Here is a 135917-nt window from a genome sequence, read left to right as displayed (position 1 = left end):
CCTGGTCCTGATCCTGGTCCTGTGCCTGGTCCTGGTCCTGGTCCAGGTTCTGGTCCTGGTCCTGGTCCTGATCCTGGTTCTGGTTATGGTCCAGCTTCTGGTCCTGGTCCTGGTCCTGGTCCTGGTCCTCGTCCTGGTTCTGGTCCTGGTCCTAGTCCAGGTTCTGGTCCTGGTCCTAGTCCAGGTTCTGGTCCTGGTCGTCGTCCTGGTTCTGGTCCTGGTCCTAGTCCAGGTGCTGGTCCTGGTCCTCGTCCAGGTTCTGGTCCTGGTCCTCGTCCTGGTCCTGGTCCTGGCCCAGGTTCTGGTCCTGTTCCTGCTCCTGGTCCTGGTCCAGGTTCTGGTCCTGGTCCTAGTCCTGATCCTGGTTCTGGTCGTAGTCCAGGTTCTACTCCTGGACCTGGTCCTGGTTCTGGTTCTGGTCCTGGTCCTAGTCCAGGTTTTGGTCGTTGTCCTGGTCCTAGTTCTGGTCCTAGTCCTGGTCCTGGTCCTGATCCTGGTCCTGTGCCTGGTCCTGGTCCTGGTCCAGGTTCTGGTCCTGGTCCTGGTCCTGATCCTGGTTCTGGTTATGGTCCAGCTTCTGGTCCTGGTCCTGGTCCTGGTCCTGGTCCTGATCCTGGTTCTGGTTATGGTCCTGGTTCTGGTCCTAGTCCTGATCCTGGTTCTGGTCGTAGTCCAGGTTCTACTCCTGGTCCTGGTCCTGGTTCTGGTTCTGGTTCTGGTCCTGGTCCTAGTCCTGGTTCTGGTCAAGGTCCAGGTTCTGGTCCTGGTCCTGGTCTTGGTCCAGGTTCTGGTCCTGGTCCTGGTCCTGGTCCAGGTCTTTGTCCAGGTCCTGGTCCTGGTCCTGGTCCCGGTCCTGGTCCTGGTCCTAGTCCAGGTTCTGGTCCTGGTTCTTGTCCTGGTCCAGGTTCTGGTCCTGGTTCTGGTCCTAGTCCAGGTTCTGGTCCTGGTCCTGGCTCTGATCCTGGTCCTGGTCCAGGTTCTGGTCCTGGTCCTGGTCCTGGTCCCGGTCCTGGTCCTAGTCCAGGTTCTGGTCCTGGTCTTGGTCCTGGTTCTGGTCCTGGTCCAGGTCCTGGTCCTGATCCTGGTTCTGGTCCTGGTCCAGGTTCTGGTCCTGATCCTGGTTCTGGTCCTAGTCCTGGTCCTGGTCCTGATCCTGGTCCTGTGCCTGGTCCTGGTCCTGGTCCAGGTTCTGGTCCTGGTCCTGATCCTGGTTCTGGTTATGGTCCTGGTTCTGGTCCTAGTCCAGGTTCTGGTCCTGGTCCTGGTCCTGGTTCTGGTCCTAATCCAGGTTCTGGTCCTGGTCCTAGTCCAGGTTCTGGTCCTGGTCCTAGTCCAGGTTCTGGTCCTGGTCTTGGTCCTGGTTCTGGTCCTGGTCCTGGTCCAGGTCCTGGTCCTGATCCTGGTTCTGGTCCTGGTCCTGGTCCAGGTTCTGGTCCTGATCCTGGTTCTGGTCCTAGTCCTGGTCCTGGTCCTGATCCTGGTCCTAGTCCAGGTTCTGGTCCTGGTCCTGGTCTTGGTCCTGGTTCTGGTCCTGGTCCTGGTCCAGGTCCTGATCCTGGTTCTGGTCCTGGTCCTGGTCCTGGTCCTGGTCCTAGTCCTGGTTCTGGTCCAGGTCCAGGTCCAGGTTCTGGTCCTGGTCCTGGTCCTGGTCCAGGTCTTGGTCCAGGTTCTGGTCCTAGTCCTGGTTTTGGTCCAGGTCCAGGTCCTGGTCCTGGTCCTGGTCCCGGTCCTGGTCCTGGTCCTAGTCCAGGTTCTGGTCCTGGTCCTGGTCTTGGTCCTGGTTCTGGTCCTGGTCCAGGTTCTGGTCCTGGTCCTGGTCCCGGTCCTGGTCCTGGTCCTAGTCCAGGTTCTGGTCCTGGTCCCGGTCCTGGTCCTGGTCCTGGTCCTAGTCCAGGTTCTGGTCCTGGTCCTGGTCTTGGTCCTGGTTCTGGTCCTGGTCCTGGTTCTGGTCCTGATCCTGGTTCTGGTTATGGTCCAGGTTCTGGTCCTGGTCCTGGTCCTGGTCCTGATCCTGGTTCTGGTTATGGTCCTGGTTCTGGTCCTAGTCCAGGTTCTGGTCCTGGTCCTGGTCCTGGTCCTAGTCCTGGTCCTGGTCCTGATCCTGGTCCTGTGCCTGGTCCTGGTCCTAGTCCAGGTTCTGGTCCTGGTCCTGATCCTGGTTCTGGTTATGGTCCTGGTTCTGGTCCTAGTCCAGGTTCTGGTCCTGGTCCTGGTCCTGGTCCTGATCCTGGTTCTGATTATGGTCCTGGTTCTGGTCCTAGTCCAGGTTCTGGTCCTGGTCCGGATCCTGGTCCTGGTCTTGATCCTGGTTCTGGTCCTGTTCCTAGTCCAGGTTCTGGTCCTGGTCTTAGTCCAGGTTCTGGTCCAGGTTCTGGTCCTGTTCCTAGTCCAGGTTCTGGTCCTGGTCCTAGTCCAGGTCCTGGTTCTGGTCCTGGTCCTGGTCCTAGTCCAGGTTCTGGTCCTGGTCCTAGGCCAGGTTCTGGTCCTGGTCCCGGTCCTGGTCCTGGTCCTGGTCCTAGTCCAGGTTCTGGTCCTGGTCTTGGTCTTGGTCCTGGTTCTGGTCCTGGTCCTGGTCCAGGTCCTGATCCTGGTTCTGGTCCTGGTCCTGGTCCTGGTCCTCGTCCTGGTTCTGGTCCTGGTCCTAGTCCAGGTTCTGGTCCTGGTCCTAGTCCAGGTTCTGGTCCTGGTCGTCGTCCTGGTTCTGGTCCTGGTCCTAGTCCAGGTGCTGGTCCTGGTCCTCGTCCAGGTTCTGGTCCTGGTCCTCGTCCTGGTCCTGGTCCTGGCCCAGGTTCTGGTCCTGTTCCTGCTCCTGGTCCTGGTCCAGGTTCTGGTCCTGGTCCTAGTCCTGATCCTGGTTCTGGTCGTAGTCCAGGTTCTACTCCTGGACCTGGTCCTGGTTCTGGTTCTGGTTCTGGTCCTGGTCCTAGTCCAGGTTTTGGTCGTTGTCCTGGTCCTAGTTCTGGTCCTAGTCCTGGTCCTGGTCCTGATCCTGGTCCTGTGCCTGGTCCTGGTCCTGGTCCAGGTTCTGGTCCTGGTCCTGGTCCTGATCCTGGTTCTGGTTATGGTCCAGCTTCTGGTCCTGGTCCTGGTCCTGGTCCTGGTCCTCGTCCTGGTTCTGGTCCTGGTCCTAGTCCAGGTTCTGGTCCTGGTCCTAGTCCAGGTTCTGGTCCTGGTCGTCGTCCTGGTTCTGGTCCTGGTCCTAGTCCAGGTGCTGGTCCTGGTCCTCGTCCAGGTTCTGGTCCTGGTCCTCGTCCTGGTCCTGGTCCTGGCCCAGGTTCTGGTCCTGTTCCTGCTCCTGGTCCTGGTCCAGGTTCTGGTCCTGGTCCTAGTCCTGATCCTGGTTCTGGTCGTAGTCCAGGTTCTACTCCTGGACCTGGTCCTGGTTCTGGTTCTGGTTCTGGTCCTGGTCCTAGTCCAGGTTTTGGTCGTTGTCCTGGTCCTAGTTCTGGTCCTAGTCCTGGTCCTGGTCCTGATCCTGGTCCTGTGCCTGGTCCTGGTCCTGGTCCAGGTTCTGGTCCTGGTCCTGGTCCTGATCCTGGTTCTGGTTATGGTCCAGCTTCTGGTCCTGGTCCTGGTCCTGGTCCTGGTCCTGATCCTGGTTCTGGTTATGGTCCTGGTTCTGGTCCTAGTCCTGATCCTGGTTCTGGTCGTAGTCCAGGTTCTACTCCTGGTCCTGGTCCTGGTTCTGGTTCTGGTTCTGGTCCTGGTCCTAGTCCTGGTTCTGGTCAAGGTCCAGGTTCTGGTCCTGGTCCTGGTCTTGGTCCAGGTTCTGGTCCTGGTCCTGGTCCTGGTCCAGGTCTTTGTCCAGGTCCTGGTCCTGGTCCTGGTCCCGGTCCTGGTCCTGGTCCTAGTCCAGGTTCTGGTCCTGGTTCTTGTCCTGGTCCAGGTTCTGGTCCTGGTTCTGGTCCTAGTCCAGGTTCTGGTCCTGGTCCTGGCTCTGATCCTGGTCCTGGTCCAGGTTCTGGTCCTGGTCCTGGTCCTGGTCCCGGTCCTGGTCCTAGTCCAGGTTCTGGTCCTGGTCTTGGTCCTGGTTCTGGTCCTGGTCCAGGTCCTGGTCCTGATCCTGGTTCTGGTCCTGGTCCAGGTTCTGGTCCTGATCCTGGTTCTGGTCCTAGTCCTGGTCCTGGTCCTGATCCTGGTCCTGTGCCTGGTCCTGGTCCTGGTCCAGGTTCTGGTCCTGGTCCTGATCCTGGTTCTGGTTATGGTCCTGGTTCTGGTCCTAGTCCAGGTTCTGGTCCTGGTCCTGGTCCTGGTTCTGGTCCTAATCCAGGTTCTGGTCCTGGTCCTAGTCCAGGTTCTGGTCCTGGTCCTAGTCCAGGTTCTGGTCCTGGTCTTGGTCCTGGTTCTGGTCCTGGTCCTGGTCCAGGTCCTGGTCCTGATCCTGGTTCTGGTCCTGGTCCTGGTCCAGGTTCTGGTCCTGATCCTGGTTCTGGTCCTAGTCCTGGTCCTGGTCCTGATCCTGGTCCTAGTCCAGGTTCTGGTCCTGGTCCTGGTCTTGGTCCTGGTTCTGGTCCTGGTCCTGGTCCAGGTCCTGATCCTGGTTCTGGTCCTGGTCCTGGTCCTGGTCCTGGTCCTCGTCCTGGTTCTGGTCCTGGTCCCGGTCCTGGTCCTGGTCCTGGTCCTAGTCCAGGTTCTGGTCCTGGTCCTGGTCTTGGTCCTGGTTCTGGTCCTGGTCCTGGTCCAGGTCCTGATCCTGGTTCTGGTCCTGGTCCTGGTCCTGGTCCTGGTCCTCGTCCTGGTTCTGGTCCTGGTCCAGGTTCTGGTCCTGGTCCTAGTCCAGGTTCTGGTCCTGGTCCTCGTCCTGGTTCTGGTCCTGGTCCTAGTCCAGGTGCTGGTCCTGGTCCTCGTCCAGGTTCTGGTCCTGGTCCTCGTCCTGGTCCTGGTCCTGGCCCAGGTTCTGGTCCTGTTCCTGCTCCTGGTCCTGGTCCAGGTTCTGGTCCTGGTCCTAGTCCTGATCCTGGTTCTGGTCATAGTCCAGGTTCTACTCCTGGACCTGGTCCTGGTTCTGGTTCTGGTTCTGGTCCTGGTCCTAGTCCAGGTTTTGGTCGTTGTCCTGGTCCTAGTTCTGGTTCTGGTCCATGTCCAGGTTCTGGTCCTGGTCCTGGTCCTGGTCCAGGTCTTTGTCCAAGTCCAGGTTCTGGTCCTGGTCCTGGTCCTGGTCCCGGTCCTGGTCCTGGTTCTGGTCCTAGTCCAGGTTCTGGTCCTGGTCCTGGTCCTGATCCTGGTCCTGTGCCTGGTCCTAGTCCAGGTTCTGGTCCTGGTCCTGATCCTGGTTCTGGTTATGGTCCTGGTTCTGGTCCTAGTCCAGGTTCTGGTCCTGGTCCTAGTCCAGGTTCTGGTCCTAGTGCTGGTCCTGATCCTGGTCCTGTGCCTGGTCCTGGTCCTAGTCCAGGTTCTGGTCCTGGTCCTGGTTCTGGTTATGGTCCTGGTTCTGGTCCTGGTCCTGGTCCTGGTCCTGATCCTGGTTCTGGTCCTAGTCCTGGTCCTGGTCCTGATCCTGGTCCTGTGCCTGGTCCTGGTCCTGGTCCAGGTTCTGGTCCTGGTCCTGGTCCTGATCCTGGTTCTGGTTATGGTCCAGCTTCTGGTCCTGGTCCTGGTCCTGGTCCTGGTCCTGATCCTGGTTCTGGTTATGGTCCTGGTTCTGGTCCTAGTCCTGATCCTGGTTCTGGTCGTAGTCCAGGTTCTACTCCTGGTCCTGGTCCTGGTTCTGGTTCTGGTTCTGGTCCTGGTCCTAGTCCTGGTTCTGGTCAAGGTCCAGGTTCTGGTCCTGGTCCTGGTCTTGGTCCAGGTTCTGGTCCTGGTCCTGGTCCAGGTCTTTGTCCAGGTCCTGGTCCTGGTCCTGGTCCTGGTCCCGGTCCTGGTCCTGGTCCTAGTCCAGGTTCTGGTCCTGGTTCTTGTCCTGGTCCAGGTTCTGGTCCTGGTTCTGGTCCTAGTCCAGGTTCTGGTCCTGGTCCTGGCTCTGATCCTGGTCCTGGTCCAGGTTCTGGTCCTGGTCCTGGTCCTGGTCCTGGTCCTCGTCCTGGTTCTGGTCCTGGTCCTAGTCCAGGTTCTGGTCCTGGTCCTAGTCCAGGTTCTGGTCCTGGTCGTCGTCCTGGTCCTGGTCCTGGCCCAGGTTCTGGTCCTGTTCCTGCTCCTGGTCCTGGTCCAGGTTCTGGTCCTGGTCCTAGTCCTGATCCTGGTTCTGGTCGTAGTCCAGGTTCTACTCCTGGACCTGGTCCTGGTTCTGGTTCTGGTCCTGGTCCTAGTCCAGGTTTTGGTCGTTGTCCTGGTCCTAGTTCTGGTCCTAGTCCTGGTCCTGGTCCTGATCCTGGTCCTGTGCCTGGTCCTGGTCCTGGTCCAGGTTCTGGTCCTGGTCCTGGTCCTGATCCTGGTTCTGGTTATGGTCCAGCTTCTGGTCCTGGTCCTGGTCCTGGTCCTGGTCCTGATCCTGGTTCTGGTTATGGTCCTGGTTCTGGTCCTAGTCCTGATCCTGGTTCTGGTCGTAGTCCAGGTTCTACTCCTGGTCCTGGTCCTGGTTCTGGTTCTGGTTCTGGTCCTGGTCCTAGTCCTGGTTCTGGTCAAGGTCCAGGTTCTGGTCCTGGTCCTGGTCTTGGTCCAGGTTCTGGTCCTGGTCCTGGTCCTGGTCCAGGTCTTTGTCCAGGTCCTGGTCCTGGTCCTGGTCCCGGTCCTGGTCCTGGTCCTAGTCCAGGTTCTGGTCCTGGTTCTTGTCCTGGTCCAGGTTCTGGTCCTGGTTCTGGTCCTAGTCCAGGTTCTGGTCCTGGTCCTGGCTCTGGTCCTAGTCCAGGTTCTGGTCCTGGTCCTGGCTCTGATCCTGGTCCTGGTCCAGGTTCTGGTCCTGGTCCTGGTCCTGGTCCCGGTCCTGGTCCTAGTCCAGGTTCTGGTCCTGGTCTTGGTCCTGGTCCTGGTCCTAGTCCTGGTTCTGGTCCTGGTCTTGGTCCTGGTTCTGGTCCTGGTCCTGGTCCAGGTCCTGATCCTGGTTCTGGTCCTGGTCCTGGTCCTGGTCCTCGTCCTGGTTCTGGTCCTGGTCCTAGTCCAGGTTCTGGTCCTGGTCCTAGTCCAGGTTCTGGTCCTGGTCGTCGTCCTGGTTCTGGTCCTGGTCCTAGTCCAGGTGCTGGTCCTGGTCCTCGTCCAGGTTCTGGTCCTGGTCCTAGTCCTGATCCTGGTTCTGGTCGTAGTCCAGGTTCTACTCCTGGACCTGGTCCTGGTTCTGGTTCTGGTTCTGGTCCTGGTCCTAGTCCAGGTTTTGGTCGTTGTCCTGGTCCTAGTTCTGGTCCTAGTCCTGGTCCTGGTCCTGATCCTGGTCCTGTGCCTGGTCCTGGTCCTGGTCCAGGTTCTGGTCCTGGTCCTGGTCCTGATCCTGGTTCTGGTTATGGTCCAGCTTCTGGTCCTGGTCCTGGTCCTGATCCTGGTTCTGGTTATGGTCCTGGTTCTGGTCCTAGTCCTGATCCTGGTTCTGGTCGTAGTCCAGGTTCTACTCCTGGTCCTGGTCCTGGTTCTGGTTCTGGTTCTGGTCCTGGTCCTAGTCCTGGTTCTGGTCAAGGTCCAGGTTCTGGTCCTGGTCCTGGTCTTGGTCCAGGTTCTGGTCCTGGTCCTGGTCCTGGTCCAGGTCTTTGTCCAGGTCCTGGTCCTGGTCCTGGTCCCGGTCCTGGTCCTGGTCCTAGTCCAGGTTCTGGTCCTGGTTCTTGTCCTGGTCCAGGTTCTGGTCCTGGTTCTGGTCCTAGTCCAGGTTCTGGTCCTGGTCCTGGCTCTGATCCTGGTCCTGGTCCAGGTTCTGGTCCTGGTCCTGGTCCTGGTCCCGGTCCTGGTCCTAGTCCAGATTCTGGTCCTGGTCTTGGTCCTGGTTCTGGTCCTGGTCCAGGTCCTGGTCCTGATCCTGGTTCTGGTCCTGGTCCAGGTTCTGGTCCTGATCCTGGTTCTGGTCCTAGTCCTGGTCCTGGTCCTGATCCTGGTCCTGTGCCTGGTCCTGGTCCTGGTCCAGGTTCTGGTCCTGGTCCTGATCCTGGTTCTGGTTATGGTCCTGGTTCTGGTCCTAGTCCAGGTTCTGGTCCTGGTCCTGGTCCTGGTTCTGGTCCTAATCCAGGTTCTGGTCCTGGTCCTGGTCCAGGTTCTGGTCCTGGTCCTGGTCCTGATCCTGGTTCTGGTTATGGTCCAGCTTCTGGTCCTGGTCCTGGTCCTGGTCCTGATCCTGGTTCTGGTTATGGTCCTGGTTCTGGTCCTAGTCCAGGTTCTGGTCCTGATCCTAGTCCAGGTTCTGGTCCTGGTCCTACTCCAGGTTCTGGTCCTGGTTCTGGTCCTCGTCCTGGTCCTAGTCCAGGTTCTGGTCCTGGTCCTAGTCCAGGTTCTGGTCCTAGTGCTGGTCCTGATCCTGGTCCTGTGCCTGGTCCTGGTCCTAGTCCAGGTTCTGGTCCTGGTCCTGGTTCTGGTTATGGTCCTGGTCCAGGTCCTGATCCTGGTTCTGGTCCTGGTCCTGGTCCTGGTCCTGGTCCTCGTCCTGGTTCTGGTCCTGGTCCTAGTCCAGGTTCTGGTCCTGGTCCTAGTCCAGCTTCTGGTCCTGGTCCTGGTCCTGGTCCTGATCCTGGTTCTGGTTATGGTCCTGGTTCTGGTCCTAGTCCTGATCCTGGTTCTGGTCGTAGTCCAGGTTCTACTCCTGGTCCTGGTCCTGGTTCTGGTTCTGGTTCTGGTCCTGGTCCTAGTCCTGGTTCTGGTCAAGGTCCAGGTTCTGGTCCTGGTCCTGGTCTTGGTCCAGGTTCTGGTCCTGGTCCTGGTCCTGGTCCAGGTCTTTGTCCAGGTCCTGGTCCTGGTCCTGGTCCTGGTCCCGGTCCTGGTCCTGGTCCTAGTCCAGGTTCTGGTCCTGGTTCTTGTCCTGGTCCAGGTTCTGGTCCTGGTTCTGGTCCTAGTCCAGGTTCTGGTCCTGGTCCTGGCTCTGATCCTGGTCCTGGTCCAGGTTCTGGTCCTGGTCCTGGTCCTGGTCCCGGTCCTGGTCCTAGTCCAGGTTCTGGTCCTGGTCTTGGTCCTGGTTCTGGTCCTGGTCCAGGTCCTGGTCCTGATCCTGGTTCTGGTCCTGGTCCTGGTCCAGGTTCTGGTCCTGATCCTGGTTCTGGTCCTAGTCCTGGTCCTGGTCCTGATCCTGGTCCTGTGCCTGGTCCTGGTCCTGGTCCTAGTCCAGGTTCTGGTCCTGGTCCTAGTCCAGGTTCTGGTCCTGGTCCTGGTCTTGGTCCTGGTCCTGGTCCTGGTCCTGGTCCTCGTCCTGGTTCTGGTCCTGGTCCTAGTCCAGGTCCTGGTTCTGGTCCTAGTCCAGGTTCTGGTCCTGGTCCTGGCTCTGATCCTGGTCCTGGTCCAGGTTCTGGTCCTGGTCCTAGTCCAGGTGCTGGTCCTGGTCCTCGTCCAGGTTCTGGTCCTGGTCCTCGTCCTGGTCCTGGTCCTGGCCCAGGTTCTGGTCCTGTTCCTGCTCCTGGTCCTGGTCCAGGTTCTGGTCCTGGTCCTAGTCCTGATCCTGGTTCTGGTCCTAGTCCAGGTTCTGGTCCTGGTCTTGGTCTTGGTCCTGGTTCTGGTCCTGGTCCTGGTCCAGGTCCTGATCCTGGTTCTGGTCCTGGTCCTGGTCCTGGTCCTCGTCCTGGTTCTGGTCCTGGTCCTAGTCCAGGTTCTGGTCCTGGTCCTAGTCCAGGTTCTGGTCCTGGTCGTCGTCCTGGTTCTGGTCCTGGTCCTAGTCCAGGTGCTGGTCCTGGTCCTCGTCCAGGTTCTGGTCCTGGTCCTCGTCCTGGTCCTGGTCCTGGCCCAGGTTCTGGTCCTGTTCCTGCTCCTGGTCCTGGTCCAGGTTCTGGTCCTGGTCCTAGTCCTGATCCTGGTTCTGGTCGTAGTCCAGGTTCTACTCCTGGACCTGGTCCTGGTTCTGGTTCTGGTTCTGGTCCTGGTCCTAGTCCAGGTTTTGGTCGTTGTCCTGGTCCTAGTTCTGGTCCTAGTCCTGGTCCTGGTCCTGATCCTGGTCCTGTGCCTGGTCCTGGTCCTGGTCCAGGTTCTGGTCCTGGTCCTGGTCCTGATCCTGGTTCTGGTTATGGTCCAGCTTCTGGTCCTGGTCCTGGTCCTGGTCCTGATCCTGGTTCTGGTTATGGTCCTGGTTCTGGTCCTAGTCCTGATCCTGGTTCTGGTCGTAGTCCAGGTTCTACTCCTGGTCCTGGTCCTGGTTCTGGTTCTGGTTCTGGTCCTGGTCCTAGTCCTGGTTCTGGTCAAGGTCCAGGTTCTGGTCCTGGTCCTGGTCTTGGTCCAGGTTCTGGTCCTGGTCCTGGTCCTGGTCCAGGTCTTTGTCCAGGTCCTGGTCCTGGTCCTGGTCCTGGTCCCGGTCCTGGTCCTGGTCCTAGTCCAGGTTCTGGTCCTGGTTCTTGTCCTGGTCCAGGTTCTGGTCCTGGTTCTGGTCCTAGTCCAGGTTCTGGTCCTGGTCCTGGCTCTGATCCTGGTCCTGGTCCAGGTTCTGGTCCTGGTCCTGGTCCTAGTCCTGGTCCTGGTCCTGATCCTGGTCCTGTGCCTGGTCCTGGTCCTGGTCCTAGTCCAGGTTCTGGTCCTGGTCCTAGTCCAGGTTCTGGTCCTGGTCCTGGTCTTGGTCCTGGTCCTGGTCCTGGTCCTGGTCCTCGTCCTGGTTCTGGTCCTGGTCCTAGTCCAGGTCCTGGTTCTGGTCCTAGTCCAGGTTCTGGTCCTGGTCCTGGCTCTGATCCTGGTCCTGATCCTGGTTCTGGTCCTGGTCCTGGTCCAGGTTCTGGTCCTGATCCTGGTTCTGGTCCTGGTCCTGGTCCAGGTTCTGGTCCTGATCCTGGTTCTGGTCCTAGTCCTGGTCCTGGTCCTGATCCTGGTCCTGTGCCTGGTCCTGGTCCTGGTCCTAGTCCAGGTTCTGGTCCTGGTCCTAGTCCAGGTTCTGGTCCTGGTCCTGGTCTTGGTCCTGGTCCTGGTCCTGGTCCAGGTTCTGGTCCTGGTCCTGGTCCTGATCCTGGTTCTGGTTATGGTCCAGCTTCTGGTCCTGGTCCTGGTCCTGATCCTGGTTCTGGTTATGGTCCTGGTTCTGGTCCTAGTCCTGATCCTGGTTCTGGTCGTAGTCCAGGTTCTACTCCTGGTCCTGGTCCTGGTTCTGGTTCTGGTTCTGGTCCTGGTCCTAGTCCTGGTTCTGGTCAAGGTCCAGGTTCTGGTCCTGGTCCTGGTCTTGGTCCAGGTTCTGGTCCTGGTCCTGGTCCTGGTCCAGGTCTTTGTCCAGGTCCTGGTCCTGGTCCTGGTCCCGGTCCTGGTCCTGGTCCTAGTCCAGGTTCTGGTCCTGGTTCTTGTCCTGGTCCAGGTTCTGGTCCTGGTTCTGGTCCTAGTCCAGGTTCTGGTCCTGGTCCTGGCTCTGATCCTGGTCCAGGTTCTGGTCCTGGTCCTGGTCCTGGTCCCGGTCCTGGTCCTAGTCCAGGTTCTGGTCCTGGTCCTGGTCCAGGTTCTGGTCCTGGTCCTGGTCCTGGTCCCGGTCCTGGTCCTAGTCCAGATTCTGGTCCTGGTCTTGGTCCTGGTTCTGGTCCTGGTCCAGGTCCTGGTCCTGATCCTGGTTCTGGTCCTGGTCCAGGTTCTGGTCCTGATCCTGGTTCTGGTCCTAGTCCTGGTCCTGGTCCTGATCCTGGTCCTGTGCCTGGTCCTGGTCCTGGTCCAGGTTCTGGTCCTGGTCCTGATCCTGGTTCTGGTTATGGTCCTGGTTCTGGTCCTAGTCCAGGTTCTGGTCCTGGTCCTGGTCCTGGTTCTGGTCCTAATCCAGGTTCTGGTCCTGGTCCTGGTCCAGGTTCTGGTCCTGGTCCTGGTCCTGATCCTGGTTCTGGTTATGGTCCAGCTTCTGGTCCTGGTCCTGGTCCTGGTCCTGATCCTGGTTCTGGTTATGGTCCTGGTTCTGGTCCTAGTCCAGGTTCTGGTCCTGATCCTAGTCCAGGTTCTGGTCCTGGTCCTACTCCAGGTTCTGGTCCTGGTTCTGGTCCTCGTCCTGGTCCTAGTCCAGGTTCTGGTCCTGGTCCTAGTCCAGGTTCTGGTCCTAGTGCTGGTCCTGATCCTGGTCCTGTGCCTGGTCCTGGTCCTAGTCCAGGTTCTGGTCCTGGTCCTGGTTCTGGTTATGGTCCTGGTCCAGGTCCTGATCCTGGTTCTGGTCCTGGTCCTGGTCCTGGTCCTGGTCCTCGTCCTGGTTCTGGTCCTGGTCCTAGTCCAGGTTCTGGTCCTGGTCCTAGTCCAGCTTCTGGTCCTGGTCCTGGTCCTGGTCCTGATCCTGGTTCTGGTTATGGTCCTGGTTCTGGTCCTAGTCCTGATCCTGGTTCTGGTCGTAGTCCAGGTTCTACTCCTGGTCCTGGTCCTGGTTCTGGTTCTGGTTCTGGTCCTGGTCCTAGTCCTGGTTCTGGTCAAGGTCCAGGTTCTGGTCCTGGTCCTGGTCTTGGTCCAGGTTCTGGTCCTGGTCCTGGTCCTGGTCCAGGTCTTTGTCCAGGTCCTGGTCCTGGTCCTGGTCCTGGTCCCGGTCCTGGTCCTGGTCCTAGTCCAGGTTCTGGTCCTGGTTCTTGTCCTGGTCCAGGTTCTGGTCCTGGTTCTGGTCCTAGTCCAGGTTCTGGTCCTGGTCCTGGCTCTGATCCTGGTCCTGGTCCAGGTTCTGGTCCTGGTCCTGGTCCTGGTCCCGGTCCTGGTCCTAGTCCAGGTTCTGGTCCTGGTCTTGGTCCTGGTTCTGGTCCTGGTCCAGGTCCTGGTCCTGATCCTGGTTCTGGTCCTGGTCCTGGTCCAGGTTCTGGTCCTGATCCTGGTTCTGGTCCTAGTCCTGGTCCTGGTCCTGATCCTGGTCCTGTGCCTGGTCCTGGTCCTGGTCCTAGTCCAGGTTCTGGTCCTGGTCCTAGTCCAGGTTCTGGTCCTGGTCCTGGTCTTGGTCCTGGTCCTGGTCCTGGTCCTGGTCCTCGTCCTGGTTCTGGTCCTGGTCCTAGTCCAGGTCCTGGTTCTGGTCCTAGTCCAGGTTCTGGTCCTGGTCCTGGCTCTGATCCTGGTCCTGGTCCAGGTTCTGGTCCTGGTCCTAGTCCAGGTGCTGGTCCTGGTCCTCGTCCAGGTTCTGGTCCTGGTCCTCGTCCTGGTCCTGGTCCTGGCCCAGGTTCTGGTCCTGTTCCTGCTCCTGGTCCTGGTCCAGGTTCTGGTCCTGGTCCTAGTCCTGATCCTGGTTCTGGTCGTAGTCCAGGTTCTACTCCTGGACCTGGTCCTGGTTCTGGTTCTGGTCCTGGTCCTAGTCCAGGTTTTGGTCGTTGTCCTGGTCCTAGTTCTGGTCCTAGTCCTGGTCCTGGTCCTGATCCTGGTCCTGTGCCTGGTCCTGGTCCTGGTCCAGGTTCTGGTCCTGGTCCTGGTCCTGGTCCCGGTCCTGGTCCTAGTCCAGGTTCTGGTCCTGGTCTTGGTCCTGGTCCTGGTCCTAGTCCTGGTTCTGGTCCTGGTCTTGGTCCTGGTTCTGGTCCTGGTCCTGGTCCAGGTCCTGATCCTGGTTCTGGTCCTGGTCCTGGTCCTGGTCCTCGTCCTGGTTCTGGTCCTGGTCCTAGTCCAGGTTCTGGTCCTGGTCCTAGTCCAGGTTCTGGTCCTGGTCGTCGTCCTGGTTCTGGTCCTGGTCCTAGTCCAGGTGCTGGTCCTGGTCCTCGTCCAGGTTCTGGTCCTGGTCCTCGTCCTGGTCCTGGTCCTGGCCCAGGTTCTGGTCCTGTTCCTGCTCCTGGTCCTGGTCCAGGTTCTGGTCCTGGTCCTAGTCCTGATCCTGGTTCTGGTCGTAGTCCAGGTTCTACTCCTGGACCTGGTCCTGGTTCTGGTTCTGGTTCTGGTCCTGGTCCTAGTCCAGGTTTTGGTCGTTGTCCTGGTCCTAGTTCTGGTCCTAGTCCTGGTCCTGGTCCTGATCCTGGTCCTGTGCCTGGTCCTGGTCCTGGTCCAGGTTCTGGTCCTGGTCCTGGTCCTGATCCTGGTTCTGGTTATGGTCCAGCTTCTGGTCCTGGTCCTGGTCCTGGTCCTGATCCTGGTTCTGGTTATGGTCCTGGTTCTGGTCCTAGTCCTGATCCTGGTTCTGGTCGTAGTCCAGGTTCTACTCCTGGTCCTGGTCCTGGTTCTGGTTCTGGTTCTGGTCCTGGTCCTAGTCCTGGTTCTGGTCAAGGTCCAGGTTCTGGTCCTGGTCCTGGTCTTGGTCCAGGTTCTGGTCCTGGTCCTGGTCCTGGTCCAGGTCTTTGTCCAGGTCCTGGTCCTGGTCCTGGTCCTGGTCCCGGTCCTGGTCCTGGTCCTAGTCCAGGTTCTGGTCCTGGTTCTTGTCCTGGTCCAGGTTCTGGTCCTGGTTCTGGTCCTAGTCCAGGTTCTGGTCCTGGTCCTGGCTCTGATCCTGGTCCTGGTCCAGGTTCTGGTCCTGGTCCTGGTCCTGGTCCCGGTCCTGGTCCTAGTCCAGGTTCTGGTCCTGGTCTTGGTCCTGGTTCTGGTCCTGGTCCAGGTCCTGGTCCTGATCCTGGTTCTGGTCCTGGTCCTGGTCCAGGTTCTGGTCCTGATCCTGGTTCTGGTCCTAGTCCTGGTCCTGGTCCTGATCCTGGTCCTGTGCCTGGTCCTGGTCCTGGTCCTAGTCCAGGTTCTGGTCCTGGTCCTAGTCCAGGTTCTGGTCCTGGTCCTGGTCTTGGTCCTGGTCCTGGTCCTGGTCCTGGTCCTCGTCCTGGTTCTGGTCCTGGTCCTAGTCCAGGTCCTGGTTCTGGTCCTAGTCCAGGTTCTGGTCCTGGTCCTGGCTCTGATCCTGGTCCTGATCCTGGTTCTGGTCCTGGTCCTGGTCCAGGTTCTGGTCCTGATCCTGGTTCTGGTCCTGGTCCTGGTCCAGGTTCTGGTCCTGATCCTGGTTCTGGTCCTAGTCCTGGTCCTGGTCCTGATCCTGGTCCTGTGCCTGGTCCTGGTCCTGGTCCTAGTCCAGGTTCTGGTCCTGGTCCTAGTCCAGGTTCTGGTCCTGGTCCTGGTCTTGGTCCTGGTCCTGGTCCTGGTCCTGGTCCTCGTCCTGGTTCTGGTCCTGGTCCTAGTCCAGGTCCTGGTTCTGGTCCTAGTCCAGGTTCTGGTCCTGGTCCTGGCTCTGATCCTGGTCCTGGTCCAGGTTCTGGTCCTGGTCCTAGTCCAGGTGCTGGTCCTGGTCCTCGTCCAGGTTCTGGTCCTGGTCCTCGTCCTGGTCCTGGTCCTGGCCCAGGTTCTGGTCCTGTTCCTGCTCCTGGTCCTGGTCCAGGTTCTGGTCCTGGTCCTAGTCCTGATCCTGGTTCTGGTCGTAGTCCAGGTTCTACTCCTGGACCTGGTCCTGGTTCTGGTTCTGGTCCTGGTCCTAGTCCAGGTTTTGGTCGTTGTCCTGGTCCTAGTTCTGGTCCTAGTCCTGGTCCTGGTCCTGATCCTGGTCCTGTGCCTGGTCCTGGTCCTGGTCCAGGTTCTGGTCCTGGTCCTGGTCCTGGTCCCGGTCCTGGTCCTAGTCCAGGTTCTGGTCCTGGTCTTGGTCCTGGTCCTGGTCCTAGTCCTGGTTCTGGTCCTGGTCTTGGTCCAGGTTCTGGTCCTGGTCGTCGTCCTGGTTCTGGTCCTGGTCCTAGTCCAGGTGCTGGTCCTGGTCCTCGTCCAGGTTCTGGTCCTGGTCCTCGTCCTGGTTCTGGTCCTGGTCCTAGTCCAGGTTCTGGTCCTGGTCCTAGTCCAGGTTCTGGTCCTGGTCGTCGTCCTGGTTCTGGTCCTGGTCCTAGTCCAGGTGCTGGTCCTGGTCCTCGTCCAGGTTCTGGTCCTGGTCCTCGTCCTGGTCCTGGTCCTGGCCCAGGTTCTGGTCCTGTTCCTGCTCCTGGTCCTGGTCCAGGTTCTGGTCCTGGTCCTAGTCCTGATCCTGGTTCTGGTCGTAGTCCAGGTTCTACTCCTGGACCTGGTCCTGGTTCTGGTTCTGGTTCTGGTCCTGGTCCTAGTCCAGGTTTTGGTCGTTGTCCTGGTCCTAGTTCTGGTCCTAGTCCTGGTCCTGGTCCTGATCCTGGTCCTGTGCCTGGTCCTGGTCCTGGTCCAGGTTCTGGTCCTGGTCCTGGTCCTGATCCTGGTTCTGGTTATGGTCCAGCTTCTGGTCCTGGTCCTGGTCCTGATCCTGGTTCTGGTTATGGTCCTGGTTCTGGTCCTAGTCCTGATCCTGGTTCTGGTCGTAGTCCAGGTTCTACTCCTGGTCCTGGTCCTGGTTCTGGTTCTGGTTCTGGTCCTGGTCCTAGTCCTGGTTCTGGTCAAGGTCCAGGTTCTGGTCCTGGTCCTGGTCTTGGTCCAGGTTCTGGTCCTGGTCCTGGTCCTGGTCCAGGTCTTTGTCCAGGTCCTGGTCCTGGTCCTGGTCCCGGTCCTGGTCCTGGTCCTAGTCCAGGTTCTGGTCCTGGTTCTTGTCCTGGTCCAGGTTCTGGTCCTGGTTCTGGTCCTAGTCCAGGTTCTGGTCCTGGTCCTGGCTCTGATCCTGGTCCTGGTCCAGGTTCTGGTCCTGGTCCTGGTCCTGGTCCCGGTCCTGGTCCTAGTCCAGATTCTGGTCCTGGTCTTGGTCCTGGTTCTGGTCCTGGTCCAGGTCCTGGTCCTGATCCTGGTTCTGGTCCTGGTCCAGGTTCTGGTCCTGATCCTGGTTCTGGTCCTAGTCCTGGTCCTGGTCCTGATCCTGGTCCTGTGCCTGGTCCTGGTCCTGGTCCAGGTTCTGGTCCTGGTCCTGATCCTGGTTCTGGTTATGGTCCTGGTTCTGGTCCTAGTCCAGGTTCTGGTCCTGGTCCTGGTCCTGGTTCTGGTCCTAATCCAGGTTCTGGTCCTGGTCCTGGTCCAGGTTCTGGTCCTGGTCCTGGTCCTGATCCTGGTTCTGGTTATGGTCCAGCTTCTGGTCCTGGTCCTGGTCCTGGTCCTGATCCTGGTTCTGGTTATGGTCCTGGTTCTGGTCCTAGTCCAGGTTCTGGTCCTGATCCTAGTCCAGGTTCTGGTCCTGGTCCTACTCCAGGTTCTGGTCCTGGTTCTGGTCCTCGTCCTGGTCCTAGTCCAGGTTCTGGTCCTGGTCCTAGTCCAGGTTCTGGTCCTAGTGCTGGTCCTGATCCTGGTCCTGTGCCTGGTCCTGGTCCTAGTCCAGGTTCTGGTCCTGGTCCTGGTTCTGGTTATGGTCCTGGTCCAGGTCCTGATCCTGGTTCTGGTCCTGGTCCTGGTCCTGGTCCTGGTCCTCGTCCTGGTTCTGGTCCTGGTCCTAGTCCAGGTTCTGGTCCTGGTCCTAGTCCAGCTTCTGGTCCTGGTCCTGGTCCTGGTCCTGATCCTGGTTCTGGTTATGGTCCTGGTTCTGGTCCTAGTCCTGATCCTGGTTCTGGTCGTAGTCCAGGTTCTACTCCTGGTCCTGGTCCTGGTTCTGGTTCTGGTTCTGGTCCTGGTCCTAGTCCTGGTTCTGGTCAAGGTCCAGGTTCTGGTCCTGGTCCTGGTCTTGGTCCAGGTTCTGGTCCTGGTCCTGGTCCTGGTCCAGGTCTTTGTCCAGGTCCTGGTCCTGGTCCTGGTCCTGGTCCCGGTCCTGGTCCTGGTCCTAGTCCAGGTTCTGGTCCTGGTTCTTGTCCTGGTCCAGGTTCTGGTCCTGGTTCTGGTCCTAGTCCAGGTTCTGGTCCTGGTCCTGGCTCTGATCCTGGTCCTGGTCCAGGTTCTGGTCCTGGTCCTGGTCCTGGTCCCGGTCCTGGTCCTAGTCCAGGTTCTGGTCCTGGTCTTGGTCCTGGTTCTGGTCCTGGTCCAGGTCCTGGTCCTGATCCTGGTTCTGGTCCTGGTCCTGGTCCAGGTTCTGGTCCTGATCCTGGTTCTGGTCCTAGTCCTGGTCCTGGTCCTGATCCTGGTCCTGTGCCTGGTCCTGGTCCTGGTCCTAGTCCAGGTTCTGGTCCTGGTCCTAGTCCAGGTTCTGGTCCTGGTCCTGGTCTTGGTCCTGGTCCTGGTCCTGGTCCTGGTCCTCGTCCTGGTTCTGGTCCTGGTCCTAGTCCAGGTCCTGGTTCTGGTCCTAGTCCAGGTTCTGGTCCTGGTCCTGGCTCTGATCCTGGTCCTGGTCCAGGTTCTGGTCCTGGTCCTAGTCCAGGTGCTGGTCCTGGTCCTCGTCCAGGTTCTGGTCCTGGTCCTCGTCCTGGTCCTGGTCCTGGCCCAGGTTCTGGTCCTGTTCCTGCTCCTGGTCCTGGTCCAGGTTCTGGTCCTGGTCCTAGTCCTGATCCTGGTTCTGGTCCTAGTCCAGGTTCTGGTCCTGGTCTTGGTCTTGGTCCTGGTTCTGGTCCTGGTCCTGGTCCAGGTCCTGATCCTGGTTCTGGTCCTGGTCCTGGTCCTGGTCCTCGTCCTGGTTCTGGTCCTGGTCCTAGTCCAGGTTCTGGTCCTGGTCCTAGTCCAGGTTCTGGTCCTGGTCGTCGTCCTGGTTCTGGTCCTGGTCCTAGTCCAGGTGCTGGTCCTGGTCCTCGTCCAGGTTCTGGTCCTGGTCCTCGTCCTGGTCCTGGTCCTGGCCCAGGTTCTGGTCCTGTTCCTGCTCCTGGTCCTGGTCCAGGTTCTGGTCCTGGTCCTAGTCCTGATCCTGGTTCTGGTCGTAGTCCAGGTTCTACTCCTGGACCTGGTCCTGGTTCTGGTTCTGGTTCTGGTCCTGGTCCTAGTCCAGGTTTTGGTCGTTGTCCTGGTCCTAGTTCTGGTCCTAGTCCTGGTCCTGGTCCTGATCCTGGTCCTGTGCCTGGTCCTGGTCCTGGTCCAGGTTCTGGTCCTGGTCCTGGTCCTGATCCTGGTTCTGGTTATGGTCCAGCTTCTGGTCCTGGTCCTGGTCCTGGTCCTGATCCTGGTTCTGGTTATGGTCCTGGTTCTGGTCCTAGTCCTGATCCTGGTTCTGGTCGTAGTCCAGGTTCTACTCCTGGTCCTGGTCCTGGTTCTGGTTCTGGTTCTGGTCCTGGTCCTAGTCCTGGTTCTGGTCAAGGTCCAGGTTCTGGTCCTGGTCCTGGTCTTGGTCCAGGTTCTGGTCCTGGTCCTGGTCCTGGTCCAGGTCTTTGTCCAGGTCCTGGTCCTGGTCCTGGTCCTGGTCCCGGTCCTGGTCCTGGTCCTAGTCCAGGTTCTGGTCCTGGTTCTTGTCCTGGTCCAGGTTCTGGTCCTGGTTCTGGTCCTAGTCCAGGTTCTGGTCCTGGTCCTGGCTCTGATCCTGGTCCTGGTCCAGGTTCTGGTCCTGGTCCTGGTCCTGGTCCCGGTCCTGGTCCTAGTCCAGGTTCTGGTCCTGGTCTTGGTCCTGGTTCTGGTCCTGGTCCAGGTCCTGGTCCTGATCCTGGTTCTGGTCCTGGTCCTGGTCCAGGTTCTGGTCCTGATCCTGGTTCTGGTCCTAGTCCTGGTCCTGGTCCTGATCCTGGTCCTGTGCCTGGTCCTGGTCCTGGTCCTAGTCCAGGTTCTGGTCCTGGTCCTAGTCCAGGTTCTGGTCCTGGTCCTGGTCTTGGTCCTGGTCCTGGTCCTGGTCCTGGTCCTCGTCCTGGTTCTGGTCCTGGTCCTAGTCCAGGTCCTGGTTCTGGTCCTAGTCCAGGTTCTGGTCCTGGTCCTGGCTCTGATCCTGGTCCTGATCCTGGTTCTGGTCCTGGTCCTGGTCCAGGTTCTGGTCCTGATCCTGGTTCTGGTCCTGGTCCTGGTCCAGGTTCTGGTCCTGATCCTGGTTCTGGTCCTAGTCCTGGTCCTGGTCCTGATCCTGGTCCTGTGCCTGGTCCTGGTCCTGGTCCTAGTCCAGGTTCTGGTCCTGGTCCTAGTCCAGGTTCTGGTCCTGGTCCTGGTCTTGGTCCTGGTCCTGGTCCTGGTCCAGGTTCTGGTCCTGGTCCTGGTCCTGATCCTGGTTCTGGTTATGGTCCAGCTTCTGGTCCTGGTCCTGGTCCTGATCCTGGTTCTGGTTATGGTCCTGGTTCTGGTCCTAGTCCTGATCCTGGTTCTGGTCGTAGTCCAGGTTCTACTCCTGGTCCTGGTCCTGGTTCTGGTTCTGGTTCTGGTCCTGGTCCTAGTCCTGGTTCTGGTCAAGGTCCAGGTTCTGGTCCTGGTCCTGGTCTTGGTCCAGGTTCTGGTCCTGGTCCTGGTCCTGGTCCAGGTCTTTGTCCAGGTCCTGGTCCTGGTCCTGGTCCCGGTCCTGGTCCTGGTCCTAGTCCAGGTTCTGGTCCTGGTTCTTGTCCTGGTCCAGGTTCTGGTCCTGGTTCTGGTCCTAGTCCAGGTTCTGGTCCTGGTCCTGGCTCTGATCCTGGTCCAGGTTCTGGTCCTGGTCCTGGTCCTGGTCCCGGTCCTGGTCCTAGTCCAGGTTCTGGTCCTGGTCCTGGTCCAGGTTCTGGTCCTGGTCCTGGTCCTGGTCCCGGTCCTGGTCCTAGTCCAGATTCTGGTCCTGGTCTTGGTCCTGGTTCTGGTCCTGGTCCAGGTCCTGGTCCTGATCCTGGTTCTGGTCCTGGTCCAGGTTCTGGTCCTGATCCTGGTTCTGGTCCTAGTCCTGGTCCTGGTCCTGATCCTGGTCCTGTGCCTGGTCCTGGTCCTGGTCCAGGTTCTGGTCCTGGTCTTGATCCTGGTTCTGGTTATGGTCCTGGTTCTGGTCCTAGTCCAGGTTCTGGTCCTGGTCCTGGTCCTGGTTCTGGTCCTAATCCAGGTTCTGGTCCTGGTCCTGGTCCAGGTTCTGGTCCTGGTCCTGGTCCTGATCCTGGTTCTGGTTATGGTCCAGCTTCTGGTCCTGGTCCTGGTCCTGGTCCTGATCCTGGTTCTGGTTATGGTCCTGGTTCTGGTCCTAGTCCAGGTTCTGGTCCTGATCCTAGTCCAGGTTCTGGTCCTGGTCCTACTCCAGGTTCTGGTCCTGGTTCTGGTCCTCGTCCTGGTCCTAGTCCAGGTTCTGGTCCTGGTCCTAGTCCAGGTTCTGGTCCTAGTGCTGGTCCTGATCCTGGTCCTGTGCCTGGTCCTGGTCCTAGTCCAGGTTCTGGTCCTGGTCCTGGTTCTGGTTATGGTCCTGGTCCAGGTCCTGATCCTGGTTCTGGTCCTGGTCCTGGTCCTGGTCCTGGTCCTCGTCCTGGTTCTGGTCCTGGTCCTAGTCCAGGTTCTGGTTCTGGTTATGGTCCAGCTTCTGGTCCTGGTCCTGGTCCTGGTCCTGGTCCTGATCCTGGTTCTGGTTATGGTCCTGGTTCTGGTCTTGGTCCTGATCCTGGTTCTGGTCGTAGTCCAGGTTCTACTCCTGGTCCTGGTCCTGGTCCTGGTTCTGGTTCTGGTCCTGGTCCTAGTCCTGGTTCTGGTCAAGGTCCAGGTTCTGGTCCTGGTCCTGGTCTTGGTCCAGGTTCTGGTCCTGGTCCTGGTCCTGGTCCAGGTCTTTGTCCAGGTCCTGGTCCTGGTCCTGGTCCCGGTCCTGGTCCTGGTCCTAGTCCAGGTTCTGGTCCTGGTCCTGATCCTGGTTCTGGTTATGGTCCTGGTTCTGGTCCTAGTCCAGGTTCTGGTCCTGATCCTAGTCCAGGTTCTGGTCCTGGTCCTACTCCAGGTTCTGGTCCTCGTCCTGGTCCTAGTCCAGGTTCTGGTCCTGGTCCTAGTCCAGGTTCTGGTCCTAGTGCTGGTCCTGATCCTGGTCCTGTGCCTGGTCCTGGTCCTAGTCCAGGTTCTGGTCCTGGTCCTGGTTCTGGTTATGGTCCTGGTTCTGGTCCTGGTCCTGGTCCTGATCCTGGTTCTGGTCCTAGTCCTGGTCCTGGTCCTGATCCTGGTCCTGTGCCTGGTCCTGGTCCTGGTCCTGGTCCAGGTTCTGGTCCTGGTCCTGATCCTGGTCCTGGTCCTAGTTCTGGTTCTGGTCCATGTCCAGGTTCTGGTCCTGGTCCTGGTCCTGGTCCAGGTCTTTGTCCAAGTCCAGGTCCTGGTCCTGGTCCTGGTCCCGGTCCTGGTTCTGGTCCTGGTCCTAGTCCAGGTGCTGGTCCTGGTCCTCGTCCAGGTTCTGGTCCTGGTCCTCGTCCTGGTCCTGGTCCTGGTCCTGGCCCAGGTTCTGGTCCTGTTCCTGCTCCTGGTCCTGGTCCAGGTTCTGGTCCTGGTCCTAGTCCTGATCCTGGTTCTGGTCGTAGTCCAGGTTCTACTCCTGGACCTGGTCCTGGTTCTGGTTCTGGTTCTGGTCCTGGTCCTAGTCCAGGTTTTGGTCGTTGTCCTGGTCCAAGTCCAGGTCCTGGTCCTGGTCCTGGTCCTGGTCCCGGTCCTGGTTCTGGTCCTAGTCCAGGTTCTGGTCCTGGTCCTGGTCCTGGTCCTGATCCTGGTCCTGTGCCTGGTCCTAGTCCAGGTTCTGGTCCTGGTCCTGGTCCTAGTCCAGGTTCTGGTCCTGGTCCTAGTCCAGGTTCTGGTCCTAGTGCTGGTCCTGATCCTGGTCCTGATCCTGGTCCTGTGCCTGGTCCTAGTCCAGGTTCTGGTCCTAGTCCTGGTCCTGATCCTGGTTCTGGTTATGGTCCTGGTTCTGGTCCTAGTCCAGGTTCTGGTCCTGATCCTAGTCCAGGTTCTGGTCCTGGTCCTACTCCAGGTTCTGGTCCTGGTTCTGGTCCTCGTCCTGGTCCTAGTCCAGGTTCTGGTCCTGGTCCTAGTCCAGGTTCTGGTCCTAGTGCTGGTCCTGATCCTGGTCCTGTGCCTGGTCCTGGTCCTAGTCCAGGTTCTGGTCCTGGTCCTGGTCCTGGTTCTGGTTATGGTCCTGGTTCTGGTCCTGGTCCTGGTCCTGATCCTGGTTCTGGTCCTAGTCCTGGTCCTGGTCCTGATCCTGGTCCTGTGCCTGGTCCTGGTCCTGGTCCAGGTTCTGGTCCTGGTCCTGGTCCTGATCCTGGTTCTGGTTATGGTCCAGCTTCTGGTCCTGGTCCTGGTCCTGGTCCTGGTCCTGATCCTGGTTCTGGTTATGGTCCTGGTTCTGGTCTTGGTCCTGATCCTGGTTCTGGTCGTAGTCCAGGTTCTACTCCTGGTCCTGGTCCTGGTTCTGGTTCTGGTTCTGGTCCTGGTCCTAGTCCTGGTTCTGGTCAAGGTCCAGGTTCTGGTCCTGGTCCTGGTCTTGGTCCAGGTTCTGGTCCTGGTCCTGGTCCTGGTCCAGGTCTTTGTCCAGGTCCTGGTCCTGGTCCTGGTCCCGGTCCTGGTCCTGGTCCTAGTCCAGGTTCTGGTCCTGGTCCTGATCCTGGTTCTGGTTATGGTCCTGGTTCTGGTCCTAGTCCAGGTTCTGGTCCTGATCCTAGTCCAGGTTCTGGTCCTGGTCCTACTCCAGGTTCTGGTCCTCGTCCTGGTCCTAGTCCAGGTTCTGGTCCTGGTCCTAGTCCAGGTTCTGGTCCTCGTCCTGGTCCTAGTCCAGGTTCTGGTCCTGGTCCTAGTCCAGGTTCTGGTCCTAGTGCTGGTCCTGATCCTGGTCCTGTGCCTGGTCCTGGTCCTAGTCCAGGTTCTGGTCCTGGTCCTGGTTCTGGTTATGGTCCTGGTTCTGGTCCTGGTCCTGGTCCTGATCCTGGTTCTGGTCCTAGTCCTGGTCCTGGTCCTGATCCTGGTCCTGTGCCTGGTCCTGGTCCTGGTCCTGGTCCAGGTTCTGGTCCTGGTCCTGATCCTGGTCCTGGTCCTAGTTCTGGTTCTGGTCCATGTCCAGGTTCTGGTCCTGGTCCTGGTCCTGGTCCAGGTCTTTGTCCAAGTCCAGGTCCTGGTCCTGGTCCTGGTCCCGGTCCTGGTTCTGGTCCTGGTCCTAGTCCAGGTGCTGGTCCTGGTCCTCGTCCAGGTTCTGGTCCTGGTCCTCGTCCTGGTCCTGGTCCTGGTCCTGGCCCAGGTTCTGGTCCTGTTCCTGCTCCTGGTCCTGGTCCAGGTTCTGGTCCTGGTCCTAGTCCTGATCCTGGTTCTGGTCGTAGTCCAGGTTCTACTCCTGGACCTGGTCCTGGTTCTGGTTCTGGTTCTGGTCCTGGTCCTAGTCCAGGTTTTGGTCGTTGTCCTGGTCCAAGTCCAGGTCCTGGTCCTGGTCCTGGTCCTGGTCCCGGTCCTGGTTCTGGTCCTAGTCCAGGTTCTGGTCCTGGTCCTGGTCCTGGTCCTGATCCTGGTCCTGTGCCTGGTCCTAGTCCAGGTTCTGGTCCTGGTCCTGGTCCTAGTCCAGGTTCTGGTCCTGGTCCTAGTCCAGGTTCTGGTCCTAGTGCTGGTCCTGATCCTGGTCCTGATCCTGGTCCTGTGCCTGGTCCTAGTCCAGGTTCTGGTCCTAGTCCTGGTCCTGATCCTGGTTCTGGTTATGGTCCTGGTTCTGGTCCTAGTCCAGGTTCTGGTCCTGATCCTAGTCCAGGTTCTGGTCCTGGTCCTACTCCAGGTTCTGGTCCTGGTTCTGGTCCTCGTCCTGGTCCTAGTCCAGGTTCTGGTCCTGGTCCTAGTCCAGGTTCTGGTCCTAGTGCTGGTCCTGATCCTGGTCCTGTGCCTGGTCCTGGTCCTAGTCCAGGTTCTGGTCCTGGTCCTGGTCCTGGTTCTGGTTATGGTCCTGGTTCTGGTCCTGGTCCTGGTCCTGATCCTGGTTCTGGTCCTAGTCCTGGTCCTGGTCCTGATCCTGGTCCTGTGCCTGGTCCTGGTCCTGGTCCAGGTTCTGGTCCTGGTCCTGGTCCTGATCCTGGTTCTGGTTATGGTCCAGCTTCTGGTCCTGGTCCTGGTCCTGGTCCTGGTCCTGATCCTGGTTCTGGTTATGGTCCTGGTTCTGGTCTTGGTCCTGATCCTGGTTCTGGTCGTAGTCCAGGTTCTACTCCTGGTCCTGGTCCTGGTTCTGGTTCTGGTTCTGGTCCTGGTCCTAGTCCTGGTTCTGGTCAAGGTCCAGGTTCTGGTCCTGGTCCTGGTCTTGGTCCAGGTTCTGGTCCTGGTCCTGGTCCTGGTCCAGGTCTTTGTCCAGGTCCTGGTCCTGGTCCTGGTCCCGGTCCTGGTCCTGGTCCTAGTCCAGGTTCTGGTCCTGGTCCTGATCCTGGTTCTGGTTATGGTCCTGGTTCTGGTCCTAGTCCAGGTTCTGGTCCTGATCCTAGTCCAGGTTCTGGTCCTGGTCCTACTCCAGGTTCTGGTCCTCGTCCTGGTCCTAGTCCAGGTTCTGGTCCTGGTCCTAGTCCAGGTTCTGGTCCTAGTGCTGGTCCTGATCCTGGTCCTGTGCCTGGTCCTGGTCCTAGTCCAGGTTCTGGACCTGGTCCTGGTTCTGGTTATGGTCCTGGTTCTGGTCCTGGTCCTGGTCCTGATCCTGGTTCTGGTCCTAGTCCTGGTCCTGGTCCTGATCCTGGTCCTGTGCCTGGTCCTGGTCCTGGTCCTGGTCCAGGTTCTGGTCCTGGTCCTGATCCTGGTCCTGGTCCTAGTTCTGGTTCTGGTCCATGTCCAGGTTCTGGTCCTGGTCCTGGTCCTGGTCCAGGTCTTTGTCCAAGTCCAGGTTCTGGTCCTGGTCCTGGTCCTGGTCCAGGTCTTTGTCCAAGTCCAGGTCCTGGTCCTGGTCCTGGTCCTGGTCCCGGTCCTGGTTCTGGTCCTAGTCCAGGTTCTGGTCCTGGTCCTGGTCCTGGTCCTGATCCTGGTCCTGTGCTTGGTCCTAGTCCAGGTTCTGGTCCTGGTCCTGATCCTGGTTCTGGTTATGGTCCTGGTTCTGGTCCTAGTCCAGGTTCTGGTCCTGATCCTAGTCCAGGTTCTGGTCCTAGTGCTGGTCCTGATCCTGGTCCTGTGCCTGGTCCTGGTCCTAGTCCAGGTTCTGGTCCTGGTCCTGGTTCTGGTTATGGTCCTGGTTCTGGTCCTGGTCCTGGTCCTGATCCTGGTTCTGGTCCTAGTCCTGGTCCTGGTCCTGATCCTGGTCCTGTGCCTGGTCCTGGTCCTGGTCCAGGTTCTGGTCCTGGTCCTGATCCTGGTCCTGGTCCTAGTTCTGGTTCTGGTCCATGTCCAGGTTCTGGTCCTGGTCCTGGTCCTGGTCCAGGTCTTTGTCCAAGTCCAGGTCCTGGTCCTGGTCCTGGTCCTGGTCCCGGTCCTGGTTCTGGTCCTAGTCCAGGTTCTGGTCCTGGTCCTGGTCCTGGTCCTGATCCTGGTCCTGTGCTTGGTCCTAGTCCAGGTTCTGGTCCTGGTCCTGATCCTGGTTCTGGTTATGGTCCTGGTTCTGGTCCTAGTCCAGGTTCTGGTCCTGATCCTAGTCCAGGTTCTGGTCCTGGTCCTACTCCAGGTTCTGGTCCTGGTTCTGGTCCTCGTCCTGGTCCTAGTCCAGGTTCTGGTCCTGGTCCTAGTCCAGGTTCTGGTCCTAGTGCTGGTCCTGATCCTGGTCCTGTGCCTGGTCCTGGTTATGGTCCTGGTTCTGGTCCTGGTCCTGGTCCTGATCCTGGTTCTGGTCCTAGTCCTGGTCCTGGTCCTGATCCTGTTCCTGTGCCTGGTCCTGGTCCTGGTCCAGGTTCTGGTCCTGGTCCTGATCCTGGTTCTGGTTATGGTCCTGGTTCTGGTCCTAGTCCAGGTTCTGGTCCTGGTCCTGGTCCTGGTTCTGGTCCTAGTCCAGGTCCTGGTTCTGGTCCTAGTCCAGGTTCTGGTCCTGGTCCTAGTCCAGGTTCTGGTCCTAGTGCTGGTCCTGATCCTGGTCCTGTGCCTGGTCCTGGTCCTAGTCCAGGTTCTGGTCCTGGTCCTGGTTCTGGTTATGGTCCTGGTTCTGGTCCTGGTCCTGGTCCTGATCCTGGTTCTGGTCCTAGTCCTGGTCCTGGTCCTGATCCTGGTCCTGTGCCTGGTCCTGGTCCAGGTTCTGGTCCTGGTCCTGATCCTGGTCCTGGTCCTAGTTCTGGTTCTGGTCCATGTCCAGGTTCTGGTCCTGGTCCTGGTCCTGGTCCAGGTCTTTGTCCAAGTCCAGGTCCTGGTCCTGGTCCTGGTCCTGGTCCCGGTCCTGGTTCTGGTCCTAGTCCAGGTTCTGGTCCTGGTCCTGGTCCTGGTCCTGGTCCTGATCCTGGTCCTGTGCTTGGTCCTAGTCCAGGTTCTGGTCCTAGTGCTGGTCCTGATCCTGGTCCTGTGCCTGGTCCTGGTCCTAGTCCAGGTTCTGGTCCTGGTCCTGGTCCTGGTTCTGGTTATGGTCCTGGTTCTGGTCCTGGTCCTGGTCCTGATCCTGGTTCTGGTCCTAGTCCTGGTCCTGGTCCTGATCCTGGTCCTGTGCCTGGTCCTGGTCCTGGTCCAGGTTCTGGTCCTGGTCCTGGTCCTGATCCTGGTTCTGGTTATGGTCCAGCTTCTGGTCCTGGTCCTGGTCCTGGTCCTGGTCCTGATCCTGGTTCTGGTTATGGTCCTGGTTCTGGTCTTGGTCCTGATCCTGGTTCTGGTCGTAGTCCAGGTTCTACTCCTGGTCCTGGTCCTGGTTCTGGTTCTGGTTCTGGTCCTGGTCCTAGTCCTGGTTCTGGTCAAGGTCCAGGTTCTGGTCCTGGTCCTGGTCTTGGTCCAGGTTCTGGTCCTGGTCCTGGTCCTGGTCCAGGTCTTTGTCCAGGTCCTGGTCCTGGTCCTGGTCCCGGTCCTGGTCCTGGTCCTAGTCCAGGTTCTGGTCCTGGTCCTGATCCTGGTTCTGGTTATGGTCCTGGTTCTGGTCCTAGTCCAGGTTCTGGTCCTGATCCTAGTCCAGGTTCTGGTCCTGGTCCTACTCCAGGTTCTGGTCCTCGTCCTGGTCCTAGTCCAGGTTCTGGTCCTGGTCCTAGTCCAGGTTCTGGTCCTAGTGCTGGTCCTGATCCTGGTCCTGTGCCTGGTCCTGGTCCTAGTCCAGGTTCTGGTCCTGGTCCTGGTTCTGGTTATGGTCCTGGTTCTGGTCCTGGTCCTGGTCCTGATCCTGGTTCTGGTCCTAGTCCTGGTCCTGGTCCTGATCCTGGTCCTGTGCCTGGTCCTGGTCCTGGTCCTGGTCCAGGTTCTGGTCCTGGTCCTGATCCTGGTCCTGGTCCTAGTTCTGGTTCTGGTCCATGTCCAGGTTCTGGTCCTGGTCCTGGTCCTGGTCCAGGTCTTTGTCCAAGTCCAGGTCCTGGTCCTGGTCCTGGTCCCGGTCCTGGTTCTGGTCCTGGTCCTAGTCCAGGTGCTGGTCCTGGTCCTCGTCCAGGTTCTGGTCCTGGTCCTCGTCCTGGTCCTGGTCCTGGTCCTGGCCCAGGTTCTGGTCCTGTTCCTGCTCCTGGTCCTGGTCCAGGTTCTGGTCCTGGTCCTAGTCCTGATCCTGGTTCTGGTCGTAGTCCAGGTTCTACTCCTGGACCTGGTCCTGGTTCTGGTTCTGGTTCTGGTCCTGGTCCTAGTCCAGGTTTTGGTCGTTGTCCTGGTCCAAGTCCAGGTCCTGGTCCTGGTCCTGGTCCTGGTCCCGGTCCTGGTTCTGGTCCTAGTCCAGGTTCTGGTCCTGGTCCTGGTCCTGGTCCTGATCCTGGTCCTGTGCCTGGTCCTAGTCCAGGTTCTGGTCCTGGTCCTGGTCCTAGTCCAGGTTCTGGTCCTGGTCCTAGTCCAGGTTCTGGTCCTAGTGCTGGTCCTGATCCTGGTCCTGATCCTGGTCCTGTGCCTGGTCCTAGTCCAGGTTCTGGTCCTAGTCCTGGTCCTGATCCTGGTTCTGGTTATGGTCCTGGTTCTGGTCCTAGTCCAGGTTCTGGTCCTGATCCTAGTCCAGGTTCTGGTCCTGGTCCTACTCCAGGTTCTGGTCCTGGTTCTGGTCCTCGTCCTGGTCCTAGTCCAGGTTCTGGTCCTGGTCCTAGTCCAGGTTCTGGTCCTAGTGCTGGTCCTGATCCTGGTCCTGTGCCTGGTCCTGGTCCTAGTCCAGGTTCTGGTCCTGGTCCTGGTCCTGGTTCTGGTTATGGTCCTGGTCCTGGTCCTGGTCCTGATCCTGGTTCTGGTCCTAGTCCTGGTCCTGGTCCTGATCCTGGTCCTGTGCCTGGTCCTGGTCCTGGTCCAGGTTCTGGTCCTGGTCCTGGTCCTGATCCTGGTTCTGGTTATGGTCCAGCTTCTGGTCCTGGTCCTGGTCCTGGTCCTGGTCCTGATCCTGGTTCTGGTTATGGTCCTGGTTCTGGTCTTGGTCCTGATCCTGGTTCTGGTCGTAGTCCAGGTTCTACTCCTGGTCCTGGTCCTGGTTCTGGTTCTGGTTCTGGTCCTGGTCCTAGTCCTGGTTCTGGTCAAGGTCCAGGTTCTGGTCCTGGTCCTGGTCTTGGTCCAGGTTCTGGTCCTGGTCCTGGTCCTGGTCCAGGTCTTTGTCCAGGTCCTGGTCCTGGTCCTGGTCCCGGTCCTGGTCCTGGTCCTAGTCCAGGTTCTGGTCCTGGTCCTGATCCTGGTTCTGGTTATGGTCCTGGTTCTGGTCCTAGTCCAGGTTCTGGTCCTGATCCTAGTCCAGGTTCTGGTCCTGGTCCTACTCCAGGTTCTGGTCCTCGTCCTGGTCCTAGTCCAGGTTCTGGTCCTGGTCCTAGTCCAGGTTCTGGTCCTAGTGCTGGTCCTGATCCTGGTCCTGTGCCTGGTCCTGGTCCTAGTCCAGGTTCTGGTCCTGGTCCTGGTTCTGGTTATGGTCCTGGTTCTGGTCCTGGTCCTGGTCCTGATCCTGGTTCTGGTCCTAGTCCTGGTCCTGGTCCTGATCCTGGTCCTGTGCCTGGTCCTGGTCCTGGTCCTGGTCCAGGTTCTGGTCCTGGTCCTGATCCTGGTCCTGGTCCTAGTTCTGGTTCTGGTCCATGTCCAGGTTCTGGTCCTGGTCCTGGTCCTGGTCCAGGTCTTTGTCCAAGTCCAGGTCCTGGTCCTGGTCCTGGTCCCGGTCCTGGTTCTGGTCCTGGTCCTAGTCCAGGTGCTGGTCCTGGTCCTCGTCCAGGTTCTGGTCCTGGTCCTCGTCCTGGTCCTGGTCCTGGTCCTGGCCCAGGTTCTGGTCCTGTTCCTGCTCCTGGTCCTGGTCCAGGTTCTGGTCCTGGTCCTAGTCCTGATCCTGGTTCTGGTCGTAGTCCAGGTTCTACTCCTGGACCTGGTCCTGGTTCTGGTTCTGGTTCTGGTCCTGGTCCTAGTCCAGGTTTTGGTCGTTGTCCTGGTCCAAGTCCAGGTCCTGGTCCTGGTCCTGGTCCTGGTCCCGGTCCTGGTTCTGGTCCTAGTCCAGGTTCTGGTCCTGGTCCTGGTCCTGGTCCTGATCCTGGTCCTGTGCCTGGTCCTAGTCCAGGTTCTGGTCCTGGTCCTGGTCCTAGTCCAGGTTCTGGTCCTGGTCCTAGTCCAGGTTCTGGTCCTAGTGCTGGTCCTGATCCTGGTCCTGATCCTGGTCCTGTGCCTGGTCCTAGTCCAGGTTCTGGTCCTAGTCCTGGTCCTGATCCTGGTTCTGGTTATGGTCCTGGTTCTGGTCCTAGTCCAGGTTCTGGTCCTGATCCTAGTCCAGGTTCTGGTCCTGGTCCTACTCCAGGTTCTGGTCCTGGTTCTGGTCCTCGTCCTGGTCCTAGTCCAGGTTCTGGTCCTGGTCCTAGTCCAGGTTCTGGTCCTAGTGCTGGTCCTGATCCTGGTCCTGTGCCTGGTCCTGGTCCTAGTCCAGGTTCTGGTCCTGGTCCTGGTCCTGGTTCTGGTTATGGTCCTGGTTCTGGTCCTGGTCCTGGTCCTGATCCTGGTTCTGGTCCTAGTCCTGGTCCTGGTCCTGATCCTGGTCCTGTGCCTGGTCCTGGTCCTGGTCCAGGTTCTGGTCCTGGTCCTGGTCCTGATCCTGGTTCTGGTTATGGTCCAGCTTCTGGTCCTGGTCCTGGTCCTGGTCCTGGTCCTGATCCTGGTTCTGGTTATGGTCCTGGTTCTGGTCTTGGTCCTGATCCTGGTTCTGGTCGTAGTCCAGGTTCTACTCCTGGTCCTGGTCCTGGTTCTGGTTCTGGTTCTGGTCCTGGTCCTAGTCCTGGTTCTGGTCAAGGTCCAGGTTCTGGTCCTGGTCCTGGTCTTGGTCCAGGTTCTGGTCCTGGTCCTGGTCCTGGTCCAGGTCTTTGTCCAGGTCCTGGTCCTGGTCCTGGTCCCGGTCCTGGTCCTGGTCCTAGTCCAGGTTCTGGTCCTGGTCCTGATCCTGGTTCTGGTTATGGTCCTGGTTCTGGTCCTAGTCCAGGTTCTGGTCCTGATCCTAGTCCAGGTTCTGGTCCTGGTCCTACTCCAGGTTCTGGTCCTCGTCCTGGTCCTAGTCCAGGTTCTGGTCCTGGTCCTAGTCCAGGTTCTGGTCCTAGTGCTGGTCCTGATCCTGGTCCTGTGCCTGGTCCTGGTCCTAGTCCAGGTTCTGGTCCTGGTCCTGGTTCTGGTTATGGTCCTGGTTCTGGTCCTGGTCCTGATCCTGGTTCTGGTCCTAGTCCTGGTCCTGGTCCTGATCCTGGTCCTTTGCCTGGTCCTGGTCCTGGTCCTGGTCCAGGTTCTGGTCCTGGTCCTGATCCTGGTCCTGGTCCTAGTTCTGGTTCTGGTCCATGTCCAGGTTCTGGTCCTGGTCCTGGTCCAGGTCTTTGTCCAAGTCCAGGTCCTGGTCCTGGTCCTGGTCCCGGTCCTGGTTCTGGTCCTAGTCCAGGTTCTGGTCCTGGTCCTGGTCCTGGTCCTGGTCCTAGGCCAGGTTCTGGTCCTGGTCCCGGTCCTGGTCCTGGTCCTGGTCCTAGTCCTGGTTCTGGTCCTGGTCTTGGTCCTGGTTCTGGTCCTGGTCCTGGTCCAGGTCCTGATCCTGGTTCTGGTCCTGGTCCTGGTCCTGGTCCTGGTCCTCGTCCTGGTTCTGGTCCTGGTCCTAGTCCAGGTTCTGGTCCTGGTCCTAGTCCAGGTTCTGGTCCTGGTCCTCGTCCTGGTTCTGGTCCTGGTCCTAGTCCAGGTGCTGGTCCTGGTCCTCGTCCAGGTTCTGGTCCTGGTCCTGGTCCTGGTCCTGGTCCTGGTCCTGGCCCAGGTTCTGGTCCTGTTCCTGCTCCTGGTCCTGGTCCAGGTTCTGGTCCTGGTCCTAGTCCTGATCCTGGTTCTGGTCGTAGTCCAGGTTCTACTCCTGGACCTGGTCCTGGTTCTGGTTCTGGTTCTGGTCCTGGTCCTAGTCCAGGTTTTGGTCGTTGTCCTGGTCCAAGTCCAGGTCCTGGTCCTGGTCCTGGTCCTGGTCCCGGTTCTGGTCCTAGTCCAGGTTCTGGTCCTGGTCCTGGTCCTGGTCCTGATCCTGGTCCTGTGCCTGGTCCTAGTCCAGGTTCTGGTCCTGGTCCTGGTCCTAGTCCAGGTTCTGGTCCTGGTCCTAGTCCAGGTTCTGGTCCTAGTGCTGGTCCTGATCCTGGTCCTGATCCTGGTCCTGTGCCTGGTCCTAGTCCAGGTTCTGGTCCTAGTCCTGGTCCTGATCCTGGTTCTGGTTATGGTCCTGGTTCTGGTCCTAGTCCAGGTTCTGGTCCTGATCCTAGTCCAGGTTCTGGTCCTGGTCCTACTCCAGGTTCTGGTCCTGGTTCTGGTCCTCGTCCTGGTCCTAGTCCAGGTTCTGGTCCTGGTCCTAGTCCAGGTTCTGGTCCTAGTGCTGGTCCTGATCCTGGTCCTGTGCCTGGTCCTGGTCCTAGTCCAGGTTCTGGTCCTGGTCCTGGTCCTGGTTCTGGTTATGGTCCTGGTTCTGGTCCTGGTCCTGGTCCTGATCCTGGTTCTGGTCCTAGTCCTGGTCCTGGTCCTGATCCTGGTCCTGTGCCTGGTTCTGGTCCTGGTCCTGGTCCTGATCCTGGTTCTGGTCCTAGTCCTGGTCCTGGTCCTGATCCTGGTCCTGTGCCTGGTCCTGGTCCTGGTCCAGGTTCTGGTCCTGGTCCTGGTCCTGATCCTAGTTCTGGTTCTGGTCCATGTCCAGGTTCTGGTCCTGGTCCTGGTCCTGGTCCAGGTCTTTGTCCAAGTCCAGGTCCTGGTCCTGGTCCTGGTCCCGGTCCTGGTTCTGGTCCTGGTCCTAGTCCAGGTGCTGGTCCTGGTCCTCGTCCAGGTTCTGGTCCTGGTCCTCGTCCTGGTCCTGGTCCTGGTCCTGGCCCAGGTTCTGGTCCTGTTCCTGCTCCTGGTCCTGGTCCAGGTTCTGGTCCTGGTCCTAGTCCTGATCCTGGTTCTGGTCGTAGTCCAGGTTCTACTCCTGGACCTGGTCCTGGTTCTGGTTCTGGTTCTGGTCCTGGTCCTAGTCCAGGTTTTGGTCGTTGTCCTGGTCCAAGTCCAGGTCCTGGTCCTGGTCCTGGTCCTGGTCCCGGTCCTGGTTCTGGTCCTAGTCCAGGTTCTGGTCCTGGTCCTGGTCCTGGTCCTGATCCTGGTCCTGTGCCTGGTCCTAGTCCAGGTTCTGGTCCTGGTCCTGGTCCTAGTCCAGGTTCTGGTCCTGGTCCTAGTCCAGGTTCTGGTCCTAGTGCTGGTCCTGATCCTGGTCCTGATCCTGGTCCTGTGCCTGGTCCTAGTCCAGGTTCTGGTCCTAGTCCTGGTCCTGATCCTGGTTCTGGTTATGGTCCTGGTTCTGGTCCTAGTCCAGGTTCTGGTCCTGATCCTAGTCCAGGTTCTGGTCCTGGTCCTACTCCAGGTTCTGGTCCTGGTTCTGGTCCTCGTCCTGGTCCTAGTCCAGGTTCTGGTCCTGGTCCTAGTCCAGGTTCTGGTCCTAGTGCTGGTCCTGATCCTGGTCCTGTGCCTGGTCCTGGTCCTAGTCCAGGTTCTGGTCCTGGTCCTCGTCCTGGTCCTGGTCCTGGTCCTGGCCCAGGTTCTGGTCCTGTTCCTGCTCCTGGTCCTGGTCCAGGTTCTGGTCCTGGTCCTAGTCCTGATCCTGGTTCTGGTCGTAGTCCAGGTTCTACTCCTGGACCTGGTCCTGGTTCTGGTTCTGGTTCTGGTCCTGGTCCTAGTCCAGGTTTTGGTCGTTGTCCTGGTCCAAGTCCAGGTCCTGGTCCTGGTCCTGGTCCTGGTCCCGGTTCTGGTCCTAGTCCAGGTTCTGGTCCTGGTCCTGGTCCTGGTCCTGATCCTGGTCCTGTGCCTGGTCCTAGTCCAGGTTCTGGTCCTGGTCCTGGTCCTAGTCCAGGTTCTGGTCCTGGTCCTAGTCCAGGTTCTGGTCCTAGTGCTGGTCCTGATCCTGGTCCTGATCCTGGTCCTGTGCCTGGTCCTAGTCCAGGTTCTGGTCCTAGTCCTGGTCCTGATCCTGGTTCTGGTTATGGTCCTGGTTCTGGTCCTAGTCCAGGTTCTGGTCCTGATCCTAGTCCAGGTTCTGGTCCTGGTCCTACTCCAGGTTCTGGTCCTGGTTCTGGTCCTCGTCCTGGTCCTAGTCCAGGTTCTGGTCCTGGTCCTAGTCCAGGTTCTGGTCCTAGTGCTGGTCCTGATCCTGGTCCTGTGCCTGGTCCTGGTCCTAGTCCAGGTTCTGGTCCTGGTCCTGGTCCTGGTTCTGGTTATGGTCCTGGTTCTGGTCCTGGTCCTGGTCCTGATCCTGGTTCTGGTCCTAGTCCTGGTCCTGGTCCTGATCCTGGTCCTGTGCCTGGTTCTGGTCCTGGTCCTGGTCCTGATCCTGGTTCTGGTCCTAGTCCTGGTCCTGGTCCTGATCCTGGTCCTGTGCCTGGTCCTGGTCCTGGTCCAGGTTCTGGTCCTGGTCCTGGTCCTGATCCTAGTTCTGGTTCTGGTCCATGTCCAGGTTCTGGTCCTGGTCCTGGTCCTGGTCCAGGTCTTTGTCCAAGTCCAGGTCCTGGTCCTGGTCCTGGTCCCGGTCCTGGTTCTGGTCCTGGTCCTAGTCCAGGTGCTGGTCCTGGTCCTCGTCCAGGTTCTGGTCCTGGTCCTCGTCCTGGTCCTGGTCCTGGTCCTGGCCCAGGTTCTGGTCCTGTTCCTGCTCCTGGTCCTGGTCCAGGTTCTGGTCCTGGTCCTAGTCCTGATCCTGGTTCTGGTCGTAGTCCAGGTTCTACTCCTGGACCTGGTCCTGGTTCTGGTTCTGGTTCTGGTCCTGGTCCTAGTCCAGGTTTTGGTCGTTGTCCTGGTCCAAGTCCAGGTCCTGGTCCTGGTCCTGGTCCTGGTCCCGGTCCTGGTTCTGGTCCTAGTCCAGGTTCTGGTCCTGGTCCTGGTCCTGGTCCTGATCCTGGTCCTGTGCCTGGTCCTAGTCCAGGTTCTGGTCCTGGTCCTGGTCCTAGTCCAGGTTCTGGTCCTGGTCCTAGTCCAGGTTCTGGTCCTAGTGCTGGTCCTGATCCTGGTCCTGATCCTGGTCCTGTGCCTGGTCCTAGTCCAGGTTCTGGTCCTAGTCCTGGTCCTGATCCTGGTTCTGGTTATGGTCCTGGTTCTGGTCCTAGTCCAGGTTCTGGTCCTGATCCTAGTCCAGGTTCTGGTCCTGGTCCTACTCCAGGTTCTGGTCCTGGTTCTGGTCCTCGTCCTGGTCCTAGTCCAGGTTCTGGTCCTGGTCCTAGTCCAGGTTCTGGTCCTAGTGCTGGTCCTGATCCTGGTCCTGTGCCTGGTCCTGGTCCTAGTCCAGGTTCTGGTCCTGGTCCTGGTCCTGGTTCTGGTTATGGTCCTGGTTCTGGTCCTGGTCCTGGTCCTGATCCTGGTTCTGGTCCTAGTCCTGGTCCTGGTCCTGATCCTGGTCCTGTGCCTGGTCCTGGTCCTGGTCCAGGTTCTGGTCCTGGTCCTGGTCCTGATCCTGGTTCTGGTTATGGTCCAGCTTCTGGTCCTGGTCCTGGTCCTGGTCCTGGTCCTGATCCTGGTTCTGGTTATGGTCCTGGTTCTGGTCTTGGTCCTGATCCTGGTTCTGGTCGTAGTCCAGGTTCTACTCCTGGTCCTGGTCCTGGTTCTGGTTCTGGTTCTGGTCCTGGTCCTAGTCCTGGTTCTGGTCAAGGTCCAGGTTCTGGTCCTGGTCCTGGTCTTGGTCCAGGTTCTGGTCCTGGTCCTGGTCCTGGTCCAGGTCTTTGTCCAGGTCCTGGTCCTGGTCCTGGTCCCGGTCCTGGTCCTGGTCCTAGTCCAGGTTCTGGTCCTGGTCCTGATCCTGGTTCTGGTTATGGTCCTGGTTCTGGTCCTAGTCCAGGTTCTGGTCCTGATCCTAGTCCAGGTTCTGGTCCTGGTCCTACTCCAGGTTCTGGTCCTCGTCCTGGTCCTAGTCCAGGTTCTGGTCCTGGTCCTAGTCCAGGTTCTGGTCCTAGTGCTGGTCCTGATCCTGGTCCTGTGCCTGGTCCTGGTCCTAGTCCAGGTTCTGGTCCTTGTCCTGGTTCTGGTTATGGTCCTGGTTCTGGTCCTGGTCCTGGTCCTGATCCTGGTTCTGGTCCTAGTCCTGGTCCTGGTCCTGATCCTGGTCCTGTGCCTGGTCCTGGTCCTGGTCCTGGTCCAGGTTCTGGTCCTGGTCCTGATCCTGGTCCTGGTCCTAGTTCTGGTTCTGGTCCATGTCCAGGTTCTGGTCCTGGTCCTGGTCCTGGTCCAGGTCTTTGTCCAAGTCCAGGTCCTGGTCCTGGTCCTGGTCCCAGTCCTGGTTCTGGTCCTGGTCCTAGTCCAGGTGCTGGTCCTGGTCCTCGTCCAGGTTCTGGTCCTGGTCCTCGTCCTGGTCCTGGTCCTGGTCCTGGCCCAGGTTCTGGTCCTGTTCCTGCTCCTGGTCCTGGTCCAGGTTCTGGTCCTGGTCCTAGTCCTGATCCTGGTTCTGGTCGTAGTCCAGGTTCTACTCCTGGACCTGGTCCTGGTTCTGGTTCTGGTTCTGGTCCTGGTCCTAGTCCAGGTTTTGGTCGTTGTCCTGGTCCAAGTCCAGGTCCTGGTCCTGGTCCTGGTCCTGGTCCCGGTCCTGGTTCTGGTCCTAGTCCAGGTTCTGGTCCTGGTCCTGGTCCTGGTCCTGATCCTGGTCCTGTGCCTGGTCCTAGTCCAGGTTCTGGTCCTGGTCCTGGTCCTAGTCCAGGTTCTGGTCCTGGTCCTAGTCCAGGTTCTGGTCCTAGTGCTGGTCCTGATCCTGGTCCTGATCCTGGTCCTGTGCCTGGTCCTAGTCCAGGTTCTGGTCCTAGTCCTGGTCCTGATCCTGGTTCTGGTTATGGTCCTGGTTCTGGTCCTAGTCCAGGTTCTGGTCCTGATCCTAGTCCAGGTTCTGGTCCTGGTCCTACTCCAGGTTCTGGTCCTGGTTCTGGTCCTCGTCCTGGTCCTAGTCCAGGTTCTGGTCCTGGTCCTAGTCCAGGTTCTGGTCCTAGTGCTGGTCCTGATCCTGGTCCTGTGCCTGGTCCTGGTCCTAGTCCAGGTTCTGGTCCTGGTCCTGGTCCTGGTTCTGGTTATGGTCCTGGTTCTGGTCCTGGTCCTGGTCCTGATCCTGGTTCTGGTCCTAGTCCTGGTCCTGGTCCTGATCCTGGTCCTGTGCCTGGTCCTGGTCCTGGTCCAGGTTCTGGTCCTGGTCCTGGTCCTGATCCTGGTTCTGGTTATGGTCCAGCTTCTGGTCCTGGTCCTGGTCCTGGTCCTGGTCCTGATCCTGGTTCTGGTTATGGTCCTGGTTCTGGTCTTGGTCCTGATCCTGGTTCTGGTCGTAGTCCAGGTTCTACTCCTGGTCCTGGTCCTGGTTCTGGTTCTGGTTCTGGTCCTGGTCCTAGTCCTGGTTCTGGTCAAGGTCCAGGTTCTGGTCCTGGTCCTGGTCTTGGTCCAGGTTCTGGTCCTGGTCCTGGTCCTGGTCCAGGTCTTTGTCCAGGTCCTGGTCCTGGTCCTGGTCCCGGTCCTGGTCCTGGTCCTAGTCCAGGTTCTGGTCCTGGTCCTGATCCTGGTTCTGGTTATGGTCCTGGTTCTGGTCCTAGTCCAGGTTCTGGTCCTGATCCTAGTCCAGGTTCTGGTCCTGGTCCTACTCCAGGTTCTGGTCCTCGTCCTGGTCCTAGTCCAGGTTCTGGTCCTGGTCCTAGTCCAGGTTCTGGTCCTAGTGCTGGTCCTGATCCTGGTCCTGTGCCTGGTCCTGGTCCTAGTCCAGGTTCTGGTCCTGGTCCTGGTTCTGGTTATGGTCCTGGTTCTGGTCCTGGTCCTGGTCCTGATCCTGGTTCTGGTCCTAGTCCTGGTCCTGGTCCTGATCCTGGTCCTGTGCCTGGTCCTGGTCCTGGTCCTGGTCCAGGTTCTGGTCCTGGTCCTGATCCTGGTCCTGGTCCTAGTTCTGGTTCTGGTCCATGTCCAGGTTCTGGTCCTGGTCCTGGTCCTGGTCCAGGTCTTTGTCCAAGTCCAGGTCCTGGTCCTGGTCCTGGTCCCGGTCCTGGTTCTGGTCCTAGTCCAGGTTCTGGTCCTGGTCCTGGTCCTGGTCCTGGTCCTAGGCCAGGTTCTGGTCCTGGTCCCGGTCCTGGTCCTGGTCCTGGTCCTAGTCCTGGTTCTGGTCCTGGTCTTGGTCCTGGTTCTGGTCCTGGTCCTGGTCCAGGTCCTGATCCTGGTTCTGGTCCTGGTCCTGGTCCTGGTCCTGGTCCTCGTCCTGGTTCTGGTCCTGGTCCTAGTCCAGGTTCTGGTCCTGGTCCTAGTCCAGGTTCTGGTCCTGGTCCTCGTCCTGGTTCTGGTCCTGGTCCTAGTCCAGGTGCTGGTCCTGGTCCTCGTCCAGGTTCTGGTCCTGGTCCTCGTCCTGGTCCTGGTCCTGGTCCTGGCCCAGGTTCTGGTCCTGTTCCTGCTCCTGGTCCTGGTCCAGGTTCTGGTCCTGGTCCTAGTCCTGATCCTGGTTCTGGTCGTAGTCCAGGTTCTACTCCTGGACCTGGTCCTGGTTCTGGTTCTGGTTCTGGTCCTGGTCCTAGTCCAGGTTTTGGTCGTTGTCCTGGTCCAAGTCCAGGTCCTGGTCCTGGTCCTGGTCCTGGTCCCGGTTCTGGTCCTAGTCCAGGTTCTGGTCCTGGTCCTGGTCCTGGTCCTGATCCTGGTCCTGTGCCTGGTCCTAGTCCAGGTTCTGGTCCTGGTCCTGGTCCTAGTCCAGGTTCTGGTCCTGGTCCTAGTCCAGGTTCTGGTCCTAGTGCTGGTCCTGATCCTGGTCCTGATCCTGGTCCTGTGCCTGGTCCTAGTCCAGGTTCTGGTCCTAGTCCTGGTCCTGATCCTGGTTCTGGTTATGGTCCTGGTTCTGGTCCTAGTCCAGGTTCTGGTCCTGATCCTAGTCCAGGTTCTGGTCCTGGTCCTACTCCAGGTTCTGGTCCTGGTTCTGGTCCTCGTCCTGGTCCTAGTCCAGGTTCTGGTCCTGGTCCTAGTCCAGGTTCTGGTCCTAGTGCTGGTCCTGATCCTGGTCCTGTGCCTGGTCCTGGTCCTAGTCCAGGTTCTGGTCCTGGTCCTGGTCCTGGTTCTGGTTATGGTCCTGGTTCTGGTCCTGGTCCTGGTCCTGATCCTGGTTCTGGTCCTAGTCCTGGTCCTGGTCCTGATCCTGGTCCTGTGCCTGGTCCTGGTCCTGGTCCAGGTTCTGGTCCTGGTCCTGGTCCTGATCCTGGTTCTGGTTATGGTCCAGCTTCTGGTCCTGGTCCTGGTCCTGGTCCTGGTCCTGATCCTGGTTCTGGTTATGGTCCTGGTTCTGGTCTTGGTCCTGATCCTGGTTCTGGTCGTAGTCCAGGTTCTACTCCTGGTCCTGGTCCTGGTTCTGGTTCTGGTTCTGGTCCTGGTCCTAGTCCTGGTTCTGGTCAAGGTCCAGGTTCTGGTCCTGGTCCTGGTCTTGGTCCAGGTTCTGTTCCTGGTCCTGGTCCTGGTCCAGGTCTTTGTCCAGGTCCTGGTCCTGGTCCTGGTCCCGGTCCTGGTCCTGGTCCTAGTCCAGGTTCTGGTCCTGGTCCTGGTCTTGGTCCTGGTTCTTGTCCTGGTCCAGGTTCTGGTCCTGGTTCTGGTCCTAGTCCAGGTTCTGGTCCTGGTCCTGGCTCTGATCCTGGTCCTAGTCCAGGTTCTGGTCCTGGTCCTGGTCCTGGTCCCGGTCCTGGTCCTAGTCCAGGTTCTGGTCCTGGTCTTGGTCCTGGTTCTGGTCCTGGTCCTGGTCCAGGTCCTGGTCCTGATCCTGGTTCTGGTCCTTGTCCAGGTTCTGGTCCTGATCCTGGTTCTGGTCCTAGTCCTGGTCCTGGTCCTGATCCTGGTCCTGTGCCTGGTCCTGGTCCTGGTCCAGGTTCTGGTCCTGGTCCTGATCCTGGTTCTGGTTATGGTCCTGGTTCTGGTCCTAGTCCAGGTTCTGGTCCTGGTCCTGGTCCTGGTTCTGGTCCTAGTCCAGGTTCTGGTCCTAGTCCAGGTTCTGGTCCTGGTCCTAGTCCAGGTTCTGGTCCTGGTTCTGGTCCTGGTCCTAGTCCAGGTTCTGTTCCTGGTCCTAGTCCAGGTTCTGTTCCTGGTCCTAGTCCAGGTTCTGGTCCTAGTCCTGGTCCTGGTCCTGATCCTGGTCCTGTGCCTGGAGTCCTGGTCCTGGTCCTGATCCTGGTCATGTGCCTGGTCCTGGTCCTAGTCCAGGTTCTGGTCCTGGTCCTGATCCTGGTTCTGGTTATGGTCCAAGTTCTGGTCCTGGTCCTGGTCCTGATCCTGGTTCTGGTTCTGGTTATGGTCCTGGTCCTGGTCCTTGTCCTGGTCCTGGTCCTGATCCTGGTCCTGTGCCTGGTCCTGGTCCTAGTCCAGGTTCTGGTCCTGGTCTGACTTCTCCTTCCTCCAGGCCGGATCTCCCAGCATGCATCACTGCGTCCCAGGCGAAGCCGGCCGGCGGCATGAAGCACCTGGTTCTGACTCACCTGGGCCGGCTCCTGATGTTTGGCTCCGCCCACCGGGGGGGAAGGGCCTGTAGTCACCCGGTTGACCTTTGACCTGCCACTTACGACGGCTGGTGTTGAACTGGCCACCAGGAGGCGCCACAGACTACCAGGAAACTCTGACCCGATCTGGACCCGAACCTCCTCAATAGGGAGGAGCTTCAGGGTCAAAGGTCAACACAGAAACTTGTAGATAGAGATCAAATATTATGAAAAATGTTTAATTTAATGTTCAGGATGATTAAAAATATGATTTAAATATCAAATTTTTATATTTATAAAATAAATGGGACCAGATCTGCTCTTCCTGCCAGTTTCCATGTTTTATTTGTTTCCTGATTCTATAGGAGTCAGTTTAAAATAAAACATCTATTTCATGAAAATAGAGAGAAAATAAAAAATAAAAACTCTTATTCGAGATAATCTCACTTCAGTCTGACTGGAAAACAAGTCAAAAGTTAGAAAGATGTTTTTATCATATTTTATAGCAAAATATGAAAAATTTACTGGAAATAAAACGTGTAATGTAAGATATTTCTTAAATATCAGAAATTAATATTGTCCATTTGTTTCTGTTTTTATGTTTCGACAGAAAACTGCAGTTGCATCATGGGAAATGCAGTTGCTTGATGTAAAGTGAATAAATATTTCTGCTACTCTTTATTTTACTTTATTTTGTTTCTGTGATCAGATCAAGAACTGTGAGGAAATGCTTTTAAATTATTCATTAACACATTTTTAATTCAACTGAATGATTTTAAGTTTTTCTTTAACATGTTTTTAATCACATTTTGAAAATATTTCCGTTTGAAGCTCCTCCCAAAAACCTGATCTGGCTCCTAAACCAAGCTGGAGCCAGATCAGGACTGTGCAGATTTGCAGGTCACTGCCATGACCTAAAGTAGAGCAGATGGAGTTATGAAGCTCCCAGCAGGTCAAAGGTCGTCTCAGACGTTCATTTAGAGCAGCTTCTCCTGCAGTTTGGTTGTTTCCATCAGGAGGAATAAATCAGAAGAAATGTTGATGCTTCTTCGTCTTCCTTCTTTCTGGCTTCCCTGGAATCAGCGACGAGCGTCTGATGCCAGGAGGTTCTGCTGCCCACAGCACCATACGTCCTGAAACAAACCGGACCGGGCAGCAGAACCGCCTGCTGGTCCAATGAATATTCAGAAAACCTTAAACATCCTGACCTTAACGAGGCACAGATGAGATTCATTTGAAATAAAATGAAATAAATCAAAATGGCCGTCAAGGAGAGTTTAGTTTTGGCTCAAATCCTACATTACTGGTCCCACAGAAATCACTGATAATGTTTTCAAGATAATACATGGTTTTGTACTAAAATCGTCTATTATCACCAATCATAGCCTACATGATTGGAGAACCATAAAAATCATACATATATATTTTCCTGATTTTGTGTTTACTTTTTCTGGGGGACATTTTTAAAATGGCCGACATGGTTGTAATGAAGAATAAATATTTGCAGTACAATCATCTAAACAGTTAGCAGAAGCTAATGCTAAACCAGTAAACAGTTAGCAGAAGCTAATGCTAAACCGGTAAACAGTTAGCAGAAGCTAATGCTAAACCGGTAAACAGTTAGCAGAAGCTAATGCTAAACCGGTAAACAGTTAGCAGAAGATAATGCTAAACCAGTAAACAGTTAGCAGAAGATAATGCTATACCACTAAGCACATAAAAAAATAGCAGATGCTAATGCCAAACTGACAAGCTCATTTTAAACTTAGCCGAAGCTAACACTAACATCAAGGCATCGACCTCTCTTCTTCTCCTGCTCTGAGACTCACTAACAGCAACGTCCTCCTTTCTGATTCAGTTACATTTGATCACTTTAGCGTTGTTTGGACAGATGATGTGGCATAAAGTTCATGAGTCATGAAAATGGGGAACATTTCATAGCAAGAATTAGTTTAAAAGGCTCAAATAAATGGCAGCCATCTTGAAAAATCTTGAAATTTAAGTGGCTGATGGGAAATATGAAAAACATGCGACCTGAGGCGTGTCTGGGCTCTGATTGGACAGAAAACAGGAAGTCATCTAGCAGTGGGAGACAGGAACTGCTGGATGGAGAACCTGTTTGGATCCAAAAGGTTCTGAAGGTTTAACCGGGTCAGAACCATCACCACACCAAGCTAATCCTGGGAAAATCCTCAGAGTTAAACTGGGATTATGGAAAACTGGGAAAGAGTTCAGAAAGATAACTGGGTCAGGGCAAGTTCAGCTTCCTGTGACCCGGTTAGACCGGTTCTGATGGTTCTCATGGCGGTCCAAACCGGATTGGGTTTATTCTGCTCTGACAAAAACTCTCCAGGGTTTGGTGACTCTGGTTCATCATGAGAAGAGTTGTTGAAACTTTATTGTTCCATTGTTGCTGAACGCTGAGTCATCATTCAGAGGACAGGAAGCAACTGGGGCCACAGGAGAAAGTTTCCTGTTTCCTGAAATATGGAGTCATCAATAGAACAATGACTCAAACACAGCAATGATACACAGCAGGAATCAACGGCCTAGTCAAAGTCTGGTCCTCCACTTGATGCACTGCACTGAAGCCTTGAATGCAGATTTAACACACAGTTCCTCAGAGATTTGTTCTTCTTTAAACTTTTGTCCTTTTAAGATATTTAAGACACTTTAACTTTCAAAACCGGGTCAGAAACCAGGAGAACCGTCCCAACTTGAGATTGTCCATGTGTGGCCAAGGAACACTGAGGGAACTGGGCGCTCTTCTTCTTCTTCTTCTTCTTCTGTATTATTAATGTTCTTCTTCTTCACTAAAACCCAGTCTGGCAAAAAAATAACTTTTCAAATATAAAAATTCATTGCCTAGGGGGCGCTGTAGCACTGGACAGATTTTGCCCAATAACTTGTAAGTCTCAAGCTAAAACTGAATATCAGTTTAATCCTTTAGTGAAATAAGCCCCGCCCATTTCTACCCTACGGAGTTTCCCCTCTGTGAGGCAATAAAGGCTACTTCTATTTACTGGTTTTAATGGAAGGAACCGGACCAGAGAAACACCTGAATGCACCTGGACTCACCTGGACGTACCTGGACTCACCGGACTCACTTGGACTCACCAGGACTCACCCAGATTCACCTGGACTCATCTGAACTCACCCGGATTCACCTGGACTCACCTGAACGCACCTGGACTCACCTGGATGTACCTGGACTCACTGGACTCACCCGAATGCACCTGGACTCACTGGACTCACTCAGATTCACCTGGACTCATCTGAACTCACCCGGATTCACCTGGACTCACCTGAACGCACCTGGACTCACCTGGATGTACCTGGACTCACTGGACTCACCTGGATGTACCTGGACTCACTGGACTCACCCGGATTCACCTGGACTCACCTGAACGCACCTGGACTCACCTGGATGTACCTGGACTCAATGGACTCACCTGGATGTACCTGGACTCACTGGACTCACCTGGATGTACCTGGACTCACTGGACTCACCTGAATGCACCTGGACTCACTGGACTCACTCAGATTCACCTGGACTCATCTGAACTCACCCGGATTCACCTGGACTCACCTGAACACACCTGGACTCACCTGGATGTACCTGGACTCACTGGACTCACCTGGATGTACCTGGACTCACTGGACTCACCTGAATGCACCTGGACTCACCTGGATGCACCTGGACTCATCTGGACGCACCTGGACTCACCTGAATGCACCTGGACTCACTGGACTCACTGGACTCACCTGAATGCACCTGGACTCACTGGACTCACCTGGACTCACTGGACTCACCTGAATGCACCTGGACTCACTGGACTCATCTGGACTCACTGGACTCACCTGAATGCACCTGGACTCACTGGACTCATCTGGACTCACTGGACTCACCTGAATGCACCTGGACTCACTGGACTCACCTGGACTCACCTGAATGCACCTGGACTCACTGGACTCACTGGACTCACCTGAATGCACCTGGACTCACTGGACTCATCTGGACTCACTGGACTCACCTGAATGCACCTGGACTCACTGGACTCACCTGGACTCACCTGAATGCACCTGGACTCACTGGACTCATCTGGACTCACTGGACTCACCTGAATGCACCTGGACTCACTGGACTCACCTGGACTCACCTGGACTCACCTGGAGCGGCCTGGTTCTGGTCGTTTTCCCTCAGATGATGGAGTAAAGTGAATCAGAACATTTTCCTCATGTTTTTTTCTGAAAGGAAACCTGGAGAAAGCGGCGGGTCGGCCAGAGGGGAACAACAAGGACTTTGGTCATGAAATAATCGGAGGGATTAGAGCGGCGGGAAGCCAAATGCTGAGGCCTCCCTCAGACAGAACAGGGCCTTCTGGGTCCAGTTCGTTCTCTCAGTCCCTTAAGAGTGGTGAAATCCCAGCCTGGGATCAGTAAAAATGGCTCCTGGACACTAAACAGCTGTGATGGACTGGAGACCCCAACTCACACCAGAACATCCAGGACCCAAAGGCATGAGGGTGGATGGATGGATGGATGGATGGGTGGATGGATGGATGGATGGATGGATGGATGATGATTGGATGGATGGATGGATGGATGGATGGATGGATGGATGGATGGATGGATGGATGGATGATGGATGGATGATGATTGGATGGATGGATGGATGGATGGATGGATGGATGGATGGATGGATGGATGGATGGATGGATGGATGATGGATGATGATGATTGGATGGATGGATGGATGGATGGATGGATGGATGGATGGATGGATGGATGGATGGATGATGATTGGATGGATGGATGGATGGATGGATGATGGTTGGATGATGGATGGATGATGGTTGGATGATGATTGGATGGTTGGATGGTTGGATGGTTGGATGATGTTTGGATGATGGGTGGATGATGGATGGATGATGGATAGATGGATGGATGGATGGATGGATGGATGATGGTTGGATGATGATTGGATGGTTGGATGGTTGGATGATGTTTGGATGATAGGTGGATGATGGATGGATGGATGATGGGTGGATGATGGTTGGATGATGGATAGATGGATGATGGATGGATGGTTGGATGATGGATGGATGATGGTTGGATGATGAATGGATGATGGTTGGATGATGGATGGATGATGGTTGGATGATGAATGGATGATGGATGGATGATGGTTGGATGATGAATGGATGATGGTTGGATGGTTGAATGATTGGATGGTTGGATGGTCGGATGACGGTTGGATGATGGTTGGATGGTTGGATGATTGGATGGTTGGATGATGGATGGATGAAGAAGCTGCCTTCTTTCTGCTTCAGGTTTTTCTTCATTTCTCCAGATGGACTGAAGAAATTTGTACACCCCCCGACGTTTCCCTCCGTCGTTTCCCCCCGACGTTTCCCTCCATCGTTTCCCCCCCGACGTTTCCCCTCCGACGTTTCCCCTCCGTCGTTTCCCCCCCGACGTTTCCCCTCCGTCGTTTCCCCTCCGTCGTTTCCCTCCATCGTTTCCTCATTTTGTCTTGCTCTGACCTTAAACTTCTGCCTTACTGGCTTTGATGGGACAGAACAACACAAACTTTTCTAATAAAATCTGAAAAGTGTGGTGTGCCTTTGTTTCTTAATCCCTTTTTACTCCGAAACCTCAAAATAAATCCATTGCAGTCATCCAGTGTCAGCCCAGCTAAGAGCAGCTGATCTGCATCATAGAATGGATCCATGTGTTAAAGTGGCCTAGTCAAAGTCCAGACCCGAGTCCATTTAAGAAAACTGATGTTCACAGATGTGACTGAGCTTGAGCACCACAAACAGCACAAACATCTTAACAGACGGGTCTGTGCTAAAAGGGCCATTTGTAAAGTGACAGTGATCGTTTTGTTTTATTTACGCTAAGAAAGAAAATAGGTGATCCAACTTAGAATGTAAATTGTTACAAGTAATCAAATTAAGTTTATCCAAGAATATATATTGTAAGTTTATGCTAAGTTAAACAAACTGAAATAAAGTCTGAGAAACTTTATGAAACAAATGAATTCATTTTTTTTAAGCTTCAGTCTTTTCTTTCAGTGTACCCTGAAAGAAATGGGTGTTGATGTTTCAAGGTCATATTTTCACCATGTTATTAATTCTTTCAGAAAAGTCAGTTTCAAACTAAATAAGCTATATATTTAGGTTATAGCTAAATTAGAAAACTAAATATTTAGTTTCAAACCTAAATGTTGTTATTTTTTTAAAATTTGGATGTAGATATGTAACTTACTACATATTTAGTTTGGGACTGTGACATTTATGAATGTATGAACATCCTGGTGAAAAATTAACTCCCAGTTTTTCTACTAAAACGGGCAAAATAGCCCAAATTACTGCTGTTCATTTCTGACTGTGTAACTTTATCTATATGATTTGTCTGTAGATCCAGGAAGTTGCCCAACATTTCATAAAGATCGCACTTTTATTTATTTATTTATTTTTTATAAGTAATCACAGCCATTAATTAAAAAGGTTTCTGTGAATGTGTTTCAGTAACTTTATGACACGAGTTATTGTTTTGTCTTTCGCAGCCTAGAAAACCTCATGTTTAACCGGCAACTGAAACCATCAGTCTGGAACAACTGATGAGAAGCTCCCGTGCTTTGTTACCGGTAAAGCCACGCCCATTTTACCTATCAACTCTGTTATTGGTGGAACTGAAAAACAGTCTGAAACGTCATTGGCTGAGCGAGCTGCCGCTCGGGAAAGGGCGGGGCTTACAACCAGAGTTAATATATTCCGGGCAGCCGCGTAATCGTGGCGGAGAGAAAAGGCTGAGGAGGCGGTGGGGGCTGGGAGCTGAACTTGGAGGATCTCGGAGAAGCTGAGTGGAGATTTTCCCGGTTTTCCTGGTGATGGAGAACAACATGGAGCAGATGAGACCGCTCCTCACATCTGTAAGTCCCCCCCTCTTTCTCTCTCCTCTCCGGAGAACCTGTTAGCTGGAGGCTAGCGCCCCCTCAGCCCTCCGGGGTCCGGAGAGCCGAACAGAACCGGCAGGTCCGGACCCGATACAGAGTTTGAGTTCGGGAAAGTCCAGATAGTTCAGAGGAGTTGGTGGTGTGTATTGGTTAAAGAAGGAGATGTTCTGACCGGCGGGAAGCAAAGGCTGCCAGCGGAGCGCTTTGTTTTTAAAGGAGCACGTTGATGGCAGGAAGTGGAGAGCTCAGCCGACTCCGGTCAAAAAACCCCGATTTTAGATTCAACTGCGCTCTGTTTCCTCTGAGAGCGGGAGAAAATTATATTAAAAACAAGTCGGACTCTCATTATAAAAAACTTATAATCGGCATATAATGTATCCACTTTGATTAGCTGTTTGTCCTGAAACAGCTCCTGTTTCCTACCGGCTTCCCTGTCATTTCCAGATCACTACCAACTCTTCTTTCAGGTGAGGCAGAAATTTTCCACAGAACCTGGAGTCTGGTTCTGTAGAAACCAGCCTGGTTTTCAGCCTAGTTTTCAGCCTGGTTTCCAGCCTGGTTTCCAGCCTGGTTTTAAACCAGTTTCCAGCCTGGTTTCCAGCCTGGTTTCCAGCCTGGTTTCCAGCCTGGTTTTCAGCCTGGTTTTCAGCCTGGTTTTCAGCCTGGTTTTCAGCCTGGTTTTCAGCCTAGTTTTCAGCCTAGTTTTCAGCCTGGTTTTCAGCCTGGTTTTCAGCCTAGTTTTCAACCTGGTTTCCAGCCTGGTTTTCAGCCTGGTTTCCAGCCTAGTTTTCAGCCTGGTTTCCAGCCTGGTTTTAAACCAGTTTTCAGCCTGGTTTTAAACCAGTTTCCAGCCTGGTTTCCAGCCTGGTTTCCAGCCTGGTTTCCAGCCTGGTTTCCAGCCTGGTTTCCAGCCTGGTTTAAAACCAGTTTTCAGCCTGGTTTTCAGCCTAGTTTTCAGCCTGGTTTCCAGCCTAGTTTCCAGCCTGGTTTTCAACCTTGTTTTCAACCTTGTTTTCAGCCTGGTTTCCAGCCTGGTTTTCAGCCTGGTTTCCAGCCTGGTTTTAAACCAGTTTCCAGCCTGGTTTTAAACCAGTTTCCAGCCTGGTTTTAAACCAGTTTTCAGCCTGGTTTCCAGCCTAGTTTTCAGCCTGGTTTTCAGCCTGGTTTTCAGCCTGGTTTCCAGCCTGGTTTTCAGCCTGGTTTTAAACCAGTTTTCAGCCTGGTTTTAAACCAGTTTCCAGCCTGGTTTCCAGCCTGGTTTCCAGCCTGGTTTAAAACCAGTTTTCAGCCTGGTTTTCAGCCTAGTTTTCAGCCTGGTTTCCAGCCTAGTTTCCAGCCTGGTTTTCAACCTTGTTTTCAACCTTGTTTTCAGCCTGGTTTCCAGCCTGGTTTTCAGCCTGGTTTCCAGCCTGGTTTTAAACCAGTTTCCAGCCTGGTTTTAAACCAGTTTCCAGCCTGGTTTTAAACCAGTTTTCAGCCTGGTTTCCAGCCTAGTTTTCAGCCTGGTTTTCAGCCTGGTTTCCAGCCTGGTTTCCAGCCTGGTTTCCAGCCTGGTTTCCAGCCTGGTTTCCAGCCTGGTTTCCAGCCTGGTTTTCAGCCTGGTTTCCAGCCTGGTTTTAAACCAGTTTCCAGCCTGGTTTTAAACCAGTTTTCAGCCTGGTTTTAAACCAGTTTTCAGCCTGGTTTCCAGCCTGGTTTCCAGCCTAGTTTTCAGCCTGGTTTTCAGCCTGGTTTTCAGCCTGGTTTTCAGCCTGGTTTTCAGCCTGGTTTCCAGCCTGGTTTCCAGCCTGGTTTCCAGCCTGGTTTTCAGCCTGGTTTTAAACCAGTTTCCAGCCTGGTTTTCAGCCTGGTTTTAAACCAGTTTCCAGCCTGGTTTTAAACCAGTTTTCAGCCTGGTTTTAAACCAGTTTTCAGCCTGGTTTCCAGCCTAGTTTTCAGCCTGGTTTCCAGCCTGGTTTCCAGCCTGGTTTTCAGCCTGGTTTCCAGCCTGGTTTCCAGCCTGGTTTTCAGCCTGGTTTTAAACCAGTTTCCAGCCTGGTTTTCAGCCTGGTTTTAAACCAGTTTTCAGCCTGGTTTTCAGCCTGGTTTTAAACCAGTTTTCAGCCTGGTTTTCAGCCTGGTTTTCAGCCTGGTTTTCAGCCTGGTTTTCAGCCTGGTTTTCAGCCTGGTTTTCAGCCTGGTTTCCAGCCTGGTTTCCAGCCTGGTTTTAAACCAGTTTTCAGCCTGGTTTTCAGCCTGGTTTTCAGCCTGGTTTCCAGCCTGGTTTCCAGCCTGGTTTTCAGCCTGGTTTCCAGCCTGGTTTCCAGCCTGGTTTCCAGCCTGGTTTCCAGCCTGGTTTCCAGCCTGGTTTCCAGCCTGGTTTTCAGCCTGGTTTCCAGCCTGGTTTTAAACCAGTTTCCAGCCTGGTTTTAAACCAGTTTTCAGCCTGGTTTTAAACCAGTTTTCAGCCTGGTTTCCAGCCTGGTTTCCAGCCTAGTTTTCAGCCTGGTTTTCAGCCTGGTTTCCAGCCTGGTTTCCAGCCTGGTTTCCAGCCTGGTTTCCAGCCTGGTTTTCAGCCTGGTTTTAAACCAGTTTCCAGCCTGGTTTTCAGCCTGGTTTTAAACCAGTTTCCAGCCTGGTTTTAAACCAGTTTTCAGCCTGGTTTTAAACCAGTTTTCAGCCTGGTTTCCAGCCTAGTTTTCAGCCTGGTTTCCAGCCTGGTTTTCAGCCTGGTTTCCAGCCTGGTTTTCAGCCTGGTTTCCAGCCTGGTTTCCAGCCTGGTTTTCAGCCTGGTTTTCAGCCTGGTTTTAAACCAGTTTCCAGCCTGGTTTTCAGCCTGGTTTTAAACCAGTTTTCAGCCTGGTTTTCAGCCTGGTTTTCAACCAGTTTTCAGCCTGGTTTTCAGCCTGGTTTTCAGCCTGGTTTTCAGCCTGGTTTTCAGCCTGGTTTTCAGCCTGGTTTTCAGCCTGGTTTCCAGCCTGGTTTTCAGCCTGGTTTTCAGCCTGGTTTTCAGCCTGGTTTTCAGCCTGGTTTCCAGCCTGGTTTCCAGCCTGGTTTCCAGCCTGGTTTTCAGCCTGGTTTCCAGCCTGGTTTCCAGCCTGGTTTCCAGCCTGGTTTCCAGCCTGGTTTTCAGCCTGGTTTTCAGCCTGGTTTTCAGCCTGGTTTTCAGCCTGGTTTCCAGCCTGGTTTTAAACCAGTTTTAAACCAGTTTTCAGCCTGGTTTTCAGCCTGGTTTTCAGCCTGGTTTTCAGCCTGGTATTCAGCCTGGTTTTCAACCAGTTTTCAGCCTGGTTTTCAACCAGTTTTCAGCCTGGTTTTCAACCAGTTTTCAGCCTGGTTTTCAACCAGTTTTCAGCCTGGTTTTCAACCAGTTTTCAGCCTGGTTTTCAACCAGTTTTCCAGCCTGGTTTCCAGCCTGGGTTTTCAGCCTGGTTTGACCTGCAGGTCGCTGCTGGTGGCTCTGAGGTGTTGAGGCTCTTCTGGAGGAAACGTTTTGTGACCTCGTGGTTCTGAACCACATGGAGCCTGGAGGTCATCCTGCTGGGGGTCAGTTGGAGGAAACTTCAGCAGAGGTGATGGGAATGACCTGGCAGATGTGTTGCCATAGTGACCAGGTGATGTAACTCTCTGAGTTCCACCTGTCCTTGTTTGTGGGATGATTGGATGATGTTTGAAGGTTTTGTTGAAGTCTAAGGGAAGCGTTGGGGCGGTTGGACCAGCTGAGTGACTCTGGTTGCTTAGCAACCATCTGACAACGAAGCAGGTCAGCCATGTTTAATCCACAGGAGGAACTTGTGTCGTAATAATTAAAATAGTTTGTGTGACCTGTTGGTGCTGGTCCGATGCTCAGGCTGCATGGATGCAACCCGACTAGACGGGTTTCTTCTTGGCTGGTTAACGTTGGTCAAGCGTTCAGTTACTGACTGGTTTTTCAGTTCAGAACGCCAGTCATTTTCATGGGAAATCCAAGATGAAGGCTTAAATATCTAAATTATCGGTTGCTGTGGTGGTGCAGGGGCAAAGCACGACCCACATATTGAGTCCTTAGTCCTCATGCCAGTGGTCGCAGGTTCGATTCCCGGCCTGGCGACATTTGCCACATTTCTTCCCCCTCTGTGATTCACCTGTTTCTTGTCAAACTACTTTCAAATAAAGGCCACTAGAGCCAAAAAAAACCCTTTACAAAATATATCTAAATTATCTCTTTTTTTGTATGATCACAATTTTAATATTTAATTTAAATTATTAGAATTTCATTATTATTTAAGTTTTATTATCAAAATTTATTATTTTTATTTTTGGGTTAAGTTTTAGGACTAAAGTAATTTGAATTTACTTAATTTATATTTATAAATTAATAGAATTAATTCCAATATAATTACATTATAATTATAATAAATTATATAATTTTAATATAATAAATGATATTTTATTAATTGTTATATTAATTTTCTGAACATAAGTTTATCATTTTTACCGAAGCTGTTCTTTATCTAATCATGTATTTGTTTTAGTTTTTTCTTTTCTGTGGACTTTTAAATTTTTTATTGACCTCTTGTCAATATTTAATTTTTAACTCGTATATTTCTAATTTTTTCAGTTGTCAGATTGGATGTTTAATTTGTTCTGATAGTCTGAAAGAGTTTGACTGGTGTGAACTGAGGCGGACATGTTGAGTCAATTTGGTGTTTTTGGTAAATTAACTCATGAAGCTGGTTGATTATTGGGAATATATGTGATTATATCTGCTGGATGTAGCTTTGAGTTTGGAAACTTTTCCCAGTTTTCTATAAAATTGAAGCATTTTTGGCTGAACAGATGAAACGTTTCCTGATCTGGTTGGAGATTGTTGCAGTGATGAAGCAGCTCAGACTGTGGCTTTGGTTACAGAAACCACTGGGAATAACAATCCTGCTGGGGCTTTTTAATTGGGCCCAAACGGAGCCCCCCTCCCCCCCACACACACACAGTCTAAACCCTGAAGTTCTGATCAGGCTTTGGCAGAGCCAGCTAACCCACAGCGGCTGCCCGGACCATCATGCCTCCACCACCGTGCTTTCCAGCTGCTGAGAGTCAGACTGTGTGTCCAGACAACGACGTTTAGATGCAAACCTGAGGCTGAAGCAGCAAGAACTGAGATCAATTCAGATAAAACGGGGAAAAAAGCTGAAATGATTAATCAAATCAATTTATTATTGAAATAATCGTTAACTAACTAATCAATTGATTGTCAGCTCTGTTGTTCAGACTGTGAAAATGCCATTAGCTGCAAAATTAGATCAGTTATCAATCAATCACATTTTATTTGTATAGCACATTTCAGCAGCAAGGCTCAAAGTGCTTTACATCAGGGGTCCCCAAACTACGGCCCGCGGGCCGGATCCGGCCCGCCACGTCATTTGGTCCGGCCCCCTGAACAATGCTGGATCCGGCCCGCCTCCTCATACCAGAGAGCATTCAGTGTTTTTTTTTTTTTTTTCATATATTGTATTTTCCGGTTTATATGTGGATTTTTCTTCAACCACCAGGGGGCTTGAGCAGATGTGAAACTAACTTTCCCTCAATGGAATATATACTAGTCAGTCCCAGTCACCGTTTCACTCACGGTTTTTTCCATTTGCATTCTGGGTAAAAATCTATCTAAAAGTGCGAATCTCAGTTTTATTTTTATACATGTCATTGTTTACATCCGGACATTTTGCGCCGTAGCAACTGTCAACAACGCCACAGCATGTTTCAGGATTCAACACCAAAAACATTTCCCACACAGAGACCAGAACGTTCAGTCCATTACAGTTTCAGGTTTATTTTTCGATTATTAATAAGTGATCGCTGTCGTAAATTAGATACTGCTGCTATTAGCTAAGCTAACACAGAAGTGGTTGATTAGCAAATATAAACTGATGATCTGCATTTAGGTCGCCTTTCTCGTTTTCTAACTGAAGCGTAACAGACAGAATCCCGCAGCACGTCTACATGCTATGTTTGTCATAGTCAAGCTAGCATAACTGAACAGGGTTTCCCCCAGAAAACTTGTTAAGCCTGGTGGTGGGGGGGTCGAGGCGATCCACCGACGGTCTACGGTGGTTTTGTATTAAAAGATGTTAAGTTGACAGAAAATATTAAAGTATTACTGTGTAATTATATGTTACAGGAAAACATCTCCAGTGAAATGCTATTTAAACCTGCAACTAGTCTAAAAACAACAAATTTGCACTTCTGTTTAATCCAAATTAAGTCAGGAGCTCCGTCAGGCCCCCAGGATCTCAGGGGCCCCATAAACGCTAATATTTTAAAACAGACCACAGATACATAAATGTAACACTTGTTTATTGAGATGATCAATGCTGCTAAACTTGATCCAATTTCAGCATACATAAATTAAAAGATTTTAAATTGTTTAACATTTAAATGCAAGATTTTAAGGAGCTGGCAAGTTTACTTTGTAAAACGTCAAAGAACAAAATTCATAGGTAGATTGTTTTGTTACCATAGCAACAATCTGATGCTGATAATCTTTGAATTTACAAATCCAAATTAGTAAACTGCGATTATAATTTATTGCTTTTTAGGCTGGCCAATTAAACTACTCCCTTCTCCCATATTTCACTAAATCTAACACAGAAGCTGCTAGAGGTGCTGATGATTGTAGCAGGTAGAGGGGCCCCTAAGTCAAAGTCTGTGCAAGGCCTCATGCAGCCTTGGACCGGCCCTGCATGATGAGTTAAATCTGCTGCACTGCAGAGATGCGCAACAAACGGAGATTTGGCTTTACTAGTTGTTCTATTTCGTGTCTGTTGAGTTTTTAATCATCACAGAAACTATTCTGGTTGGTCGAGTTTATGGGACGAGTTTCTCAGATCTCCGCGCGCATTAACTCTAAGTAGACGACACATTTGATAAGGTTTGATGCATGGTGTAACCGGAAAAATAATACTAAAAATAATAATAAAATAATATAAAATCAGCGTGATGCGTGACTCCGAGGAGAGCGTTAAAGCTCCTCACCGGGCTGAACCTGCATGATGCGGTTAGCGCTGCTCGTTATCCACTAACGCTCCGGCCAACAGGGACCACAGACATGAACTCTACAGGGAAGACAGACACAGAGCCACACGCTGGGCAGCGGGTTGAGAAGGAAACGCCGAATATAATTGTTCGTTCACAAAGATAAATCATTCTCACCGCTCCACAACGCGCCTCTGAATTCGCTACAACTTATTCCTGCTGTTCACATTGAGCTGCAACCAGAGCTACGCGGCGGGTTTTAAACTCTTACCCAGAGTTTCTCCAGAGGATCATAATTCCTCACAGTAAGTTTATGTAAATATCCATACAGGTCAGCCTGAGTCCAGTTTGAGTGAAAGGAGGCGGCAGTGCGCGATCCCGCTGAGGTAAAGCAGCGGCAGCGCGAGGCGCCAGCTGTGATTGGTCCGCGCTGTGGGTTTAAATGCATAAACTATAAACCTATGGGCTCTTTGCACCTAAGGCGTTGACGTCACATCTCCAGGAGCTAATGCGGCTCACTTTTTTCCGCTTTGAGTTACCATGACTGGTAGAAAAGACTAAGTCGTATTTTAGATGCAAAAAAACAATACCATTAACATTGTTGTCTTCCTAATATAATGGGCTTTTAAGTTTTCGTTAATTTCCAAGCGATCCTGAATTAAGAAGATGGCTTGTAAATATCTGTCGCTACCAGCTAACGCCGCACAGCAAAGTTTGCAGCCTTCACTTCACTCCGGATCAGCCTAAAACTACCGGGGATACGGATGGTAAATAAAGGAGCCTCCCTGAGTTATTTCCATGGAATCACTTCTATATTCAGCCTGAAAGAGTTTATGGGAACGAGAGAGCAGACCAGAGCCAGACAGCCAACTGATCCGCCTGTACATCCTGCTGTAAACACCGTCCTATCTGAGCTCTGAACAAGAAACATGCAAAGGTAATAAAACGAAATAACACGGAGACATGAAGCAACACGGTCATATTTTTCTAAAAGCAGCAACTTTGAACCTGAACAGCTGAACCAGATCTCTGACACCAGAGCTGCGCTACTGTCAAGCTATGAGGCTTGTTGAGCTCCGTCAGGCTTCGGAAGTAAAAAGTCCGAACCGGAACCGAACCCCGTTAGTCTGTGACACTAACGACAATAAACACACATGATATACTTGAAAATAAGATAAATACATTGTCCGTTAGAATGTTTAGATACTTAAATAGCACATTTTACAAGAACAATGTCCGAGAATATTGCCTACTAGCATAAGCTAACGTTACTGTTAGCCACAAAGTTTTAAGTAAAACTCACCTTCGTGTCAGTGAATGTATAACGAGGCGAACATCTTAAAACCTTTCTCCAGCTGACTTGTTGGGGCTTCGGATCGATGTACAAACCTTGGCCAAGCCCTGAAAGCACCTAATGTAAATGATATTTGTATTGGATCGGAAACAATCGAGCCGCTTTACCCCGAACGCGGAAGCTGAGGTGCAAAGAGCCCATTATAAACCTATCCTTTAGGATAAATCTGCTCTGCTAGTGAAATGCTAAGAGCAACAGAGATGCTTGCAGCCCGGCTTAAAAAAAAACAAAGTTATTTTTTCCCCCCTTAAGGTAAACAAGCAACGCTTAGCCTGGCGGTGAGGCTAGTAAAGCATGGCGGGCTGCCAGACTTATAATACACTGGGGGAAACCCTGCTGAACTCCGCGCTCTTCCTTGCAAGTTTCTTTTATCATTAAAACTTTTTCCTGACCTTGTTATCTCGTTGTCGTAGTGTAGCAAAGCACTGCGTCCCTTTTTCATTCAGGTGTACATTTAAGATTTATCGTGTTCTGTTGATAACTTGACAGCTAACATTAATGCTACTGTTTTCACTCCAGAGGGAGCTGAAGGGCGTGACGTCACGCAGCAGTGTGTCTGTTTCTATAAGAACAGTGAAAAATGTTAACAGAAAAATTAAAGTGTGACATCACAGCAGAAAAGTTCCAGTTTCAGACGTGAGGAAGAAAAAGTTTGTTTTCTCAGATGGAGTTTCAGGTTCACCAGCAGCAAAGTGAAGGCAGGTCTCAGCTTGTAGAATCACTGCTGAACGAAACGACGAAGCATTTCAGGTCACAAGCAGAAACCAGGTGGATAAACTACAAAACAACAAACCATGGAATAATGAGACGGAGGAGGAAAGGCAGTGTAAATATGAGTGCAAGTTTTTAACACATGGCGCTCCTGAAGTTGTCATCCTTCATCTGGTGAACCGTGAACACGGTGAGGCTCAGATCCACGTTTCCTCCCGGGAATCCAGTAAAAACCAAAAACAGGCCAAATGTTTTCCTTCAACCAAGATGGCCGCTTTGACCCGGCTTTGATCTTTACAGTTTTCTCCATGTTGTGCCGCTCCACTACTGTCTCCAGACAGTGCCGTTTCCATGGTAACGTCAGGTCGTCCCGCTTAGTTACAAAATGGATGCCAGCAGACAGACATTTTTTTTTTTACTTTTAATTTATTTATATTTTTGAATTTGGGACGTGTTACATCGATTCTGAGTCGTAGTGAATGAGAATTGTGATCCTCATGTGAATCAGTTTTTATTTTGGGCACCATGTGGGGCGGGGCAATAACGGCATAATATGATGTATATCATAAGAGGCAATCAATAAAAAAAAATACATCCAATAAAATGATCAATAATTTCACTGAACTCTGATCCAGAACCGCACAGCATTCTGGGAGATGTAGGCAGAGTAAATAACTGCTCAACCAGCTAGCTGGGTAGCTTCGGCTAACTCGGTCACCCTTTGGTTGCCTAGCAACAGCCTTTTGACCAGCAGCCTTTCCTTGTAACTGCTTTAAAATGAAAAACATGAAAATAAAACAGGAAATGTTTCACTTTCAGTTTGACCGGATTTCAAATATTTAAAACAAAAAACTGGTCAATAATTATGTGTCACTGATGTGAAGCTGTGATGTCGTGATGCATTGTTCAACCATGTTGTCCATCAGTGATGGTGAGATGGTTTCTTCTGGCTTTCCAGCGCCCCCTGCAGGCCTGGACGGACACAGCAGGAATCCTTTTCCTTCATGCACGGCTGTGAGTTGCTCTGCAATACATCGGTGATGAAACATGCTGAGAGGCGTCGAGTCGGCTCCGACCCTCAGGTCAACATCACCGTGAAACGTTATTTTTATGAAATCAAACAAAATCGGTGTCAGACATTAGTGCTATGTTTGTGCAGCAAAAATTTTCGTTTGTGCCGCTATCATTTTAAAGATATAAAGAAAGTTGGATTTCATAAAAGTTGGGGGGCTGGTTGACCTTTTGACCTTTACACTTTCATTAATATCTTCAAAGCCAAAGCAGCACAAACGAAAATTTTTGCTGCACAAACCAGCACAAACGTTTGACACCAATTTTGTCTGATTTGAAGAAGGTGGGGGGCGACTTCACTCAGGTTCTGTCTGGTTTAATGAGAAACAGACGTTTGGTTTTTATCCCAACAATAGCATATGGTGATAAAATTCAGTATCCCGCTCTGCTGCAGGTATGTTGGGAATATTATAACATGATGGAAATGAATACAAATGGATTTTATGTAATGCTGTACAGTTTCTTCTTTTCTGCTGATTTCATATTTGTGTACATTTTCTCCCTCTCTTCCTGCCTTTCTTCTGATCACAGCATATTTAATAAGTCAGTTTTGTGGGCCGACTGCTCTGTTGAGAGAATCTGCGTGTTTCGACTTGCCTTCACGGCTGAACCTGGTTCTCCACCTGATGCCTCCTGCAGATCAGACACAGTTGGTGTCAAACGTTTGAGCCGCCATCGTTTTAAATCACAGCCTTTTTTCCATACACAAGTCAAAATTAAAGTAAAAAATACTTTAAAAGACTGAGGAAAAAAACAAGATGAAACTAGTGCAGAAGCAGATAAACGATATTTAAATTTCTGTCAGAGGCAAAAACACAAAGTGGGCTGAATAAAAGTTTATCTTCACTGTGTTATTCATGAAGCATCATCAAAAACAAATCAGGATATTTTCTGTATATTGATGCAGTTTCTGCTGAGTCGGTAAACAAACCTGTAAACTAAAATAATCAAGCCTTATTGTCTTTGTTTAGCTGTGATAATTTTTTTTTATTTTAAGAATGAAAAACATTTTTAACCTTTTATTCCACTCCTGAATTGTTTTTAAGACTTCTGGTTCAATATCTCCAAAGCAAAAGCAGCAAAATGAAAGTTTTTGCAGCACAAACGCAGACGAGGTGACCGACGCCAAAGTAGTTTGATTCTGAAAGTACGACGGGACGGGTGTGGTTGACCTCTGACCTCTGGAAGCTTTCATCAATATCTTTAAAATTGTAGCAGCACTAACATTTGACACCATTTTAGTTAAATATGAGTATTTAACTAGTATTTGAAGATATTATTTTCATTTGTATCTTCAAAACGAAGCAGCACAAACTGAATGTCTGACATTCTCGGATGTGAAGGCGGCAGCAGGCCGACTTCGCTGCCGTCTGAGGAAATAAATCAAATCTGCCTGAAGCGACGTTTCCCTGTTCAGCCTCGTTTTCTGCCTCTCGTTTCTCCACAGCTGTAGACGATGCAGACTCAGGATTCTAATAATAATTTGACCTAAACGAGTTGATCCTGACTCATTATTTAAATAGATTTTAAAACTTCAACACAACTAGTCAGTTTTTCTAAACATCCGTCTGGATCCGCGGTTCTGCCAACATCAACAAGCTGCTCCCATCGGCCAGCCGGGGCTTAAGTTCTGCTTCTACGCAATCTGACTGGACGCTGGAAAAACTGTTGTTGTGCTAACAGGAGTTAGCCTATCAGCGGTGTTATGCTAGCAGTGCTAACAAGTAGCAGCTAGTGCTAATGTCAGCGTCCGCAGTCCAGACCTGTAAATGGGCTCAGTGAATGATCCGATAAATCGTTATCGCAGTAAACGATAATATTGTTGTTTTGGTTCCATTTTCCAGAAATATAATGGTGATTCTCAAACTTTAAATTCAAATGAGCGTTTAACTGTGGAACGGGAAGCCGTTAAACAGCCAAAGCAAGAAATAAAATGAATTATGAAGATTCTGCAAACAAAACTGTCCTTCTAAAAAAAGAGAAGTTTAGTTGAGACTGAAGACTTTTGTCAGTCTGGCATGAAGAGAAAAATGATAAATCATCCAAATGGAAATGTGGCATTATTGATTGATTGATTGATTGATTGATCTGACTCGCCTCATCAGGTCTGCCTGAACTCTGGAAAGCTGAATGACCAGAATAATATTTTACTCCAACCTGATGAACTGATTAAAAACTGAAATATATTTGTTGTTTAATTCGTCTATTTATTCAATAATTTGAATTGAAAATGTTGCTTTTTTGTCAATACGCCGTTTTAAATCAATTGTGTTTAAATCCTGACTCTAAAATCAACTTTATGAAAAATTTTAATCGTCTCTCCTCTAATTAATTAAAAGCTTCGGTGCTTTTATCATCATTCGTCACCAGTTTAGTTTCCAGTTTATTCCAGTTACTGGTTGAAACCAGCTGACTGGGCAGGAAAAGGTTAAAAATCAGCTCTGATCTGATTGGTCGTAATGTGGCCACAGTCAGCTCTTCTTCCTCATGACTCCATGAACAAAGCCTGAACTGTTCACCGAACTGCCGACTCATGGTGATGTCACGGCCCAGCTGGGCTCTGATTGGACGGCGTTTAGAGGAAACCAGAACAACAGGCTGACTTCTGTCTGATTCTGGGGACGGGTCTGAATGAGGAACCCGTTTCCCCCGGCAACGGGCCCTTTAACAAGGAAACACCTTTTGACCTGCCAAAGTAAAAGCCCTCCTGGAGCAAACAGACAGATTTCTAAACCTCAGAACTGATCAGCTGCATGAAACCTTCACGTTGGATGAAACGTCTGTAGTTCTAAAAACAATATGAATGAATTACTGAGAACCTGAAAACGCCTCCAACTCAGTGAAACGTCCGAGTGACGAGCCGTTCTGATTCTGGAGATCATTCAGAGAAAACCTGAAAGAAACTGCATGATCTGAAGCATTTCTCCAAACATCCAGGATCACAAGGCCATGGAAACGCCAGAAAAACCGGAGCTTCAGCAGCTGCTGCAGCTTCGGCTGCTGGAAAACAATTTTTTTGGTGTGAGTTTATTAAAAACCAGATGCTTTCACATTGGGATGCAGGATGCAGCGGTACCGGTCCGATCTCTGTCAGGGTTTTACACAGCGGTACCGGTCCGATGGCGGTCCTGTCTGCACGTTTGCAGTTAATAGTCTCCTCACTGTTGGCAACTCAGCAACTTTCTTGCTTTATTCAGCAACATTTTATACAAAAATGTCGGTTTTGGCCAAAATTGGAATCTACAGACTGAGATTCTTAATAAAATCTGCGATCGGCCAGAAAACTGCTATCGGTGCAGCTCTGGTTATTTCCTGTATTTAGCAGTCGATCATGCAGCGGTTTGTGGGTAAGGATCTGGCTTTCTCTCTGCGGTGCGTCTGTACATGTCTGCCTGATGCTGCATGTCTTAGTTTTTCTGCTGCCTGGTGTGAACTTTCCCACAGTTCCTGCTGGGCTTGCTGCACTCTGCTGCAGGCCAGACGTTTTCCTCCCGTCGAGTTTTCCTAATATGGAAGCAGCAGCGCAGGCTGGAGATGCGTCTCTGTGGAATCCTGCTGCTGTGATAATTCATCTCCAACCGAGTCGGTAGTTTGTTTTTAACACATTAATTTCATTCTGAGTGCGTTAATATTCCAGATGACATGAAATATCTGTTAAATAAATGTTTTTACCATTTTGGACACTTTGAATAAATAATAAATGTAAGTTGACAGTTCTGTCTGGAAAAATCCTAAAATAATCAGGAAAAGATGAACAACAGAAATCAGATGGGAAATGAAGAGCAGCTGACTTCCTGTCTGCGTCGGTTTGGGTTTTCAGTTCTGATCTGGTCAACATGCCAGACCTACAGGGGGCAGTGTAGCGCTAAGCTAAACCCTGTCAGCCAATCGCATTGCTTCAAAAACAATCAGCACTTCCTGTTGGCAATCAAACATGGCGCCATGAGGTTCATTTATAGGTTAAACTGCTATAAATCATGTCAAAGCAAATCTGTAAATTTATTGGCGGTTTATTTGTCGCAGACTGAAATTTGAGGAGCTTGAATCTCCATATTTGCAAACACAAATATGAATTTTCTCAAATCTCCAGTTTGGTCTGAATTTAAAGAAAAATAATTTTAGTGAGTTTTAGTGTGGATGAAAAGCCAGAGCACCAAAATAAAAATTTTCCCAGATGTGGGCTGACTGGTATCTGACGCCATGTCAGCTTCATCATCAGGTAGTCTGAGTGAGGAGAACCTTCTGGGTCATGTGGTTCTGATCCAGTCCGGGCTTGTTGTTCCTCATCAGCATTCCTGAGCCAGCGGAGGACAAACTGGGAGTCAGGAGGATCCAGCAGGAGGGAGGGATGGTGAACTGGGACTGTTTACAGAGAGGCGGCCAATCAGGAGCCTGGAGACGGCGCGCCGTCCAATCAGGAGCCAATAAGATGCAGAGAAAGCGAAGAGGTTCCATCTCCACTTCGACTAATTGGATTTCTTGGAGGTTTTTTCCCACAGGGAGTCGGGACAGATTAAAAGGCTTCTTCAGGGGTCAGAGGTCGGGAGACAATGGGCCCCATTGGATTGAATCACAGCAGAGATTTGGACCGGCTTAAAGGAACAAAGACACCATTTACTGGGGAAGGTTCAGCTGGAGGGAAGACTCACCCTGTTCATCAGTTCTGGTTCTGGTCCTGGTCCTGGTCCTGGTTTGTTCCTGGTCTTGGTCCTGGTCCTGGTCCTTGTTCTGGTGGTTCTTGTGGCTAAGCCCCGCCACCTGACAAATGTAGAATGAAATCTCCCAAAAGTGGGCGGAGCCAAGATACACGTGGGGGCGTGGCCAAGGCTTAGGATGAGGGGAGGGTCTAAAGCAGGGTGGGACTCATTTCCCCAAACGTTTCCTCTTTCTGCAGACGCCGAGTCTCGGAGCGAACGGTTCTGCCTCAGCCGGCCCTGCTGCTCAGTTTGGGTTTTAGTTCCTGTTTGGACTAAAAAGAGTTTTTGAATGGAATTATTAATGCTAGGTGTGCTAACGTGCTACCAGTGGCTCCTCTCCCACCCGGTGTGACGTCTCCTCTGGTTATTCTGATTTATCATCAGGGTCAGTTTAGCTGAATCAGCTTCCTGTGTCATTCTTTGCCCCTTTCCAGTGAACTGTTTGTGAGTCCAGCTGCAGCAGGTGAACCGGACCGGGTCAGGAGTTCATCTGGTCCGCTCTGTTTACCCTCTTCCTGTCCAGGAGGGCGGCACCCTGAAGCCCCGCCCCCTGCAGTCTGTCTGCAGAGCGTCAGGCTCTGCTGCTGACGAGGAAACTCGCTCTGCTATAAATACCTGAACCGCAGCTGCAGCAGACGGTTCTGTTCTGGGTCCGGTCCTGCGACGTTCTGGTTCTGGTTCTGGTCCAATATGGGAGACTTCTGGGCAGACGTGGCCTCTCAGCGTGTGGCCAGAGGACTGTCGGTACGTATCTGTGCTGCGTCTCCAGTTTCATGTTGCAGCATTTGAGGAAATGAGAGCAGAGAGGAGCAAACATCCTGCTGAGCGTAGAGACGAAACGTCTAGATCTGCCAGAACCGCTGAGCGTCCTGCGAGTCGGAGCAGAACGTCAGCTGCTGCTGCTGGACCTGCTCAGAAAGCAGAACAACAGAGGAGCTGGAGCTGCCCTCCAGCTCTGCTCTAAACATCCAGGTGTTCAGCAGGGGAGGTCAGAGGTCAGAGGTCAGGCTTGCAGACAACCACGGTTCCTCCAGGCTGGATCGTACCTTAGATCAAACCGACCAGAACCGGTTCTGGTTCCGATGCGGTTGTTTGTCGGTTCCAGGGAGAAACTGAAGAACAGATGAGTAAAACAAAAACGTTGAACGAAGGAGGCGAATCTGAAATGAACTTAGTGATGAAGCGACGCGGCGCCGATGAAGATTTTAAAAGTTTTCATATTTATTATGGAGAATAAAATAAAAAATGAAATGAACCCGGTTTATGCAACCAGAACCAGGAAGCTGGAGTCCAACAGACATGGACAGAACCTGAGCAGAATCAGAACCTCCTGGGTCTGTGTGGCTGCTCTGACCCAGAATCTGACCCGGTACCGTTTGGTTCTGTTGGGTTTGTTTCAGTCAGATTCAGGTTTATGGTGAACCCTCAGAGGTGCGTCATGTTCTGGTTCGGATCAGAACCATGTAGGAGCAGCTAATCTGCTGGAGGTGGTTCTGGTTCTGATCCAGAACTGGAATCTGTTCTGCTTTTCACTGTCAGGTTGTTTCTAATTTTATTTGATCACATTTTATTCTCATCAAAGCGCCCTGGTTCTACTGGTTTTACTGGCTGATTTATTTACTTTTATTTTTATCTTTTGTTTTTTATTCATTTATTTTGTTTAAATTTAAATTTGTCAGTTTAAAAATGAAACAAACTCCAGACGTCTGATCCCAGCATTTTGATTGGCTGCTGAGTCCCTTGAGCCCGCCCCCTTCCTGTGGCTCAGCAGCGTACGGAGGGCTGTGATTGGTCCAGCTTTCAGAGCTAAAGGACTGGAGGTTATGAGGCTGCAGCTCCAGTTGGACTGCTGGACGAGCCCACAGCATGATGCTGCCTCCACCGTGTTTACACATGGATGTTGGGATGCATTCCCATTGACTCCGCTCTGTTTTCCCCGTTTGGATTAGTTTGTCTCAGCGAGTCGGAGAGAAAAGGCTGAAGGCAAAAGGAGACGCCGTTCATTCTCCAGTGAAAAATGTTTCAACGTCTTTGTTTCTCTGCAGGGAAACGATGAGGAGGCTGTTCTGGACCAGGGCAAGACCAGCACCACCCTGCACACAAACTTTGAGAAAGAGGAACTGGAGAGTGAGTGATGCACACACACACACACACACACACACACACACACACACACACACACACACACACACACACACACACACACACACACACACACACACACACACCAGCAGCCCTTATTTGCACCCAAAACAGAAAGTAGCGAATCGTTCCGCCCGTATTTCCACTGTCTGTGTTTAAACAAAACGTTTCTGTTTGGGTCGTTACATTAAACATAAAAAACTTTTAACTCTTTTACTTTTTCTTCTGGAAACTTTGATTTAATTTACTTTAATCAGGGACCTCACTGTTTCCTGGAGCTTCATTTTCTGCTCCACTTTCACTAAAAGTCAGTTTCACAGTTTATTTTATTGTTTAAAGTCATAAAGGATCTCAGTTTTCTCCAAGTTTATTTCTTTCTAACTGTAATAAAAAAAGCAAAACTTGTACAAACAGGTGGAAATTTATTAAAATGCTAACAAAAAAAAGAGAATACTTCAAAACAAGATGCAAAACTATTTATTATGTTGAAGAATGGCTGAAAATGCATCTATGTATTTTATTTCCTGTAAATATTTATGATGGAACTGAAGTTTGTGTCTCAGTCGTTGCCAATAAATTTACTCTGATCGAAAATTACGATTAGAAACAAAAAGCATCAAACAGAATTAAACATCAGAGTCATAAAGCAGATGGGAGTTTATTCCATAAAAAAATACAATTTCACCCAAATGCGTCGGGACTTGATCCTGTTGGACCGGATCAGAACTCTGGTTCTGCTGGGTTTCATGTTAGTATTTGTGGATATTTGTTGTTCCTGTGAACAAGTGTGTGTGTGCGTGTGTGTGTGCTTGTGTGTGTTTGCGTGTGTGTCTGTGTGTGCGTGCGTGTGTGTCTGTGCGTGTGTGTCTGTGCGTGTGTGTCTGTGTGTGCGTGTGTGTGTGTGTCTGTGTGTGTCTATGCGTGTGTGTCTGTGTGTGCGTGTGTGTCTGTGCGTGTGTGTGTGTCTGTGTGTGTGTGTCTGTGCGTGTGTGTGTGTGTGTGTGTTCTCCTGCCAGGCCACAGAGCCGTGTACGTCGGCGTTCACGTCCCACTGGGCCGGCAGAGCCGCAGGCGGCACCGGCACCGCGGACACCGCCATCACCGCAGGCGGCGGGACCGGGATGACCACGAGGACGGCCGGGAGTCTCCGTCGTACGGTCGGTACCGATCCGATTCCTGCGTCAAGACACATCAGATGAGGATGATGACGAGTCTGACTTCCTGCCGCAGACACGCCGTCCCAGAGGGTCCAGTTCCTCCTCGGCACCGAAGACGATGATGAGGAACACATCCCCCACGACCTGTTCACCGAACTGGATGAGCTCGCCTTCAGGGACGGAGAGGTCCAGGTGTGGAAGGAGACGGCCAGGTGAGCCGGGTTCTGAGTGGTTCTGATCCGGTAAATCGGTCCAGTCAGACCGAGCAGAGCATTCAGAGAACTCTGCTGTAGATTGATGATGATGTTTGGGTGGAGCAGGAAGGAGGGCAGGGAGTCGGCAGTGAGGTGTGCGGCAGCAGGGATCTGGATCAGCTCCTGAAGCTGACCGGGTCACATGACGTTCTGGAGAGAAGAAGAATGAAAGAGGGCGGGGCTTCTGCTGGTTCTGGTTCAGACTTACAGAAACGTTACAGACTGCCGCAGCTCTAAAATCAGCAGCAAAACCAGATTTTATTAAAAAGATGCAAAGCTGGTTTAAATGACAACTTAAAATGACAAAATCAGACGCTGACGTCATTAAAACCAGATTCTGAACCTGTTAAAATGAGAGGCAAAAGTCATGGAAACCGGAGTTTCTGGTTCAGACAGACGCTGAACTTGTTCAGATTACTTCCTCGTTCAACGAGATCCAAGACGAGATGGAAATCTCATGCTTGCTTCTCATCATGACGAGCTGCTGCTCCTGAATTTATTTTCCAGCTGTGGCGGTTAAAGTCTTCTGAATTCTGGGTTTAGTCTCGCTTCAGGCCACCGGGTCACATGACCATCAGATTCACGAGGCGTTGGACGGGCGAACCAAACAGAACCTGGAGAACGGATCGGGTTCCCCTACCAGCCAGGCTGAGGAGGAGCAGACAGGAAGTTGGTGATGATGTCATGTTTGTGTCCAGGTGGCTGAAGTTCGAGGAAGACGTGGAGGACGGCGGCGAGCGCTGGAGCAAGCCGTACGTCGCCACGCTGTCGCTGCACAGCCTGTTTGAGCTTCGCTCCTGCATAATGAACGGCACCGTGCTGCTGGACATGAGGGCCGGCTGCATCGACGAGATCGCAGGTCAGACGCTAACAACATGCTAACCTGATGACAGGCTGGGGACACACCAACAACATGCTAACGGCGCGATAACGACATGCCAATGATGCGCTAAAGACATGCTAATGACATGCTAACAAGGCGCTGACGAAATGCATAATGACATGCTTATGATGTGCTAACAACATACTAGCATGCTAACAACACGCTTAAAACATGTTGACAACGTTCTGACGATGTGCTAATGACATGCTAACGCCCTGCGGCGACCCCCTCCCAGACATGGTGATCGACAGCATGCTGGCGACCGGCCAGCTGGAGGCGGAGCAGCAGGACAAGGTGAGGGAGGCTCTGCTGAAACGCCACCATCACCAGAACGAGAAGAAGCTGAGCAACCGCATCCCGCTGGTCCGCTCCTTCGCAGACATAGGCAAGAAGCATTCGGACTCAACGCTGCTGGAGCGCAACGGTGAGGCTGCGGCGCTGCTGCCATCCCTGAACGTCAGCTCAAACCTGGCAGTTCCACCTACAGAACCCAGTCGGGTTTAGAACTTCCCTCCGGTTCTGGTCCCGTTTAAGTCCAAAAATCTTCATTAAAACACCATGCACTCCACCGTCTGTATTTATCCATTAGGCCTGTTGCAATAAATCAATTAATGGGATTATAAATGAAAACATTTTCTTGATTTAGCTGGATAATAGAAGTCGCTCATCTGGTGTTTTGGCCTCAACTGAACCTTTTTTGGAAGGATAGTTTTTAACTTAATAATCCATTTAATTTGTTTGTTTAATCATTTGTTATATTTAAAAAGTTTTCCCGTGTTAAATGTTCATTTGAATTTAAAGTTTTAGTGTGTTCTTGCATTTTAATGCTGTTACCATTATATTATTTGAAAATGGTCTCAATATTATCGTTTATCGCGATAACTTCTGGGGCAGTTTATCGTCCAGCAGCATCTGTTATGGTGACAGGCCAAACCGTTTAGTTTCCTCTGGTTCTGACCCAAACCTGACGTTCTGTTTTCTCCCTGAGATCTGAGGGCAGAGTTTGGTTCAGTCTGCGATCTGATTGGTCGAGGTAACGGGGCGACGCAGCGCGTGTTGCATGAACATGCACTAACTGAGTGTTTAATGATCAGCAGAAGCTGCTTTCTGATTGGTTGGCACTAACCAGCGTGCTGATTGGACGGTTAATAACCAGCTGCTGACAGAGCAGAACCGCCATGTTGGAGCTTCAGGGGTTTGGACTCGATCAGAACCTCGATCTTTACACGCAAACATTAAAATAATTTTTCTGTTTATATGAACATTGTTGGCATTAAACGGTTTTTATTTCATTTATAAATATAATTAAAAGCAAAAGTTGTCATCCTGCTCCGTCCCGCCAGGATGTCAAGATTGATTTTGGATTTTCTGCAAAGAAATCAGTTTTTTGTGGCGCTGCTTTAGAAATATTAGTTACAAGTTTTTGTGATTATAAGGTTCAGGCTAAAAAAATGTGTTTCTTTCATCTCAAGAATAAAGTTACGTGAGAAGTCGTAATATGAAAATAACTAATATTACAGCAATATCACCATAATGAAGCTACTACAATATGAGAATAACGCCGTTTATGAGAGCAATTGTAATAAGAGAATAGTCATAAAGTACAAGAAAGTTGGGATAATTTCGGGATAAAGTCGTAATTCCTGATTATGCCGACGTGTATTAATGCGTGGCTCTGTGGATTTGCTGTTAATCTGGCCCGGCCTGCAGCTGGTTCCAGTTAATCTCTGATAATCCAATCAGACCCAGGATGGAAAATAATCTATTGCACTGAATCCAGATTAATTCTGAGGTGGGAACGTTTCCGTTCTGACCGACGTCCAAATCCGCTGCTTTTATCCCAGTGATGGGAAGTGAGGCGGTTTCCATGGAAACCCAGAGCCTCCTGCTGGTTTCCATGTTAGCATGACTCTGTTGACGTCGGCGTCTCTTCCTGTCCCTCCTCTCTCCAGGGGAGGGGGTGTCCTCCTCTCGCCTCTCCCTCCTCCGCCGCTCCTCCCAGTTCTCCTTCGACGCCACCCCTCCCCCCTCCCCACGGGCGCCCCTCCTGTTTGGTCGCCTCCTCTCTGGCCCCGCCTCCTTGCCTCCCAACATGTCTGCACTGTACCTCCAGGAGCGCCACCTGTCGGAGCCCCGCCCGCCCGGACTGGCCCCGCCCCTTCTGGACCTCACCCCCTCAGGAGCAGCGCCGCGCCGCCGCTCGGCGCCAGAGACGCTGGCAGGCGGAGCCGGGATCCAGGTGGTGGTTTTCCCTCCGGAGGAGGAGCAGCACCTTCACATGGATGATGGTGCTCCTGAGAGCCAAACAGGCAATAAGAGGCATGAAGCTGCTGCTCCTAACACCAGGCCTGGGGTCAGAGGTCATCTGGGGACCAATGAACCTCCTTCACTGGTTGGGATCAGCTGAGGCCTGGACTATAAATCAATAACTGACACATGATCAGCATGAACCGATAATACATCTGATAGAACATTTCAACAATATTCACTGAACTCCAGAACCGCACAGGATTCTGGGAGATGTAGGCAGGGCTCTTCTACTGTCAGACCCGCCAAATTAAACCTCAGAGCTGCAGCTGTCACAGAACCAGGTCCATTAATGAGTCGTTCAGTACCGACCAGAACCGGTCTGTTGACCAGTCGGAGCGCTGACTCGTCATCACTGAGGTCGCTCTGAAGCAAACAGGAAGTAGTCAGAGTGTGACGGCCAGCAGAGTCAGCGGCTTCCTGGACCGGTTCCCCTTACTCAGCACAAACCTCGTTGGACCGGTCCGGTCCGGTTCGGTTCAGTCCAGTTCCTCTGCTCTGATTTAAAGTGTCAGGAGCGAGCGTTCCAGCGCCCTGACAGGGAGTCCACTGAGCTGTAACCGGACTCTGGTGTCAGTGTCAGTGTCTGTGTGTGTGTGTGTGTGTGTGTGTGTGTGTGTGTGTGTGTGTGTAGGTGTGTGTGTGTGTGTGTGACTGCCTGCCTGCCTGCCCTGTGAGCTTCATGTTCAGATCGGCTGTCAGGTAAAGTATCAGAGCAGTAGAGTTGAAATCATCCAGGGATAATTTAATGTTACGAGAATGAAGTTAAAAAGTTTTAACTAGTGTGTAAGGTGAACGTCCTCCCTTAAAGTTCCCCTGACCAGGTCAAAGGTCATTCTTTGAGAGATAAACCCTCAGATGAGGTTCATCTCAAACTGGTTCTGGTGAAAAGATGAAATGATGATAAATCATAGATTTAATGAATAAATACTGAAGTGTCTCCAGCGTGGACTGAAAGAGAATCTGGTTCTGGTTCTGGTTCCGGCCCGGTGAATCTGACTTTGGGTGTCTGCAGGGCTGCTGGCGTCACCACAGTCGGCTCCAGGAAACCTGGACAACAAGATCAGCGAGAGCCGGATCGGCGCCGGCAGCCGAGAGAACAGCACCGTGGACTTCAGCAAGGTGAGCAGCACAGGCCCGGTTCTGTAGGCCCGGTTCTGTAGTCAGTGGGAATCTTTGGTTCAATTCAGAATGTTTTTAGTAAAAAAATTATTCATATTTTGTTGGTAAAACCCAAATGAATCCTTCATTTTCGTAGCTTCCTCTGTTTTGTTTGTTTCTGCTCTTCCCGTCTCCATGGCGATGGCGGAACATTCCCGTCTCCATGGCGACGGTGGAACATTCTGTACTGTTACAAAATGGAGGTCGACTGACGGCTGATTGGGTTTTTATTTTTTTAATGCATTTTAGGACAATTTGTACTAATTCTGAAGTAGAATCATAATTCTGTTAGTTTTATTTTTAGGACAGCTCCGATGTTAGCTTTGTTTATTTTTTGATTGTTATTTTGTAGACTCTATTTGACCAATAGTCCTGCATTTGTCGCCATGGTTACGTTCGATTCTTGATGTCATTGCAAACATTTTAAAATAAGAAAGAAAAAGTTGCTGAGTCACTGTTTCCAATGGCGATTCCTGCTTCTTCTGGAATCAGAACCAGGAACCGAATCCTCAAGCTCAATCATCAGAACCTTCCGGGTCCAGAGAGGGACAGATTAACACTGCCTTCAGGTCTGGGTTCTCCAGAACCAATCAGAGCTGAAATCTGACAGGAGGGAAGAAGAGTGGGCGTGTCTCTCTGCTCTCTGGGCTCTCATTGGACAGGAAACAGGAAGTCCTCCAGTGGTGGGAGACAGAAAAACCCTGGTTAAATCCAAAAGGTTCTGGTTATTCCACCGGGTCAGAACCATCAGCTGAAAAAATCCTCAGTTAAACTGGAATGGTGGAAAAACTGGAGATGGAATCCGGACGATATCTGGGTCGGACAAAGTCCAACTTCCTGTATTTAAACTCTGAACAGTGGATCTGGGGGCGGGACCTTCCAGGGATGGTCCAATCAATGTGTCGGAGGGTGACGGCTCGTCTCTCTGCAGGACTGTAACTGTGTGTGTTTGCTGCCGGCGGCCGACAGGAAGCCCGCAGTAAGTCACCTGTCGCCCAATCAGTGGCCTGTGTCGTGGTTGGTGCTCTGTGATTGGCCGATGCTCGCTGTCGTTTCAGTGATTGTTGTCGGCTGTGATTTTGATGTCACCAATCAAGCGTTGTGTTTTTACCTCTGAGGTTTTGGGACGTATCGGACCCAACAGCACCACCTGAAGCCGTATCAGTCTGCCTCTGAAAGTAGTCCTGACATGTTTCAGATGTTTTTCTGAAATTAGTCAGAATGATTTCAGTGGTCCAGCTGAGTTCCTCAGTTTGTTTGGACCTGAGCCGATTCTGAAGGGGCTCATGGTTCTGACTGGAACAGGAGTAACGTGGCAGCAGTACCAGGATCCGGTCCAGGAGTCTGAGTTCTGGTTCTGTTCCAGGTGGACATGAACTTTATGAAGAAGATCCCGCCTGGCGCCGAAGCCTCCAACGTCCTGGTGGGAGAGGTGGACTTCCTGGAGCGGCCCATCATCGCCTTCGTCCGCCTGGCGCCGGCCGTGCTGCTGACGGGCCTCACTGAGGTTCCGGTACCGACCAGGTGAGATCAGAACCTGCTGGCTTGGTTCCCATGGCAACTCTGGTCCATTTCAAGCCCACAGAGTGAAACCAGAAGCTGCTTATGAACCACAACCCATGAGGAGTTCTGAAGCGTCTCTCTGGTTCTGCTTCAGGTTTCTGTTCCTGCTGCTCGGTCCGTTCGGGAAAGGCCTGCAGTACCACGAGATCGGACGCTCCATCGCCACGCTGATGACCGACGAGGTGAGCCGAGTGACGCAGGAGGTTCTGGTCTGGTTCTGGTGCGACCCAAACAGAGGAACCCTCTCTAACCTCCCCGGTTCTGCCGCAGGTCTTCCATGATGTGGCGTACAAGGCCAAGGACCGGAACGACCTGCTGTCCGGCATCGACGAGTTCCTGGACCAGGTCACGGTTCTGCCGCCGGGCGAGTGGGACCCCAGCATCCGGATCGAGCCTCCGAAAAACGTCCCGTCTCAGGTGAGAACCCGCCTACCGAGGCCCAGGAGGGCCAGCAGTACGCAGAAACTCGTCCTGTAAAGTTATGATAAACTAGCTAGCAGAACTTCTGTTTTAGTATTATGTGAAATTTTACTATAACAAATTTAAGAAACCATAAACTTGCTAACATAACTTCCATTTTAGCATAAATTACATTTTTGTAGCATAATTCTATTTTATGCTAAAACGGACGCTAAGCTAGAAAGGTTATAACTTCTGATTTAGCATATTTCTGTCTAAGAGCAGCAACGTCCGTGTTTTTAGCGTCCCATCTGTGTCTGCAGGAGAAGAGGAAGATGGCGGCGCAGCCTAATGGCTCCGCCCACTGCTCAGAGTCTGTGAAGGAGATGGAGGATCACACGGGCCCAGAGCTGCAGCGGACGGGCAGGTGTGTGTGTGTGTGTGTGTGTGTGTGTGTGTGTGTGTGTGTGTGTGTGTGTGTGTGTGTCTCTGGTGACCTGATGTAACCCAACAGGATCTTCGGAGGCCTGGTGAACGACGTTCGGAGGAAAGCGCCGTTCTACTGGAGTGACATCAAAGACGCGCTGAGTCTGCAGTGTCTGGCGTCTGTCCTCTTCCTGTACTGCGCCTGCATGTCCCCCGTCGTCACCTTTGGCGGCCTGCTGGGGGAGACCACCCACGGCAGAATAGTAAGGTTCCCAGACTCTGTCTGACCTCTGACCCCCACAGCAAACCCACAGTCAATGCTACAACATATGTAAACGTCAGAATGTTTTATATTCACTAATCCATTATTTTTACATCCATTTAGCATAAATGCTAACCTTCTGGTTTTAGATGGCCATGAGTTCTGTGGTACAAAAGTTTATTATTAGATAAAATATTGTGGCTTTCTGAGGCTCCCACAGCGCCCTCTGGTGGCGCCCACTTTGAAAAACACTGAGCTAAGAGATGGGCAGCAGGAAACATCCAGATATAAATAATAGTAGTAATAATAATAAAGTATAAAAATAATTTAATGTGAAAAAATAAGTTCTAAAATGTTTGACCATAATTAGGGACCATTAGAGATCTCTGTGGGACTTGCTGATGTTTTTCCCGCGGCGTGCTCAGCAGTAACGTCTCCTCGGTTCTGCAGGGCACCATGGAGTCTCTGTTCGGGGCGTCCATGACGGGCGTGGCCTACTCCCTGTTCGCCGGCCAGCCGCTCACCATCCTGGGCAGCACCGGCCCGGTTCTGGTGTTCGAGAAGATTCTCTTCCATTTCTGCGAGTGAGTCTGAACCACAGCTGTTTCTGAGCTGAACGGCAGCGCCCCCTGTTGGCCGCTTCGTGTCTCAGCCTTCAGGCTGTTAAATAAGAGCTAAACGGGTCACAGATTATCGGAACTTTTAGGATTTAATTCCTCTGTTGTTGATTTTCTGGAGCGTTTAGACTTTTAATCCTTTTGTTTGAGGATTAAATCTGTTTCATAACTCTTACATAAACACCTGGTTTGTTGGCTGCTCTGGTTCTGAACCCAAAAGAACCAAGATGGCTTCCTGGTGAGGTGTGACGTCTCTTTGTCTGTCCCCAGGAATCACGATCTGTCCTACCTGTCCCTGCGGACGAGCATCGGGCTGTGGACGGCCTTCCTGTGCGTCCTGCTGGTGGCCACGGACGCCAGCTCTCTGGTCTGCTACATCACCCGCTTCACTGAGGAAGCCTTCGCCGCCCTCATCTGCATCATCTTCATCTACGAGGCTCTGGCCAAGCTGGTCGACATGAGGAAGAAGTTCCCCGTCAACCTGCACAACCAGCTCAACAACCTCACCTTCTACACGTGAGGGGCGGGCCTTCATTTTTTTAATCCATTTGTTTCCTTTCATTGTTTTATTTTATTTTTAAATAAATTTAAAATAAAATTAATGAATTTTTTCCCCTTAATTTCTTATATTTTTATCTTTTTTTCTAGTGATATTAGTATTTACTTCATTTTTTTTCTCTCTTTTTTCTCATTTAATTTCTTAAATGAAAATAAAATGTAAAAAGAATTGTTAAAAATATTTCTTTAATTTTTAAAAAGTTTTTATAGATTTTATTTTTCTTAATTAAATTTTTTTCTTTTCTGTTTTCTTTACATAAATAATTTTAATGTACTTATTTAAGCAATTTATGTCGTCTGTCCGATGGCGCGGGTCCGGTGGTTCTGATCCGGTCTGCATCTCTTCCAGATGTCGATGTTCTGCTCCCTCCAACGCCTCGGCGGACGTCCAGCAGATCTGGAGCAGCAGGAACCTGACAGCAGGAAGCATCGAATGGGAGCAGCTGAACGTGACGGTACGGCTCTCTGGTCCACAACCAGCGGCCCCCAGAGGCGACTGCGCAGCCGGTGGCGGCCCCCAGAGGCGACTGCGCCCCGGTGGCGGCCCCCAGAGGCGACTGCGCCCCGGTGGCGGCCCCCAGAGGCGACTGCGCCCTGGTGGCGGCCCCCAGAGGCAACTGCGCCCGGTGCGCCCCGGTGGCGGCCCCCGGAGGCGGACGCGAGGTCTGCGGCCTGTAACCTTCCTGTCCGTCTCTGCAGGCATGTCAGGACTTGAAGGGACAGTTTATCGGGTCGGCTTGCAGTGATAAAGGACCCTTCGTCCCAGATGTCCTCTTCTGGTCCGTCATCCTCTTCTTCGCCACTTTCTTCCTCTCCTCGTTCCTCAAACAATTCAAGACGAAGAGATACTTCCCCACCAAGGTCAGTCCCTCTGCATTCTGCTTCACAGACCTGCTGGTTCTGCTTCACGGACCCTCTGTTTCTGTCTACAGGTGCGGTCGACCATTAGTGACTTCGCCGTCTTCCTGACCATCATGGTCATGGTGCTGCTGGATTACCTGGTGGGAATTCCTTCTCCCAAGCTGGAAGTCCCGGAGCGATTCGAGGTGATCCACCTTCAGGTTGACGTTCTCGGGTTCAGTGGAGTGTCTGCACTTCCTTAAAGCCTTTAAAAGTTTTAAATTCAATGGAAAAATGTATGTTGGCCTTTAATATATTACTTACTTTGTGACTCATGGCGGTTGAGGCTCCTGTATGCTATCTAGCCATTTAGCAGTTTTGCGTCTGTCATAGGTTAAGTCCAAATGTATCTCCAGTTGGCTGACTTCTGGTGCGATGCTTCATGCATTTTGTGCTAAAACGCTAGCCACTAATGGGATTAAGACTGTAAAGAGCCATTTCCAGTACAATAAGCAATAAGCCGCAAATTTTATTTGTACATTTTAGTGTTTTCTTCCCTTCTGAATACTCTGGATAAGGATCGGGTTCTAGGTACGTTTATAGCATTCTATTGGCGTCTGTGGCCCTAAGTTGGCGTCTGCCGCCTTCCTCTAAGAGCGTCCGCTGGGTTGTAATGGCGTCCGCTGGGTTGTAATGGCGTCCGCTGGGTTGTAATGGCGTCCGCTGGGTTGTAATGGCGTCCGCTGGGTTGTAATGGCGTCCGCTGGGTTGTAATGGCGTCCGCTGGGTTGTCTGCAGCCCACCACCAGCGACCGGTCCTGGCTGGTTTCGCCACTCGGCAACAACCCCTGGTGGACGCTGCTGGCGGCCGTCATCCCCGCTCTGCTCTGCACCATCCTGATCTTCATGGACCAGCAGATCACCGCCATCATCATCAACAGGAAGGAGAACAAACTGAAGGTGGGTGGGGCAGCTGGTAGCCGCGGTCCGGTCTCGGGTTGGGCCTCTGTGGTTCTGACCCAGTGTGTGTCTCCCTGCAGAAGGGCTGTGGGTACCATCTGGATCTGCTAGTGGTGGCAGTCATGCTGGGGGTCTGCTCCATCCTGGGGCTGCCCTGGTTCGTGGCGGCCACCGTCCTCTCCATCTCCCACGTCAACAGCCTGAAGGTGGAGTCGGGCTGCGCCGCACCCGGAGAGCAACCCAAGTTCCTGGGCATCCGGGAGCAACGAGTGACGGGATTCATGATCTTCATCCTGATGGGCTGCTCCGTCTTCATGACGTCCGCGCTCAAGGTGGACATCTGGTTGGACATCGAACGTCCGGCCCGGCGTTCCGATGGACGCAGTAACAAACGTGTCCTTTTCGTCCCCAGCTCATCCCGATGCCTGTCCTCTATGGAGTCTTCCTCTACATGGGAGTGTCGTCACTCAAAGGCATCCAGGTTCATTTCTAGTTTTTTGTCTTATTAATTTATTCCCAAATTTGTCCTCTGAAGTTACTCAGTGAGTAGCGTAACGAAATGTTGTTAATAATAATATTACTGAAGTCAGAAGTTCCTCTGAACATTTCCTGGTCTTTCAGCTCTTTGACCGGATCAAGCTGTTCGGCATGCCGGCCAAGCACCAGCCGGACCTCATCTACCTGCGCTACGTCCCGCTCTGGAAGGTCCACGTCTTCACCGCCGTCCAGCTGTCCTGCCTCATCATCCTCTGGGCCATCAAGGCGACAGAAGCCGCTGTCATCTTCCCCATGATGGTGAGGCCGTGTCGCCCTCCGTCTACCCCCACCTGAACGGCGCCGCTCACCGCCGTCCCGCCTCTCCCTGCAGGTTCTGGCGCTCGTCTTCATCCGGAAGCTTCTGGACTTTTGCTTCACCAAGAGAGAGCTGAGCTGGCTGGACGACCTGATCCCCGAGAGCAAGAAGAAGAAGGACGACGACAAGAAGAAGAAGGAGGAGGTGAGGCGCTCTGATTGGTCCTTTGGCTCTGATTGGTCCTTTGGCTCTGATTGGTCCTTTGGCTCTGGCTCTGATTGGCTCTGTGTTCTGATTGGCTGTCTGCAGGACGCCCAGCGGATGATGGAGGAAGCGGAGGACGAGCCGCCCTACGAGCCTCAGAGCATCCTGAAGTTCCCCATCAAGTCGCTGAAGGACAGGTGAGTCGAACACGGTGGCCCTGCCTCCTCTGAGTGAGCTCTGCTGCAGGCGATGACCCGGTTCTGGTTCTGGTTCTGTTGGTCCTGCAGGTCCGACCCATCTGAGGTCAACATCTCTGATGAAATGTCCAAAAGTGGAATCTGGAAATCCGTTTCCAAGAACTCTGAGGGAGGAAAGGCTCTGAAACGCTGCAAGAGGTGACAATGACATCACTGCCTGCGGCCGCTCTGATTGGTCCATGAGTTTCTGGGATCAATTCCTGATCAATAATCGATAAACTCAGATCTAACTGGTCTGAAATGTTTTTGCTGTCCAGTCAGGAAAAGCTTCCCAGCATCCAGATCAGCGTGGAGAATGTGGACGGACAGAGGTTCGTGGGCGCCGAGACAGCGTTATGATCCTCCATCGGGACGGCGAGGTGGGCGGGGCCTGAACGAGGCGGAGGACCAACCAGCTTCCACCTGGCTGTGCAGCATTTCTCTGATGACACGACTTTTATTTCCTCATCGTTTTACACGGACAATCCTCAGGTTACTTTGTTTTAACTGGCAGACCACCGCTGGCGCTGCACTCTGATTGGCCGGCTGCCTGGCGCTGCACTCTGATTGGCCGGCTGCCTGGCGCTGTGCTCTGATTGGCCGAAGGCTATCGAACTCAGAGGACGAATATTTATTTCTCCTTCAGTTCCTGATCTTCTCCACGATCAGACATAGAACGGACGTTTTATTTAATCCATCATGATGATTTCACTTTCAGAGGGTGTGTGTGCGTGAGAGTGTGTGTCTTTGTGTGTGTGTGTGTGTGTGTGTGTGTGTCTTTGTGTGTGTGCGTGAGAGTGTGTGTGTGTGCGTGAGAGTGTGTGTGTGTGTGTGTTTCACCATGTTGCCTGTAGGTTAAACCTCAGCAGATGTTTTGTAGTTTCTTTGTAAATTTTTAATAAATCAGTTGGGAGGAAACATTTTCCACATCATGAGTCACATGACCAACAGGAAGTGACTTCTGGAGGAAACTACGAAGAAGAAGAAGACAGGAAGTAGTTTATTTGACATTAGTGAAATAGATTTGTGACGGAAACACAGTGACTGACGCTGCTGCAGGATTTCAGGTAACAGATTTTATTTCCTGTTTCTGATGATTGAGATCATTTTATTCCTGTGTTCAGAAACAGCCAGCAGGTACCGCTCTAGACCGGACCCGACCTGAACTGGACCTGGACCCGACCCGCTCTGGAACTGACCTGGACCGGACCCAGGCCCGCTCTGGACCCAGGCCCGAACCCGACCCGGACCCGACCTGGACCCGACCCGCTCTGGAACTGACCTGGACCGGACCCAGGCCCGCTCTGGACCCAGGCCCGAACCCGACCCGGACCCGACCTGGACCCGACCTGGACCCAGGCCCGCTCTGGATCCGACCCGGACCCAGGCCCGCTGTGGTCCCTGCCGCCGCTCTGGGTGAGTCTGGTGACGCGGCTGCAGAGCAGCTGCTGTTTCTACCAAAACATCTTTAAAAATGAATTCAGTTCAATTCCAAAGCACCAAATCGCAACACATCATCGCAACGCACTTTAAAAACTAATTTCTGCATCAAATTCAGTTTGTTATTCAGATCATTTTGAAAAGTTTTTCTCCAAGTCAGCAATGCTTTCCAAAATAAAAGTCCTAGAAACACAAAACAATCTTCTAAGTTGAACGTAAAATGTTTTATTATGAAAGCTAACAATTTACACAAAAATGTATTATTCATATTTTAGAATAAAATTAATTACAAGAGAAAATACATTTTGCATAATGAAGTGAGTTTTTTGTATAAATATGGAAAATGAAGAAATATAGTTTGAAGTTACTTTTAAAGCTGGTCGTTATTAAAAGAAGAATTTATGAAAAATAATTTCTGTTCGAGTCATTCTCTTCTGGACCAGCAGGGGGCGACAGTGGACAGGCAAGACCCGGCTTTAACAGGAAGAACCCAGCAGAACCAGAACTTTCCATGTTAGAAAAGATCAGAGCATCAAAAGTTTTAATGAAACAAAAAGAATAATAAACAACGAATGTTTTAAATTATTATTTATTCATCTGATCAGTTTCATGTTTTAGTGTAAAAACTGTAAATTATTGAATCCAGATGAGCTGATGGGCCGGTTCTGTTTGGTTCTGGTCAGTTTGGTTCAGATTTTAAAGAAAAATGGAGAAGCTTCATGCAGAATCCTGACGGACCGTTCTGGTACCAGAACCTCTGGTCCGTTTTGATGTCTTCAGTGGTTCTGCAGCTGCATGTGGAGGTGAGCGGTTCTGGTGCGGTTCTGGCCCGGTTAGAGGACTCTGGCCAGCAGGACGGTCAGCAGCAGGGCGGCGGACAGACCGGACCTCTGGGATTCTCCTGCAGACAAACCCGGGTTAATCTGTGGTTCTGGTTCTGGTTGCGGTTCTGGTGGGCCGGAGCGGACTCACCTGCAGCCCGCAGCATGACCTCGGTGACCCCCAGCGACCCGTTGTGCGGCGCCGGCTGGATGCGCAGCAGCCTGCAGAGCAGCGGGTAGATGTGGATGCTGTCGAACGGGTCGGACACAAAGTTCTGCTTGAAACTCGGTCCGACGGCCCGGAAGATGGTCTTCATGTCCATCTCCCCGTTGTGGAAGCCGTGGTCGCCTTTGTTCACGTAGACGATGAACCTCTGAGAAACAGAGAGGCAGGGTGACCTTTGACCTCACCTGCTGCTCTGGAACCAGAAGCTCCATTTTAACAATTTTACATCTGAAAAACAAAAACTGACTTCCTGGTTTTATCTTTAATTAAACGTCAGACGTCAGATCTTAAAATGAGATCTGAACCTGAAGAACAACAAACTTCAGGTACAGGTACGTTTTGTTTCTGTGAGGAGAGGAAACAGACTTCAAAATAAGAGCATGAATCTAAAACTCTGCTTGAATGATTCTTAATAGTTTATAACGAAACTTGAACACAGATGTTTAGGTTCAACTGAAGGTTTCATAAAACAGCCGAGTAAATTAGTGCTTCAGAACTGAGCTGAAAAAATGATCTTGGGAAGCTAAGTGCACTAAACGTTTCCAAAGTTAGCGAAAGTGTTTTTAGCTAAGCTAAAATTCAGCAGAAGTTTCACGCCTTGACTGAATCGAAGATGCATCTGTTAAATACTGAGTGAATATTTATGCAGTCACTCGTTTAAATGTCCCACCAACTTTAATTCTTTTATCTTGTATAAAATTACTCCCTTAACTAGTTAAATCTTTTTGTTTCTCATTATTTTGTATAAATCAGATTTTACTTTGACAGGGTGTCCACACATTAAGTCTTAATTCGTGTAAAAGTAAGAAATTAAAATGTCTTGAATTAATTTAAAATGTAAGTTAAAGACGTTAACCACAGGTCTTAAGTTTTGTCGTAGCAGTTTTATTTTTTTACATTTGAGTCGCTTGCAGACATTTCATTGCATTCTGGGGGCGATTGAGGCTACCGCTAACTACCTGCTAATAAACCCTTGCTAGCTGGTTAGCTAGCTTTTTTTTTTTTGCATATGTAATGAGTGCAAACTAATCACCACTTTGCTGAAGAAAGATCGTCTCTCTCATTGGCTCACTTCTGTTCCAGCTCATTCATTCTGGGCTAAAAGGACGTTACAGCTAAATTGCATATTTTATTTGTAATTAAATACATATCCACTTTTGAACATTTCTGTCATGGTCTTAAATTTCCTTCGTAATGGTCTTAAAAAGTCTTAAGTTGGTGAAGCCTTTAGGAACACTATTGATCTGTTGTGAAGCAGCCAGAAATTGGCTCAACTTTTAGCAGATTAGCAGAGGTTTTCCCTCTGCCTCATCAGATTTAAAGGTTAATGAAAATAGATAATGAAATACTTCAATATGAGTATTGGACTTTAGCTAAAAGAATCATCTCGATGGTCTTTTACTTCATCGCTAGTGATATTAGCACAATAAAGCGGAAGTAGTTCAGGGAACTGAGACGATAACAGAGTCTTTCTGAAGCCAAAGAGTAACGTATTAATAAAACAAACGAACAGAACAATTCTTCAACACCACTGGGACCAGGACTGTTCCCACACTGAAGTTCCTAGCACTGATTCTTTGGTGAAGAACCAAACCTCTGGGCCTGCAAGGTGAGTCTTACCGAGTTCAGGTTGAACCCCAGGTCCGCCACGACCACGATGGGAGGAAGCCGCTTGCTTCTCCCCAGATGGAAACTCTCCGGGATCTCCTGTTTCTTGTAGACGGTCAGATTGGGAGCGTTGGACAGAGCGTCGTAAACCTCCTGGTCCTTCCCCGGCCGCGGCGTCACGATGCCGAAGCCGCCGTAGTCCAGGATCTCGAAGGAGGCGAGCTCCAGCAGGTTCAGGTACTTGTTGAGGACGATCTCATCCACCAGCGGCCGCTTCTTGACGGTGGTCATGCCGTGATCTGAGGTGATGACGACGTCCAAGCTGTCGTCCAGGCCGTGCCAGCTGATGGCGTCGCGCAGGTAGCCGACGGTGCGGTCGATCTGCTGGATGACGGTCTTCCTGTCCGGGTGGTCCGGCCCCTTGTTGTGGCCCACGAAGTCCGGCTCGCCGTAGTACAGGGTCACCAGGTCGAAGTCCTCCTCTGAGAACCAGCTCAGAACCGTGTCGATGTTCTCACGCCATTCTGTCTCATTGGTGTAAGGGTGGCCGGGCTCTGCCAGCCGAACTCTGTTGACGCTTTGACCCCCGTAGGTGGCGCCGCCTCCCGGGAAGAAGAACGAAGCGGTTTTCAGACCCTGAAAGAAGGAGATCAGTTTGATTTACTGGTTTATTGTCACGTTTGGAGCGCCTGCAGGCCGGCTCGCCTCGACTCGCCTGGTTCTGAGCCGTGATCCATAACGGCAGCACTCCGTTGTCCCACCACTCCGACCTCTTCAGGGTCTCTTTGAAGGGAAGTTTTAGGTTTGTTGTTTCGTTGAACATTAAGTTGTGGACAACTTCGTGGTCTTCTATCCATCTACCTGAGACGAGACATTTAGCTCTGTGATTCTGGAGAAAAATGAACAGAAATGTCTGCATGGTCCACTGTTATGCTGCCATCTGGTGGTTAGATTTAGCTGTTCAGTGAAGCAGTGGTGATCAGGTTGAATTCAGGTAAAATGGGACATTTAAAGGTTTACCCAGTGTCACATTTTTTATTCTTAGTTTAAATATTTTTTGCTTACTAAATATTTAGTTGCATCAGTGTAAAGTCTCCATTTTTCACCATGACTCAGCATAATCTCTAATTGGGGGCTCGTCCGGGATTGAAACCAAACCTTATGCTTCTTTTACTGCCCCTGAAGGACTCATCATAATGATAATTGTCTATTTCAAGAGTGATCGTGTAAAATATAACTTGTGTACAACTTAACAATATGGATACCGAACACAACCCAGTTACCGCAGCAGTTGAGTCCCAGTGAAACCAGTTCAGAGAGTCAGGGCTGTGTGCAGGAGAAGCTGCTTTAAATGGATGTGATGCAGGTTTTAGTCAGACCGTTTTCAGCCAACAAACAGCGCCCCCTGCTGGAGTTAAGTTGATTTGTGTTTACAATATTGTGTCTGCAGCAGTGAGTTTAAAGTTCATCACAACTAAACCATCTCTGTCTGTTGGACGGCGTGAATAAAATCAGATGATATCTTTATAGAATGATGGATTTCATATTGATCTTCTGTTTATAGCCTTTTTTTAAATAAGGGTCAACATTAAACAAAAAACAGATACTTCAGCAATTTTTTCTTCACAAAAGTAATTTTTTTAAAGAGTTGGAATTGTGTGACTCTTATAAAGCCAGAAAGTTTCTTGATTTAAACATTTTCGGGCCTCCTGAGGTGAAAATCCAGATTTTTCCTGAGTGATTCAGGCTCAGATGCTTCTCATGTCTCCTGCAGGAAACGGAGTCTAAACCTTCACTTCCTGTTTGATCAGCCAGGAATCAGCAAACATCTGGTCGTATCTAATGCGGCCATAAACCTCCACTTACTGACAAGAAGATCAGCACAACCCAGACCAGCTGATAGTGCCGATAAGCAGCGATCAATAATCCAGAAATAATCTAGGAATGCAGGATTAGATTACATTTCTTATCCCGTAGCTGGTTCTGATCTGCAGGACTTCAGAACCGGATCAATTTCAGACTAGAGTGCAGCTGGTCTCCTTTAAATCTAATAAATTTAGTGACAAATATTTGTGCCTTGTTACCGTTTTATTAATATCTTTAAAATTTGTGCTGCACAAACCAAAACGCTTGATGCCAATTTCTCTAGATTAGTTTAAGGTGGAGCTCTAACTCCCCTAAGGAGGATTTCTGGGTTTAAGTCTTGATAACAGAAGCACAATTTGTTCCCATTTATTGATTTTAATTAAAATCATCCCAAATAAACAGTTTGACTGACAGAAGAAATGACTTGAACCAAAATGTGGTTCCTAACCATGGTTTCCTCCGAACCGTTCTGCCTGCTGCAGCCTCCCGTCTACCCAGGACTTCAGGTTTCTGTTGCTCTGTGCTGAAATGTCAGTTTCCCCCCTGGAGGACTGACAAAGCTCTTCTTCATAACTAATTGTTCCTGACTTTACTGCAGATCTGCTAGTAATGTAATTAACCTGCAGGATTGTTTGGTTTAAGGCCGTCCAGCGCAGCTCCAGACCTGTGATGGTGGTGAAGTGTGACGGCGACGTCATGGTCATCATGGGGGGGGTGACGTATTTGGCCTTGACCCCGTCCCAGGCCATTCGGTCCAGGTGCGGCGTGTCCACGTCCCGGTCGTAGTCCCACCTGAACCCGTCGAACGACACCAGCAGCAGCTTGGTCTTCTTCTCCTCCCTGCTGCTCAGCGGCTTCCCGCCGACGCCGCTCGCCGCCATCAGCACGAGGAAGATCTCCAGCCTCATCTTCAGCCTCACTGCAACTGCCTGGCGCTCGGCCGGTCCTCACCTGTGCAGGTGGCCCTGGTTAATGAGTAGTAGCAGTTCCTGATACAGATCTGCTGATGGAGGAGCAGACCTTCAACTGTGAACTAATGGGTCTTATCGGGACTGACTTTAATGATTAGATGGACTTTGAAAGCTGCTCCTTGGTGTTTATAAGTCTGGACCAATCAGATCCATAAAAGTGATATTCTGATCAATAATAATACCAGAGAACTTGAAGATGTGACCTGTGATGGACTGACTTGTCTCCAGTCACATGAGGAAAACACAGAGAATAAAAATTTCTTGCAGTAAATTTTCCACTTCAAGTTTTTATAAAACAATATTTTATCCATTTAATCTCAAATATCACCCCAGAAGCTCTTAATTTGCTCCATTTATGCTAAAAAGAGATTTATATAAGCTTTAACAGCTTTGATATTAACTTGAGTTGATCTCACGAGCCTTTTAAGAAAATTAAGCCTTTATTTTGAAATTACGTCTTTTATTTTGTCGTTAAACCCACCGGAAGTGCTTATTTACCCTTTGAAGGACATCCTGTCATTCGCGCTGTAGCGTGATGTCCTTCATTTAAGTGTTAAATGAAATGTTTTTATCAGGTTCTGGATTCTAAGTAGTGTTCGGTTCGGACGGGTTGTTCCGAATCATCTGAGCAGATTTGTAGCTTTAGATGAAGAAAGCGTCGGAGGTCCGCACCGGAAAGCTAACAGAGGTTAGCTTAACCAGATTCCATGAAGATAAATGTGTTTTTACCTGATAAAATGCTCCAGAGGAGACTTTAGAAAATAACTTAATTTAAATTCTGTAGGTGTTTCTTCATAATTCGGCATGTGTAAACTGAGATAAATTTTGAGATATATAGGCATGACATGAGGTAATGAATCCAAGCAGGAATAATCTGACTCCACCGCTAATGATTCTGGTTCTGTACCGACCTTAAAATGAGCTTTGAAATCTGAAATAATTATATCGGTCAGATTTATTCTATTCTGGATAAATATTTCTGAAGGGAGAATTTGAGATGAGGAATGTCAGGATAATAGAAATAAAGGATAATTTCAGCACCCAGAGGAGCTTGGATGATTTAATCCTGTGTTGCTTGGATTTGTCTTTGATTTGATCCCGGTCCTGAGTTTATGATGTTTTTAGTTTCAGGAATGTCCCTCTGGAGCCTCAGACCGGCGCTGGAGATGCTGATTCACGGTGAGTTTCCTGCAGATGAAAAGGTTTTTCTGCTCTGGACGGAAACATCTGAGGAAACTGAAACAATATCCACAGAAAAATGCTGGAATATTTTCCCTGTGGTGTTTGTGATGAATTCAGCTAAAGCATGGATCATTTTTCTGGGTTAAACATGAGCAGCTCTTTCTGCTCTGTGTGTCTGCAGCGACCCGGGTCTCCTCCTCCTGGACCGGGCCGCTCCTCTTCAGAACCATGGCCACTCTCAACCAGATGCACCGCCAGGGGAAGCCCAAGGTTCCCCCTAAAGCTCTGGGCGCCACGTTCGGCCGGCCGCAGCTCAAAGCCGTCATCCTGAAGACGATGATCCGGAAGCCCAAGAAGCCCAACTCGGCCAACAGGAAGTGCGCCCACGTGCGGCTTTCCAACGGGAAGGAGGCGGTGGTGTTCATCCCCGGGGAGGGACACAACCTGCAGGAGCACAACGTGGTTCTGGTGCAGGGGGGCAAAACCCAGGACCTGCCTGGAGTCAAACTCACTGTGGTTCGAGGAAAATATGACTGTGCTCACGTGGTGAAGAAGAAGCAGTAGCTGAGGCTCACACTGCTGCCGGTTTCATGTGTTTGATTATAGATGATCAATAAAAACTGTTTGGTTCCAAACTTGAGTTGATTTTGCCTGAAACTGAACAAGAATCAATTTGCTATTAATAATGAAAGTTTGTCAGCTGGAAAGATTCAGACTACATAGAAACACACAAACACACACGTATTTGTTTTAATTAATGTTATAGAAACAGATCTGCTCCAAAGTGCAAAATGCAAACAAAATAAGAATAATGTTGAAGTTGTAGCTCAAAACACAACTCAATCAAAAGCTAGTGATGAATTTCTTAAACTGATCAAAATTCTGAGCAGATCTGACATGAAGAGGTAAGAGAACAACAGACACACAACCACTTCTGCTTTTTAACTTCTCTTATCTTTCTTCAGTATTAACAGTATGAAACTGTTCCAGAGTCTGTAGGCAACGCCAGACTAAATGTGTCACTAAAGTGTTTAGTTAATTTAAATATTTGTCTCAAAAACCCTGACATATATCTCCTCTTAGGTGGATCATCAAACTATACCTGAATATAAAGTAAAAGTTAATAATAATGTATTCTAAATTATCTTAACTTCCCGTCCAAAAATATTCGTAAATAACTGTTCTTATTTTGTTATTCGTAATAAGAAAAATGAAATTTTCATTCACTTCTACAAGGAAATTCATTTTATTGTTAATACCGTTACGTTTGTTGTTGTTGTTGTTGTACCACCCTCCTGCCAGCGGTGGCAGCACTGAGCCCATTAGCTCCAGTATCTACTTTTTTACTTGCAATTTTTTTCGGTTCTGGTTTCTTTCTTCTCTGCTGTCGTTTATAGAAAACCTCCAACATGAAACCACGGATCTCTGAAACTCTTTAACTGACGGTTTACGTCTTTAAACGGAACACACTGATCCTTCAACGGTCGGAGCCACCCGAACTGTTCCTATTAGCTCCACGCTAGCTGCTCGGGCCGGTGTGGACCGGATTTCTGACGGTAAAAGAGGCAGTTGTGGATATTTTCCGGCTACAACTTTGCATTCTACTGCTGTGGTTTGCTTCTGATTTTGCGCTGAGGTTTAATTAAGATAAATCAGCTTTTATTTGCTAATTAGCCGGCGGTGTAATAGCGATAGCTGTTACTGCTCTCTGATTGGCCGAAATGATCTCCATTGTGTTCTGATTGGCTGAAGTTCTATTTGTTGTCAGATGTTTTAAATAATGGTTAATGTGGTTCATTAAAGATGTATAGCGTTAATCTGATTAAAAACCTCAATAAACCACAAAGGAGAGTCGGTGTGTAGCTTTTAACAGTTAGAATAATAGAATATTTAACAGTTAGCTTTTAACAGTTAATCATCATATTGTGATGATTAATATCGTTTACTAATTATAAATAAACCTTTTCATTTGAGTGATTTAAAATCACATATTTGAGATCAAGCTGTGGATTTTTGTTTCTTTGCCCTTCAGAGTGTGTTTTTCCAGAGGCCTAGATGAGAGAAGATGATGAATGAAGTGAAGGTGGAAGAGGAGGAAGGAGGAGACGAAGGTCAGAGCTGCATTCAGCCCAAACATGCGGGAAAATCACTAACAGCAGCACATCTGGGAGACTCTTAGTAGTTTCTACTCTTATTATATTTTGTAGACACTAAGTCAGGAGAAAAGAGCATAACTGGAATAACTGCAGGTGGATGGAAGACGAGGAGCTGATAGGAGGAGAGACAGGTGGGATCTGCTCTGACGCAGCTCCTGATTGGTGGAGCTGCTCAGGTTCCAGGCTGAGAGAGGAAGAGTAGAGCTGCAGGAGAAGGCGGCCATTTTCAACTAATATATTGATAACGGCATAAAGTGAAAGTTCAAGACCAATAAACTTTAATTAAACAGAAACATTAAACTGGAAGACATTTAAACATTCAAAGTAAAATGCAGCAACTGAAAATAAAACAGAAATAAAAACCACACAACCAAAAACAGATTATAACAGAAAACGACATTTTTCTTCAAAAAATCTGAAGTTAAGATGTTAGTGTTACAATCGGCTCTCTGTTCAGAACATTTTAAAAAGATGAATGATAGAAATGTGAAAGTCCAGAAAGAACCTTCAGTGTTGATCAGAACCTGGTCCAGTTCTGTTCAGAGATCATCAGAACTTCTGATCTGGACCGTGAAAGTTCTGATCGGGTTCTGGTCCTGATCACATTCTGATGGTGTTCCAATTGGGTTCTGATCGGGTTCTGGTTCCCTCAGGCCCGCCGATGCCTCCTGACCGCCAGAGTTTCTGCACTACTCCAGAACCGGCCTCGGACCAACCCAAACCCAAACGGCGCCACCGCTGCTCGCTGTGCGGCCGGGAGTTTGCCGGCCCGGCCCGTTTGGCGGACCACGTCGCCACACACTACGGCTACAAGCCGCACAGCTGCTCCATCTGCGGGAAGCGCTTCACCAAGAAGGTGAACGTGTTGGTGCACCAGCGGGTCCACACTGGGGAGAAGCCGTACTCCTGCCCCGACTGCGGCGTCAGCTACGCCCAGCGCGGCTGCCTGCGCCGCCACCTCCTCATCCACTCCCCAGAGAAACCCTTCAGCTGCTCCCTGTGTGGGCGGGGCTTCGTCCAGCGCCGTTACCTGGTCCAGCACGAGCGCACCCACACCGGGGAGAAACCGTTCTCCTGCTCGCTGTGCCCCAAACGCTTCGCCTCCCGCAGTGGCCTGTCCGACCACCTGAAGACCCACCAGGAGCAGAAGCAGCATTCCTGCTCGCTCTGCGGGAAAACCTTCTCCTCCGCGTCGTCGTTCCGGGATCATGTGAGGAACCACACGGGACGCAAACTCCACCCCTGCTCGCTGTGTGGGAGGAGCTTCAACCGGCCGAGTCTCCTGAAGAAACACCTGCAAAAACACGCCGATGGAACCCTGGAGAAGGTCAGAGGTCAATTAGTGGAAATGAACTAATGGTAAAGTGTGAACCATTCCACTAAAGCACTGTACCAATATATAACTATTGAACACCAATGCTGTACCGCTAACATAAATATTAATTTTGCTTATGCTAATGCATTACATCAACATGGTGTTTAGTGTGTCTACAGGTGTGGAACGTCCAGTCTGTCATTGCTCTCCGACCTGCTGAGTTTTGCCAACTCTGTTGCTAACTAGCCACAGTAGTGCTTCAGTCAGAAAGCATCAGGAGATTTTAGACCTGATGCTAAAATCTCCTGATTTTCTCTACCCTACTGCGATGCATTATGGGTAGAGAATGACATCATTTGCTGCATCAGTGAAGAATGTGGGAAGAGGAACTAGAGTTGATATGTAATCATACTTCAAAATAAGAGCATGCATGAATATAAACTACTACTCTGAATTGCTAATCTCCAATAACCAAAAACTGAACTCAGATGTCAAACTTTATTTAAATGAAAGGTTCCCTCATAGCCATGGAAATTAGCTCCTTTGAATTTATCTAGAAAAATTGAGTAAGAGAAGCTAAGTGTGCCAAAGTTAGCAAACGTGCTAAAGCGCTAAGCTAAAACTTCTCTGATCCTGCAGGAAGAAGCTGCTTTCCGATGCTTCCTGTGTCAAGAGCATTTCTCCTCTGTCAAAGAGGCGAAGGATCATGAGCGGCGGCACCACGCTTCGACCCGGTTCTCCTGCGACATCTGCAGCCGCTCGTTCACTCGCGCGTCCCGGCTGAAGGACCACCTGCGCTCCCACACCGGGGAGCGGCCGTTCCAGTGCGACGTCTGCAAGACGCGTTTCACCGTGTTGAGAGCGCTCAGGAAGCACCAGGAGATCCACAGCCGGCCAGACCGCCAGCCGGACCGCTGGGCCGACACTGCGCCGCCCGGCGGTCCGGATTCACCAGAACCGGTGAGGAGAGAGAAACTGGAGGGTTTCTCTAGCTGATATACAGGGGCAGTATTATGTGCTTTCTATTTTATAGCACAATCAGGTCTCTGTTACCTTCAGTTGTTATGAAAATGCTGAATGTATTAAATATGACCAAAAAAAAGTTATTAATAATTTAATGACTTGAAACTGTGCCTCTGTCTCTTTAAGAAGCTCCTCCTCTTCCTGAAGCTCCGCCTCCAGGAAGTAATCTCAACATGGCTCCTCTGTTAACACTTTAACGTTTCTGCTGGAGAAGTGGCTCCTATAATGAGCTCAGCAGCTGTTTGCTAATTGCTGCTGGCTAGTCTGAAGGTTAGTCTGAGTTGGGGAGGAGCTGCACCTTGGAGGCGGGGCTAGGTCCACCCAGGCGTTTTTTACAGCTGAATGGTTGCCATGGAGATTAAAGTATTTCTGAAACATGGAAGAATCAAAGCAACACTGCAGGGAATAATAATTTGATTTTACATGATACTGGCCCTTTAAAAGTTACAAACATGGACCAGAACAGCTCCTATGAGTTTGGATCTGAGCCCTCCTGCTGGTTCTGGTTGAAACATTTTACCTTCTGTTGGTTCTAGAACCTAGATGAGCTTCTGGACGGAACCAGCGCCGCCCTGCGGGTGGAGAGCCGCAGCGACGAGTCGCTGCCTTCACTGACTGGTGAGAAAATCAGAACTTTGGCTTCAGGGAGCTTCTGGGTCCAGAAGTCTGCTGGTTCTGTTGGGTTTATGACTCTTCCTCTCTGTGTTTTTGGTTCTGCAGACCCGATCCCTGCCAGGACAGAGTCAGAGAAGAACCTGGAGGCCCAGGAGGTCTCAGAAAACCTGCGGCCAGAACCACCGCATCCGCCGGGCCCAGAGACCCAGACGACCTGCAGGAGTCCAGCTGCGAGGAAGAAGAGGAACCACAGCTGCAACATCTGCTCCAAGAGCTTCCTGAAGCCCTGCCTGCTACGGGAACACATGAGGGTCCATATCAGGGAGGGCCGGCTGCCGGACCCGGCCGACAAGGTGACCAGAACCATCAGAACTGTCCGGGTTGACTGTTTCTGTCTGATCCACCTTTCAGTTGTTCGCCTTTGACCTCCAAATGGTTTGACGGAAGAACAATGAGCCAAAACATCATCAGTTCTCAAGGAATTCTGTTGATCTACGGAGAGAAATTGGTTCCAAAATTATTGAAAGAGAAGAAAATGTTTAAAAAATTACCATTTGAAAAAATGCATGTCTATCAAAAAATAAATTTTGAGAGTAATTTATGACATGTTTGCAATAGTTTAACCTAAAATTTTCAGATGTGATTTTCAAGTTTTATAAATTGTATTGTTTTCAAATCATATTTTACATGTTTTGTTCGGGGGGTGGGACTTCCTCTGATGCATGGCAGGAAGGCACGTTCCTATTGGTCAGTGTGGAGCAAAGTGAGAGTGTCTCAAACAAAATCAGAAAAACAGCAAACTCCATAAATGTGGGTTATGATTTTTAGTATTGGGCCAGATTTCTCTCCGTACTGATCTGAGTGGAGTTGGAGGGACAGCAGCTGCTTTGGGTTCCATGTTGCTGACCGACCCGGGTTCTGGACTGACCTGGGTTCTGTTCCAGGTGTTCTGGCTCCATATGCGGACCGGCGGCCAGAAGAAGAAAACTGTGATGATGATGAAGGAGGATGAAGGTGTGGAGGACGAGGTGAGGAACCAGTTTACTCACCAGTCTCCAACTGGTTTAAGGTTCTGGTTGAGCCTGAAACTTCTCCTCCTGTCTCCCTCCAGCGCCGACCCGGTGACCCCTCCACCTCTGACCCCGCCCTCGTCCCTGATGCCGGTAACCTTGGCGACCAGGGTGGGAACCAAAGCGAGCAGCAGGAGGAAGAGGATGTCAGTGGTTTGATCAACTCTGATGGAGAGGAAGAGCGCTGGGAACCGGAGCGCCGCGGTACGACCACGGTTCTGACCCGGTTCACATGGTTCTGCCTGAGGTCCAGATTTCCCAGTAGACTGGTAAAGAGGGCTGGGTCGGTTCTGATCCGGTCCGTTTGTTCATTAGCTCTGAGGATCCAGCTGCATCAGATAAATACATACGGCACAAGATCAGGGCCAAAATTAAGAGGATTCTCCTCCCAGCTGTGGCTACTTCCTCGTAGCAGGAGGCTACCTCCACTCTGACGTTGCCAATCTGATTGATAGAGCAGCACTGCTAACTGAGTGGAAAATCAGGAGACTACTAGTTAGCATTAGCTTTGGAGGAGCTAGTGACTAGCATGGCTACCCTGGTCACCCACTGCATTGCCAACTTCATCTGCTGGCTATTCGCCACGATAGGCTAGCATTAGCTTTGTGTAAGCTGCTGTTAGCCTTCTATAGGTTAATTTTAGAACTGATGGGCTATCGTTAAGGAATGAATTGAATCAGGACTGGATCAGAACATTACCAGAGGTCAGAGGTCACTGAAATCATTCTGAAATGCGTCAGCAGAGCTTCTTGTGCTTCTGAACCACCTGACAGAGGCATGTTGAACCCACGCAGCTACTGACCCTTCGTGTTTCCAGCAGGTCCAAAGATCCACTCCGACCCGCCGGCAGACGGCTGCTCCACGGGAAAATCCAAGACCTGCTGCCCGGTGTGCGGCCGCGACTGCTTCAAGGCGTCGGCGCTGCAGAAGCACCTGCGCATCCACTCCGGCGAGCGGCCCTTCCAGTGCCCCACCTGCAGGAAGAGCTTCGTGCAGCACGTCCACATGACAGAGCACCAGCGCATCCACACCGGCGAGAAGCCCTTCACCTGCACCGTCTGCAGCAAGAGCTTCACCTTCTCCAGCGCCCTGCGCCGCCACCAGCGCGTCCACACCGACGCCCGGCCCTTCCGCTGCGCCGTCTGCCCCAAGACCTTCAAGCAGCTGTGCGTCCTGAAGAACCACCAGCTGACGCACTCGGGCGTCCGCTACCAATGCCCGCTGTGCAGCAAGAGCTTCAGCCGCGCGCTGGAGCTCACCTACCACATCGACGTGCACTCCGACGCGCAACCCTACCACTGCAGCGTCTGTAGGAAGAACCTGAGCGGCGCCCGCATCTTCAGGAAGCACATGAGGAAGCACGAATCCGACGAGCCGCAGCTCGACCCGGCGGCGGCAGAGTCGACGAAAAAACAATGAAGGTCACCTCAGAATTACGTGACCCGAGAGATTCACTGCTAAACTTCCTACAGGAGCTCAGAAGGGCCAAACAAAGCAGAGACTCCAGCCAGCAATCGGATGCATCGATGCCTTTCTCAAGGGCCCGGTGAGAGCCGGACCAAGACGTTCAACACGAAATAATCAGATTCTCCACAATAAAAATTTGATCCAAACGAAAGTTTCTGAATCTCATTTATCCACAGAGGTCAGAGGTCGTTTAGATACCAATAACTCCCAGATCAGGGCATAAAAGTTCTTCCCTGCTGGTTCCACCAAACCCAATACGGTCCAGCCTGGTTCTGTTGTGCTGAGGCATCCACCAGGTGGCGCAGTGCTACTATTACTATTTCCAGTTTCCTGAAGGTGGAAACTTTTTCTCCCAGTTGGACCCAAATCTGGTTCCCCAAGGCTGCATCATTTCTTTGATCCAACTCCAGTCCGTTTGCCTAGTCAAAGTCCGGTTTGGTTGATGAGGTGTGACGCTAATCGACCTCTGACCTCCAGACCTCGATCTGGGTTCGGTTTAAATGTGAACGCCAAGCGGACCAGAGACCGCTCCAAAAGCAGGAAGTGGACTACAGCGCAGGGCATTCTGGGTAAATCCAACCAGCAGCATAAATGTCTCCTGGTCTTTAGCCAAAAACTAAAGGGAAATCCTCCAACTGCTAAAATCCTCCATCTTGTTTCCACCTGGTGAAGAAGGAAGTTGCTCTCAGTGTCTTCAGAGGTTTTTCTGTCGTTTCCTTCAGTGGTTCTTGGTGCAGCGCCCAGCAGATGATGGAGTTCTGGAACCAGTAGAACCGGGTTGACCAGACCATCTAAAATTATTATTAATGTTCCCAAAATGACGTCAGATGGCGGCTGATTTCAGATCTGGTAACGTTTGCTTGGATCTCACAGAGTTAACCTCCAGGCAGAAAAGCAGCTAAAGTTTCTGAAATGTTTAGTTTCTCACCAAGCTTCACTAGTTTCTGTTCCTTCCAGACTAGAAACTCATTTTTAAACCCAAATGTGATGAATATTAGAAAAAACAACAACATGGAAGGACTGCAATGGAAACCATCACCAGGCTGAGTTCAGATTCACTGAGAAGAGATTCCGTCCTGATGGAAACAGGAACTGATGAGGGCAGAAGTTGGTCGGGATTTCCTCCAGCAGGGGGCGCCAGCAGAGATGTTTCGGTTCATTAAATGATCCGTTTTCACAGTAACTCTGTGGTTCGGGCTTGTTTCCAGAAGAAGTCAGAACCTCCTGATGGGAGCTGAAGCACGGCTCTGATCCAATCAGAGAATCGATAGAAAACCAGTATCTACCTCCTGACGCCGGAGACGAACCTGCAGCTCCGCCAGGTGGGCGGGGTTAACGCGGCTAAGCCTCGCTCCCCCGCCGGATAAAGACCTGCGGCTGATCCCCAGTTCCAGTTCAGGTTCTGCTCCTCCAGAGACCCCCATCCTGCCAGCATGCTGCCCCCGTTGACGCTGAGCCTCCCCCGCAGCCCGGAGGCCAACACCACGGCGGCCGTGGACTGGACCCAGGTGAGTCCTGTTGATTTCATGTGGAGATTTAATCATATCGCTCCGTTTCACTCCCTCATTCAATCACTTCTGCTCTAAAAGCTGCAAAATAATCTGAGAAAAGGAGCAAAAACGTTCATTATTTTAGTTGCATCTGGAAAAAGGAAGTTTTTCCATTTGATTTTTGGAACATAAAATTTAAATTTTTGAAAATTCAGTAATTTTATTTCCTTAAATTGTGGATTTTTTTCATATTGTTCTGTCATTTGTGTAGAAACTCTATAAACATGTAATGAACTGTTTCTTTATATCTTTTCGTTTATTTTAGTAGTTTTAACGCCGTGGGGCGTGTGGGTTATTATTCCCTCCGCGCAGACTGACAGGCTCTGATGACGTTATCAGGATTCCCAGGGAATCGAACCGGGACCGCTGGTTTGCAACTTAAATATAAAGTTAGCGATGAAAGTAGTTTGTGAGCTAGCTATAGTTTAGTTATCGAATTAAATATGTAACTAAACGTTTAGCTCACTTAACATTTAATTTATTTAGCTCTATTTATATCACGCTCTATTTATCTATAAATTTATATTTACCTTGCCAATTTTATATTTATGTTAATATTTGTGTGAGATGAACTGTTTGGGAGGTGAAGAGAAGCTCCATATTTATCAGCATCAGCATCGGTTCTGGTCGGTTCTGGTCGGCTGCATAGGCCTAAATCCCGGGAGGTCGGGGGTCGGGGGGTCCGGACCCCCCAAATCTTGGAAAAGTCTAGAGTTGTCCCCCCCAAAGAAATCATGAAAGAAACCCTTGTATTTAAACAATATAAATATATAAAAAGCAATAGAAACAAAGAACGAAGTAAATCTGCCATTCATCTAAGAAAAAAAACAAGAATTATTTTTAAGTCCCCCCATCATTGTTAGAACAATGGTTCAGTCCAAAGTGTAGGAGGAGCAACAGCTGCTGATCGGTACAGGCTCCGTTAGATCCGCTAAGGGAGGAGCTAGCTGTTAGCTGCGGCTCTGCAGCATTAACAAAAAACCCTCCAGTAAGTAAATAGTTAAAGCAAAAGACATGTAACACGTTTTATTTACTTTCACTGCTCAACAGAGTGAAACACGTTAATAAAAATCAGTCCGCAGTTTGTTATTTCATTACTTTGGATGAATCGTGATAAAATGCCTCCTTATGCCTTGGAAATCAAAGCTAGCTAAACTGCTACATTGCTTTCATAGACTTCGCTCCTTTTTCTGTCGAAGGTAGCCAATATTTCAATTACATTTAGCTCTCTAACTCTTTAATAAGAAGAGTTTGAAACGGGAGCGGCTGAGCGTTAGCATTAGCCGATAGCTCAGTATGGGAGCCGAGAGCAGAGGGGCGACTGCAGCTGGCAGGAAAAATAATAAAGTATGACTTTATTTCTTACCATCTTCAACGTAGAGCCTTTAAAACCACAAAATAAAACCTGAATATTTTTCTGGAAAACTGGTGCTGACCTTTATGTTTAAGTTATGATACTTCCCAGATATTCAATTTCCACATATTTATAGGTTTTAACATGAATTCCCCCCCAAAAAAATTACGTTCAAAGCAACTTAAGTTATAATTTAAATAACACATGATTTGTATCGACAAAAACTGCAATAAATCAATATTTATGAGGACACTTAAGTGTAGTTACTTATTAAAACTTTTTCATTTAGAGCCTTAAGTTTTTGTAAAGGTGTAGCAGATCTTTGAACCAAACTCAGATCTAAACATTTGAATCTTAGTTTGACTTCTGGGTCTCAGCAGGTTGTTCACTGAGAAAAACATTTTGTTATTCATTGCTACTTACTAGTCATTTTTGGTGGTGCAGCTTGAACACACAAAAATTTAAACCACATTTGACTGTAACTTTGCCGACCCCCCCAAAATTGCTCTTAACATTTTCCCTGTTTATGGTCCCCCCCCCCCAATAATGAGGTGGGATTTACACCCTTGGTCGGCTGTGGTCCGTTCTGCTCGGTTCTGGTCGGGTTGCAGCAGCGGGTTGAACGTGTTGTTTTCCCCTTGCAGGTGTACGAAGCCGTCCGGTGGATCCAGCTCATCATGGCCTCGTTCAGGTTGGTTCCGGCTTCCTCATCCTCCTCGGTGGTTTCCTTCTCTGTTCAGTTTAAAATGACATTTATTTGTTTCTGCATTGACATTTCAGGAAGGAGGAGATTTTAGGCTAAAACTGAGGAAAATATTGCTTTAAAAACCCCAGCTAATTTTAGTTCTGGACTTCTTGATCCGGTTCTGGTTCTGGTTTTGGTTCGTCAAGGTGACGTTTCCATGGCGATGAACACAGTTTAGATGAAATGCCACCTTGGTGCAGAGGTAGATGAGCAGCAAAGGTCTTTAACAGATTTTTAAATAAAACAACTTTATTTTTGTTTCTATATTTCATACATTTTAATTAAAGATTTAAAGTTTATAGTAAATTACTTAAAACAGCACAAAATGTGTAACCTGACAAAAAAAAAACTAAGTTCCTCTTTGTGCAGATAGCTGTTAGGTTAGTTTATCTTGGTTTCATTTAATTTAGCTTAGCTTGATTTGCCTTTGTTTAGCTAAAGCTAGCTTAGCTTAGCTTGTTTTTACCTTAGAAAATATTTTGAAAGAATCTTAAAATCTTAGCTAATTTCTTAGACATTTATTTCAGCTTTGCTTTGAGTTGTTTCTCCTTAAATTGTACATTTTATGCATGAAAACAGGAAAACCTCCTACAACTGGCCTTTTAAATGACATTTACATTTTACAACTATTTATCGGCTATTTTGGCCAAAATTATTCAGGAATGATTTTATTGTGGAATGTGTTTGTGTTTTTAATGCTCTGAATAATAATTCAGACAGTTTTTAAACATTTTCTCTGAATATTTGCAGCATTGTTGGTTCCGGCTCCATCATCTCCCTGATTATTCCCAGACTCGGTCAGACGCCCGAGGTCAGTCGCATCATATGGTTGCGTCCAGCTGTCCTTTGGGGTCAGAGGTCAGGTGTCTGACTGCTGCTGTCCTGTTTGCAGCTGCAGCCTCTGTTCCAGCTGAGCGTGGCCGACCTGCTGCTCGCCACCTGCTGGCTGATCGGCGCCATCCTCTACTCTCAGCGCTGCGACCACCTGAGCGCGCTCTGCTACAACCTGCACACCGTGGAGCAGGTAACGGCCGCGCCGCCGCTCTGGGGGAGTCTGACGGGCTTTCTGGGGAAGTTTGAGGGGTTTCCATGAGTTTTATCAGGAAGTGGCTCCTCTTTCCTCCTCAAAGCCTTCACTGTTAGAAAATCTCAGCTTCCTCAAACAGCGGAGAGAAACCGCAGCCTGGACACGAACAGCATCAGAACCAGCTGCTGTTTCCACAGAAACTCATGGCTGGACTCAGTCTGGGACACAAACACTGACACGGAAATATTTCAGTGGATTCAACTCAAAAATTGTTTGGTTTCAATGAAAGTTGAAGAAAAAACCTTCATGGTTTCTAATTTTATCTGTGAATAAAACATGGAAACGTGCAAAGGAACCAAACGAGTTTAAAATCAGTTCAATTCAGTTTATTTCTTTGGTACCGATTCATAGCATCTTTCATAGAGAGAAAAAAACTCAGAAATCATAAAGTTAAATTAAGGTTATTACTTTGTGTTATTATTGTGATAATGATAAAAATTAAGATAAAAAAATAACTATATCACTTATTTTTTAGGTAACTGAACTACAAACATGATTATTGTTCTTGGAAAAACACATAAAACAGGATCCTTCAAGACTCCACTTACATAAAAATAAAAAGTGTGATTTATATCACTAAACTAAGATGAAATAAAAGTAAAAATAACATTTATTTATTATTTATCAGTAACTGAAATTTAACCTAACAGTAGATCAAAGTTGATAATTTATAACAAAATAAATGATAAATGGTACAACAGATAATCATCTCTAAGTTGAAATAACAGCAAATAAATCAAATCGGAGAGCAGTAGGAGAAAGTAGCAGAATGAGAAAAGGTCAGTTCAACCAGGTGTAAAAATAAAGTTCAAAGTGGATAAAATTGATTCAGATTCAGTTTGTGAGAACCTAGAGGCTGGAGAACATGCTGTTTTTCTCATATTAAAGCATAAACATTCTGTTTTCAGCTTTAAGAAGTTCCTCTGAAAGTAAAGTTTAGTGTCTTCTGTTTTCAGGTTTTATTTTTGACACCAGGAGCTGAACTGGAAGCTGCTGTCTGGGGGTTTTCCCACCGCAGCAGCAGGTTTGAGTTTTACATCTGGTTTAAACCCAGCTGATAAATCCTCTGAGGTCAATAGTCGGTCACAAAGACAACGTGGGTAGATCACATGACATGAAAAACACGTCAGCCCGTCATTTTAAAATAAAATACCCGTCACTTAATGGGCTCTTTGCACCTAAGGCGTTGACATCACATCTCCAGGAGCTAATGCGGCTCACTTTTTTCCGCTTTGAGTTACCATGACTGGTAGAAAAGACTAAGTCGTATTTCAGATGCAAAAAAACAATACTATTAACATTGTTGTCTTCCTAATATAATGGGCTTTTAAGTTTTCCTTAATTTCCAAGCGATCCTGAATTAAGAAGATGGCTTGTAAATATCTGTTGCTACCAGCTAACGCCGCACAGCAAAGTTTGCAGCCTTCACTTCACTCCGGATCAGCCTAAAACTACCGGGGATACGGATGGTAAATAAAGGAGCCTCCCTGAGTTATTTCCATGGAATCACTTCTATATTCAGCCTGAAAGAGTTTATGGGAACCAGAGAGCAGACCAGAGCCAGACAGCCGAGCAACTGATCCGCCTGTACATACTGCTGTAAACACCGTCCTATCTGAGCTCTGAACAAGAAACATGCAAAGGTAATAAAACGAAATAACACGGAGACATGAAGCAACACGGTCATATTTTTCTAAAAGCAGCAACTTTGAACCTGAACAGCTGAACCAGATCTCTGACACCAGAGCTGCGCTACTGTCAAGCTATGAGGCTTGTTGAGCTCCGTCAGGCTTCGGAAGCTAAAAGTCCGAACCGGAACCGAACCCCGTTAGTCTGTGACACTAACGACAATAAACACGCATAATATACTTGAAAATAAGATAAATACATTGTCCGTTAGAATGTTTAGATACTTAAATAGCACATTTTACAAGAACAATGTCCGAGAATATTGCCTACTAGCATAAGCTAACGTTAATGTTAGCCACAAAGTTTAAGTAAAACTCACCTTTGTGTCAGTGAATGTATAACGAGGCATACATCTAAAACCTTTCTCCAGCTGACTTGTTGGGGCTTCGGATCGATGTACCAAGCCCTGAAAGCACCTAATGTAAATGATATTTGTATTGGATCGGAAACAATCGAGCCGCTTTACCCCAAACGCGGAAGCTGAGGTGCAAAGAGCCCATTGATGTACAGGTTGGCCTTACCAGTTGGTGGCGGTAATGGTCCCTTTACTTGTTTGCCAACCGCCATTTTAACAAAGAAGAAGAAGGAGAAGTCTAACACTCACTGCGCATGCGTAAACAACTGCGCTAAGTGCAGCAAAGCTAGCTAGATAACGAGTTTCTCCAATTTCTAACCCTCGGTTTTTCTCTTAAACTTAAAAAGGAAATAAAAAATAAGTACGGCAGACAGACCAAGTAAGAAGACAAAAGTTTATCACTGTAAACATATAAATAGTTATATTTTGCGTGTAGTATGTAGATCGTTTCGACTCGGTCCTGTTTTAAGAAGCTCACTTGCTGAGTTCATCTTTGTTGGCTTGTTCCTCCATTTTGTTCTGATTTGTTGCCTGTTGGTAAAACCGGGTTTATCTGAGTCTGGGACCGGCGGTTCCTCTTTCCGCTCCGGTATTTCGCGGTTTGGGTTTAGATGCTGATGTGAAACCCAGAGCGCTTTCAAAGCCATGACGGCATTTTCACATCACGTGATGCATTTCCAAGTTAGAAAGCGAGCGGGACAACAGAACCTGAACTGAACCTTTAGGGCAGGAAGTAGGTGAGAGATGGTGGGCCCAGGAGGATGTGGCTCTTCGTCACAGCTTCATCTGCGTAAATGTTCTGATCCGATCCGGCTCGTTTGGCTCAAACAACCAGAACTCATCCTGAACTGGGTCACTGAGGAGGAAATGGAGCAGCAGAACCAGGACACAAAAACACGCCTGACCTATTCTATTGTCCGTTTGAGCTGCTGGTTTAACCCGTTACTGTCAGAACCAGACGGACCGTTTTGTTCTGTTTCAGATTCTGTACATGGCGTCCTTCTTCTTCACGCTGAACTACGTGTGGAACCTTTACACGCTGACCAGAGAGAAGTTCAACAGCTGCTTCAGCGGCTACTCCATACAGGTAGCCATGTTTATATGATAGCCATGCTGAGCGGTAGCCATGTTGAACTGTAGCTCACAGAAACATCCATTAATCAGGTTCAACATAACTTTTATTTTATTGTTTCTGTAAATCTTAAACTGTTTTCTATCTTCTTCTGTTTGAGGTGAAATCAGAACTATCTGCTTCTATGGAAGGCCATTTCTGTCATGAAAGAAAAAAAATAAGAGCCCAACAGGAAGTCATAATTTGAAGTTTTAAAGTTGTAACTATGAGATACTGGATATCTCATAACAGTTTAACACATTTTATCTAAACATTACGTTAGCTTTGCTCTGTTCAGCTCATTCATATTGACATAGAGTAGCTTTATGTTAAGTTGGAAAGGTTGTAAATGTCTTAACTTGGTTTAGCCTTTAGGAAGAGGATTTCTGAAGCTAAAAATTTCATAGGAAGTTTTATTATTAAAGAAGCAAACAGTCTTTAAAATGTTTATCTCCATATTTTGCTATTAATCAAGCCGGCAATTTAAACATCTGTTGGTTCCTGGATGAGGTTCTGAATCTTGGCATCTTTTCTTCCTCAGTTTTCCAACACGGTGTCGCTGAAAGCTAAAATGATTGCTGTGTTGTCAAGGTGAGAACATGCTGAGACCAGCAGCAGGTGAACCTGGACCTCACCTGGACTGCTTTCACCCCGCTGACCCGTTTCTCCCGTTTCAGTCTGGTTCCGGCTCTGCTCATGGTCCCGGTGTTCGTACAAGGGAACGTCGGCCACTGCCAGGTCAACTTCAGTGAGCCCTACAGGTGAGGCCTCACCTGAGACAGGTTAGCGCAGCGGCGCTGCTGTCAGGAGCTGACGCTGTGCTTGTGGAGCAGGTGTCTGCTGATGCACACCGGAGCTCTGTTCCTGCGGCCGGACCGGCAGCGGCTCAGCCGCAGCTGCAGCTTCCTGCACACCTACCAGATCGGAGTCTTCCTCAGCAGCTTCCTCCTCACCCTGCTGGGCATCACGGTGAGCTGAGGGGTAAACTAGAGGGGTAAACTAGAGGGGTAAACTAGAGGGGTAAACTAGCGGGGTAAACTAGCGGGGTAAACTAGAGGGGTAAACTAGAGGGGTAAACTAGCGGGGTAAACTAGCGGGGTAAACTAGAGGGGTAAACTAGAGGGGTAAACTAGCGGGGTAAACTAGCGGGGTAAACTAGCGGGGTAAACTAGAGGGGTAAACTAGCGGGGTAAACTAGAGGGGTAAACTAGCGGGGTAAACTAGAGGGGTAAACTAGCGGGGTAAACTAGAGGGGTAAACTAGAGGGGTAAACTAGCGGGGTAAACTAGAGGGGTAAACTAGTGGGGTAAACTAGTGGGGTAAACTAGAGGGGTAAACTAGCGGGGTAAACTAGCGGGGTAAACTAGAGGGGTAAACTAGAGGGGTAAACTAGAGGGGTAAACTAGCGGGGTAAACTAGAGGGGTAAACTAGTGGGGTAAACTAGAGGGGTAAACTAGCGGGGTAAACTAGAGGGGTAAACTAGTGGGGTAAACTAGAGGGGTAAACTAGCGGGGTAAACTAGAGGGGTAAACTAGAGGGGTAAACTAGTGGGGTAAACTGTCTCCAGGGAGGACCGGGTTTCAAGGCTTCATTCACCCTGTTAATGAGGGGAAGCTGACCTCTGACCCGGGTCCTGACCCGTCCACTCAGGTCTTATGAGGTTTGTTTTGGATTGGCTGTACTGAAACCAGTTTCATTGTGCTTCTGTACGATGACGATTAAGGCTGGTTCTGATTCTGATCCAGGTTCTGGTGGTCAAGGCGCGGTGCGTCTACCGGCGGGCGGTGACGTCCTGCGGTTACCTGGGCAACGAGCAGCGGGCCTTGTTCCGGGTGATGGACCTGCGGATGCTGCTGTACCCGCTGGTGTTTGTGTTCTGCTGGGGTCCAGGTTTGTTCCGGTTCTGATCCGTGTCACTCGCCGCTCAGCGTGGCTGTTGCTAGGGGCGACCGCGTCTCGTTCACTCTGTGCGTTCTGTTTCAGCCGTGGCGCTGGCGTTCCTGCGGGTGGCGAAGCCGTCGACGGGTCACGGTGTGGCAGGCGTCTGCCTCTACATATCCGAGGTCAGCGCGCCACGCTCCGGGCCGACCGGGTCGCTCCGGGCCGGTGCCTGGAGCTCCGACTGATCAGGCTTCACGTTTTAATCCAGTGATGTTTTGGTGATTTTAAAGGGCCAGTGTCAGATTTTCCATCATGTTATAATTATTGCTCATCAGAAACGTACTTAGTCCTCTGATCTCTATGACAACCATTCAGCTGTTAAAACACCTGGGTGGGCTTCAGAAAGAGCCGGAGCTTCTTAAAGGCACAGAGACCCAATTTCAGGCATTTGAATCAGGAAGTCAAATTTATTTCAAGTATTTTTGATATTTTTATAGCTAGAAAGTGAAAACACCTGATGCTGCCTCTCTAAGGTCACTTTGTGTCGGTGTTGTTGCTTTGTGTTGCTTTTGTTCCTGTTTCTGTTCTTAAAGTGACGGTGTGTATTTTCCAGGCCTTCACTTCGGCCTCTCAGGGTTTCCTCAACTGTCTGGTGTACGGCTGGACGCGCCTGCACCTCCGCCGCGCTGGTCTGTCCTTCTTCTCCAGAGACGTGGACACGCAGACGCCGCTGCTGCGCTCCCAGCAGACCAGGAGCTATCTCACCTGAGGGGGCGAGCGGCTCAGCAGCGGGTGGGGGTGGGGGCTTTTCTGCTGCTTTCTGCCACAGAGACTTGAGGCGTTAACTTTCGCTTTCCACCAGAGGAAAAACTCCGCGGCTGCATCTTCCACCTCTGGTCCTGAACCACCGAGGCGAGAAAAGAGGAAGAGGAAGAGCAAAGGGGGTTGAGAATGGTTACTCAGTCTGTCAGCGACCTCTGACCTTAGGAAGTGAAATCATCAGTCTGGGTTGAAATGCTTTTATTTTGAAGTTTCCCAGCTAATAAAGTTGCTTCAGTGATCAGAAATCATCTGAAAGGTTTTTACAAACTGGTTTAAATTTAGATTTTTAATCTTGTTTCATTTATTTTGCTGATTTTCTTTCTGAAAGTTGGCAGAATAAATAAAAATGATAATTATTAAGCTTTAACGAAATTGATGCAACACAAGAAAAAAGTGAACTGGAAAAAGTCAAACTATTTGAAAATTTTAAAATCCCAACAATCAACTGAATGTAAAATTTATTCAGATTTTATTTTCACACTCTTTCAACTTGTTTTACATTTCATTCTTGTGTTTTTACGACTTTATTATTTTATTTTACTGTTCTGGCTTTCTCGTTATGTTTTATTATTTTAACTTTATTCTAAGACTTTATGCTCATAAAATTATCACTTTATTTTTGTAATTTAAAGAAAAGTCATTTTGTCATTTTTATGTTTCAGAACTAATAAAAATTACAAAAATTATTGATGGAAAATAGATTTAAAAGATCAAATGAACTGTAAAAAGTCTGACTTGTCGTTGGTTAAAGATGGAAAAAAATCCCAACAATGTTCATGCTGACATGCTTATTGTTGCATAAACAGTTGGTGACATATTATCCGCCCCCACAGCCGAGCCGCTCTGGGCAATCAGCCGTTTCTGCTGGAGAATCAGGAAAAAAATGAAATGATGTGAAACCAGGAGCCTGCAGGTGGCGCTGGAGGTTACTGAGCAATGTCTCAAAAACATAGAAAATATAAATTAGAGAACAATACATTGAAAACAATTGAGATAAAATGGAAAAATAACCTGAAACAGAAAAGATTTAAAATGACAAATTTTAGAAATTAAAATTTTGAAAAATAATTTGAAAAAATGCAACTAGAAAATAAAAGATGAAATAATTCTTTAAGAAAAAAATCAGAAAAGATTAAAAGAAAATAAATTGAAAACTGAAACTATAGATATCGTAAATTACTCTCAAAACATTTTTTTTATTACAGTTTGATAAAGTTTAATTTTTTTCACATTTTAATTTCTGTACGGTGTTTTTTACTCAGACCCGGCTGCCCCTCCCCAACCTGTTTCCATCAGAGAGCAGCGGCTCTTCTCTTCCTCTGCTCGCCATCCTGGAAGCAAAATTCAGACATTTTGACCTAAATAATGAAACGGGAACCTCAGAGACCCGCAGCCTGCAGCTTCTGAACCAAACCGATCTCTGTTGGTTCTGTCCGTCTGGACCCGGGCCGACCGGAACCAGAGTTTCTTCCCTCTACCTGCCGGACAGATGAGACACACCAGGGCCCCCAGGTCTGGCTGCGGACCCGCAGAGCTCTGCGGCGTTCAGTGAGCAGTCCGCAGCTCAGGGCGCCCCCTGCCGGACACGCTGCGTGTCACGTTCTGCTGTAAATACTTTTGAAGATGAAGTTTAAATAAGAGATTTTCTAACATTGTTTTATTTTGAGAAAGTTCTCGGTTGATTGAAAATAATTTAAATCTAAATCTTACAGGGGTATGAATACTTCTGAGCTTAGAGAAAATTCAACAAAAACAAAATTTTTGTTTTTAAAGTGAATTTTAGTTGAAAGTTGAGTCAGAGGATGGAAACATGACCGTAGCTGGAGTCACAGGCCCTGTTGGTCCCGGTTCGTCCCTGTTGGACCCTATTGGACCAGGTACTAAGTAGTTTCCAGAACATAAGATGTTCAGAACAGTGACGTGCGGTGAGGTTCATTACGACGGGCAAAAAGACTAACCTTTTACATGTCATCCATAGCCGCGTTAACTCAGTGAAACTTAGAAATGTAGGTATTGATTTCGTGCTTTTCCACAGCAAAGGGAAAGAGGTATTCTCCACGCTATGCAGACTCGTTGCCATAGCAACTGCCAACATGTTTTAGGATTTAACACAAAAAAAAACTAGATTAGCTCCTCTTCTACTTTACTGAATTACTTAGACATACAAACTGTAGCCCACAAAACGCACATTTCATAAAAAAAACAACTAAAAAACATCTTATTGCTGCCTTACCTTTACTTATCAATGAAATCCATTCACCGCTAATTCTGCATAAAATATCCGTTCATCCAAAGCCAAGTCTATCCTCATGTCTTTTCTACTCCGTTTGAGAATCATCAAACTGTCTCGAAGCAAAACCTTCAGCTCCGGTGTTGGTCTTCCTTTAGTTATTATTTCCTGCTTCAACTGAAAACCCACTTTAGAAAACTGTTTAACTGTAGAAATGTAGTCTTTCATGTTGACGTCGGAAGAGAGGAGAAAACAAATATATTGCTGTACTTTACTTATTTACTGTGTGGCTAGCTCCATGGCTAGCTCACTGTGTCTTACTCTGCAGTTGTGGAGTCACAATATCTGGGATCATGAGCGCCCCCTGCCATGAGGCCAGAGAACTGCCTGCCTCCCCTGGAGTCTGTTTTGTGCCGTTTCTGATCGCTCCTCCTCACACAAAACACGATACACACACAGTTGGTGACAAAAAAACAAACAAAAAAAAAACAAAAAAACACTGTACATTATATACATAACATAGATTATGGGAAATCAGTCCATATATTAAATGTTTTTTAGCCATTTTATTACCGGTGTACAGACAGGAGGACCTGCTCTCATAGAACGGCAGCCAGTGCAGTTAGAGGTTGATCAGTCCAGGTGAGGCTCAGCTTCCTGCTGCCTCACCGGCTTCGCTTCTGAGCATTTGAATGGGAAAATGCGAAAATCCAGCGATTTTGAGGTAAAATTAATCAGAATTGGTTAAGCTAAATAAAAAATTAATACTTTATAGTACAAGCCACAGGGTGAAAATAGCTATATAAATTATTTTATTATATATTATTTTTCCATGACGACCCTGACCGCACGTCACTGGTTCAGAACCGGAACATGTTTTGGTTCTGAACCAGTCGGTGATCAATTTCTGTTGCTTTGTGCCCTGTAGTGGAATAAAAATGACAACACGTTCGGGCTTCATTTTTATTACAGAGAAATGATGGAATATTTATTCACTGATTTATGATGTTGTCACAGGCATTGTGGCAGTTATCCCCGATCAGCCGGTAGTTCGGGCCTCCGGCTCCAACAAGGTCCGACACCGTTTTGGTTCCCCTGAAGTTCTTGGACTCGATGACCTGCAGACAGGAAGAGGGTCCATCATGATACAGTTTCCGGAAGGAAGCTTCCATTTGAGCTTATTGTGAGTTAATGCCAAGTTAATGTAAGAGCCTCTGTGGCGCTGATCGCAAATGACGTCATATTTTCCAGTTAAATATCACTTCAGAAAAGTCTGGATCTCCTGTCCTGCCATGGTGAGCAGCGCGGTCACCATCTCAGCTCTGTGTCATAAAACACTTCATCTCGAGTCTGTTGGCTACATATTAATAACATAAATCAGCCGACCACAAACTGAATCAGCTGTCCAGATATTTCCCCTACAGCTCAGCTTAACGCTCGTTTATCCGACACTAACTGGCCGCGATGCGCTGTTCCAAATTTAGTAGCTGGACGATTTGCAATCAGTGTAAATCTGCAAAACACCACATTTTTATTTAACGGACACGGACTTTTCCACAACACGTTCAGGAGCCTCAGAGGAACCAAGCAAGTTGGAGATGATGCTGCTGGACTCCGTCTGCTTTGTCTCAGTTAATTACAGGCTACAAGCATCTGGAGAGAGAGCTTTGCTCCAGAAACGCCCCCTGTTGGTCAGTGGTGTTTAAAAGATTGAAAAAACAAAGCAGGGTAGAGAAAAAGGAAAGCTGGAAACAAACGCAGCCTAATGTGAACAAACGGACAACTTTTTCACAAAAACAAACTCATGTTTAGTAATGGCTTAAGTATTCTTGTGATGTCCCATAAATGTCTTATAGTTGGAAGAAACATGCAGCTTTTCCACAGTCACTGGTCTCAAAAACCAGACCAAACTGGTTCTGGACTGGGAAACGTCAGGCTTCTAGAACATTCTTCCAGAAGCTCCGACCTCAACTTCAGCTAACAGTTGAATCCCAGGAAACCAACCAGTCTAAGGGACGTTTACCAGTCCTCTGGGAAGGCAGAAGCTTGTGTGTGGTCTTTAACCACCACCGAACACTTGGTGGCGCTGTTGTACCTCAGATGTTTGGTGTGTTTGCTGCTCACCCGCCAGTTGGAGCTCATGTGTTGAGCATCGGTCACCACCGTCTGAGAGGAAACCCCATATCCGCCTCCTTTATGGATCAACCACCGAGATCCGTCAGCCAGAGTCACCCTGCAGAGAAACCACAGCACCTCCGAAGGTTACAGAGCCACCATTTTGTTTGCCAGCCATCTGCTAGGACCTTCTCAGAGAAGTAAACTGGAGATCAAAGAGAACCATGTCTTTGGGTTGATGGTAGAAATGCCTATATTCTCTTTAATGTGCAATTTACCTCTGATTGCTATGACTAACTTCGCCACAAGATGGCGGTACTTACTCGATACCGGCCCTTTAACTCCTGAAATATTAAAAAGACACCAGAGAGAAAACTGGATCTCAGTCATGTTCCTCATCAACCTGCAGCTCGTTGGATCCCAGCTGATCAGTTCTGACCCGAACAGATCAGAACCGGATCCAACAACTCAAACTGGGTTTAAATTGCAGATCTGAGAAATAGACCAGGAGCCAGGAGCTTTCAGGATCAGTTACCATGACAACACAGATGATGCTCATCCCTACATTAAAACGTCACCTGGTGACCTTTGAACCCACCTTAGGACAGAAACGTGTGGGTGGGCCACAACTTTCTGAAGAGAAACAAAACTGAAGGTTTAATCTATGGACCTAAAGAGGGACGATCTAGAGTTATAGATCTGGAGTCAGCTTCAGTTCTTCCAGCTGGGAACTAGAGCTCAGGCTGACCTCTGACCTTCAGAGCCACATAAAGACGCTCCAGTCGGCCTTCTATCAGCTGAAGAACGTTTCCCAGATTCCAGGATCTGGTTCTAGTTGCAGAACCAGATGTACTTTGGTAAGTTCTAGTATTTTTTGTTCGTTTCACAGTTGATGACTTGATGATGTTTCTGCTCTGCTGAGACGACCTCCAGTTCCAACGGTTCTCCAGGCTCTTTGCTAATTTCCATTGATTTCAGTTTCACTGACCGAACTCCACAGTGGCTGATGATTCCAAGTGTAACAGGAAGGTTTCCCAGCGGGCGCCGCATCGCCTCAGCCAGGTGGACCCGCTTGTTGTAGAGGTCCGTCAGGGCGGAACCGGACAGGTCGTAGCGGAGGGCACCAGTGGATCCTGTCAGGGGAAAAACAGTCAGTCGGTCAGTCAGGCTGCAAACCGCAGAACGGCTCTGAAGGCGCCTGTTGAAGAAGATTTTAGGTTATAATATTTCTTAAGAAAGAAACTCTTTGGCTCGAACTTCTTCATCCCAGGTTCTCCCGGCGGGGCGCGTGTAGCCACACAAAAACAACAATGAGTGCAGACGTCACAGAATTACAGTTTAATCCAATAGAAGACAACGTATGAAATTACAACAGAAACTGCAGAACAACAGAGACATACATTCATTTACCTGACATAAATGGAAAGAAGAAGAAGGAAAGAAAGAAAGAAAGAAAAGCAAAGACGTCTTTGGAGAATTGCGAGAGCAAATCTAATTTGTTACTTCTGTGTAGAAAGTTTTATGGTAAAAGGCGTATTCCTATCTTTGATTTATTCAAATAAGGCGTATCTTTGCTCATCAAACCAGGAGCTATCTCTGACCCTCTCTAAAGCCAGGAACTCCTGCTGTTTTACGGCTTTTCACAAATGAGTGTGAAAAGCTAGAACTTCTCCTGATTGTTTCCCACACAGACAAAAGCCAGTTCAAAAGATCTTAGCAAACCATCTGCTGTAACTACAGGTAACATAAAGGTCAATAGGCCAGAATAAGTTACTGATTTTAAAACTATAATTAGGCTATTTCAATCAAGACATGTTAAGTTTTAAAACTAGCTTATTTTAAATTTATTTTCTTAACACGCCTCACCTCCAGACGACGACTCCACAGAACCGGCCAGCAGAACCAGAGCGGCTGAACACAGCAGAACTTTACAGAACATCATGGTGGACGGGTCTGTGGCCAGAGGTCCGGCCCAGCTTATAAGGAGTCCAGAACCTCCTCCCACTCACATGCTGGGATTTTCCACTGCAGATTTCATCACAGCAGCAGAGGCTGAAAGTCCAACAGGCAGAAAAACACGACCCAGTTCTACAGAACCACCTGTAAGGAACAAACTGCAGCCTGTTGGTGGATCATTTAGCCATGACAGGAAAAATGGTTCATCTTTCAGTTTCATGTTATTCAGTCATTTATTAATACCAGGTTCAAACTAAGGTTTTAGTTTGAAAACTAAAAATGTTTTAGCGAGAAGCTACATATTTGGCATGCTAACTACAATTTTATTTTCCAAACTAAATTTTTCTTTTTAAATTAAATATTTAGTTTGGAGCTAAATGATTACCTAAAATATGTAGCTTGGAAAATAAATATTTAGCATGCTAACTAAGAATTCAGTTAAGCTAAATATTTAGCTTCTTAATTACATTTTATTTACAAACTAAATATTTAGCTAGGAGCTAATTATTTAGCTAAAGGATTTAACTTCTTAACTTTAGCTTTTGGCTAAATATTTAGCTGCTTACTAGCTAACTATTTAGTTAGGAAACTACAAATTTAGTATGGAGTTAAATATTTAGCTTAACTAAATATTGATTTGTATATGAAATACTTAATAGTTTTTAAATTGATATTTATAAATGAATAAATAGCTTGACTTTGCTAAATGAACCTCTGTGTTTTTCTGTCATGTCAGGCTGAATAATCCAGATTATTTCGTTTCGGTTTAAACTAGTTTAGCATAAAGCTGCTGTAGGTTTTGGTTGCAGTTCCACTGCTATCCGCTAGAGGGCCCCACTCAGCAGCAGAGGCCTAATTCACGATAATTTCAGTTTTCTTTGTCGTTTTCTCATGTCTGCTGTTAAAGAAACATGAAATCTGTTTGTAGTCGTCAGCTGAGTGACAATATCTGACATCTGCTCCGGTTCTGCCCTGGTTCTGGTCCGGTTCGGCTCTGGTTCTGGTCCGGTTCTGTGCAGCTGTCAGTTAAACTTTGGTCCGATGTTGTTGCTCAGAAGTTCCTGATCTGCTGCCAAAGCAAAGAGGTGAAATCATCAGATCTGCTCAGACCTTCAGCCTGGAACGTTTTCTCTCTTCTTTCATATCAAAGGTCGTTTCCAGACTTTATTTTCTCAGGTAAACAAGTTTATGAATGAAACGTCCAGGTTTGATCTTTTGTTGTTTTTATAAATTCTTTATCAACAAAATTTGGCTTTTTTGGCAAAACCTTTCATGATGAAGTAAAAACTGATTTCTACAAAATAATGACAATAACAGGAAGATAATTTATACTGTCTAAATATTTCAACAACAGTTCATATTCATTGCTCTATTTTCCCACAGGAAGTTCCTGGTTGCGCAACTTCCTGTCCTCAGCTATACAGGAAGTGGTCCTGCTGGCGGGGAGCGACGACTTCCTGTTCACTGAACAGGCTGGAGCTGCTGGAGCAGACGCCGCCGATGACGGGGAGGTAGGAGAGATGGAGGATGGGCAGCTGCAGGGAGAGCCGGCGCCGGATGCTGTAGAACCAGACAGAACCAAACCGGGTCAGACAGAACCGATCAGAACCTGTTCTGTAAGCGTTGATAATGAAGAACCTCTGAGTTGTTTGAACTGGATGTTCAGCTTTTGAGGCTCATCAGGTTTTTCCCTCCACTGTCGCCCTGTGCTTGCTGCAGATACAGCTTCTGTCCGATTTGCTGCTTTCCTGAAACGTCCTTCACTGATTGGCCACAATTTTAATTTGGCTTTGGGATAAAATTTTATTTAATTGAAAGTGAAAATATTTTACCTGAGTGAAGTTGCCCCACCCCCCACTTTCATAAAATCAAACAAAAATAGTGTCAATCAACTCGACTCCATTTGTGCTGCTATCACTCTAAAGATATTAAGAAAAATGTTTCCAAAGGTCAAAGGTCACCAGTTCATGCTGGACCTGTGAATTTCATTTGAAATTAAGTGCTAACCTACGAACATGAATAATTTAATTTTAACGTTGATGAAATGATCTTATCTAGAATGAACTGGTACCCCACCTCCCAAAACACACTGGGTGAGCTGTAGTTTAGTTTCTGACCACCAGAGGGCGCGATTACACAAACTGTACTGTTGAAGTAGGACTAGAGCAAAACATGCTAACTATCTGGTCAGCTGTTTCCATCTCAGTTTCATGACCGACAGTCAGCACTTATTTTCACAAGTTCAAGTCAGTGCACAAACTGATGTTCATTGACCTTTGATGACCTCTAGAAACATTTCTTTATATCTTTAAAATGATAGCTGTACAAACAAAAAATTTACTACACAAACGTTTGACACCAATTTTGTCTGATTTGAAGAAGGTGGGGAGGCATCTTCACTCAGGTAAAATATTTTTGCTACATTTGATCTGTATCTAAATTCAGTCAGTTTTAGTCGTATGGAAAATATTTACTTTAGGAAAGTTGAAGGTTGAGCACATCGTTTGTATTTTCAGAGAGACAGGAAACGGCAGCAGTTATCAGGAGAAACGCTTTGAATCAAAGTATTTCTGGGAACAGAAGTCGTCCAAGCACGCCACCCTGAGGAACACCGGCTCCGAGCAGCTGGAACAAAATGGCGGCTCTGTGATAAAAGAGGCTGGCGGCTCAATGAGCGTTGTCATGACGATGATGCTCCACTCACCCCTCTGGGGAGTTGATGTTGTCCTCAGCTGGAGGTCTCGCCACACAGACCTGGGCGTCATGAGTCCCAGACGCCGTTCCACATCCTGAAGGAAACGTAAGAAACTCAGGTTAGCAGCAGGAACACGACTTCCTGTGGGCGAGCGAGCGGCTGTTACCCGTTTCCTCCTGCAGCGGGGCAGAAAGCTCCATGGTGATGGTTTCAATCTGGACGTCCAGCTGTGGAAACCAGAGGAGACGCGGTTACACCTGGAGCTTCAGCTGTTCACCTGCAGCGCCTCACCTGGGCGCTTTGACTCCTCAGGTCCTGGTTCCTCCTCCTCAGACACTCAATGCCCGCTTCCTCTGCAGCATCAGCCTGCAGCTCCTCCACCCGCTGCAGCTCCTCCACCCGCTGCAGCTCCTCGCTGCTGCTGCTCAGCAAGCAGAGAACCTGGAAGCAAAAGGTTAAGAAAATCTGGCAGCAGGATGAAGCTGAAGCCTGATGAAATCAGCAGCAGAGTTAGAAAACTCAACAAGTACCGAACCGAAACCAGGAGCGTTTCAGCATGAGAGGAATTCTTGTGTATGGTTAGCATTTAGCATTAGCTTCAGCTAAATACCACGTTGATGTAGCGGTTTAGCATTAGCGTAAGCTGTCCATGATTAGCGCGTTGGGCTAACACAGCTAGCTTTAGTCACCTGAGGTGCGAACAGGCCCATGAGGATGAAGAGGTTGCAGCTGAGGATGAAGATGCTGCACAGACAGAACTGGGCGGCAGGGTCACTGGAGGTCAGCAGCGCCCCCGCCGCTGTGGACGCGCTGAACCCGGTGAGGGAGAACATGCTGAGAGCCAGGAGCTGACCGCTGACCGCCGGCGCCGCGGCGTCCGCGGTCCGGATGTTCCAGGCCAGGAAGCAGCCCAGACCCTGAGGAGGAACCAGCGGGTTAGTTTAACCTGTTGCCATGGAAACGGTCTGCTGTCACGGTTGCATGAGGTTCTGACCAGCAGAGGGGCTTTGTATCCGCAGACGGCGGTCAGCCACAGCTCCATGTTGGCGCTGCTGCAGCGTTCAGAGAACCAGCGAACGACGACGTCCTGATCAGCCGCCACGTCCTGAGGAAACAAAACCACAACTAACTAGTTTAGATAAATAGTTAGTTTGGTTACTAACTCAGTATTCAGCTTTTCAATTAAATATTTAAACTGTAACATTTCTAAACTAAACTCTCCTGTTTCTCTATTTTCAGGTCAAATCATTTCTGACAGTGAAGCTTCAAACGTCTGAAGATGTCCAGACTTTCTGGAGCCTCCGGACCGGTTCTGGCCCGGTTCGGAGGCTCCTCACCTCCATCTGGTGCTGCAGAACCTCCCGTCTGAGCGGGTCCAGGATCTGCCAGGAGGTCAGAACCAGCAGGTCCAGCAGGAGGATCCAGAGCTGAACGCGGCCCGTTTCCTGCAGCCGGTTCTGGTTCTGGAAACACAGAGATGTCAGCATTCCCTCTGGACCCGGAGCGGTCCATCCGGACCCGGAGCGGTCTTACCTTCAGCCGGACACTGCAGACGGAGTAGACCCTCCAGGTTCTGGTGAGCAGCGCCGCCAAACCCACAGTGTGACCCAGAGACAGAGTCCACAGATGAACCTGCAGCACAGGAACCAGGAGTTCTGGTTCTGGTTCTGGACTGTAACAGTCTGGGTTTTACTGCTGGTTTAGTTTAAATTATTTCCATAAATGAGTCAGAATTTTCCCAAAAGCTTTTTTTCTTCCATCTGGATAAAATCAGTTTAAATAAACAAATAAAACGATAAATACAAAACAAGGAATATAAAAAGTAAAGGAAGTCATTCAAATTACATTAATAAGTTTTATTAGTGATCATTATTATATTGTTTAGCTTTAGTAGTTTTTTATGTTCTGGTGAATTTTTACCTGCAGAATTCAGAAAAGTCAAAGTGATTAATTATTAATGAATATTCAGCAGATGAAACCAGTTTACCGTTAGCGGATAGCATCAGCTGACAGCTGCTGTAAACAGCCTGTGGAGTGAAAAAACTGTTCCACGTCTAATAAAACACCAATGAAGGTTAATTATCTCCAGTTTGTTTCAGTGTTTTTTATTTTGCTTTATAAACGATTTGGCTCCTGTCAGTGTTGTGGTACTCGAAGTTGGTCTTGGTCTCGAGACCGGTCTTAAGACCATTTTTTGATGGTCTCGGTCTCGTCTCGGTCTTGGGCTCTGAGGACTCGGCATTTTATTTCAAGACCAGTCGAGACCGCAACTGTGAAAATATCACTAAACGTGCAGCATACTGTCCAGTTTATTTGTTAACATCTTTGTTTTCAGTGGATGCAAAACACACCGATTAAAATCCAAGCAACTACGTGTTTCTCCCCCTCCCTCTCCCCTCCCCACCTTCCACTCGCGCGCGGCGCTCCAGGACATGCGCAGTGGTTTCCTCTCAGCAGCAGAAAATGTTTGTCTAATCGTCAGTAATATAATAGCGCTGCAAAAATAGTAAGAAATCCGATGGCCAGAGCTAACTCAGCAGCGCTTCGCTTTCACAGACGGTGGGGACAACGTCTAACTATTTTCGTCACTTAGAAAAGTAGCTCAAAGAAGGTAAGCTCCGTTAACGTGATGTTAGCAAAGCTAGCTGTACAGAGACACATAAGCATTGTGATGAAAAAAAGTCACTCACTGTGCTGAATTATTGTGCGGAGATGTTGACTGACTTGTCGCATATATAGGACAACGCTAAAAGTCTGCAATATAGCGAGGTGACATTCAGAAACAGTCGATTCTTCTCCACGGCTCTTTATTTATTAGATAGGACTGGAGTGTCACTCACTGAGAGCCGTTGTTCTATCAGATAGCCATACGCTGTCAGAATAGCATACATGCAGTGAGTACCATGCCTGCGCATTAAGAAGTCCGACCGTCAGAGGAGTTGTCAGTTCACCATATGCAGCAAGTTATGACGAAAATAAGTCATTAAATTGTTTTCAATGATAACTATATAGATATACATGTGTTGTCATGGTTGCAAAGTGTATTTAAAGCAGGTCTGGCTGCAGCTGGATGTCATACAACTGTTAATAACCAAGTATATGATGATCTACGTCATGATTCTATGTTGCTGATTAAATAAAATCATATGGTAATGACAGCGTATGCATGTCTGAGCTAAGCGTACGACTATCTGACAACGTATGCTGATCTGACAGAACACCGTGAGTTTGTGCTAAGCGTATGACGATCTGACCTGACAGAACACCTGTTCTTTGTTCTTGTAATGCTCTGTGTACACTGCATCATTATTTAATTTAATTATGTACGTTGATATTTAAATTAACAAATAACTAAAACACAAGAACGAAAGAGCACACAGAGCATGCACATTGCTCTTTGATTGTTTTTGTTCAAAGTGGCAGCTGTAATGTCTGCCATGGTGTCAGACTGCCAGGCTTCATGTACTGGGATAGAGAGTGAAAACAGTCATGATGAGCGCCTTCTGTTTGGTTACTTCTTGCTTGTTGCTCCTTGGTCAGTGTTCATGGTTGAGCGTTATTTACCGTCAGGGCATTGCCTCAATTGCTATGTTTAATGGTGCAACAGTGGTGGATTCTTATCATACCATACCAACTTTATTTATAAAGCACTTTAAAACAACCACAGTTGATACAAAGTGCTGTACAATTTAAAAACACAACATAATAAAAAAGTAATTAAAAACAGTTTAAAAACAAAACAATTTAAAACTGGATCCCGCTGGTGTTGAAAGCCAAGTAAAATAGATGGGTTTTAAGATGAGCTTTAAAAGTGGACAGAGAAGGGGCCTCTCTGACCTGCAAAGGCAAGTTGTTCCATAATTTGGGGCCCATGACAGAGAAAGCCCTGTCCCCTCTGAGCTTCCTTTTTGTTCTCGGTACCTCCAAGAGCAGCTGATTTGCTGACCTGAGAGACTGATAAGGCATGTATGGGTGAAGAAGCTCAGAGAGGTAAGCCGGGGCAAGATTATGCAATGATTTAAAAACAAACATACGAATTTTAAAATGAATCCTAAAATATACAGGCAGCCAGTGAAGTGAGGCCAGGACAGGGGTCACATCTTCCCTCTTTCGAGTTCCTGTCAAAAGTCGTGCAGCAGCATTTTGTACTAGCTGCAGACGTGAGAGCAGCGCCTGACTGACTCCCAGATAAAGTGCATTACAGTAGTCCAATCGAGTCGAAATAAAAGCATGGATCACTGTTTCAAAATGCTGCCTGGAAAGAAAAGATTTCACAGACGCCAATCGCCTTAAATGATAAAAGCTGGACTTAACCACAGCCCTAATTTGGCTGTCCAATTTAAAATCACTGTCCACCTTAAAACCAAGATCTGTAATAACAGGTTTAAAATAAACCTCCAAGGGTCCCAGGTCCACAGAGGAGGACTCACAGGAGCCACTGGGTCCAAACACCATCACCTCTGTTTTGTTTTCATTAAGTTTAAAAAGTTCAAGGCCAACCAAGCTTTAATATCACCTGGACATGCCAGGAGATGTTCGATTGAATGTACATCCTTCTGCTTCAGGGGCAAATAAATCTGACAATCATCAGCGTAACAATGAAACGAAATCCCATGTTTCCTGAGGACAGAACCCAGAGGCAGTGAATACAGAGAGAAAAGCAGTGGGGCCAGAACCGAGCCCTGTGGGACACCATAAGGCATTGAAGCAGCAGATGGTTATTCTGTCCTCCAGGTAGGACCTGAACCATTTAAGAACAGTGCCACCAATACCAACAATGTGGTGTAATCGCCATGTTAAAATGTTGTGGTCTACTGTACCGAAGGCAGCAGTAGGTCAAGTAACATCAGAACCACATGGTGACCAGAATCACATCCAAGAAGGACGTCATTAAAAACTCTAATCAAAGCAGATTCTGTGCTATGAAGAGTTTTAAAACCTGACTGGAAAACCTCCAGAATGCCACTGTCATCTAAAAACTGTCAGCTGACAGTACACAAGTTTTTCTAAAACCTTAGAAAGAAAAGGAGCTTGGAAATAGGCCGATAATTAGCCAGAACAGTCGGATCAAGGCCAGGTTTTTTAAGCAGTGGCTGCACTACTGCATGTTTAAAACTAGCAGGGACCACACCTGAGGACAGACTATTTATAATTGCAAGAACAGGAACAGGCTGCCCTATGCTAGATAAAATATCTTTAAAAAGTCGAGGAGGGACAGGATCACGGGGGGAACCTGATGGCTTAATGTGGCCAACCGGGTCCTCTAACAGTGAGACGGTCACAGGCTCAAACTGAGTGAAGGCAGCAGAGCAGGGGACCGAAACAGAGGGGTCAGAGTCAGGAGCTGTGATAGGAGCCCTGGTACTACCAACCTTTTCAATAAAGAAACAGAAAATCATCACACATCAGGAGAAGCTTCCAAACAGGCATTCTGAGAAATATTAAGCACAGAGTCAATGGTGTTCAATAAAACACGTGGGTTATGACTGTTTGAGGAAATGATATTTGCCAAATATTCCCTTTTTGCCTCTTTAACCGTGCTCTGGTAGAGACGCCAACAGTCTTTTAAAATCTGAAGAGTAACCTGCAGTTTATCCTCTTTCCACCTCCGTTCAACACGGCGACATTCCTTCCTGCAGCAGAGTTCAGTCATTAAACCAAGGCTCAGGTTTAATCCTGGGCTGCCTGGTTTTTAACCGAGTCCAGGATGGTTTGGGAGGAAGAATAGAACCAGGACCAGAGCTCTTCTGAATCAGAGTGGAGGAAGTCAGATGATCCACAGAGCTGGAGAAAAGCAGTAGAGAACTGAGTGGCAGTGGAAGGGTTAATAATCCGACAGCAGCAGCTCGAGTTTTAACTGCAGCAGGTGTCAAACTGACACTGAATAAAACAGGCAGGTGATCCGAGAACAGAGTCACAGATTTCCAGGTTAGTCACAGGCAGACCGCAGGAAATGACCCGGTCCAGTGTGTGTCGGTGCTGTAGGGCCGGATACGGCCTGGACCAGGCTGAGAGTCCAGAAGGCTTAAAAAGTCCTTTACCAGAGGCTTATCAGGACAACACACGTGTATGATTAAATCTACAAGAACATGTTCATAGTTAGTTATAATCCCAGATAAAAAGTCAGAGAAGTCGCTTATAAAATCCTTATTATATTTGGGGGGTCGGTAGACGACAGCACAGAAAACTGGGTTTACGTGTCTCGTCTCAAATGCCGTAAACTCAAAGCTGGGGAAAGACATCTGTAGAAAACACTGCTTACATCTGTAGTCCTGTTGTAAACAGTCGCTGTGCCTCCGCCTCTCCCCGAAGCCCCTGGTGAGTTAAAATAAGAACAATCTGCTGGTAAAAGCTCAGATAGAGCACTGGACTCACCAACACTCAGCCACGTCTCAGTCACACACAGAAAATCCAGGTTTTGGTGACTAAAAAAGTCCCGAAGAATAAAAGTTTTATTCCCAAGCGACCTGGCGTTTACCAGGCCAATCCTAACAGGAACTGGATCCTGGGCTTCGACAGGTCGGGAAACCCGGCACAGCGGTCTCAGGTTTTGGTGACACCGTCGGCGCATGTTGAGCCGGGAAAGGCAGGGGCGGCGGTGCAGAGGGGCCTCAACGCCGACCACTGGCACCAAGCAGACATCAACGGGATCCAAGAAACGCCGAGGCACCCGAGAGCCCAGAAACGATCCTTGCGATGATCGGGTAAAAGCAGAACAGTGCGTCATGTAAAACTTCAGCTTCACCAGCCGGCCGCTTCGTCTACCGCGACGACGACGTCTCCTCCGTGAAAGCAGCGCAGGAACCGGAACAGGTGGCTCGGAATCTCCGACAGAAGCGGGGGCAAAGATTGTTGGCCCGCAACATCGAATAACTCCATATCCTGGACCAAAGGTTGGAGGTCTAGTAGTGTGTTGCGATCATACACCAGCAGAGACTCAGTTCCGTAGATGACACAGGTCAGAAACAGTATAAACATCAGCAAACGTAGGAATGACAGACGAGCAGCCACACACACCGGCGCCATCTTGAATCCAGCCATTATTATTATTAATAATAATAATTACATGAGCAATATGGGCAAATGCCCAGGGCGTTATGTTTTTAGGGATGGCACGAGACCATCACACATTGTAACACAGAAATGGAATATTTAATAATGGTAAAATGTATTAAGTATTTAATATCTAGGTGTTCTTATGGGAATATGGATCTTTCAGATTATTTTGAAAAGCAATTTCGATCATATTTTACATTTTATTGTGTCATGTAGCGCGGGCCGCTGGTCTTGGTCTTGTCTTGGTCTCGGGTCAGGTGGTCTTGAACACAACACTGGCTCCTGTTACACTTTTTATTTATTTCACTTAAAATGTCTGATCAACCTGAGTTTGTTTCTTTTGGTTTAGTTAACTTGAATAACCTGGTTCTGGTTCTGGACTCACAGAGCAGAACATCTCCAGCGTCGGGCCCGGCAGCGAGGTCCGGTCCAGGCCGGAGAACAGGACCGAGCCGGAGGACAGCAGGAGGCCCAGCAGCAGCAGTTCGTCCTGGGGAGAAGCTCCGGGCCGCCGGGGCCTGGAACCAGACGGACAGCTGAGTTCTGGGAGGTTCTACTGGACCCAGAACCGGACCTGGACCCACCAGCGCCAGTGGCCGATGATGATGATGCAGAGGACCGTCAGGGTGATGAAGATGGTTCCGGCAGCGGCTGCCGACAGGACGCAGTAGAGGAGTAGGCCGACCCGGCGGTGCTGCTGCCGGACCAGAGTCTGGTCTCTGGCTGGTCCCGGACCTGCAGAACAGAACCGGGTCAGTTTGAACCCAATGACCTCTGGACCTGCCAAAGGGACGGGGAACCCAGAGAGACCCAGAACGACCCGGAAACTTTCATCTGAATGTAGAGAAGAATTCTGCAATTTTTGTTTTATTTTACCTTTAATAATAATAATAATAATAATAATAATAATAATAGTAATGATGATAATAATTATGATAATAATGATAATAATAATGATAATGATGATGATAATGATGACAATAATAATAATAATAAGGCAAGTTTATTTATATAGCACTTTAAAACAGTACCACTGACCAAAATGCTGTACAATCACAAAATTAATCAAATAAAAATCAAAATTAAAACACACTATAACCAACAATACAGTGACTTAGAACTCCTATATAATACATAAACATACCCAGATAAATACAGGAAAGCAGCAGCTCAAACTGAATCAAAGGCCAACCGAAAAAGGTAAGTCTTAAGAGCAGATTTAAAAATTGCTAAAGAAGAGGCCTGTTTTACCGACATAGGTAAAGAATTCCAAAGTTTAGGAGCTGCAACAGCAAACGGCCCGTCTCCTCTCTGCCTCCTGGAAGTCCTCGGCACCTCCAGGTTCATTTGGCTCGCTGATCTAAGAGCTCGAGGAGGACAGTATATATGTAGCAGCTCAGAGAGATAGGATAATAATAATGATGATGATGATGATAGTAATGATGACAATAATAATAATAATAATAATAATGATAATAATAATGATGATGATGATAATGATGATGATGATGATAGTAATGATGACAATAATAATGATAATAATGATAATAATAATAATAATAATGATAATAATAATAATGATAATAATAATAATAATATTGATGATAATACAGTGATCCTTCGCCGTCTCGCTGCTTCACGGATTGTTTTGTGCAGTTTTTTTTCACAGTGCGTTGTGTTCTGCGTCCTGATTGGCTAAGTACAGATTGGCCATTCAGGAGATGAAAGCTGAAAACTTTGAATGCCTGATGGATAAAACTGGCCAGAGGCAGCAGAACCCGACCGGAGGCTCAGATCCGTCGCCCTGCCGTAGATCCAGCTGTGAATCTCTGGGGCAGCTTGGAGGAGACGCTTCAATGACTCGACTCCGGATCACATTAAGGCCGATTGATGAACATCAGCTGATCTGAAAAATGGTTTTATTCTTTGGTTTCAATGTATTTATTTACGCTGTATAATAACTGTAAAAACTAAAGGTAACTACTTCACGGATTTCACGTATCGTGGTTATTTTCAGAACGCCACCACAAAGAAAAACGAGGGATCGCTGTATTAATAATAGTAATTATAATAATAATAATATGTTTGTGTTGTTGACAATAAACCAATAATTATAATAATCTTTATTCAACCAGGAGAAACGGATCAAACTCGTCTTTTCCAGGCCGAGAGGCAGCAAGTACCAGGATTTACAAAATACATCATGATAGGCAAAGAAAATGTTTCATAATTTAAATTGGAAAGAAATGCATTTCATAAGTGAAACTTTGAAAATCTTCTCTGACAATAAATTTATACAGAAGTTGAAGCAACATTTGAGGTTTGCATAACAATCACAAACATTTATGGAAACATGGATGTTCCTTTTAAAATTCTTCTTGAAACAATTTGTTTTCAAATAATTTTGAAATAAAAAAAAAAATCGAAGAATAATTTTTTCTAATAATTTAAAGAATAATAATTATATGGGTGCTGCAAAGACATTTCTATTTGTCTGAACGGATGTTAGCAACAGCATTTCTGTTGGCCGGTGTTTAACAAGGACAATGTGTCAAAACTTTTAAAAAAATAAAATCTGGAGGAAGAAAAGCGAAGTGTGGATGTGAGTTCAGCTGCTGCACAAAAGTATTTTTAGATCCAGAAGCTCATACATTTTTGAAAGGTGTTCTTCGCCTGTAATAGTTTTGGGACTATTTTCTCTCCATAGCTGAGTTAGAAGCTGAGCTGCAGAGAGGAGCCATCCTGACCTTTGAACCTGAGCAGCTGGTTCAGGACTCGGACCTGCTGGTGACTCGTGTTGAACTCCCCCACCAGAACTCCGCTGAGCATCGGTGCGGCGCCGGAACCAGAACCAGAACCGGGTCGGCTCTCCTCACCCTGAAACTGGATCAGCTCGATCACCGTCATCCTCTCGCCGTTCCGGAAGGAAACCGGACCCTGGGCAGAGACAGCAGAAGGCCCGTTGGACCGGTTCTGGTCTGATCACCATGCTCTTTAAGATAAAAACTTTATATATTTAGCCATTCTGCTACCTTTGAAAATGTCTAGCATACTCAGCTTCCCCTAAATTATTTTCCAGAAAATTCTAAAGCCGTTAATTTAATGGGTATTTGGTAAAACTTCAGTTGAATGAAGTTCAACATTTATCTTGTTGGTGTTGCTCTTCAGGTTAGCTTCTGCTAATTACTGTGACGGTACTAGCTACTGCTAATTATTTTGGGGTAGCAAAGCTAGCTGTTTAGCTAGCGGTTCCCACCACTGCAGAACCAGTACAGGTGGAAGATGAAGGAAGCAGATGGGAGCCTGTCACTGAGTCTCAGGTGTGTGTGTGTCTCAGGTGTGTGTGTGTCTCAGGTGTGTGTGTGTCTCAGGTGTGTGTGTCCTTACTGTTACTCCTTCAAACTGTGTGCTCTTCACGGCCTCCAGCAGCATCTTCCCCTCCTCTTCCTCGCTAACGGAGACGTTCCTCAGAGAGCTGAACTTTCTCCTGATCTTCGCCGCCTCCTTCACCTGAACCAGAACCCGGGCGGCGACCCAAACCGCATCGTAGGCAAAGGCGTGGAGGGGGTTGACCTCTGACCCCTCCTGGTTCAGCTGCTTCAGGTACGACTTCAGGTACTCCTGAGGAGTCTGTGGACGCGATGAACCTTTAGCCTGGAGCTAGCATCCCAGCCGGGCCAGAAAGCGCAGAGCAGAACGGTTCTGACCCGTCCGGAGACTCCAGGCGTGTTGGCGCTGCTGAGCTGTCTGACCTGCAGCCTGAAGGATCCGTCTGCTGCCGTTAGCAGGCTGCTAGCAGAGCAGCTGGAGGGCTGCCATCCCAGCCTCCACCCAGAAGGTCGTCCAGCGGCCAGAATCCACTGGTACCGAGGTCCGAACAGGCCCAGTCTGAACGCCTGAACACAGTCACCAGGGTCCAGAGGTTCTGGTTACAGCCAGCATGTTGCTTTGAGGTTAGATAAGAATTAGCCTCAGCCATCAGACCGCATGTTTTTCATTTTAGCCTGCTGAATTTCAAGATGGACGCCGTCTTTGAGCCTTTTAACCAATTACTGCCATAAAAGGTTCCCCATTTTTAAATGGTTCCCCCTTTTTAAAAGGTTCCCCCTTTTTAAAAGGTTCCCCATTTTTAAAAGGTTCCCCATTTTTAAAAGGTTCCCCATTTTTAAAAGGTTCCCCCTTTTTAAAAGGTTCCCCATTTTTAAAAGGTCCCCCTTTTTATGGCTTGGATGAATTTTGTCTCATCTTCTGTTTTCAACTTTGGTCTTCCTGTTGATACAACTTTAAAATAATCAGAAACTGGGAGTCTCACACCAGCCATCAACTGGAAGGACAGTCATTTTAGCGGTTAGCGTTAGCTGTCTCTGCTCATTTTTTATATGTTTAGCCATTTAGTGTTAGCTTGCACTAAAATTATTTGTGTTTAGCAGCTAAGGTTTAGCATCCTCACATTTTTTGTCTTTTGCAGTTTATTATTAGCTTACACTATTTTTTTTTACGTGATTAGCGAATTAGCAATAGCTTACACTAATTGTGTGTGTTTAGCATTAGCAGAGCTAATTCTTTTGTATTTAGCAGTGAGCTAAGATTTTTGTTTAATGAAAGAGTGAATTTATCTTTTTGGTTGGCTGTGGCCTCCGCTGGCAATAACTACTGTGGGTTTTAGTGCAAACATATTCTCCGTTACAACCATGGTGGCCATTTTGAAAAATAATCTGATTATCAGGTAATATGATTTCTATGGTCCAAATCTGAATGATTTGACACCAAAAGTTTCCATCTTTGGTAAATACTGGAGTTTTGGTGCGTTGACAAATGGCCGCCATCTTGAATTTTTCAGTCTTTTAAAGCCGGGCCCTGGGCCATGTTAGCATGTGAAACATTCAGAACCAGAATCTGGACCCGGAGTTCACTCACACAGCAGAACACCTCCGTCACAGAACCGTCTTCAAAATGTCCTACGATGATGCGGACATCTTCATCCTGTGAAGCGGAAGCAGAAAGGAAGTGAAGAGCCGCAGAACCTGGACCTGGAACCGGAACCGTCCTGGACCCAGTGTTGTAGAACTCGAGACCATTTTTGATGATCTCGGTCTTGTCTCGGTCTCTGAGAACTCGGGATTTTATTTCAAGACCGCAACTGTGGAAATATCACTAAACTTACCGCAAACTGCCCAGTTTACTTGTTAACATGTTTCTTTTCACTGGATGCAAAACGGACCGATTATAATCCGACCAATCACGTGACTTTCTGTTGCTCCCTCTGCCCCCCCTCCCAGACATGCGCAGTGGTTTCCTCTGAGCGGCAGAAGATGTCTGTCTAATCGTCAGTAAAATCGTAAATAAATCATAATAAATCCGATGGCCACAGCTAACTCAGCAGCGCTTCGCTTTCACAGACGGTGGGGACGAAGTCTGACTTTTGTCATCACTTAGAAAAGAAGCTGAAAGAAGGTTAGCTCCGATGACGGGATGTTAGCAAAGCTAGCTGTACAGAGACACCTAAGCATTTGTGATGAAAAAAAGGTCAGTCACTGCACTGGATTATTGTGGAAGGTGTTGACTAACGAGTCGTATGTATGGGACAACACTGTGTCCAAAAGTCTGCAATATATTCAGGAACGATCCGATTCTTCTGAACGGCTCTTTACTAAGAAGATCGGACTGGATTCACAGAGAGCCGTTCTTTGTTCTTGTAAAGTTCTGGGTACACTGCAGTTACTTAATTATATACATTGGTATTTATTTAATTAGCAAATAATTAAAACACAGAACAAAAGAGCACGCAGAGCATGCGCATTGCTCTTTGTTTTTTGTCACCTGTCATGTGGCAGACATTACATCAGGGGTGTCCAAAGTTGGTCCTGGAGGCCCGGCACGTTTCAGTTCTCTCCCTGCTGGTCGTAACAACCTTCTCAGCAGGTCAATCTTCCTCTAGACCTCTAATGAGTCACTATTTGATCCAGGTGTGTTAAACCAGGGAGAGAACTAAGACATGCAGGATGCCGGGCCTCCAGGACCCACTTTGGACGCCCCTGCATACAGCACTGTGCGCTGCCTGGCTTCGTGTAGCGCAGTGTTTCTCCACCCTGGTCCTCAACCTCCTGTCCTGCATGTTTTAGGTGTTTCCCTTCTGCCACACCTGGACTGTGTCTCTGGGTGATTAACAGGCTTCTGCAGTACTTGATGGTCATGGAATCATTTGGATCAGCTGTTCTGGAACAGAGGCTCATCTAAAACATGCAGAGCCGGGGGCCTGAGGACCAGGTGGAGAAACACTGATGTTGCGGGAGAGAGGATGAGAAGGGTGAAGCTTCGTTACTTCTTGCTTGTTGCTCCTTGGTCAGTGTTCATATTTGAGGGTTATCATTAGTGCATTGCCTCTATTTCTGTTTAATGGTGCAGGTAGTGGTGGTTTCTGACATGACCAATATGGGCAAACACCCAGGGCGTTATCTTTTTAGGGATGGCACGAGACCACTGCGGATTGTAGCACAGAGATGGAAGCAAAGCAGAACAAAGAGCTTGTTCTGCTTTTAATATTGGTTAAATTTATGAAGTATTTAATATTTTGGTGTTTTTATGGGAATGTGGATCTATCAGATCAATTTGAGAAGTGATTTTGATCATATTTCACATTTTATCGTGTCCTGTAGCGCGGGGCGCTGGTTTTGGTCTTGTCTCGGTCTCTGGTTAGGTGGTCTTGACTACAACACTGCCTGGACCCGGACCGAAACCGTCCTGGACCCGGCCCGGTTCTACCTGCAGCCTCCTCAGGCCGCTGCAGGCGTCCCCAGAGAAGCGTTCGGCGGCGGCCAGCTGGACGTCGGCCCTCAGAAGCTGCCGGGTCAGATCTCTGGTCATCTGCAGACAGAACGGGTCGGACTCTGGGTCAGGTTCTGCTGGGTCTCAGGTCAATTCTGTTTCCTACAGGGACATTGGTAGCAACTCGTTCAGTTTTCATTACAATTCATCAGTTTTTTAAATGTTCAGGTTTTTGTTTTTAAACGGATTAATTTCTCCCTCTGCTGCAGAATTTTCACTCTTAAAAACAATAATTAACAGGAAAAGCATCATGAATTTACAAAACTAACAAACCTACTGAAATGAACAGCTCCAGTTTCTGTGCTTATTCATCTGTTTTTTAGCATTTCGACTGTTTAGGGAAAACTGTTTTTCCCTAAACAGTTTAAAACTACGACTATATTAAAAGAATCTGAAACAAAGCCAATATTTAAGTAATAACAAATAAAAACTAGCAAAACACTAAAAAACTAACGAAAACTAATTGAATTTGACAAAAATTCACATCAAAATAAAACTGAACTGTAATGAAAAACCCCAGACTGTTTTGACCCGGCAGAGGCTGATGAGGATCCTGTTCATTCTTGGCTGACAGGAAGTGTAAATTTGGAGCGGATGAAGGTCAGCAGGTCATGTGATCAGTCACATGATCACCTCAGTGGGTCCCGGCCGGTCCTGGGTGAGCAGCCCGACCCTCCTCCACCTGAAGCGCTGCAGCAGCTTCACCGTGGCCAGGTTCACGGTGCGGACCGGCGGCGCCGTGCTGAACAGGTGGCGGTACCACTTCCTGTTGGACAGGCTGGGGGGCGGAGCCTCAAAGGACACCTGAGACCCAGAGCAGCAGGAAACCAGTTGACGATACACAAACAAGACAGGATGATGATGAGGAGGAGCGGCGTACCTGCAGGAGGCCGAGCGCTGGCAGAGCGCGAGCGATGAGTGATGTCACAGATGGACACGCCCCCCCCAGCATCAGCAGGTACCTGGGCCCCGCCCACAAGGCGTCAAACAACGCTTTCAGGGCTTTGGCTGGGTCACACTGGAAAACAGGGAAACACACCAGAGGATGAAGAGTCGGAACCAGGGGTGCTGCCAGAAATCTTGGGCCCCCTGACCAAAAAATAGTTTGGGCCCCCAGAAGCTGTTCTTACAATTTTTTGAGTCTATTTGACCCATGAAAAGCGTCACAGTTTTAAAGGCTTGCATCTGCCTTGCTTTCTTTGGTTCAATACTGATAATTAGCGCAATATTTACTGCTCATGAATTTTACATCCAACAGTCCACATCAGGTATGCAAGTAGGTTGCTTAAATTTCTTCTGTTAGTTTTAGATACTGAATGTCTCTCCAGGAGCAACAGTCTAAAGCAACGTGCAACGACACATGAAGCAATCCAGACTTCTAAAAATGCTAGTAGTTGCATTTTATTAAGGCTGCAGTACATAACTTTAATAAAATCTATGTTTTCTCCATATTTGTTAAAGCTGTCACCATGTCGTAGCAGTTTGTTATGAGACAGATAATCTGTGAAAACAATCAATCTCCTCCATCTCCTTCCTGAACTACTATTACTGGTTAACGTCATGCACCGTTCTGACCAAAACAACCAATCAGAACCAGGAGGAGGGTCTTAGCGCTGTCAATTAGCCTCATTCACTCACTGCTAAACGAGCTAATGGGGGAGAATAAAACTTATCATTACAAGAAACTGTTTATCTGCCATCATTGGTAGCTATGCTAACTAGACTGAGCATTCACAACAGGCTATGCTAGCTGCAGCATAGCACAAATCGAGGGGGAGGAAGGATGAGCAGCACCACATGAGATTGTGATTGACAGCACTAAAACTCTCCTGCCTCTGACTGGTTGTTTCTAGCACTGGGAGAAGGCAGAGGAAATAGATTTTTCACAGATTACCTCTCATACCGTACTGTCACAACATGATGACAGTTTTAACAAAGATATGGAAAAAATATTTATATGAAAGTGACATACTGCAGCTTTAATTTCACTCAGGGGACGGGTCAGGGGGGACGTGGGTTAGAGCTGCTGCTGACTGACTGACCTGTTAAGCGTTAAAAGGTACAAAGGACAAGTTCAATATATGAATATGTTGGTAATTTTTTTCCTAAATTCATCAATGCTAGTGAAATGGAGGCAAACAGTAGTCTGTAGCTAAGCTAACTATGCTAAATGGTTGATAATCTCACACAGTCTACTCACCTCTCTCGGAGAAAAACTGGGTTATAAATTAACACTTGCATTTTTCTCTCTCTCCCTTCTCTTTTTTTATTTGAAAACCTGATTTTATAACTTTTCTTAGAAGCATAGTAACTGCCACAGTCGTTTGTGTCTTCCACTTTCTGCAGCTCAACAGCGTCACAGTGAAGCTCCAAGCAGGAACGAACCATTTAACGCAGATGGGGGGGTTCAGGGCAAATATGGACATGTGTTTTTTGGTCTGGGAGTGGGAACATTCAATTTTTACTGCTAAAAACAATCTTCTGAAATAGAATATGATTAATTTTGTAATTGACAGGGCCCTGATTTTTTATTTTTATTTCTATGAACAAAAATAATTAAATTGTGGAGGGCCCCCTGCTGGTCAGGGCCCCTAGAATTGTCATCACTTTTGCCTCTGGTTGGAACAAAATGAGACCAAAAAGCTGCTGAGGCTGTTCTGGACCAGCAGGATGAAAATGATATGAAGAAACAAAAATACTGAACATTTTGACCGTAATCCACATTCAATATGGCTGATAATCAATATTCAGTGGTGAGCAAAGCTAGGTAAAGTTTTCAAAGTTAGCTAAGCCGCTAGTTAGCTGAACTGAGCCAGTCTCTGCTAATACTATAGCTGCATTTCCACACACAGCTGGTGTTGCTCCTCTGCTTCAGTTCAGCAGCCATAGTTCTGCATCACTAAAGTCCAAATAATTTGAACAGAACCGAGACGGAAACAAACATCAGCCGAGATCGGCCCAGTTGATTTTATCAGAACAATTCCGATGTTGATGCCGATACATCGCTCACCTACCAGGAACAAAAGCAGATAAAGCTCATCACAGAGAGCTGCTCAGCTGAACCGAGTCAGAACCGACCTGTGAGTCCAGCAGCTGCAGTTGGACCTGGTACTTCCCCAGCGGCGCCGTTTGGATCTCCAGGTCCTGTAGAGCCAGACTGACAGCTGGAAACAGGCTGGCTGTCAGGTTCTCCCCACCGGATCCGGACCCGACCGGCACCATGAACAGGACAGGCAACGGCTGCCGGACCCCGGCCAGAACCAGCACCGGGCCGACCAGGAGCAGAAGCGGTCCAAACCGAGCCATGCTGCCGCAGAGCCTCGATCCTCCTGAGAGTAATCCTCTGTAAGACGCTGGGAGATAAACGGATCAGCTGCAGGTCCAGATGGCCCGGCAGAACTGAAACAGAACCAAACAGAACCTAACAGAACCAATCAGAACCAATCAGAACCCAGCAGAATGAGGTAAAGTCACACAGTAAAGATGAACAGCAGAAATCCCACGTCTGCTCAGCAGGAAGCTAATTTTCATATTAGCTAAATGTGTAGCTAGAAACCTAAATATTTAGTTTGAAATTTACTTATTTTGCTTCCTAACAATTTTAATTTGAAAGCTAAATATTTATTTTGTGAAATATTTGGTTTTGAACTCTGACATCAATGTAATGGAATGAAAACATGACTGAAAAATCCATATTTTTGTCTCTGACAAGCTTCATAAATCAAATAATTTTTTACAGTGTAACTTCACAGTCTGCTCATAAACCAAACCTCTTCTCCTCCTTCACCCGGCTGACCTCCTGACCCGGTTCTGCCTCAGGTTCTGGTGGATTAAATCCGACTGATCCAACCTGACTTTAACCTTTCAGATTCTGAATCTGTTTTTATGGATCAATCATGAATTTCAGATTTATTTGTCCAGAACACCTGGAGTCTGTTAACCAATGTTTAGGTCAAAGGTCAGTAAAGAACCCAAACAATGTGAAGAGCAGTAATACTTCAACAAATTTTACTCAAGTAAAAGTAAAAGTTCAAGAATAAACAGACACTATTTCCAGATAAAAGGTAAAATAATATTGATGAAGAACCAGATTTGTTCTTTGTAATTTCTGTCCAGTAAAACTATTAATCTATAATCAATAGACAGGTCTATATAAAGATATAATCCATGTTTCTGTCTCATATTTGTATGGCATTTAAAGGAACTTTTGTTTTTCCTCTGAAAGCTCTGGTTTGCACAGTAAATGCCATGTGGGTGAAATTTCATGGATGATACTCTGATGTCCCATTCTCCTGAAGGCAGCACAGAGCTGCGTCACCAGAAACCTACAAGAAGATCTATGATTAATGTAGTTACAGTTCTATCCATGTTTTAATGCTGCAGAGCTCAGTCGGTTTGCAAACAGTTCAGAGTTTAAACTGGCATGTTGTTCATCTTTTATCATTTTGTGGAACATTTAACAACTAGAAAATGGCAAAGAACAAGAATATTTTTCCACTCTGATTGGCTGCTGTTAGGCCTACAGATTTTAACCTGAATGTTCATTGCATTTTTTGTAAACACCTGTGAAAATAATTTCTATTCCCATGGTTTTTTGTTCTCTGGGAAATTATTTTTGATGATAAATACAGAAACAAGCATAAAAATCTAAACATCTACAATAGTGATAGTATTAATAATAAAATAATAGTCAGTGCAAAGTAGCCTGCAAATTATTTGGTGGGGGCGGTGAGGGACCTGGATAAAGGCTGGGGGGCGCTGGCCCAAAAAGGCTGAGACACACTGATTTAGAGTCTGATTTAATGAGACAAAATTGTAAATATGTGTAAATTCTCTTCATTTAAACAAAATGACTTAAAAAAGTAAGAAATTCTGAAGCAGAAGAAACTTTAATTAGTTGTCATGACGTGTCATTCGCTAAATAATGACACTTTTAATGCAAAGTTGCTCTAAAAGTTGCATTAAAAGTCCATTAAAAATGCCAACTTTGCATGATGTTGTAAATTATAATAATTTAATGCAAAGTTGGCATTTTTAATGGACTTTTAATGCAACTTTTAGAGCAACTTTGCATTAAAAGTGTCATTATTTAGCGAATGACACTTCATGACAACAGTCATAAACATTCAGAAAGACTCCTTCATGTTCATGACAGATGTTATGTCATGTTTATGACGGGTCATGTCGGTCTATGCACACCCCTCCACATAAAGTGTTACCCTTTTTTTTATCTCAAAATGGATCAAAAGACAGAAAATAAGCTCAGAACAAAGCTTGTGTAAAAACTAGTGATGATACGTCATGAAGCGTTTCGGCCCAAAGCAAAACTTTATTGATTCTGTCACTGAATACTGACACCTGCTGGACATTAATAATCACTACAGGCAACGTAGTGATTTGACGACCTAGTCTATACAATAAGATTTAAGTCTTTGTATTTTATTGTATATTACATTATGTCATATCTTCAGGTAAATTTAAAATATATTTGATATACAGTCAATAAATAATGTGAACATGAACCATAAAGTGAACATTTAAGTGAATGTGTTTGGAAGGAGGATGCATGTGGACTGTTTTGTTTCCCATAAATTTTTATTTTAAAAAAAGATTTTCAACATTTTGAAATTTAGTCTGTTACGGTTTTGGACAAAACTTCTCCTGCTGTAGAAAAAAATGATTTAAACACTACATTTATGTGAAATAGTTTATAAAAAGCACCTGAGTAATTTGAAGAATGGCTGCATATCTGAGTTTATCTGGGACTTCATTCTCATGACGCCTCAGCATTGAGGAGGTGGATTTATTTAAATAAGACAGTCAAACATATGCGACACTTAACCTGCAGAACATGATATGAAAGCAAACTAAGAGTCAGTTTCAGATGAATTTGGGTTCAGATCAAGTAGAAACTGACAAGAACCGGATGAAACAACAAAATGAAAACAAATTTATTTTCCGATATGAGATCAAAATGGTCCCACAGTGAGGAAACCTTTCCTTTGAGGCTGCGCCATAGTTGATGCCGTAAAATATCAAGAATTCGTTTGGCAAATGCTTTTGACAGATTCGCTTCCTCATAAACACAGTTTGGTGCTTTAATGCCATTTCCAAACAGTTCCTGTATCGGTCACGTGACTTGCTGAAACCAACACGCGCACCCATAGACATAATATAAGGATAGACCCTCATGGACCGCTCTCGCCTATTGGAGCTGACGAGATTTAGGGCGGCCATCTTGGAGCGGTCCACCACTCCACTCAGCGTTATGTGTTTAGCAGCACAATGACGTATCAGCGGATTTAATCCATCATAACACACTTTGTTACTGTAAACCATATTCAAACATCTATCAAAGCTACATTTATAAACAATTGTATTTTTAAGTATGTTTTTAATACATAGTTCATCATATTTAAATATGCTTAGTGGCTATAACAATAGAATAGGAATGGAATATTCTGATATCGATGTATGAAGAGCATATTACAAAGCACACAGCCGTTCATAGTTTATTTAATAAATTATTTAGTAATATCAATACATATTTATATAACTATACAAACACTAATAAATAAAGATTAATACTGAATTATATATATATATTTATATATATATATATATATATATGCTATATATATATATATATATATATAGATATATATATATATATATATATATATATATATATATATATATATATATATCTATATATATATATATATGTATATATATATATATATATGTATATATATGTATATATATATATATATGTATATATATATATATATATATATATATATATATATATATAGCCATATATATATATATATGGCCATATATATATATGGCCGAGCTGACTGTATAGCTCAGTGGGTAAGACACCAGTCTACCACCTGGGAGACCGGGGTTCGAATCCGGGCTGGGGCAAGTTACAACAGTGCAATTGAGCTATGCAGTGTCGGTCCCTAGGCAAGACCCTTGGAGCTATATACAACCCCTGGCAAAAAGTATGGAATCACCAGTGTTGGATGAGCACTCATTCAGACATTTCATGCTGTAAAACAAACTCAGATCAAAAACATGATACAATATTAAGGTCGTTCCAAAGTGCAACTTGTTGGCTTTCAGGAACACTCAAAGAAATGAAGAGAAAATATTGTGGAAGTCAGTGAATGATACTTTTATTGACCAAACACAGGGAAATAAATATGGAATCACTCAATTCTGAGGAAAAAAGTATGGAATCATGAAAAACGCATAAACAAAAGACCATTCAAAATACATCACTAGTATTTAGTTGCACCACCTTTGGCTTTTATAACAGCTTTCAGTCTTTGAGGCATGGACTTGATGAGTGACAAACAGTATTCTGCATCAATTTGGTGCCAACTCTCTTTGATAGCAGTTGCCAGATCAGCTTTGCTGGTTGGACCCTTCTTGTGGACCATTTTTTTCAATCTCCACCACAGGTTTTCAATTGGGTTGAGATCTGGACTATTTGCAGGCCATGACATCGACTGAATGTGTCTTTCTTCAAGGAATGCCTTCACTGTTTTTGCCCGATGGCACGATGCATTGTCATCTTGGAAAATTATTTCATCATCACCAAACATCTGTTCAATTGAAGGGATGAGAAAACTGTCCAAAATGTCAATGTAAACTTGTGCATTGATAGAAGAATTAACCACAGTCATCTCCCCAGTGCCTTTGCCTGACATGCAGCCCCATATCATCAAGGACTGTGGAAATTTGGTTGTTTTCTTCAGGCAGGCCTCTTCATAAATCTCACTGGAACGGCACCAAACAAAAGTTCCAGCATCATCACCTTGTCCAATGCAGATTCTTGACTCATCACTGAAGACAACTTTCATCCAGTCATCCACAGTCCATGATTGCCTCTCCTTAGCCCATTGGAGTCTCGTTCTTTTATGGTTAGGTGTCAATGCTGGTTTTCATTTAGCTTTCCTGTATTGAAATCCCATCTCCTTTAGGCGATTTCTTACGGTTCGGTCACATACATTGACTCCAACTTCCTCCCATTTATGCTTCATCTGTTTAGTTGTACTTTTTCGGTTTTCAAGACAAATGGCCTTAAGTTGTTTGTCTTGACGCTTTGATGTCTTTCTTGGTCTACCAGTACGCTTGGCTTTAACAACCATTCCATGCTGTTTGTATTTGGTCCATATCTTGGATACAGCTGACTGTGAACAGCCCACATCTTTAGCAACCATGCGTGACGGGTTACCTTCTTCAAGAAGTTTCACAATCCTCTCTTTTGTTTCAAGGGACATTTCTCTTGTTGGAGGCATGGTTCTCACCACTCCACTTCGTCCAGCAGCCCTCCAAGGTGTCATGACTGCAGGTGTTTTGAACTGCACACTAACGGGCACATCTAATCTGGGGCAGGTGTCCATTTAGGGAAAGGAAATAGACTGGGTGTGTCCTTTTTTTTCTACCTCCAATTTGAGTGATTCCACACTTTTTTCCTCAGAATTGAGTGATTCCATATTTATTTCCCTGTGTTTGGTCAATAAAAGTATCATTCACTGACTTCCACAATATTTTCTCTTCATGAGTGTTCCTGAAAGCCAACAAGTTGCACTTTGGAACGACCTTAATATTGTATCATGTTTTTGATCCGAGTTTGTTTTACAGCATGAAATGTCTGAATGAGTGCTCATCCAAGACTGGTGATTCCATACTTTTTGCCAGGGGTTGTAGCCTACCTCATACAATGAGAGACACTGATAAGCATGACATGCCGGCTCAGACGTCGCCCGGCCAAACAAGGTCTGCGTCAGGTGCTGGGGAACCAGAGCACCTTGATGAAAAATGGGCTACTGGAACAAGACGGAAATGGGCGAGAGACGAAAACATGGATCTGTTGGAATGCTATTACTCAAGTAACCCTAGTCAGAGGGGTTACATGCAAAGACTGAGGGTGGAATGGTTACTTCGACACCCACAGTCTACAATGACTGCCAAACAACTAGTAGCTCAGTGCTCCAACATCCGCAAACGGCAACTGCTATCACAACTTGAGATTGACGAGGTACAACACAAATGCTACGGCATAAGGGAGGAGCCCGGATGTAAGGTCAGGGGGGAGTTAACTACTCCCCACCCCGAGACTGGGTATGCAGCCCCAGTAATGAACGAACTATCAAAAAAGCTGAACGAGACAGCAACTGACCTGAGAGAGAGAATCGTGGCCCGAATGAACACCAGGCAACCCCGACGCCAATTACAACGGCTGAGTGAAGTACCATCAGAAAGTCTCATTGAAGATGTGAATGCAGCATTGAGAACAATCCCTACCAACACCATAACAGAAACCAATGAGCTGATATACAACTCAGCATCAGTGATCCTTGAAATGCTCGGCTATAAGAGCAACCATGAGACCCAATATCCATCATGGAAAAGACGGTTAGAGGCTAAGATCAAGATAACAAGGAGGGAAGTGAGCCAGCTGTCAGAGCTCCTAAGGGGTGCAATGAAAAGATCAGTACCCAAGAAGTACAGCCAGATGCCCATACCTGAAGCACTCGAAACTGCCAAACAAAGGCTCCAAGCCTTGGCCAGCCGCCTAAAGAGATACACAAGAGAGAATGAAGCCAGGAGGATCAACCGGCTCTTCTCCACCCAACCAGCTAAAGTGTACTCTCAATGGCAGGGTACTAACAACAGAGCAGACCCACCAAGGCTGGAG

General features: G+C 49.0%; 7 protein-coding genes across 11 annotated transcripts; 4 read left to right on the top strand and 3 right to left on the bottom strand.

Annotated features, from left to right (window-relative positions):
• The first annotated feature begins 47196 nt into the window (after positions 1-47196).
• Positions 47197-77888, top strand: LOC106910597 (sodium bicarbonate cotransporter 3-like). 3 transcript variants are annotated; one of them, XM_088014256.1, is made up of 26 exons: positions 62771-62952; positions 64254-64335; positions 65367-65507; positions 65581-65719; positions 66460-66620; positions 66880-67068; positions 68597-68953; positions 69967-70073; positions 71479-71636; positions 71770-71857; positions 71946-72092; positions 72398-72501; positions 72589-72763; positions 73213-73346; positions 73650-73895; positions 74287-74392; positions 74637-74798; positions 74870-74983; positions 75576-75737; positions 75818-76069; positions 76150-76218; positions 76359-76532; positions 76606-76734; positions 76840-76931; positions 77022-77129; positions 77249-77888. In XM_088014256.1, the coding sequence occupies exons 1-26, from the start codon at positions 62899-62901 to the stop codon at positions 77328-77330; spliced, it is 3732 nt and encodes a 1243-aa protein (XP_087870382.1). In that variant the 5' UTR covers positions 62771-62898; the 3' UTR covers positions 77331-77888. The 3 variants fall into 3 exon arrangements, with proteins under 3 accessions (XP_087870381.1, XP_087870382.1, XP_014832757.2); XM_088014255.1 differs by lacking the exons at positions 62771-62952; positions 68597-68953 and adding an exon at positions 47197-47364; XM_014977271.2 differs by lacking the exon at positions 68597-68953 and having other exon boundaries at positions 62774-62952.
• Positions 77889-79074: 1186 nt separating this feature from the next.
• On the bottom strand, positions 79075-83938 carry LOC106910600 (ectonucleotide pyrophosphatase/phosphodiesterase family member 7). 2 transcript variants are annotated; one of them, XM_014977275.2, is made up of 5 exons: positions 83596-83938; positions 81781-81926; positions 81078-81701; positions 79383-79605; positions 79075-79311 (listed from the first exon to the last, which is right to left on the bottom strand). In XM_014977275.2, the coding sequence occupies exons 1-5, from the start codon at positions 83837-83839 to the stop codon at positions 79244-79246; spliced, it is 1305 nt and encodes a 434-aa protein (XP_014832761.1). In that variant the 5' UTR covers positions 83840-83938; the 3' UTR covers positions 79075-79243. The 2 variants fall into 2 exon arrangements, with proteins under 2 accessions (XP_014832761.1, XP_087870392.1); XM_088014266.1 differs by having other exon boundaries at positions 79075-79605.
• A 436-nt stretch (positions 83939-84374) lies between these two features.
• mrps12 (mitochondrial ribosomal protein S12) lies at positions 84375-85719 on the top strand. The gene is made up of 3 exons (XM_014977277.2): positions 84375-84590; positions 85028-85081; positions 85266-85719. The coding sequence occupies exons 2-3, from the start codon at positions 85036-85038 to the stop codon at positions 85646-85648; spliced, it is 429 nt and encodes a 142-aa protein (XP_014832763.2). The 5' UTR covers positions 84375-84590; positions 85028-85035; the 3' UTR covers positions 85649-85719.
• A 669-nt stretch (positions 85720-86388) lies between these two features.
• On the top strand, positions 86389-92881 carry LOC106910598 (uncharacterized). 2 transcript variants are annotated; one of them, XM_088014259.1, is made up of 9 exons: positions 86389-86640; positions 87117-87195; positions 87894-88567; positions 89195-89515; positions 90115-90196; positions 90299-90546; positions 91138-91221; positions 91305-91467; positions 92084-92881. In XM_088014259.1, the coding sequence occupies exons 2-9, from the start codon at positions 87150-87152 to the stop codon at positions 92680-92682; spliced, it is 2217 nt and encodes a 738-aa protein (XP_087870385.1). In that variant the 5' UTR covers positions 86389-86640; positions 87117-87149; the 3' UTR covers positions 92683-92881. The 2 variants fall into 2 exon arrangements, with proteins under 2 accessions (XP_087870385.1, XP_014832759.1); XM_014977273.2 differs by having other exon boundaries at positions 92081-92881.
• Positions 92882-93760: 879 nt separating this feature from the next.
• tmem116 (transmembrane protein 116) lies at positions 93761-103570 on the top strand. The gene is made up of 11 exons (XM_088014262.1): positions 93761-94238; positions 96279-96325; positions 97130-97190; positions 97272-97403; positions 100493-100597; positions 101163-101212; positions 101299-101382; positions 101455-101590; positions 102368-102512; positions 102606-102685; positions 103117-103570. The coding sequence occupies exons 1-11, from the start codon at positions 94164-94166 to the stop codon at positions 103270-103272; spliced, it is 1071 nt and encodes a 356-aa protein (XP_087870388.1). The 5' UTR covers positions 93761-94163; the 3' UTR covers positions 103273-103570.
• Positions 103571-106504: 2934 nt separating this feature from the next.
• LOC148154922 (uncharacterized) lies at positions 106505-109641 on the bottom strand. The gene is made up of 4 exons (XM_088014265.1): positions 109537-109641; positions 108659-108803; positions 107680-107788; positions 106505-106673 (listed from the first exon to the last, which is right to left on the bottom strand). Exons 1-4 carry the CDS (start codon positions 109610-109612, stop codon positions 106548-106550), a joined length of 456 nt encoding a protein of 151 aa, XP_087870391.1. The 5' UTR covers positions 109613-109641; the 3' UTR covers positions 106505-106547.
• A 1191-nt stretch (positions 109642-110832) lies between these two features.
• LOC106911512 (gamma-aminobutyric acid type B receptor subunit 2-like) lies at positions 110833-127445 on the bottom strand. Its single transcript, XM_088014257.1, has 17 exons — positions 127083-127445; positions 126836-127006; positions 126140-126241; positions 124295-124360; positions 123085-123273; positions 122765-123007; positions 122125-122314; positions 119962-120112; positions 119763-119895; positions 113855-113953; positions 113659-113784; positions 113316-113426; positions 113011-113238; positions 112613-112762; positions 112488-112548; positions 112331-112415; positions 110833-111186 (listed from the first exon to the last, which is right to left on the bottom strand). The coding sequence occupies exons 1-17, from the start codon at positions 127152-127154 to the stop codon at positions 111039-111041; spliced, it is 2325 nt and encodes a 774-aa protein (XP_087870383.1). The 5' UTR covers positions 127155-127445; the 3' UTR covers positions 110833-111038.
• Between the last annotated feature and the right edge of the window lie 8472 nt (positions 127446-135917).

This window comes from Poecilia mexicana, unplaced genomic scaffold, assembly GCF_051168715.1.
Source record: "Poecilia mexicana isolate PSO_F unplaced genomic scaffold, ASM5116871v1 scaffold_16, whole genome shotgun sequence".
Lineage (NCBI taxonomy): Eukaryota > Metazoa > Chordata > Actinopteri > Cyprinodontiformes > Poeciliidae > Poecilia > Poecilia mexicana.
This window is presented reverse-complemented; position numbering and strand designations above follow the sequence as displayed.

Coding starts and splice junctions, on each gene's coding strand:
- LOC106910597 (XM_088014256.1), top strand. CDS start 62,899: ATGGGAGACTTCTGGGCAGACGTGGCCTCTCAGCGTGTGGCCAGAGGA. Junction 67,069..68,596: donor AACGCTGCTGGAGCGCAACG/GTGAGGCTGCGG, acceptor TCCTCTCTCCAG/GGGAGGGGGTGTCCTCCTCT. Junction 72,764..73,212: donor AGACCACCCACGGCAGAATA/GTAAGGTTCCCA, acceptor TCGGTTCTGCAG/GGCACCATGGAGTCTCTGTT.
- LOC106910600 (XM_088014266.1), bottom strand. CDS start 83,839: ATGAGGCTGGAGATCTTCCTCGTGCTGATGGCGGCGAGCGGCGTCGGC. Junction 81,927..83,595: donor ACACTTCACCACCATCACAG/GTCTGGAGCTGC, acceptor GTCTCGTCTCAG/GTAGATGGATAGAAGACCAC. Junction 79,606..81,077: donor TGGGGTTCAACCTGAACTCG/GTAAGACTCACC, acceptor TCTGTTTCTCAG/AGGTTCATCGTCTACGTGAA.
- mrps12 (XM_014977277.2), top strand. CDS start 85,036: ATGTCCCTCTGGAGCCTCAGACCGGCGCTGGAGATGCTGATTCACG. Junction 85,082..85,265: donor GCTGGAGATGCTGATTCACG/GTGAGTTTCCTG, acceptor GTGTGTCTGCAG/CGACCCGGGTCTCCTCCTCC.
- LOC106910598 (XM_014977273.2), top strand. CDS start 87,150: ATGATGAATGAAGTGAAGGTGGAAGAGGAGGAAGGAGGAGACGAAG. Junction 87,196..87,893: donor GGAGGAAGGAGGAGACGAAG/GTCAGAGCTGCA, acceptor TGGTTCCCTCAG/GCCCGCCGATGCCTCCTGAC. Junction 91,468..92,080: donor CTGGGAACCGGAGCGCCGCG/GTACGACCACGG, acceptor TCGTGTTTCCAG/CAGGTCCAAAGATCCACTCC.
- tmem116 (XM_088014262.1), top strand. CDS start 94,164: ATGCTGCCCCCGTTGACGCTGAGCCTCCCCCGCAGCCCGGAGGCCAAC. Junction 97,191..97,271: donor GACTCGGTCAGACGCCCGAG/GTCAGTCGCATC, acceptor TCCTGTTTGCAG/CTGCAGCCTCTGTTCCAGCT. Junction 97,404..100,492: donor ACCTGCACACCGTGGAGCAG/GTAACGGCCGCG, acceptor GTTCTGTTTCAG/ATTCTGTACATGGCGTCCTT.
- LOC148154922 (XM_088014265.1), bottom strand. CDS start 109,612: ATGATGTTCTGTAAAGTTCTGCTGTGTTCAGCCGCTCTGGTTCTGCTG. Junction 108,804..109,536: donor TGTGGAGTCGTCGTCTGGAG/GTGAGGCGTGTT, acceptor TTCCCCTGACAG/GATCCACTGGTGCCCTCCGC. Junction 106,674..107,679: donor ACATGAGCTCCAACTGGCGG/GTGAGCAGCAAA, acceptor TCCTGTCTGCAG/GTCATCGAGTCCAAGAACTT.
- LOC106911512 (XM_088014257.1), bottom strand. CDS start 127,154: ATGCTGGGGGGGGCGTGTCCATCTGTGACATCACTCATCGCTCGCGCT. Junction 124,361..126,139: donor GCGGCCTGAGGAGGCTGCAG/GTAGAACCGGGC, acceptor TCCGCTTCACAG/GATGAAGATGTCCGCATCAT. Junction 113,954..119,762: donor CGCTGGAGATGTTCTGCTCT/GTGAGTCCAGAA, acceptor CCTGTGCTGCAG/GTTCATCTGTGGACTCTGTC.